Consider the following 137,086-nt stretch of genomic DNA (forward strand, 5'->3'; position numbering starts at 1 on the left):
AAAATGGCTTCAAGGTAGCTTCAAATGAACTTTGCACAAGGAAATAGAAGAAGGCTGTTAAACCTGCTCTTGTTTGTTTTTGTGTGTGTTTGTGGTTCAGATGACCTTGCCTGAAAAAAGACACTAGCAATGAATTACAATTCAACTGCTATTCTGGAGTTGTGAATAAACAATGCATGCTAATACAAGGAAAATAAGCAGAGGTTATTGTAGTTATGAAAACAATATTGCTTTTTATACTTCAATATAGGTCATTTTTGAGTGACTCATATTTATAGAAAAACATTCTCTTGAATTTACCTGTTCTTCATTATGACTGCTTTATTTAAATATTATTTTCTAGTCTGCTACAAAGGTTAGAGCTGTATAACCTGTATAACACACATACAAGAAGAGTTAAAATGTTAGGCGCTACAATCCCACACAGAATTCATAATGCTTAGGTATGATGAAATGAATGTGCTTACGTTAACTCTGTTGGATAGTGGACGCAGACTACAATAATACAAAAATAATTAGTTTTTGAGATATTTACATGATGGGAGTGTGTGCAAAAGGGATTACAGGGGTTAGAAAACTGGTTCCACATTGGGGGTGAGGATGGCTTTCTAGCCATTTTTTAAATACATGAAATCAGTCACAAGGACCAAGATAACATTTAAAAGAATAATCTGAGTTGTGAAAAAATCAACACGAAACCTGGCCCTTCTTTAATCAGAGGCTAGATAGATGTAAATATAAGGAATCTGAGTGCTCAGAATTCCCAAAAACCAAGGTTCTGTATTGTATGTGTGATCTTCCAGTAACTGTCATAATGATAGGATGAAATACTATGTTTAGGTGAAAGCAGTTAATTAAAACTTTGATTTGATCTTCCAGACTTAGACATTTGATGAAAAACAGTTTTGGGGCATGTTTCTGAAACTGATTTGAATATCAGAAGTTGTTTTCAAATATTAATTGGCATACCCAGTAGCAATGTGTTCTGGGATGGTTGCAGCTTTGGATCCAACCCCAAATGTTTATCTTGAATTAATAAATTAATACTTTAGGGAAAACTAATGTCAGTAGGTGTTTAACATTTCAGAACCCTTGTCAGATTATAAAATCATAATATCCAAATACAGTTTTTCCTTAAATGGAAAAAATCTTAGAAGCAAACAGTGCCAAGAATTTACTTTCAGTCAAACAAGTCTCAGATACTGCAATCCTGTGTATGCTTACTGGAAGTAAGCCTTGCTGAACTCAATGAACCCAGTAAAGCTAATTTCCCCTAAATATACATTTAAGATTTAGTTTATATGTATATGGAGCTTTGTTTAGATTGTGAATGAAGCAAACTACAGTTCATATTTATTGCTTTCTGGTATATTGCATCTAGTACTTCTAAAAATAAATTGTACATTTAAAATATAAATCACGTATGATAATTTTAAGGAAATGTCTTCAAATATTGAAACAAATAATGGCAATGTGTATCAGATTACATACTAAATAAAGAAAAGAACATTAATTTTTTGACATATTATATTAAGCCAAAATTGTTGTGAGGTCAAAAGAAAGAGCTAGCTTCATGTGTCATAGGGAGTCCTGCTGGATGAGAATAGTGATCTGCCTAGTTCAGCGTACAATCTCATGCAGTGGCCGGGAGGACCAAACATGGCACAGAGACCAAGGCCTTCCCCCACTGCCTCCTAGCACTGGTAATCAAAGCTTTGATGCCTTTATATATGGAGGCTGTCTTCTACAGTCACTGTGGCTAATAGCCAGTGATAGGCCTATACATTAATCTTTTTACAACTATCTACACTTGTGGCCATTGCTTTTGGAGAGGGGAGGGACTTGAGTGGAGTAGTTAAATCCATGGGTTAAGAGGTAGAAACAGATGCTGAAAGTGATTTGAGCACTCTACTAGGACCCCAGCATGGTATAAAGAACTGGACTGAACCAAAAACTCCCTAGAAACCCCAACTTATATACACAATGGATCTTACCACCAGTGTGTGCTATTGGTCAGTTTCACTTTACAGTTGACTAGATCCCATAGGCAGGATCCAGCCGGGCATTGGTCAATTACACTGTAAGCTATGATTTTGCCTTGGACCTCAAGCTCCGTGATTGACAGGTCTACAGACATTACACTGCTCTCTCCTTAAAGGTAAAGGTAAAGGTATCCCCTGTGCAAGCACTGAGTCATGTCTGACCCTTGGGGTGACGCCCTCTAGCGTTTTCATGGCAGACTCAATACGGGGTGGTTTGCCAGTGCCTTCCCCAGTCATTACCGTTTACCCCCCAGCAAGCTGGGTACTCATTTTACCGACCTCGGAAGGATGGAAGGCTGAGTCAACCTTGAGCCGGCTGCTGGGATTGAACTCCCAACCTCATGGGCAAAGCTTTCAGACGGCTGCCTTACCACTCTGCGCCACAAGAGGCTCTCTCCTTAAGTAGTCACTTAATAGATGGTGCACAAAGTTCTGAAGGTACCACAGTGTAGTGGGAGTCCTTGTGGTTGTGCCACAGGAATGCTTGGTGCAGCCTTAGTATCTGATTGTTCTGGTGGCTACTGGACTGGAACGGATGGTGGCAGGCCCTTGGAGAAGGATGGCACTGCTAGAGCTGAGCAGGCTGGATCTCCATGCTGGAAGTCTTGGAGTTGCACCAAAATTCCACATGGTGGCAGAGGGTGTGGCTGTTTGGCGTCTTAATTTGGTAAGAGACAGGTCCTGTAGCTTGGTAGGAGACAGGTCCCTACAACAGACACCCTGTGAGGTAGGTGAGGCTGAGAGAATTCCGAGACCTGTGACAGTCCCAAGGTCACCCAGTTGGCTGCATGTGGTGGAGTGGGGAATGAAACCTAGTTCTCCAGATTAGAGGCAGCTGTTTTGAACCACTACACCTCGCTGTTAAAGAAATAGTATAAAATTATATCCTACTTTTTCCTCCAGTGGAGATAAAAGCAACTTACATTGTCTTGTCCCCTTTATCCATTTTATCTTCAGGTAGGTTAGCCTGCAAAGATGCAAGAAAATCTGGACAGCAAATGCTTAAACAGAGTTTTGCTAGTGATAGAAAATTGGCATAGCTATTACCTGTTAGAACTGGCATAGTGGCTGTAAGTATCATTGGATAACACTGGACATATTACAGTCTTGCCAATCCAGCGGATTTGTACTAAAGAACACCAGATGTTGTGATTAATGAGTTCTTCTAGACATATAATTATATTTCTGCTTCTTTCTTTACACCATTTATAGTATTAAATAAAACCTTCTGAAATATTTAGAGTTCAAAGTGCTTCTAAATACAGAGCGCTGAACTTGTAAGGTGGTGTTTTAAATTCCTGGGATAATGCAGGTTTCTTGTCTTTTGATACAGTTATATTACTAGCAACAGCTAATTACTATTCTACAAAAGAAGAAACCTGAGTTTTCAGCTATCTGTAAATGCAGAAAAAGTGTTCTCCTTAAGTTATAAAAATGTAAAAAATGTGTCAAAAATCGTGGGCACTATTAAGCTAAGACATTTTAAAGATGTCTTTTGAATTCAACAGACAAGTTGTTTCTTATAATATTTAACTTATCCTTTCTAATGTCCATAGTAATTTCTAGACTACAATATTTTACCATTCTATCTGCCATACATGACTGTATTATTTTTTGCATACTTTAAGTCTGAAAGTAAAGGCACACAACTAGTTGTTTCACACAAAACCTCCATGTTTGAGAGGTACAATGTCTCATAGAATGTGACATTAGATTCATATTTTTGTTATTCCTCTCTAAGTACTAAATGTTGTTGAGTTTTTAAATTTAGACAACTGTGCTGTAAGATGGATGGAAAAAAAACAAATATCAGTAACTGAGAATTGAGCAGAAAAAGGCAAGGACTTTTTTCAAATTAAAAAACATATTTACCAAATGTGTTTCCTAGACTTTTCTTCTCTAATATTTTGGCAGCAGTTGACTTAGCAGTAAAAATACTCGTTTTAAACACATTGGAACAGAGACTTAAGTAATAGAATATGTTACTTGCCATCAAAGTTGCAATTAACAGCTACAGTCTCAAGAAAATCATAACACCTTTGCAAGATATGGCATCTACCTTACACACAATGTATTTCTTAACATTTAAAACCAAGCCTGACAACCTCTACATACTTGACTTGCCCATAGTTTGCAAAAAGGATGTCTTGATACTGTGGTAGAAATGAGAGAGTAGTAATTCTCACAGGCTTTCAACCACAATAATTTACTTCAGAGAAACATGTATGAAAAGAACAAGGAGGATTACAGCCTCTGTTTAATATTTGGTAGATAGCTTTAGCCATCCCTTCCCTTGTTGGTGCTGTTAAGTATTTTAACAGTGACTTTAATGAATAGGTAATGAAGGTACTATAACAATATACTTTTCAGTCTTGGCATGATATTACCGGTTACTAACCAGAAAACATTGTTCTTTTATCAGTCTGCAATTTGGGGGGGGGGGGGGAAGGTAAATTGGCTTTGTAGTTTTTAATTATGATTAATTGAATGTTTTAAAAGATATTCCTTGTTCCTATTGCCACTTCCAAGAGTCTAACTTAAATTATCTTTATGTTCTCGTGAATATACTTTGGAACATTCAAACTGTACACCTTTTATCTAAGGCTGAGGCCCAGTAACTTACTTCACAGTAAATATGCTTAAGACCAGGTTATTTATGTATTTTTATTTACTTAAGTTCATTTACACCCCGTCTTTGTCTTCAACTGGGACCCAAAACTGCTTAAGACATTTTGCTGTTTTCCATTTTATCCTCACAAAAACCTTGTGAAGTAGGATAGGTTGAGTTTGTGTGTTTATGTTGGGTAACACAGTCATCCAACAAGCTTTCATGGTACCGTGAGAATGGACTGTTCACAATATTTGACTTTAGTTGACTGCAGTCACTTTAGTGTCTCCTTCAAGTAATATGTTGTGTTGGGATTAATGGAAAGGCATACTTAACTCCTGATGTACAGCTTAGTCCTATTTTATGTTTACTCGGTAGTCTTGAGCATACATGAGAACATGCTTAAGCAAGCCATGCCTTATCCTGACAGTGATAACTGATGTTTTAAATTATCATATACTTGCGTGTAAATTTGGTATTCATGTTAGCAAATTCATCACTTTCCCAGCTCTATTTGCTTCAACTTGCTAAAAAAAGAATTTTAGAAAATTATATTGGGGGAAAAAAGAGTTTTGGGGCATAACATAAGGGAAGCCTATGATGCTCTTAAAGTAAGGGACAGCCCTTTACAATAAAGGGCACACTGGTAACACTGTTGATCTTTCTCCTTGTGTGTTTTTGCACGACTATGAAGGGCAAAATGATGACTAGGCAGGCCACAATGGCGAGCACGTTGCCATAGACTAGAAGTTGTTTTCAAGGCAGAAGCCCCCTGAGACGCGCCGTCATGCTGGCCACAGAGTCAAAGCTTAGGAAGTGCTGCTATCTGCTGGGGTTAAAGTCCAAATTCAAAAGGAATGAGAGGAGCGAGCGCCCTGTGGCAGGTAACTGAGAGCAGGCGGCCAAGGAAAGCTCGGAGGAGGGCCGTCCGGGCGGGAGGCGGCGCTGGCTGAGCCAGGACCGCCCTGCTCTGAGGAAACTCGCAAGCGAGCTAGTCGAGGCGCGCCGCCGAGGAGGCTGCGACAGCACCCGGAGCTCCGTGCCGGCTGAGTCCCGGCGGGACTCCATGCGGCGGCGGAGGAGGAGGGGACGCCTCGGGGCCCCTGCAGGAACAGCGGCGGCGGGCAGCGCCCATGACTTGGACTAGCAGCATGAGCAGCGGCTACAGCAGCTGGGAAGAGTCGGAGTCTGAGGAGTTTTACTTCACCGCCCGCACGTCTTTCTTCAGGAGTCCCCTCGGCAAAGCCAAGCCGAGTCTGCAAGTGAGTGTGGCCGAGTCCAGCCTCCCCGCCCCGCCGCTCCCTGTGCCGCGCTGAGCCAGCGTGACCCCCGGGGCTTGTCCCGGTCCCACGCCGAGCGCTTTGCCCTGGCCTGACCCGCCCCAGGCCGCACTTTCCCCGGTAGCTCGCACGTGTTCGGCAGAGGGCTCTGCGCCTTCCATCTCGGTCGGAAAGGGCCGCTCTCCCGAGGCGCCCGCCCTCCTGCCGCTCGGCCAGCCAGCGTTTGGCCGCCGTGGCCGAGGCAGAGCAAAGCTGTGGATTACCGCCGGTCCCAGGGAGCCGAGTCTGGGAGTCAAGTGGCCAGTTTCGGCTGCCCGCCCGCCCGCCCGCGATGTGCCCCTTTTTTGTTTGCACTCTTAAAATCCACGTGCGGAGCTCAGCGATCGTTGGGTTGACTTCGTAGGGCAATGCGACGCCTTGCTTTCTGGGGCATCTTGGCAGCGGGCGGGGAGGGGAAGCCTCCCGGAGGAATGGAGAGTGGTTTTCTAAATCTGACTCTCCGTGTGACTTGCAAAGCCACATCGCCTTACAGCCATGACTCTCCCAAGGCAATTATAGGAATTGTGGGAAAGGGCGTAAAAGACAGTCCATGAGTAAAATGTAACGGTCATGCACCGGCCCTGGCTCAGGGTTACTTCTTGTGCCAAAAGCTCTTCTTAGGCATTAAGAGAACTTCCACATACAAAGTTAAAAACGGTCTGTACTGCTAATAGTGTCAGGAATGTATTTAAGAAGGTGCAATGTTTAAAGTAACTCTTCTCATTTGTTTCATTCCATTAATAGCATTCAGAGATGGCACCAGTGTAGGACTATTGTAGGGGTGTTGGTACATTTTGTACTTCTGTACCCATAGTAAATATGTTGTTAGTGTTAGGGAAGTTCCTTGCAGTCTTGATGTTGCTTTGAGTGACACACCTGCAATGAGTGCTTTTAATCAAGCACTCATCTATAATTGTCAGCATGGCCCTCACTGTGGATGTTTAAATCAAGCAGTTTGGACAATTAACAGACAAGACAGAACTTTGTACAAAGCTGGGGAAAACCCCAGATTTTAAAGGAAAAAATGAAATATTTTTTTAAAATAGAAACACACATTTGCAGCCACTTCAGGTATTGCTGAGCAGCTCTGCCTGATGCAGTTTTCCCAACAATAGACTGCTGGACGGAGGAAGAGTTGAAGACAGGGCAGATAAAAGTAGTTAGGCTGGTAGGTAGGTAGGTGGGGGGGGCGGGGAAAAGTGGGAATCTATAGCAGCGTTCAGGGAAGATAAAGAGAAAATAGTGGTTGAGAAAAGAGGTGCCTTCTACAAGTAGCTAAAGATCCCCTGCTTGTTTATGTTGTACTCGAGGCAATCTCTAAATTGTCCTGTCCAGCCGCATACAATTGCACTGTTAATCCTTTACACTTGTTTTAATTAAATGTACTCTGGTTTAGTTGAAGTTTAGTCAAAATTACAGATCCCTTCTGAATCACAGGATGACATAGCTGTTTTGCATGCTTGTAGGGGAAAAGAAAAGGCCTAGTGACTTACCAAGCATTGTTTTTAAAATTAGAATGGCATTGCGTACAGGATCAGGATGACAACAATGGTTAAGAATGTAGCAGTCATAAATGCTTGCTTGTTTGGGATGTGAGGCTCTTAGGTAAGCATAATCTGTCCCTTCCATTCCTTGGAGGAGTTGGTTTGAAGCTATTCCTCAGTGACTTTTTGGTATCCAAGGATTGTAACAGCTGCAGAAGTCTGTAAGCAATGCCTAGCAGGATTCATTGCAATCCCATTTGGGCGTTGTTTGGCCTGTAGCTTTTGGCATGGGTGGAAAGACACAGCCAGTAATCAGTGTGGGCAGGAATTAATAGATAAGGGAAACCAGTGATATTTTTTACTTACTTCATGTATTATATGGAAACCATTAGTGCACATGGTGCTGTATACAGAGAAGTACTTGCTCCAAATAGCTAATAGCCTGAATTAAGGGAGAAGCAAGAGAAACAGTCAGGAATATGGAGTTACATATACTTAGTTTTCTTCATCATTTTTGAGGTTTTATAGGATTGGGATTTGAGAAAAAGAAAGAGTTGGCAGAATTGGAAACATAAATGAAGGGTAAGGGAGACTGGACACATTCATTTGAGAACACTAAACAATCAGAGGATTGAAAGTTGTGGGCAAGGGGATCAGGGCAAAATTGTAGCTCTACAGGTGTATAATTAAGGAGTTTGTGAGTGTCCTACAGAAGGGTTGTTAATAGCAACACAATACCTTGTCTTATCATGTTGATAGTAGGCATGCCTTTCTAAACTCTGGCCTCTAGTAAATGCCAGAGGAGGTAGGAGTTCCTAGTTCAAGAATCAAGGAATAAATATACAACTTGCATCTTCCATTAATAGTTTCTGAAATAGCGGAAACTTATTTGGCAAAAATATTCATATATTTTACTAGTGCAAATAAATTAAAGGGGAGTAGTCTATATTATTATTGAGATGCTATTAAACTGCTTTCCTACTGCTATTAAACTGCTTTTTTCCCCTTCCTCTTCTCAAGATCTTGTTTGAAAAGATGCTCAATTTTTGCAGTTTTTCCAAATTACATTATCATGTGACTGCTTCATAGGGCACTGCATAGCAGATCATTACTGTTTTCAACCCACTCGTACTTTTGGCCAGTGGAAGTGGGTTGGCAGAGGCATGTGTTTGGGGCGTATAGCTGATCTGACCATTGGGGCAAATTGAGTCAGCCTCCTGCTTCATTCAGTTAAGTGTTTGTGTCAGTCAGTTCCAGTGCTCCCTTTTCTTCCTTCTCAATCTTTTATGCTAACCACAAATAACTCAGTTTGTGGGTTCCTGCTAAAGTCTCACTTGTATTGAAACAGCAAATTATTGTTGTAATGTTGAAGGTGCACTGGAGGAAAGCAGTCTTGTGGATCCTCTGTGCAAGTAAGAATTGCTTGCTGCTGCAGTCTGTATGCCAAGGTATCCCTTTCAAAGAGAAAGTGCACACTGGTGTTGAGGTCAGAGGAAGAAGGAAATACAAACTGGCACACCCTTCTGTAAGCACTCTGGGCTGGGCAATGTGACTATTCTAGATTTGTGGAGTTGGCACTGTAAATTTATTGGCATTTCTCCGGCTGTTTAAAGATTTCAAATTTGTATGTCTTTCTTTTTAATTTGAAAATTCTCCAAGAAAGACTCATGATCTTCAAAAAGTATCTTTATAATATATTAAAAAAATAAGATATCTGTGTCTGGAAGTAGGAAGGCCACAGCTCAGTTGTTTAGGATTCACTCCATGTATATGAACAGAAATGGTATGCCTCAGAGGTAGAACATCTGCTTGGTATATCGAAGTTCCCCAGCTCAATCCCAGCATATCTGGTTAAAAGGACCAGGTAGTAAATGATAACAAAAGACATCTGCTTGCGATCTGCTTCCAGTCTTAGGAAACAGTACTAACCTTGATATACACTATATTCAGGTTCATATTTCCAAAAATTATGTGTTAAACATTGAGAATACTTCATGTGCAAACTGCAAAAATTCTTGAACTTCCTTTCATACAGAGTGAGAGAGGCTATAGGAACTTGAACAGCATTTTAAAGTTTGTGACAAGCCAGGGCTCAGCCATTTTGCTACTAATATGATATACCTAACCAGACTGGCTTATTATCCATCTTTGACTGAACTACTTAAACTTTTATGGGTGCAAGCACTATGTTTGGTAATTGCATTTTTCTGGTAGGTAATATGCTGTTGAATAAAAGTAAGACAGTCTTTCAGACATTTACTGTGCAATAGATTCCTTATATAAGGATATAGCATATCTTAAGCACAACTTGTCCTTTTTTCACAGCTTATATTGACATAAAAGGATACCATTTGTTAAAAACCCAGATTCTAATGACAGTAATAAATGGTGGATCATACAAACAGAGCATATTGAAAACTCTCCTTTAAATATACTTTATTATTGTTTATAATTTCAATATCTGTTCCACATGGTATATATCTGGTAAGGGCTTGGAGGAAGAGCGTGGTCTCATGAATTAAGTGCTACACAGCGCTTAACACCCACTCAGGACAGCTGTCCCACCCCTGGGTGCCTCCTCCAACTGGCTGGCCTGTCTGTCCAGTGGCCAGCCAGTCTCCTTCTGTCCCCCAGCTCTGACCTACCCCCTCCTCCTTCCACTTCCCTCTGAGGCTTGGAGGCTGCAGATCCCTGCTGCATGATAGCTGCCCCTGCCGGTGAATTCCCTAACAGCTGCCTGCAGCCTTTCCAGGTCCTTGGGGGGGAGTGGGAGGCAGTCCACAGAATTCTTCTACCCCCCAATCTAGTGCCCGTTGTATTCCTGAATGCAATGGGCTTGGCCCCTAATTTTAAATATTTTGAGAAATATTCCTAAAGCTTATTAGACAGTAGATGCAACTATATTATGATGACTGTGGATGAAAAATCTATTTTTAATTTTTATTCTTGAATAACGCACTGATAGTTGGAAAAATGTGTTTAAAATATATGTATGTTATTAATTAATGTTTGGCTATTGTTTTACTACTATTTTGGGACATTTCTGCTGCTTCATATTTGCATTCAAATAATAGCATTGGAACCTTTCACAACTGCTTTATTTATATATTTGCACAACATTTTGGGGAAGAAATGGAGATAGTGACAGATTTTATTTTCCTGGGCTCCAAGATCACTGCAGATGGGGACTGCAGCAAAGAAATTAAAAGATGCTTGCTCCTGGGGAGGAAAGCTATGGCAAATCTAGACAGCATTCTAAAAATCAGAGACATCCCCCTGCCAACAAAAGTACGTCTCGTCAAGACTATGGTCTTCCCAGTTGCAATGTATGGCTGTGAAAGTTGGACCGTAAGGAAAGCCGAGTATCAAAGAATTGAGGCTTTTGAACTCTGGTGCTAGAGAAGACTCAAGGCGAACAAACTAGAGGAGATCAGCCTTGACTGCTCCTTAGAAGGCCAGATCCTGAAGATGAAACTGAAATACTTTGGCCACCTAATAAGAAGGAAGGACTCCCTGGAGAAGAGCCTAATGTTGGGAGCGATTGAGGGCAAAAGAAGAAGGGGACGACGGAGAATGAGGTAGCTGGATGGAGTCACTGAAGCAGTTGGTGTGAGCTTAAATGGACTCCGGGGAATGGTAGAGGACAGGAAGGCCTGGAGGATCATTGTCCATGGGGTTGCGATTGGTTGGTCATGACTTCGCACCTAACAACAACAACACAACATTTTGACCAGAGATGCAGCTTGGTACCATCTTGTAAAGAAAGTTGTGGTGGAATGGATCTGTTTTGGCCTGCAGGCCCCTATTCTAACATGCCCACTCTGAGAGTTTTCCAATTCCTAAATACGCTTCTCTCTCTCCCCCTAACTTAGGATAACCACTACTACCATCTGACCATTGTATGGAATTATCCATTGAGAGAGTCAGGACTTCCAACTTCCTTTTACAATGTTTAGGGTGCACCTCTGGATAAATTGCTATCTTGCCAAACTACCAGCTTTCCCCACTTTTTGGAACTCCACTTTTTCAGTAGCATGATCAAGATAGTGGAGGTCTATGCGATACAGAGGACCACTATCCAAGCCCAAATGTATAAAGTGTAAGCTTACTTTTAGCACAGCACCACATTGAGCAAGGAACCAAAAGAACTGGGTGAAAATACAGATATTTCTGTCCCTTTCCTTATGATCTCTGCAGAGGTTCCATTATCTTGAAGTTTACTCCCGCTCTTCAAGCAGCCACATGGCTAATGGATATCCCTCCAGACCTCAATGAAGAGTATTGTTTCCCCTGATGTGCTCCATTTCAAAGAGAGGTTCTCCTCTGATACCAGGAGTTTTTAATCATCTCTTTCTTCATCCTCTGATGAGGTCAAGTTGAGTCAAAGAGCCACTTTCTGGAGAATCTCCAGGAATTCCTTCCTAGAGATTATACATGGAGGCTGGTCTAAAGTCATCCAAATCTCTGTTTCCTGCTTGGAGGAAGGGGAAGATCTTGATGCACCCATTGTCTTTAGATAGATGTATTTGCATTTGTATGAAGGTGAGCAATTAGACTGACTTCATTCTTCCTGCCTGTTGTCTGCCCAGAAAGAGGGGGGAAATGTCAAAATGCTCAGGTAGGAAAAAGTGAATTTCTTCACAAAGGTATTAACTGGCTTTTGTTTAGGATATCAGTTTTCTCAATAGGCTGTGGAAACAATCCAAGTACTTAGTTTCAAATGTCATGAACCATTATGGAATAGGAAAGTAATGTGGGGAAGACAATGGACTGGCTCCCAGAACCATGAATGGTCCCTGGAAAGTTTTGTTCCTTGGCTCTTGAACTTCCTGAAGGTGGTTGAAGGTGTGAAGGCCTACAACAAAAAAGTAGGACAGGAAGAAATCCTCTCAATCTTGTGAGCTCTTGCTTTGTTTGTGGAACAGCTTGTGGAGGAGTGACATCAGCAATTGCCCCTCAAGTTGTACCTCTCCCACATTGCACTATTCTATTTTCTTCCAAAGGTCTTTGGGAACAGCCTTTGTGGAGCTTTTTTTAAAAAATATTGCAAGTAAGGGAAAATAAACTTGCTGAGCTTAAGTAATGATACAGTATTCATCAGGAACACTGCTCCATTTTTTCAATCCATCTCAGTTTACCTGCAGGTAGTCCATTTTCATTATTTAGAGGGCACTTCCTTAGCTATGAAGCTCTTGATATGGCCCTTTTGATTGTTGGAATAACCGGCATAATGGTTTTTACCACTAATTCCTTCTTGGTGTGTCAATCTTGGAATGTTAACATATTCAAATAATCTCTAACAAAGTACAAATAATTTGAGGTTTACATTCAGTATAGTATTGCAACCCCTCCCCCCGCGCCCCCTGTTACTTATCCCTGTTTATCTTAGTAGATCTGAAATAGGCACAACAGCAGGTGAAATTCTGGTTGCATTGCTGATAGGATTCAGAGGGCCTGTCTCTTGACATTCTAAATGAAGATTTGTGTGGACTTTGTTTTTGGTACTCAGTATGAGAACAAGTTCCCATTTCCCCTGGTTTATAAACACAAAGATTAGGGTGTCCAGTGAGTTGTATGATCAGATTGGTTATACATTCCTGATTCCTTTCATATATAAAAGTTAAATGACTTGCAGGTACTTACTTAAATCTACAAAGATAAACACACTGGATAATTATGGAATGTTTTGTTTAGTCAACTGCCAGATACAGAATTTTGTTCTAGAGAGTGCTTTCATTGTTGCCATGGAACTATTGTGTGATTTGTTTCAGTTGGGTAATTGCATAGGTTAATAATGAACCATTCCCTTGGTTTATAACTGCAAAAAGTTGCAAATTATGAGGTTACTTATCGTTACTTAAACTTGCTGGTCACAGCTCCTCTATACATGACTTTCCAACCATGTACACTTTCATCTCTTCCACCTGTTCCTCTTTCCCATGATATTAGCACTCTTACCTCAGTGCAAATAAGTGGCCCTGGCCGTAGTGTCTGGTTATCCTTACTCCAAGTGTGGTGGAAATGGTCTTCTGTCAGTAGAACAAAGAAGCTAGTATTCTTCAGATCATGTGGCCAGTTGGTCAATTTGACCAGTCACCATAGTTTATTTAACACTTGCTTAGTGTCATCTAGTACCCAGAGTTTAATGTTATGCTTCCTCCAAGCTTCTACCTAGCAATCTTATAAAATACCTTGTTTTAATATAATTTTAAAGTGAGAACTCAGAATCTTTGGGTTTCTTGGAACAGTTAACTTTGCACATTATTCCAGAGAACAGGAGCTAAAGATGTGAAGACTTTGGATTTAATCCCCTTGTGGTCACTTGGCAGATGAAGTAATTACCAGAAGTGCTTGTTAGCCACTTCTTACCACATGTGTATTCCTATAGTAAGAGATAGTCCCTTCAGGAATGTATGTCCTAGATTGTAAATAACTTCAAGCATTAGTTTTGAATTGACCCTGGAAACAAGCAGTCAACCAGTGCAGATATTTTAGTACAGGGGTTATACAGTTCCTGCATCCAGGCTTACAAATAAGCTGGCTGCTGCATTTTGGGTCAATAAAAGTTTCTCAGCAGTTTCAGAAGTGATATCATATAAATTACAGTAATCTAAGATGAGTGTGATGACAGAGAAGATTATCATGGTTGGATCAGGCATTCTCATAGCCATAGCTGGTTTATTGACTGAAGTTGATTCATGGCTCTGTGTGACATGGAAGAGACCCAAGCCTCTTAACTGTAAGATCCAGCATAACCTCCAGTCTGTTAATCTTTAGAGGGATGCAGTTATGCAGGACACGCAGTTAGCAACACTACCTCCTCAAACTATTTGATGTTCATTTTTCCAGCTCTCATCTGTTTCTCCATGAACCTGTTCTGGACTTCAGATACCTCTAGCTCAGCTGACAGGAAGAAGTAGAGCTCAATGTCATCTGTGTATTAGTGGACCTTATTTTAAGTCCACCTCTCCCAGAGATCTCACGTAGTTGCTAGCATGGGAAAAAATAAACTTTGTGTAACTGACAGATGGCTTTAAAATGCAGATCTTGGCACTAGGGCAGGCTTTCTCAACCAGCATTTTGTGGAACCCTGGGATTTTATGGCAACCCCTGGAAGGGTTTCACTGATTGGGTGGGAGTTAATTAATTTTCTATAATTGAGCGATATGACCACATATGGTCGTGTTGAACTATTCCTCCCAAAATGGCCAGTGATGGGCCGGAAGGGGGAAGGAGCCCCAGCCATACAAATCCTTGCTGGCTGAGGTTCGTTGCATGTGGTAGTGACTGGAATCAAGAGAGGTAAGTACTCTCATTGTAACTTAACTGCGGGTGTGGGGGGAGACAAAGCAGCATATGCCTGTTCAGGCTCTGTTTCTAGTTGTGGGGGCAATGGCGCAGCACAGGCCTGCCCTGGCCCTGTTTCTGCAGGGTCTCTTTGGTGATGAAAATGAAACTGTTAGCCAGTCCAGGATGCGGGTATGATTTTGTTCACAAATCATCTGAAAATATTTCTGTGGTATCACTTCCTGTGCTGTGGGAGTGGCCTGGTGACATAACATCTGGTAGGAATGTGGGTGATGTCACTTCTGGTGACATGTGACTTCTGGAGGTGTGGACAACTTACATAACTTCTGGGGTTTTCAAAGCCTGAAGAATGCTTGAGGGGTTTCTTAGTGGTAGAAAGGTTGTACTAATGCATAGTAATAATAAATAATGGATATACTAGGACTAGAAATAAAGCAGGTGAATATAATCAGATTGAAGGAAAATATTAGTTAACACAATATGGTATTAAAAACTAAAATAGCTTTTTAGGAATGATTTTCTTAATGTTTGGTACAATCTGAATGAAGAAAGTGATGTCAAATAAGGTGAATGTACCAAGTAGAGGTGGCTTGCTATCCTTCTGCAAATACATTATTTGTGTAAAGTTCACAGGTAACATCTTCCACTGGATGGAAATATAACAATTTTTCTGCAAGTAGCCAGTTATATTAAAGTCAATAGACAATGGGGGGTTATATAATCTTTCAGTTTCTCCTGCATATTATGCGGTATGGCTGATATAGCAGATTTAATTCTTGTTGTCTATCTAGTTCAGTTAATATAGTTTCCAATTTATGGACACTGTATTAGATTAGATTAACCCAGTATGTGTGCCTACTAATTGCTTGGAAAGTTGCAACAAGCAACAAGTAGCTGGAATTTATATGTCCCTAAACTTCAATTATAGTATGGTATATTTGAAAATTGTGAAACAGTTTTGCTTCTCATTCCAGTGTTCTCCTGGAATTAACACCAATCTCTTGGAGAAAATGGCGACTTTGAATGGTGGACTCTGTGACATTACGTCCCTATCCAAGTTCATCCATGTCAGCTTCAATCTCCAGGAATTCCCCAAATTGGAGTAGGCAAACCTATATGCTTGTGGTTTGTTTCAGACTGGCTTTGCTATTGCCTACTGCTCCTGCCATGCTGCATTGCACCCTAAAGGGATGGTGCTTTGCTGGCACCTTCGCCATAAGCTGTGGTACCAGTGAAAGCCCTTCCTTGTCTCTTGCCCTCAGTGGGAATTTTGGTACTGGGTGAGGAGTTGATCAGCAGTGGTGAACTGCCCAGACAATGGGCCTTTGGCAAATTCACTGAAGGAGGATTTGTGTTGCCATCTATGGCAGAAAATATTTGTATCTGGATATCAAATGCCGGGTAACACAGCAACTAGTTCTTCATTTCCTGGAGAAACTAACAGGCTCAGGGCGGTTTACACAAAACATAGGGATAATACAGTGTAATTCATAACATCATAAGCTCTGTGGCTGTGCAGAGTGCATTTATTTATTATTTACATTTATAAGCAGCTGTCAATCTCATTTATCAATAGAACTCTCCTTTTCTTTTTAAATCTCTGCAATGTTCCTTGTATATGATTTTATCTGATAATTCCCTTGCTGGCTTTCAAGTGTTAGCTATTTTAAAAATAATGTTTCTTACTGTTGATTGTAACCCAATGCTTTCATAATACAGCTGACTCTATATTGCCGTCAGATTACTTTATAAATAGAAACACTAGATTGTCAATAGGTTAGTGTTGTATTTTTTAAGGCTGTAAAACTTTATTCAAAGCATGTACTATTAATCATTCAGACATATTGATAGATTTCCTCCTGTATTTGAAAAACATGGGATTAGACACTAGCGGTCTCGTACTCTACATTATCATGAGACCACGTTTATTTCTATTCTTATTCCCATATTTACTGCTTTGGAACATCTCCTTGCCTTCATTAAACAATCAAATTTCACTAGCAAATTTGACTTGTAATAACTGGCTGTAACTTTGAACACTTGATTTTTACGGAGCTGTTTAAAAGAGGGCATACCAGTGCAGGTGAATGGAATACGCTTCCTAAAATGCTAGAAATGGTTGGCTACGAATAGAATGTACTGGAGGTATAAAGTTAACATGGCCTGTGAAGGGAAAATGTGGTTAGACTGTGCTTGAACAGCAGGCATCATTACAGTCAGCTCCCTTAATACAGCCGCAAGTATTGTGCTAATACATCCAGGTGGGTGGAACGTGTAGGTGGCAGTCACTTGCATTTTTATTATTTAATTTTTATACTGGCCTCCCCGGTAGTTTATTAGACTAACTTTATTTGAACAGGTAACAGCTTTGACAGTATGTAGCTTGACAAGTCAATCCAGCGTGATGTTTGTTCTTTATTGGATAGGCCTACAAACATTCAAACTGAAAAACCCTTTGCATGCAAATAGACTCTGATTTAAAAAAAAACATGGTTCATTAGACGTTTTTGGAAAAAAAGGCAGACTGCTACTTGTTCTTTGTCTTCTTATTATTGTTCTTTGTCTTCTTATTATTAAGGAGTATAAACTCTGAAGCAAACCAGATAGTTCATATCTTTGAAGGAAAATAAAACTCAGCTTCTAAAAAAATCTGTCTTGCAAGTCGTTGAGACCTGATGTTTTTAAAAAAACTGTAGTTGGAAAAAAATAGTGCATTTAAAAAAATGTACTTACATTGTTCAAGAACCTTGGCTTTTTTCCACTTGAGGAACAATAGTTTCCACATGCCTTGATGGTAAATTCTACCTTGAAGTCTTGATTTTAAGGAAAGGTGGAGCAGTGCTATTTCCTTGTGGTTTGGTTTCCTGTGCATGTAAATAGGGAAATTAATGTTTAGAAATGAAGAAAGTTTTGGAGCCTTGTTAACAGAATCAACACACATCATTGTGTGTACTTACTAAAGAACAAGGCTTTTCACTCTGTTTCCTGATAACCTCTTTCCATGAGTTGTGAGAATAACTTGTTCTCTTTCAGTGAGGGAAGTCGTAGAAACTGAAGGTCACGCCTTCTGTTGTTCCAGGCCAGGGTTATGCAAATTTCTGTAGACTGTGGTTAGGAGTACCGAATTCGATTCTAGTGAGCAGTGGTCTTCTGTACTTCTTCCCTCTGATCAAAATCAGCTGAGACCATAAAGTGTCAAAGGAGGCATCAGAAGTTGTTTTTGTAACTCCTTTCTGGCAGAAGTGTTTGGGTCTCAGAACTTTTGAGGAGGAAGAGCTGATTTGTTATACCCTGCTTTACAGTACTTGAAGGAGTCCCAAAGTGGCTTACAAACATCTTTCCCTTATTCTCCCCACAACAGACCTTGTTATATAGGTGGGGTGTGAGAGAGGTCTAAGAGACCTGTGACTCACCCATGGTCACCTAGCTGGCTGTATGTGGTGGAGTGAGGAATCACACCTGGCTCTCCAGATTAGAATCTGCCACTCTTAACTCTTGAAGATGTTAGTATCTGCACAGCATATGGGTTTTCCTTGTACAAGAATCAGTTTATCACCCAGACCCTATTTGTCTTTGGTTGACAGCTTAGAGATTGAATGGGTAGATTTAGAATAATTGGGTCAATCACGTTATCATGGTGCAGTCCCGAAAACATGCTTCCAGTGGCTGATATTTAAAAGTGGGCTCGTACTGAAAAGCTGGATCCACTGAAACCTGTTTACAAACCCATTTGACACAAAGGCTGGAATCAGGTTGCAGCACTGGCTGCAATGTTGGACTGCAAAAGACTGCCTAATTTTCTTGTCATAGGCACATTGGACTTCTTGAAGGACCCACACAGTTGACACCTCTGGGAACCTTTGTAAAGTGTTACAAGTCTTAAGCAAACCTCCATTTGATCCTTTTAAATCACCAGAATCTAAAGTTTCTTTCTCGGAAACTGTCTTTTTTCTTGCAGAGATGACTTCTGCAAGAAGGATTTCTGAATTTGGGACTTTATTGGCTGGGAAGGAATTGTGTCTCATTGTTACTCAGGAGGGATCCTTCCTTTGTGCCAAAGTTGTTTCCCCCTTATCATGTTAACCAAGAATTAGCACTTCCATCCTTTTGTCGTATACCATGTCTTCCCAAAGAGAGTGTCTGGCAGAAATTAGACACTTGCAGGGTTCCATGGGTCTGCTTAAGTAGGACAACACAGATCAGCCGAAATGATTTTCAGTCTGTGTCATAGGCTTTAGGTAAAAAGGTTTCAAGCCATGTCTCTGAAGTGCAAGGCATGGGACCTTGAGAGAATGTTAAAGCCATTCCACTAGATTTGCAGCAATCTCAGCAACCTTTTGCACTGAGATTCTGGTGGAAGAAATCTGTAGAGCTGCAACTTGGCCCACCTTTTATACATGTGCGAGACACTACAGGTGGGACCACTTAAAATCTGCAAAAGCTTCATCTGGTAGAAAGGTGTGCAACATAGTGGTGGAACAGAAGAAAAATAAAAATGAGGACACCACCCATTTTGTAGCTTGAGCATATAACCAGTTTGGATGACTTCTCACTTGGGTGAAGTCATCCATACCACACAGCAAAAAAACAAAACAGTCAGATGAAAAGTCTGTTCTGCAGCTGGCTTTCACAAAGACTGGACAATCAGCTTTGCCCTGAGCCAACTCTACACAGATTTGCATAGTCCTGCCTGGAGTGAAAAGAGGCGTGACTTGACAGGCTGGATGGCTTCGCCCCACCTTCAGGATTATTTACAACCTGATTTAGTGGCTTATTTCCAAAGTAAAAAAAAGAAAAGTGTCTGTTTGCTTCTGCTTTGAGTGGCCTTCTAATTCAAGAGAATACATTAAATGTAACCTACTTAATTTAGTAGTAGGATCACTTTTCAGATTACTAATTCACATGGAATTTGGCGGGGTAATTGCCTTATGTAATTGAGACAAGCAAGAGCTTCTTGCAGGACTTCTGTTTATTTATTTTTCAAAAAAGTATACCCTGTTAACTGTTAGCCAGATGTACTTTCCATAATACTAGTAAATGAGTTTAAAAGACACTATAACTTTAAAAGGGTGGGAACTTAAAAATTAGAACATTACATGGCAAAGCTAACCGCAGAAATCGCACCCGCAAGGTCTCACCCAGCACAATTATTTAAGGTAATTAGATCACTTACCGCCCTCGAGGAAGGGCGACAAACAATAAGGGAATTGGAATTGAGCTGTGTGGCATTATCGAGCTATTTTGCGGACAAAGTCCTGTCGCTCCGCCGTGACCTACCTGCCACGATTGATACAGTTAGTGAACTGGAAGCTCTGTGGCCGTCAAGGGGGTTAGTGTTTGATGGCTTCAGGCGGCTCTCTGTAACCGAAGTGGACAAGTTACTGGGTTCAGTGAGGGCAACCACTTGCCCCTTGGATCCCTGTCCGTCCTGGTTGCTCAAATCGGGCGACCAGCGGATAGGAGGCCCCTTGAGGGAGATTGTCAACCTATCCTTAACATCTGGAGAGTTTCCCAAGGGGCTCAAGGAAGCAGTGGTACGCTCTTTACTGAAAACCCCATCATTGGACCCGCGGAACCCCGCCAGTTACCGTCCAGTTTCGCACTTGGTGTTCCTGGGTAAGGTGATAGAGCGGGCCACGGCAGACCAACTCCTAGGTTTCTTGGATGATACTTCGGCCCTCGACCCATATCAGTCTGGCTTCCTCCCTGACCACGGGGTGGAGACCGTGCTGGTCGCCCTCATGGATGATATCCGGCGCCAGCTGGATCAGGGCGGCTCCGCCATTCTCGTGCTTCTAGACCTGTCGGCTGCATTTGATGTGGTCGACCATGAGTTATTGGTACACCGCCTCGCCGGAGCTGGAATAAGGGGGACTGCGCTTCAATGGCTGGTCTCCTTTCTCCAGAACCGGATGCAGAGAGTTGTGATAGGGGAGAGTATGTCGAGCCCTTGTGAGCTCCCTTGTGGGGTTCTGCAGGGGGCAATATTCTCCCCCACACTATTTAACATCTGTATGCGCCCTCTAGCCCAGCTGGTCTGGGGCTATGGGCTGGGATGCCACCAATATGCGGATGACACCCAGCTCTACTTCCTAATGGATGGACGGCCGGACTCCACCCCGGATACATTTGCCAGCTGTTTGGAAGCGGTAGTTGGATGGCTCAGGCAGAATCGCCTGAAACTCAACCCCTCCAAGTCGGAGGTCCTGTGGCTGGGCAGAAGAGGGCAGGACCAGGAAGCGCGCCTCCCATGCTTGAACGGGGTGCAATTAACACCTGCACCAGTTGCCAGAAATTTGAGGGTGACATTTGATGCCTCCCTCTCTATGGAGGCTCAGGTCACCAATGTAGCTCGGACGGCATTTTCCCATCTTCGCCAAGCCCGGCTACTAGCGCCCTACCTGTCCTCGGAACACCTGGCCACAGTGATCCATGCAACGGTCACTTCCAGATTAGACTTCTGTAACTCGCTCTACGCGGGCCTTCCCTTGTCTTTGACTCGGAAGTTACAGCTGGTCCAAAATGCGGCTGCCAGGGTCCTCACTAGAACACCTTTGATGGCCTACATTCAGCCGGTGCTTCGTCATCTGTACTGGTTACCAGTCTGCTTCCGAATCAGATTCAAGGTTACTATATGTGGCCTGGGTCCCGTCTACCTGCGGGACTGTTTGGTTGCTTATGGACCCCGCAGCGCACTCCACTCTGTGAGTATGAATTTACTGGTTGTCCTGGGCCCACGGGATGTTCGCCTGGCCTCAACCCGGGCCAGGGCCTTTTCAGTCCTGGCCCCAACCTGGTGGAATGAGCTTCCAGAAGAGCTAAGAGCCCTGCGTGATCTACCAGCTTTCCGCAGGGCCTGCAAGACGGAGCTCTTCTGCCAGGCATATGGTTGAGGCCAGGGCAGCTCTCCCACTAATCCATCAGAGGATCCCCTCCAATATTGAGATCTCTAACATCGAGATCATTGTTAGATCTATATTGGTGCCACCCTCTTCTGAATATTGTTCTCCCCACCAGGCTGAACTTGGGGGGAAGTCGGGTAACTAAGATCAGAATTGTGACCACCGCCGCTTATATGTTATATGTAACTTGTTGTTGATGTTAATTGGGGTTTTTATGGGGATTTTATTGTGTTTTAACTGTTTATGTTGTAAACCGCCCTGAGACCTATTTGGAGGGCGGTCTAAAAATTAAATAATAATAATAAATAATTAATAATACAGATATAGGGGGGAGGGAAAAACTGCACACATAGCCACCTAAAATAATGTAGGGCAAGCACCAGGTGAACTGCTGTGGGGAAGTGCATTCCAAAGCACTGAGAAGACTTGCAAACACTTGCTGCTGTTCTGCAGGTGAGGGTACATAGGACAAGATGCTTGAGAAAGGTTGCAAGTGTTTGCAGGTTCTAATGAGAGCTGGTGCTTCCAGGCCATTTAGAGAGCCCACCGTTTGCGTTCTGCCCTTGTGTAGCCACTCTCAGCGATCCCAAGTAGCTTGTACAATTCAGCAGCCTTTCTACATAGTTTTGAACTACTTGAATCTTCTGAACAGTAGGTTAGTCCTCGTGCCATAATTTTTGCTAATGCGAAATGTATCAGTGCTCCTGCAAACTTGCAGGCAGTTGGTACGGAGAGGAAAGGCAGGTGGGAGAAAGTGCACACTGGTTGCTGACAGTAAGGCATCAGGCCATCCAAAACCTAAAAGGAGCCTTGATTGGATGCTCTTCTCCTTGGACATGCCTGGGAAAGCAGGAACAGGACATGGGGCTTTGGGGTCAGGATACCAAGTAATTAGTTGAGGCAGGGAGCCTCATGGCTGATGCTTAGTTTTAATGGATGCACTCTGAACAAAATAGCGCAATCTGGCCAGGGCAGCAGTGAAGCATTTGCTCTCCAGGTACAGTTTAAGTAGAGTTGTGCACAGTCTTGATATACAAATAGATCAAAGCCTTGTTAATGACTGCATCTTGATTTTCTCAAGCTCATGTTAGTTGATTCAAGTGCATTTAACTTTGATGGTTTCTTTCCAAGAAGGACCGTGATGTGAAGAGGAAGTGTTTCATAGGAGTTAAGGGCATGAATCCTAGTGTAGCCTTTAGGAACTGCTGCATCTGCAAGATGGGAGTTTAGGTTCAAAGTGAAGCCTGGCAGTCTTCAGTCATGAGGCTCAGCAAACCACAGACTAGCAAGGCCAAAACTTTAGTTTAGTTTTCATATTAATGCGATAAATAAATTTTCAGAGTTCAAATTCATAAAAAGGATACAAAATATTCGATTGGATACTATTCACAAAGGTGAAGTGCTTGGTTTATTCCATAATGTCTTGAAACTTCACATGCAGAAGACAAAAAGTGTGTACCAGGAAAACAAAAGCTTTTATTTGATTTAAAAGTGTGTGTAACCTGCTGTTCCTTGATATAAATCATGTGCCAGGACTCTGAAAGCTGCTTGTTGCCATTTAGGCTTCAGACTTTAAACAACCTCTCTATTTAGAACTGGGTTGCATGCCAGCAGCCATAGCAGAGCCATATAGGGCATGACAGAACTTGTGGTTTTGGAGTGAGATCACAAAGTTGATTTGTTACTTCAATATCGCAAGTACATGCATGCTTTGTGTCCTCCCTCACAGATGGACAAACACAAATTGTTTTATATTTTTGGTTCACTTTATTTGATTTTCTGTAGTGAAGCTTTCCAAAGTATGTTTTTCGTATTCCATGAAGGAAAGGGCAATACAACCAACTTGTCTTACTAGTTGACATATTAAGACGAGCTTTGATTTCTGGTCAAGGGTGAGTATGCATTTGTATTAATGATTAATGTTGGTGTTTAGAAGTCAGTTTTACACCTGTATCATTAAGGAAAATGATACCAGAATATCTAAATGCACCCCAGATGGTATGTACTGCCAAGTGATGCTTGTGGGTACCAACTTCAAGCAACTTGTATTCCATTGTTTTACTCAGCATTATGCCTGTAATGTTTTGGTATTCTCGGAATTTCTTGTTCCTAAACCTTTTTGGAACAGCCTATATATGAGATGATTGAGGACTACAATCCTGATAGCTTAAGCTGGAGTTGTTTACTTGGAGGATTGTTGTTTATCAAAGATCCGTCACCCTCATTTTCATTATGTATTAGTAGGGCCTAGGTAGGAGTATTGCAAGTCAAGACCATTAAATAGATGGATCTGATAAGTAAAGCTGAGAGCTGAAATTGTTTCATACTATATATGGTGCTCGTGCACAAGAGGAAAATGTAGCATTAGTTTTTACTGTGGATTGTGAACCAGTGCTTTCTGGAAAGTATCCAGTGCTCAGGGCAAAAGATTTACAATGGGCTAAAAAAATCAGCGTGCAGTTTATAATAAGACTTGTGTGGGGGGGTGTAGAGGGTATTCTAGGAAATACCTTTAAAAGCATGGCTGTATCTGGGTACCAGAAATCTAGTAAGTGTAAGTAACTGATCATTCTATGTGATTAAGTGTTCTTCAGAATGCTTTTAATTTATTGGGATAGGATTTAGAGAAGAGAGTAAACTTGGAAGATTACACCATATATTAATAATGCTGCCATTCTAAGACCTCTAAAATGCTTCAGTTAGGATGACAGAAAGCCTTAGGAATTAGAGATAGGTTAGCTTGCCCATGAATTTTGTAGCTAGGTGGTGATTTGAACCTCTGTTACCACAATAACAGATGCCTTCTCTAATTGCATCAGGTGTATTCAAATGCAGAATTTCTCCAATTATATCAGTGACGTCATATTTTAAAAGTCTGCATAGCTTTGAACAGGCTGTTCTGATATACTTTGTACATAATTAGTTGACGAAGCATGACCTAAGCATCACTGTCACTAATCACTAAACATAATTCAGCTCACTCCCTACCTGATTGGGCCTCATTGGCAGAGGGCCAGTCAGCTCAAATTGCATACAGGTAATTCACTTTCTACCTGATTGTGCCCCCCCCCCAATGTTCACCAAATAGGAGATGGCCCTCAGCAAGGAATGGCCCGCCCTGGTAGTTCAGCACCAATCGGGAGGGAGCTCTCAGCCAGGAAGGGCTAATAAGGAGCCTATTGGTCATTCCCGGCCCCAAGAAAGCCCGCCTGGCCTCAACCAGGGCCAGGGCCTTCTTGGTCCTGGCCCCAACTTGGTGGAATGAGGTCCCAGAAGAGCTGAGGGCCCTGCGGGAATTACCCGCAGGGCCTGTAAGGGCCATTCCGCAGGGCCTGTAAGACGGAGCTCTTCCGCCAGGGTTATGGTTGAGGGCGGGCAGTAAGGAAGATCAGGCTCCCCCCCTCACAAACTGGCGGTAGCGAGTGTCGGCCCCCTGTAGTTGTTGGATGCGGAGATTGGATGAGTAAGATTATGCCATCAGTATTGCTATTGTGACCAATTGGTTACTAACCACTTTAATTTTATTGTTTATTCGTATGGATTTTAGGGGATGGGGTTATGTGAGCCACCTCGAGCCTTCGGGGGGAGGCAGAATATAAATACAACAACAACAACAATAATAGTAATAATAGTAATAATAGTAATAATAAAAGGAGGTCAGCTCTCCACCTCCAACTTCTTGTCGGTTTCAGAAGTTTGCTGGCTGGAAGAGGAGGCAGCCTCAAAGCATGCCTTGTTGCCATTAAGTGGCCCTGATCTTTTTCAACTTGGAGGACCTGGGGAAGTGAGCGGCTTCCTGGGGTAGCCTCTGCATGTCTTCTGGAGGGGAGGGCTGCGGGAGCCCCATAAAAGGCACCCTACTGGTCATCTGGGACCCACGGTGGCCAGGAAAAGCCTCTTTGTGAATATTTACTCATGAGTAAGTTATGGCTTTTGGAATGTTTACTTATGAGTAAGTCACGGCCCTCAGCCAGGAATGGCCCACCCTGGTAGTTTAGCCCCAATCAGGAGGGAACTCTCAGCTAGGAAAGGCTATTGTGGGGTCAACTTTCTGTCCCCAACGTGCAGCTAGTTTCAGAAGTTTGCTGGATGGAAGAGGAGCCGGCCTCAGGGAATACCCTGCCGCCAGTAAGTTGCCCTGGCCTCCTGGCCTCTTTCTACTTGGAGGTGGGGAGTCAGCTACCTCCTGGAGCAGCCTCTGCATGCCTTCTGGAGGGTGGGCCGTGGGAGGGCCAGAAATGGCCCCCTGCCAGCCCTCTGGAACCAAGGGCAGCCAGGAAAAGCCTCTGCCCTGGAAATGTTTACTCATGAGTAAGTCATGTGTGGTTTGCAATTTGCAATCGGAGAAGAGAGGAAGGCTTTGGGGGGGGGGTAACCATAACAAGCAATTGCAGCAGGGAAAGTAATGCTGATTTGGGTGGGACAGACCTTTTCTTTCCATATGTATACCACCTTGGTCTTGCTGCAGTCTTTCCAGGACCATCACACCAAACCAAAGTTGAGACCAGTGGCGTGGAATGGGGAAACAGTAAACTGGGCACAGATGCACCATAGGGACATATGGACTGGGGAGACTCTGTTCCCCAGTGTCACCTTCCCAGCAGAAGAAGAGTTGAGTTTTATACCTTGCTTTTCACTGCCCAGAAGAGTCTCAGAGTGGCTTATAAAGGCCTTCCCTTCCTCTCCTTACAACAGACATCCTGTGAGGCTTGGAGAGGTCTGAGAGAAACTGCTTGGTGAGAACAGTTTCTAACAGGACTGTGACTAGTCCAGCATGTGGAGGAGCAGGGAATCAACTCCAGCTCACCGCATTAGAAGCTGCTGCTCTTAACCACTACACAAAGATGCACAAATTGGCATTGCCTTGAAGAGATGTAGCTAGAGCACAGGCAGAAGAAGCTGTTGCAGGAGGATGGTATGAGTCTTTTTTTTTACTTGCTCATTGACTGTTATGGAATTCTTCCTTGAAATTTGGTCCTTCTGGCCAATGGTTTCTCAGAGCAATCCAAAGAGGGAGATGTTCAGGTATTTCTTGTATGGAGAGGTGATTGTGTAGTTAATAAGGTTTGCAACTTCTCTGTGTGCATGAGTATGTGTAGAGGGCAGTGCTATACAGCCCCGTCCAAGCAGCTCTTTACTCCAGGGGAACTGATGTTTGCAGGCTGGAAAGGAGCTTCCATTCTGGGGTTCTCCAGGTCCTACCTGGAGGCTGGCATCCCTGACAAGTGGCAGGGATGCTGGATTCAATCTGGGATCTGGAGATCCCACTTCTGGGGTTTCTTGAAGCCTAAAGAATCTTTCAGGGGTTTCTCATTGGTAAAAAAAGTTGAGAAAAGCTGACATAGAGGCTTCTGTGAGTTCCTTGCCAACCGATGTTTTCATGTTTGATTGTAACATACAACTGTTTTTTTTTTAATTTACTTTGAAATTAAACTGAACTGAAACATGTACAGACTGGAAGGTTTTTAGTTCTTCAAGCTTATTTTATTAATTAAATATTTTCATTGAAACTGACAAGTTTATGAATTATTTGATGTTTATTGTTGTCAGCAGTTACTGCCACACAGCAGCTCTCTTTGTTTCCCACCTGCTGCCTGGCATCCCAGCACCTCCATGGGATCCAAAGCCAGAGAGTGCCCCCTCCCCAGTAGCCCTTTTATCCAGGGGGTCTGATATCTGTTGCCTGGAAATAACCTGCCATTCGAGTAAATCCATTTGAGTAAATCGACTCGAGACTGGCGTCCTGCAACCTCTCTGGTGCACAGTGCCACAGGGTTCCCCTCTCCAAGAAAACCCTTTCTCCTCCAAGAACCTGAAGATGAGTTGTCATTGCAGTCCCCCCTCTAAAACAGCCATTTTCCCCTTGGATCTCTATAGTCCGCAGATGACCTCCAATTCCAGGAGATTTCCAGGATGCAGCTGAAGGTTGGTGACTCCTGGGTCAGGAATGTTCTTTAAGGTTTGGAAGTGAGGCCTCAGGAGTCCAAGGTTGGACAGGAGCTTTTTCTATGTAGCTGGCCCCCAGGAAGGCCACAGTACATGTCTGAATCCTCGTGCCCCTTGTTCCCCTAGGTGCAATGGGCTTTGCCTCTAGTGCTTTGAATAAATATGACCAAAGCATTTGTCAAGATGCAACACTTTTGCTGCTGCAGTGTTCCTGCGCTAAATAATAAGTTGATTTTAGATGTCTAGGTTGTTGGAGAGCAAGAGCATCAGCAGCATAAGTGATTGGTACCTCTGCATGATTCTCATAACGTGTAGAGACGATAGCATGTTGGAACATCATATAGGTCTGACAAGATCATTAGAAAAAGTTCTGCTCCCTTACTCTATCATGCAAATAACTGGAGATAAAGGTTTATGCTATATTACAGGAAACATTACAGAACGTGCACTGCAATACGGACATTTAAATGACAAACCTTTTTTGTGGGATGCTATGTTTGTTACATGTCTTTTACTTAGTGTTTATCTTTTCTAGACCCTTACACTCTGTTTGGTATTTTAAACTCCATTTTCTGTTGATTTGTCTTGCTATAGGATGTTCAGAAAGATAAAGAAACACATAGTTACCTCACCAAAGAAGCAATCAAGGAAAAAGTCCAAATTTACAATTCAGATGTTACTGACAAGTTAAAGATGACCTTGGTAAGACTTGTGGGACACTTTTTTTTTAACTGAGTAATCAGAAAGGACTTATGAAGGGGCCTAGAAAATCCTTACAACATGTCTGGCATGTAAACATAGGTATGTTGCAAAGTATTCTCTCCATATTTATTTTCTTTACTAAAAATGTGAGAGTATTCAGCACAAGAGATTTTAAAAGCATCACATAATAAACCTGAAGTGAAAGGATTTTTGTTATGGGAAGGTGCTTTCTCAGTTATAGGAATGTGGTTAATACATGCCAATGCCTTCTTAAAAGATAGCATTATATTGCTGTAAAACAAAAACACATTAATACTGATATTTTTTCATAACAAACGCTGTATGTTCAAGAGATGTTTTGGCTTGTTCTTTACGTAGGGACTAAAATGTTTTGAATATCTTTCGGTCCATCACGTACTTCACTTATGACATTTCTGCAGTCATGTTTCTAAATGCATGGTGCTTATACCATTTTCAGAAAATATGTCATTCAAAATGCAATGATATAAGGGGCTTTGGTAATTTCATGATGTGTTTTATTTGTAGAACTCCAATGGGGTATACACTGGCTTTATCAAAGTTCAGATGGAATTGTGCAGGCCTATCACAGTACGGGCTTCTGTGAATCCAGGGAACCACATCATGAATGACGAGACGGCTTTTTACTTACCTAAAGGCTATATGAATACTCTTCACATCAGCAGTGCTAATACCGTCCGTGAAGTTATCGAAGCTCTGCTAAAAAAGTTTTTGGTGGCTGATAATCCTGCTAAGTTTGCGCTGTACAAACGTTGTCACAAGGAAGATCAAGGTATGCTTTTGATCTTCTGATTGTTTGAGCTAAATGACATTGATCATGCATGCATAATGGGAAGGGTAGGTTTCAAGGGGTGACTCCATAACGCTGACTGGATTGGGGGAGAGGTGGGCATGGAAAAATCCACATGCACCTCCCTGATGTTGCACAGGGCAGCTGATAGATTGCATCAGGGAGAAGAGGTATGGAGGACCTCTTGCTTCCCCTCCCTGAGTTGTCGCCACCTTGTGCAGTGCAGGCTCAGATTGGGGAGGGGGAGCAAGGGGACCTCTGCCTTTCCTCCGCATGTAAGCCGACAGCTGTCCCGTGCAGCATCAGGGAGGACAACAAGGAAAGGGGCGTGCCCAAACACTCCAAATGGCAGGTGCTGTGAAAAACCAAAGCCATGCAGTTCTGCACTGAACATCCTCAAAATAGACCCTGCTTCAAGAAGTGAGAACTGGATTTTTGGGGATTCCTTTGCTGCAGGGCAGGTGAGGGAGCAATTGGCATTTGTGTCTTAAAAGGCGAATTTCAGTGTGGAAATGGATAAAAAACTCAACCCTTAAAAAATGCAAATTTGATATCCCTAGTGCAGAAATAGTCCCAGTGGCTTCATATAGATGTTAAATAGCATGGGGGATAATATGGACGGTATGGTGACCAACAGGTCACCAGGCCTGGGACAGAGCAAGAACCCATCAACACTGACTGCAAATGTTTAATGCTATAATCTGGTATGAGAAACTTGAGTGACAGGAGATTCAAATGGAATTCTTCAGTTGAGAAAATCAATCAGGAATGGCAGTTGAGAGTTGGTAGTTAAAAACTGACAGTTGACTGGAGAGGAAGGCTAAGGGAAGGAGAATCAAGAAGGATCATCATTTACTGCTGAGGGGAAGAGCTCTTAGAAAAGGCTTGTGTGTGATCCATATCCAGTCAGAAGGAGAGGTTTAAGAAGGATCCTGAGTTAGGGTAGTAGGATGCTTTGCCCATCCTGAGGAAAATAGCTCCTGAAAGATCGGGGTGTGGGTAAGGAAGGAAATTGGAATTTGGTTGCATGTTCTTGCCTTCTCCAACTTAAGAGTGTGTGCAATAAAAAAGTTTATGATTATGTATTTAAGCAAAGATTGCCAATAAATCTTTCACATTTTAAAGTCTAGGCTGAATAACAGAATCAGTTACTTGTTTGTGGCAATTGTTTTTATTTGTATTCAGAATTACCTTATTCCTGTTGTTCTCATAGGTTCTACATCTGATTCCAGCCTGACCATTTCCCCATATAAAGTTAAATAAAACAGCTTATTTTTTATTTACCATTATTTTTAGTATTTATTATGTGGTTTTTTGGCTGCTCCTCTCTGAAAAGGTCTCAGGGCATCTTAAAATAAACCATAAAACAGTCCAATTTTAAACACATAAAGCCCATCGCCAACTCCTCCCCCCAAAATTAAATTTACAATTCACTTCAGAATCACTCCATCCGAAGATAATTCTCTAATGAGCCAAGATACAATGGTGGTGGTGTTTTATTGTCTGAACTGGCTTGGGATGGGGACACACAGCCTGGGTGCGATTCCCAGGTGTGGGTTGACCTGGGCCCATACAGATGGTAGAGATGCTACCCTTGGTCACTTGGTGGAAGAGCGTCATTTTGCAGGCCCTTCGGAACTTTGGAAGTTCTATAAGGGACTGGGTCTCTGCCAGCAGCTCATTTCTCCAGTCTGGAGGCAGGCCCCAAAAGTCGTGGCTCTCATTGAGGTCAGTCACAACTCTTTGGTGTGGGGCTCACCAGGAGCTGGGAATTTGCTGTATGAAGGCTCTTCAGGGGGCATATGCTGAGAGGTGGTCCCTCAAGTATGCAGGTCCCAGATTGTGTAAGGCCTTAAAGGTTAAAACCAACACCTTAAACCTGATCTGGAACTCAATTGACAACCAGTGCAGCTACTGGAAAACTGATTGGATGTGAGTTCTACATAGAGTCCTTGTAAGGACTTGGGCAGCTGTGTTCTGTATCAGTTGTTATTTTTTGGATCAGGGATATGGGAAAGCCCGCATAGAGCGAATTAGAGTAATCTAGCCTAGAGGTGACTCAAAATCACTCTCACTCTGATGTAGAACAAGTTTGATATATTGTTTACATTCCATGTGACCCAGCATACAAATATAATAAAATAAATAAAACGGACAGACTTCTGAATGAGACTGCTCAATAGAGGAATGGAATCATTGTAGGAATGGAATCACTGTGACCCCTCCACCGTACCATCTTCCTGGACTAGCTTATTGCTTGGAGGACAGAGGTGGGTTAAATTTACACCCCATCCTCATCCAGCCAAATTTTTGTAATACATAGGAGGCTGTTCATCCAGTACTAAATCACGAATGACTGTAGTTTTTCTCTTTACTGGTTTGACATTCAGCAGCAGGATCTTAAGATCAAGGGGCCCAACCTTGACACAACCAAGGGGTTGTTTGTCGGGAGACAGACTTGAAGAAGTGGTCAACCAGTGGCTGGTCCTCCTGTCAGAACCACCAGTCTGTATCTTAGGGGCATATCTTCTTCTACCCAGGATAAGGGAGATGGCAATTTGATCCCCAAGCGGTGCATTTGCTGGCTGTGTCCCCAGTAGGGAGGCAGCTGAAGAGTAAGATTCCTATGCTGTGCCTAATACAAGCCCTTTAGTCACCCCAGTACCTGTGGCTGTATACAGGCCCTCACCATCATGCTCTCAATAAAGAGGCAACCCCACTCCTTCAGTTCAGGCTTTATCCCAGAAGCCCTTGGAAAGATGATACACATTTTTTGGTAAGCAAGTTTCGGCAAAGAGATGGGTGATGATGGGTTTTGTTGCAGGGCAGGGGGAGGTTCACTGCTGTAATTGGAAAGACAGCATACTGAAATTAGCTCATTTCTTGTGCTGAAACAAACTTATTCCCTCCTGCAGTAATCCCATAGGGCTCCCTCCTTGTATTTGAAAACATGGAAAGGGGTAGTTTTTGTTCAGGGATGCATCCCGACTGCATCCCTTTCATCAGATCTTGGAAGTCAATCAGGATCGGCCTTGGTTAGTACTTGGATGAAAGACCACCAAGAAAGTCCAAACTCCAAGGGGTGTTGTCATAAATTGGCTGTATTAGGCACCCCCCATACCCCCAGTATATATTTGTGGTATTTGGTTTGTATAACAGAATTTGATTTATACAGGTGTGGTGCTTAACCATCATATTTTCATCTGGTATCCTGTGTGTATAATTAATCTTTATTTTATAATTTTCTTGTCTGCAGTTTATATGTGCAAACTTTCAGATATGGAACATCCCCTCTATTTGCGTTTGATGGCAGGTCCAAGAACAGATATGCTTAGTTTTGTTCTGCGTGAGCATGAAACTGGAGAGGTTATGGTAAGTTGTATTCATGCTTCTAATGTGCAGAGTCCAGACTAAATGTTTTCATATACAAGGATTTTTACCCACAGAGCATAGTTTTCCTCCTCCCCAGCAGCCTGAAATGTCCCATTATGTTCTTGGGGGGGTTCCTTCTCCCCCAGGATTTCAGAGGGAATTTGAGGCTGCAATGATAGGTATGGAAATTGTATTTTCTGGAAATTAAAATACTACTCATGAGTTACACTAATTTTTTCTACCCTTTTCTTCCTGCAGTGGGAAGCGTTTAGCCTGCCTGAACTACATAACTTCTTGCGTATACTGGACAGAGAAGAAGATGAACAATTAGAAAACTTAAAAAGGCGCTATGCAGCATACAGAGATAGACTTGAAGAAGCCCTTAGTGGGGTTTGGCAGCCAGGTTAAAATGGGGACAAAGAACAGTCAGGGAAAATTGCATTACCAAATACTGTGTAACATGCCAAACATAGTATACATTCAGCAAGGGTGGTTTTCTCTTTAAAACACATGCAACCGAGAAAACTTTTCCAAAAGAGTCCCAGGAATCACATTGTTATCTTGCATGTAGACACAGAGTAGTAACAGCATGTATTACTTGCAGATCTTTCTCTTGTGTTCTTTGTGTCTTTCCTAGGTTTCTTTGCACTCACTGTGATTGGTATGATGTGTCTTTAAAAACAGACACCATGAAATAGACATTATTTGCTTTAATATTAATTTGTGGCTGTTGAAAAAAAATTGTGGGTAAATTGAGTTATGTTTCTATAAATCAAAGCTTAATTTTGATCAAGAAGTGCTATTATAGATCCAGATTTCTATTTGTAAAGAAATCATTTTTTTGTAAGGAACTGTAAATGGTTCCAAATATTGTGCAGTTTTTAAAGCAAATGTTACTGGAGAAGTCAGAAAGGAAGCTGTAAAGAAGGTAAAAGGTAGAGAAAAAGAAATAGAAGAGTGAGACAGGTGAGCTTGGAAGTATATTTTTGTGTTTGAAAGAAGGTGGGGAGTTTAGAGTTACTGAAATTAATATATTCAAGGATGGTTTTGAGATGAGGTTTACTGTTGTGGAAACTAAATGCATAAGTGGAAAGAGGATATAATTGCTACTTGGAAAAAAGTGATGCAGGCACTCTTGGGTTCCAGTCTACTATGAGCTTTAGGATCTGCGAAGTACTTGGCTGAGGCTTTCATGAGTAAAACATCAGCATTAAAGAAATAATCCAGAATTTGTAATTCATCAATTATCTGAAGGGGCAGTAGAATTGTTCTGGGCATATAAAGTAAGTAATGTCTCTTATTTCTGAAAATCAGTGGGTTGAATATAGAGCTCCAAGGGCATGAGGATTGTGGATATTTTCCTTGTACTCTTCCTCCCAGCTGTCCTAATCCTGGAAAAAATCACCTTCATGAGCATAGAGCTTCGCAGACAGAAGAAGTTGGAGGGACAGTTTTGTCCCCATCCCTTCTTCAGTAGAGCCTGTCTCCTGCCCATGAAATCAACCCAGCTGGGATGAGACTGTAGAGGTAGTGCCTTCTGCTGACGGATTACTGGATTTAGACCCCTTTATGTGCTCTTAAGTAGGCTGGGATGTCTACAGTTTGTGGTTAATGAGTATAAATACTTCACAAGATGACTATGGTTCTGTATACTGTTCAATCTAATGCAAGCTTAAATAATTAGAGGAAGAAAATGTAGCCTATGATGGGTAATATATTATTATTTAAATGAAACCAAAGATATGGTGTGCAATACAAATTTTCTATGTAGCTGTATGAAAATGTGTTCTAAGCATTCTTGTATTTTCAGCCACCTCAGGAAAACTTTAGTGTTTTGGGGTGTTGTTCCCTCCCAATCATGAGCAGCAATTGTTTTCCTTCTAGTTATTTGGCCAATATTTTTGGAACTTGCCTGCTACTTTGGTGTCACCTACTGGGTAATATATGTAACACCAAGAAATACTTTTGGGAAATGTGCCTTCATTTTAAAACATTGCTGCTTCTGCCCCTCCTTCTCCAAAAGAAACACACCAAGATTTGTAATTCTAATGCTTATTAGATATGAGCAAAGACAATCTTGATATTTGAAGCACTAAGAGTACAGTTAATAATCATATTCTCATTACCACTTTTTATTTCCCCTGTAACATAGCAGCATTGCATTTTCATGGTGGTAGAGTAGTTAGACTGTTCCCTACAAGTACTATGGCATAATGGTAAACCAGTTTAGGTTACTGTTCCTCTGTTGTGGTGGCAAACAGCCTTGCCCTGAAAGCAGCTACTTTGTACTGCACCTACTTGTGTGCATAAAGTGGGTGCCAGAGTGCCTCCACCTGATATTCAGCCACACAGTTGTGTATTTCCTGAGAAGTTGTGCATTTTAAACATTGCTTTAGGTAAAGGCTTTTTGACATTGAACAGGTCAGAACTGGTACTATCATTTAATTGTAAACATGGAGAAAAGTCATTGTTTGCAGTTAAATATCAAACATTTGTTGTTCAGAATTTCTGTTTGAGTCCAGAAAGGGCAATTTTGAAGTATGTGAATCTTAATGTTTTTACTTGAACTTTCATGTTTCTTTATTCAAAGTCTTTTATTGATGCCTTCTGCACTACAGGTTTAAGGAAAATGATTTGTTCAGACATCCTTAGAATTTTAAAAAAACACCTGTGTAAACACTGGCTACTTCAGCTTTTAATTTAAAAGAATGGGGGCAGTAATGACACAACGTATTTGTTTTTAATTTCCTAGTATTGATCTTTCAGAGATGTGTTGCAAAGTCTATATGTTGTTTGTTTAGGGGTACCTGAACAAAACAAAAGAAATGAAGACCATGTAGGGAACACTGAAAACTTAAAAAAGAGAAACTGTACTATTTATTATTTTGAAAAGCTATTCTTTTTATAGGGAAGATTTGATTCCCTTCAAAGATGTTATTAAAATTGTGGTTCCATCATTAAAGCTACAATTACTGTTCATTTTCTACTGCTGAATTATTGAATATTTACCTAGCAACAATTATAGTAGTGATACAATGATGATTTCATGTGACATCAGGTTGTATGTATATACTGCATATGATCAATATTTTCATTCCCAGCAGTACTGATGTTCTGTTGTAGATAACTGGGTGCCTCAGTTCTTTACTGGGTGCTTGTTAGTAAATGCATCAGGCAAGTTCTAGGCCTCTACATGTAGACTTCCATTTAGTATATTCCACACATCAAAGAGCTGCATCAGAATAAATGCCTACACAGTAACTGGAAAAAAATGACACTGAACAATTTGTCTTTCATTTTAATTCACAATTTGTTGTATACTGGAACTTAATTACCAAAAAGTGCAGCAATATACAGGGTCCTTCAAGGTTTCTAAACAATCCTATGATTCATGAACAAAAAACCCAACATGTACACATTGTCATTCTTTTCATTAAGAGAACTAGAGAGGCCTTAAAACAGAATATCTGATTTGATGGCTTCAAGCAGCATTAAAAACATACACTAGTCTTTTGTCCTCAAGAGGAAAAAGTGCCAAAGGAGGATGCTCTGACCACAGGGAGATAAAAATCAGAGGTTGTCTCAATTCATTAAGTACAAGGTTTGAAAAACAACTTGTCTTTTGAGACTCTGGTTGTGAATAATTTTGAGAAAATTCTTTAGGTGTAGGAAAGTTACTTGGCCCTTTATAGTCATCAGTTAACACAAAGCATTGCTAGTTGGGATTATTTGCTTCTGCTGCTATACAGAGCTTTGTGTAAATTACACAGCATAAATTAGAACCAAGTTATTCCAGCTATTCCTCATGGGTAAAGTAGCATTTTTTTCATTTGCCAGATGACTTTCTTGCCATGTTTTAAGGTCTCTCTTAGCATCTATCAGTCAAATAGATCCTTATCTAAAATGGCAATAAAGGATGTCATTTCCAAAGGTTAGAGCAGTGGGTGGTACATATACAACAGAGTGTTACTGACTTTTTAGAATATACCCAGAATAAGTATGGATTTAATTTTATGTGCCACGTAGTTCAGGGATTTTATATAGACTTCTTGCAGTTAGCAGCCATAGTACTGTACCTTTGCCCTTATGGACCTGAAAGTTCAGATTTTATACACACAATAGTGTTATGTATTCAAATTTGTTAGTGGCTCACCAAGAAGGCTGCTAAAATGCTCTACAGTTAATTTTGGGCTACAATAGAACTAAAGATTGAGAATATGCTACTTATGCCATGCATTAAACAGTGAACAAAACACAGGACAAATGTTATTGGCAGTATTACGATATACTTGATTTCTCATTTAGAGAACAAGATCACTACAAACAGTAGGAAAAAACAGGGAAAACCAAGAATATAGACTTTTTTCTGGTAAAACTAGGGGTGGAGGGACATTATGAACTGCCATGCACAAGATCATGGTGCTAGTTTAAAGCTGTGGTTGAAAGTATCCAGTTCTACTCCTTTAGATTATCTGCTATCAGTTGCCCTTTTCAAAGGTGGTTATTAGGATACCTAATGCACTTTGATTTATTAGATTTATAAGTTGTGGTTTGCAACTTTATATATAATTCCTTTTAAAAACTAGAAGAAATTATAAAATTGAACAATTTAGTAAACTAATCTTTATTAGCAACTGTTTCATATGATACATGCAATTTAATGTTACTCATCATGACTAATTTCCATGTTCTAAATAAATCTCTAATGTTCTAAATTTCCATTTCTACCAGATAAACACTGTAGAATCAGTTGTGAGAATACTTCAGTGCTGAAGGACTTGTGCCTGAATACAAAGTAAGATCTGCACAAATGGCATAGTTGAGTTCCAAAGGCAGCATTCTTTCAGTGTTTACCAGCCATTTTTAAAAGGCAGCTTCTTGGTACATTAACACTCTTTGTACATGATTCAGTATGCATACAGGGCTTGTATTTGGCTACCTGTAGTTCTAAGATCCAATTCAACTGTTCAGAGTACATGGCTCGTAGGGTTCAGTTACTACACATTACAAGAAAAATGGCTTCTTGATCTCATCTGAAAATCTTCCATCCTAAAAATAAGGATGGAAAATTCCATTCCAAGCGAAAATGTTCTATGTGTATTCTGAGACAAGTGGCATTATATGATCTGATGTAAATTGCCTTTAAGCTCTTATTGTACAACCAGTGACATCTTAAAATCTATAGTGAGCTATTTTCATATAACTCTCCACTTGCAAAATGCCACAATTGATTCAGCCTACCCTCCGGATGACCAGGTACGGTATAGATGAAGGAAGCCATTTTGATAAGGTATCAGTTCAGACTAACTACCTGGCTCTTGAACATCATAATACATGTCTCGGGTAAAATTATGCCACCTTTTCCTACTAGATTAGGGAATGACATTTGACCCCTACACCACTCTGCATTCAATTAGCAAAAGTGGGGCATAAAAAAAAAGGCTGTCACCACCTTCATTCAGAATGGAACACAGATTCATTGCAGAAGATGTACCCAGTAGCTAGACATGTTTAACTGTTAATCCATAACTTTTAGGATCATTAAAGGCTAATGTGTTAAAATATTACTGGTTTCTAAATTTTGAAAATGCTGAAACTATTTCACATCATTAAATAGATATGAACTGCTTTTCCAAGCATCAAGTTTGGGTGCTAATGAGAGACAACTTGCAATCCTTTAGCATAAAGGACTCTTAGTGCAGACATAACTTTTGATCTCAAAACAACTTTCTTGGACAATCTGATCTTCTGTTGTACATTGCTAAATTAGAATGTATTTGCAACTTCTGCGAAAAGAGTTTTGCATTTATATCGCTCATTTGTTGCTGTACAAAACAGAAAATGTTAGATGTTGAGGTGCCTTTGGGAGTAGTGCCCATTAACTCGCTTATGATGCTCAGATTTGAAAACTGAAAATATGAAGAGACAGTGCAAGGCAAACAAGTGCTAATTAGCAACTCCAGTTCAGACTGGGCAGCTGGGAAGACAGATGGCAACCTTCCTGGTTAATTTGATTAAATAGACCCTAAGTGCAAACACCACCAAGGCCCACACTAACTTAATAAGCTTATTAGGTAGTGGCTCTAACAACAAGGAGTCTGATTGTTGACTCTGGCTATGGGACCATAACATCTCTATCCTGCCCCAGTTCCCTCTTAGCCACCATCCCACACATTAAGATTTTAAGCAGTTAATAACCTCATATACACCAAACAGTAAACCGGATTCATGTCAAGTTAACACTGTACTTGGGTAACACCCTAGATTAACCATGTCTGTAATATACCTGTATTGCACATGGTAACCAGCTAGAAGTTTTCTCCAAACAAAGCCAGCTGATCCAGTTTTTTAAAGTGTGGCCTGGTCAGAATGAGCCAGGCAGATCATCTGCAGTGGCTTTGAAGAAATGTACAAATGGGCAAGTGGATGCAACTACAAGGAACGTGCAAAAAGTCTGCGAGGCGGAGCTCCATGATTGCTGAACATCAGATGTGGATTGAACCTGTACCTGGGGAGGTAGAGAGTAGGGAAGAGCAAGTGAGCTTTGGTGTAAGAAGTGTTACAGCAGGCTATTCAAATACCAGCTCTCTTTATCTCTGGAATGCCAAAGTCTACAGTACATTGCTACAATAATGCTTTTGTTTGAATCTGATTTACAAAATTTGAACCCCCACCCTCCTGCCCTATCAGTTACAACAAGCCAAGGCACAGCTTAACAGTTAAAGCAAGCATCATAAAAACACACAACATATATACAGATTTAGAAGCACATACATTTCCCCTGGTCTATACTATACACACACTCTACATTTGTTGGTCTACACATCTGTTTCAGGAAGCCCTCATCAAAATGAATGGAGGCTATATGGAAAGCATACTCTGTAGATAGTTTCTGAAGGCAGCAGTTTCTAGTGACATTCCTAACTCAGTATTCAAAGCAGTTGGTCACCATCTGACACTTGGAAAGCTTACTAGTCAAACGAGTAAGCCAAACACACATTTTCTTGTGCTTTTATAATATGCATATTTGTTAGTTTGTTTTCTACTAAGAAAAATTCTGGCTTGTCCCACTTAGAGGGATATTAACTCAGTTTATAGCTGTATTTATGAGGAAATGTTTGAGGGACATGCAGAATATGCAAGACAAATATTCTCTCATCACCTAATAAGCAGCTACAAAATTAATCACGAAGTCTGACGTTTACCCTGGATCAAAGACTCCTGGTGTGCGGCAAGTTGATCCAGAACAGGACTGCAACATCATTAGTCGATAATTCATTTTTTCTAAGATTTCTTGATCTATTGTTTTCGCAATATTGTTTAGTTGGTGTGGATCAGCCGTTAAGTTGTAAACTTCAACAAATACCTGTAGAAGCACAAACTGGGGCTGCATGATATATTCCAGGCTTTTGACGAACAAAAGCATTTCTCATTCAGCATCACTTTCTAGCATCACTTTAACTGAGTCATGAAGCTTATTAGTGTAGTCAGTTTTTCCTATAGAACAAGCCTACCTTGGGCCTAATTAAATGTGCTCTCTAATAAGAGTTACAGTCAGGCCTAGTTTTGCACTTTACCCTAAAGTATGTTCAGTAGAAAAAAAAGGCAATATTGTGAAAATCTTAGATCAAGTTTTCACCAATCATAGCCTGGTGTCAGCTACAAGATGAACCATTATCTGCAATATTACAGAAATATTAATCTGTCAAAGTATGACAGAAAACATACTGGCAAGGATTCATGCTTAAGGCACTACAATAAAATGTAATTAAAATGTAACTGAAACATGGCCTACATACATACCCCATACCACTGGAGGATCAGTTTGGGACTTTCTTAGAGGACAAGGAACAGTTTGTTCATGCACACATAAGTTTGAAGAAGTGGGCTTGCATATGAAAGCTTACAACTTGAATAAAACTTGGTTGGCCTTAAAGGTGCCACTGGACTAAAACTTTGTTCTCAAGTTTTTTATCTGCACAATAAAATCCAAAAAGGAAGATTAAATATAGAGATATAGATCTAAAAAGGTTGTGTGCTTCGGCCCCCAAAGCAGCCATTCATGCCCGAAGCGGCCAGCACCGTGGTGCAGGGCAGAGGGGTGGCACTGGTGAGCCAGTTGGCACACGCACGCAAGCGCAGAGCTCTGCACCTGGGTGCGGGCACTGCCCCACCTTCCCATGCCACACCAATGGCCTCTTCGGGCATGAACAGCCGCTTTGGCAGCTGAAGTGTACAACCCTACTACTGTAGCTTAGATAATATGTTTTTCTACCTGCATTAGGTAACCAGATGATTAATTATAATGATCTGTGCAATTGGTCTGATTCCAAAAGGAATTTCTGTAAATCCCAGAATAAGCATTTCCTCTTACAGAAAATCTCATATCTGTTATATTTCCTATGTATTTTGTTTAGTGAGCATTGAAGGAATTAGTGTTAACATGATATAGGTGTCCCCCGAACACCTAGCCACAGTGATCCATGCAACGGTCACCTCCAGAATAGATTTCTGTAACTCGCTCTACGCGGGCCTTCCCTTGTCCTTGGTCCGGAAACTCCAGCTAGTGCAAAACGCAGCTGCCAGGGTCCTCACTGGTACACCTTGGAGGGCTCACATTCAGCCAGTGCTGAGGCAGCTGCACTGGTTGCCAATTGCTGCCCGGATCCGGTTCAAGGTTTTGGTTTTAACCTTCAAGGCTTTACGCGAGTTGGGACCCACATACCTGAGGGACCGCCTATCGCCCTATGCCCCCCGCAGAGCCTTACGTTCTGCGGGAGAAAATCTGCTGGTCGTTCCCGGCCCCAGGGAACCTTTTCGGTCCTGGCCCCTACCTGGTGGAATGAGCTCCCGGGAGAGCTGCGGGCCCTGCGAGATCTTCCATCATTCCGCAGGGCCTGCAAGACGGAGCTCTTCCGCCAGGTTTATGGTTGAGGACGAGGCTAACATCTATGCCCCCCCCAGGGACCCGGGACCCGGGACCTGGGATTGAGATTGGGGATTAGTACCATCAGTATCCCCTCTCCACCTGCTTGTAGTAGGAGGGGGAGGTTGATTAGCCTATCTTGCCAGGTTAGCTTGCTAACCGATAATGTTATACTGTAATTGTTGCTGAGGGTTTTTAATGGATTTTATTGGGGGTTTTAAAATGTTGTAACCCGCCACGAGCCGTAAGGGAGTGGCGGGCAATAAATTGAAAGATAATAATAATAATAATAATAATAATAATAATAATAATAATAATAATAATAATAATAATAATAATAATAATATAGCCAAGAAGATACAGGAGAACAAAGCATTACCTCCCGATCATCAAATTCACAGTACTGCAGATCCCACAAGGCTGAGAGTGTCCTTACACATGCGTATGTGTTGTTGTAAGCATCTTCACAAACACAATCTGGAAAACAATGCTATAAAAAACAGGTTGTTAAACTAAGCAGCACTTCTCAGAAACCCACCAATGACTCCTGAAGTTACTTCCAGATCTACTTCAATACCCTTATCTCTCACATTGTGTTTAAATCAGATGTCGAAGATAAAGCTCCCAGTATTCCCAAACCCTCACCAATTATTTTCACCCACATACTAAAAATTTGTTCACAAACACGTACGGTAACACCAGGCCCAAGGGCAGGACAGGTAGGATCACTGCTATTATGCCCTTCTCCTTGGTATTCAACCAAAACATCTGATCTCCAGGTCACATTTGTGTCTCCTCTCTACAAGAAAGAAAACATTGATAAGGTCGGTGATTTTCTTCCACGTGAGCTCACAGAATGAATAGAATGTAAGCTTCTTAAATAAAATTGCTTTTAAGCCATTATAATTGTGGAGATTAAGACTGAACATGTGATTGCATTTATTCATATTTATTTTTTCTGCTGAGTCCATTACATCTTACAGTTTGATGATGGAGCACTGATGCAACTTTCTGACTGAACACAAACTATAACTATTTAATTACTTGAATCTCTCCTACAGGTGCTGTCTCAATCACAATGAAAATTGCAGAAGTCAGATGGCATGTTATGCCAGTTTTGCAAGTTACAACATGCACTAGTTTGGATGCCTCTGAAATCTGTCCTCAACAGAATTTCTCTTCATTTTTCATGACAAGTTTGAGGGCCAATATGCACTAGATTCAAACTCCCTCCCTTTTAATTTAAAAGTAGCTTCTTGTCAAGAGACATACCAGTCATTCTTCTTAAGGCAGTGTGAGAACATCAGCAAAGGAGATGGGACACAAATGATGATAACCTACCTTATAAAATTATTTACACTGAAAGAAAAACCCTGTATAAAAACATCCTACAGTATGGTACAAGAATGCCAATTAATAGTCTCATCTGTTTACTTACCATTAGTGGTAACAGTGACATCCCATCCATCTGTGTTTTATTTAGATCGTAGCCTGCAATATCTAAAATAGTGGGACCCAAGTCAATGTTTGCCACAAGCATCTGGAAGGCATGGGGGAAAAAAGTATTATAGATTTTCTAGAAAAAAGATTTTCTAATTAATACTCCAATGAAGCAAAGTACTGTACCAAAAAAGAGGAAGACACATTAACATCTGTTATCACTTGTGTAATTTTCTGTACTGCAAAAGAATCACAAATATGTATTGCCAGAGATTCAGGACAGCCAGTGCCAATTGTTTACGACTCCCTCTCTGCATACACAGTCACTGAAGTTACTACAGCCTGCTCAAGGGATATCCCTCCAAAAGTTAGGCCTTTATGGACTACTTTGCAGAGTTGAGCCAGAAGCAAGTGGCAGTAATTATTTCTACATGTTTTATTTTTACATCACTATAACGTTTTACCTGAGAGGTAACATGTAATTGCACTTCTCTATAAGAATCTGAAATAACTTGTATTATGCTGCCTCCTGAACTTCCTTAGCATTCACTAATGATTTCTGCTGCCACCAAAGGCTCTCACCTGAGACTTCTTAGTTTAACCTGAAGAACAGGATGGCTCAGTCATATTGGGTAAATGACAGAAAAGTCAGAGGGCGGCTGCGAGGTAAAAGGGGTTCCTTTTATTCTAAATATATAAAACAGTTGTTCCTCTTAAACAGTGTTTATAGTTAGTTAGTGTGGTTCAGAAAAGCTTCCTGACTGCCAGAGATGTGCAGGTCTTCTTTTTCCTAAAGTTCCCTAAACAGATCTACTTACAAATACTTAAGTTTTACTATTTGCCACTTAGGCTAAGACCGTCTACACAAGGAACACTCAGTTAACCGCACTTCATTCAATCAAACTCCCCCTTCCTTTCTCTTCTGACACAAACCCTCTGAAAAAACACCTGCCAATTCTGCCTCCCCAGGGTACTGCTACCATCCAATCATAACACATTTCACTCACCCATACAGTCCCTTCCCATTACCTTAGAGCCCTGCATTTCAAACCACAGCAATACAGACATATGAGACCACAAATTATATCACAGAAATTAAAAAGCACAAAATATGTTCACCTTGCATTCACATTCTCAACTCCACTCACAAATTCCTGAACATCTATGTTATGAACAGCCTTCTATGAAACCATATGATAAAATGCATTGCATCACTCGCAAGAGCAGCTTTGTTGATTTCTATTCTGCTTTTCTCCCCAGTGGGGACTCAAAAATAGTTTACAAAAGGCTAACTGCACTGTACCTTATTTGTCTGGTTGGGTTTGATTCCTGGTCCTCGAACCAACAATGGAACTTTGATGTCAAATTCATAGAGCTGACGTTTGTCAATAGGCAAAGAAAACTGGCCTAAGAAACACAAAACAGAAATTTGACATACATACATGGTTTATTATAAAATCCTATAGTTAACAAGTTTTCATACTTTTGGGGACTCAAGGTTGTTTCCTGCTGGCTGAAGGGCACTTCTACACACTTCAAATGTCCCTTGGACTTGAGAGACAATGAGCTCCAGCAAGGGTAGGGTAGAATTTCATTCTACAAGTGGTATTCTGGAACCCAGCTCTAGTCAGAGGCTACCTCTTTAGATGTGCCTAACTCCAGATAGGTTTTAATTTAGATTCCCTAGTACTTTGGCCACCTGGAGAAGAGCCTAATGCTGGGAGCAATTGAGGGCAAAAGAAGAAGGGGACGACAGAGAGTGAGGTGGCTGGATGGAGTCACTGAAGCAGTCGGTGCGAACTTAAATGGATTCCGGGGAATGGTACAGGATAGGAAGGCCTGGAGGATCATTGTCCATGGGGTCACGATGGGTTGGACATGACTTCGCACCTAACAACATCAAACAACAAAGTACTTTTTAATAAGTATGCTATTCCAACTAGCAATTTCAGGGAGAAATGGAAATTGCCCTCTAGAGCAGTGGCCCCCAACCCCCAGTCTGGGGACCGGTCCCGGTCCGTGGATCAGTTGGTACCGGGCCACGGCTCCTCCTCGTCCTCCTCCCTGGCTGCTGCCTCTGGGGTTGCCCTACCACTCTGCCGCTGGTTCACCTTTGGTGCTCTCCAGCAGTTGCCATGGCTGGGGCTCCCCCTCGGTGTGGCACTGCGTAGCTGCTGCTGGCAGCGCCCCCCAGCGGGTGGCGGGAAGACAGGGGGTGCCAGTGGGAAAGCAAGTGGAGCAGGGGCTCAGGCGGCAGCGGCAACGTCCCTTGGCAAAGGACTACCCACTCACCCCCCCCCCCCCCGGCCTCAGTAAAATTGTCAAGCATTGACTGGTCCCCCGTGATAAAAAGGTTGGGGACCACTGCTCTAGAGAACACTCAAATGCACCCACCAATGATTTCCAAAGCCACAATCTTTCACAGATTCTCAGTCTATTCCCAGAGTTGACTGAAATTCCTTTCTGAAGGGAGTCCAAATGCATGTATGGAAGTGCTATGTATAACACAGTGTGTATATTATCATGACTAAAAAAAGCTTTAAAAACCCATCCCAAGATCATGGTCATTTTGACTTCCAATAGCTCAGCCATAACACCCAAGGACATTAGAAACAGGAGGAAATACCTAAATTTACAGATAAACAAGCACTACAAGACAAGGGTTCTATACTATCACTCCCCACAAATGGGCTCAGGACAAAAACAGGAAAACAATGACTCCATCTCCCATCCCTAGTCATCTCCATTTACCTACAGATTATACATTTTATGGATGAAGTTACTGTGTTGTGTGTGTGTGTGTGTGTGTGTGAACAGAATGGAAGGGGAAAAGGGAGTGAACTGAGAAGAAAGAAAAGGAGAAGGTTCATCCATGGGCTCAATGATAGGGCCCGGATTTCAGATGGCAACTCATTCCATCAAGACATGAGCCAGGGTCGAAAAAGTCCTGGCTCTGGTTGAGGTCAGGTGGACATCTCTAGGGCCAGGGATTATATACATCTCCTGATCATTTCACTGCCACTTTCCAGGCACCTTGGCTCTCAAGGATTCATTAAGTACATAGAAGCCAAAGCATTTGGATCCATGCGACGGTCACCTCTAGACTGGACTTCTGTAACTCGCTCTACGCAGGCCTGCCCTTAGCCTTGACCCGGAAACTACAGCAAGTCCAAAACGCAGTGGCCAGGATCCTCACAGCAACACCGTGGAGGTCCCACATCCGGCCCATTCTCCACCAACTGCAGTGGTTGCCAGTTGAATTCTGGATCAGACTAAAGGTTCTGGTAATTACCTTCAAGGCCATTCGCGGTCAGGGCCCAGTGTACCTGAGGGACCGCCTCCCTGCCTATGCCCCTAAAAGAGCTCTGCGCGCTCCACCGCCACCAACCGGCTAATGGTCCCTGACCCTAAAGAAGTCCGCCTGGTCTCGACCAGGGCCAGAACATTCTCTGTCCTGGCCCCCACCTGGTGGAACGAGCTCCCAGAGGAGATCAGGGCCCTGATGGAGCTTAAACAGTTCCGCAGGGCCTGCAAAAAGGAGCTCCTCCGCCAGGCATTTGGTTGAGACCAGGCATAACCAACAGCGAATGAAGGGCCCTCGCTCCCCCCCGCTCCTCCCCTTCCTCCCAGAACTCCACCAGAGCGCTCTGGACCTGTTGTGGTATTGCACTGTTCCATCGTTATATTATTTTATTATATTGTTATACTGTTACATTCTGTTATATGGTTACAACCACTGTTATTAATTACTGTATGTTTTAACGAAGACTGTTTCATGTATCGTTGACTAGTTTTAATGTAAACCGCCCTGAGCCTTCGGGGAGGGCGGTATATAAATCTAAATAAAGAAATAAAGAAATAAAGAAATTTAACTGAAGACTTTTGAACCACTCAGTTTTGCCAACCACTTTTTTACCTGTATGAAAGCCATTGTCAGATGTGAAAAAGATGTATGTATTATCCAGTTCCCCATGGGACTGCAGCCTCTTCACAAGTTTTTCTACCATATCATCCACTGATAGTAGAGTCTGCCACCTATATGCGAACAGGATTATTACAGGTGGAGCTTTATAAAATTTAAAGTATATACAGTCTAGTCTGGTAAACATTCCAGTTTTAAAAACTGAGTTCAGAACTGAACTTTCTCACTTCTAAAATGCTGAACACTAAACAAAGATTTGTGCCATTCATCTGACCTAGGGTTAAACAAAGTACATATTCTCACCTATTTAGAAACAACGATAGATAAGGCTAAGAACAAGCTAGCTCAAAGCCTGATAGAGTGAAATTTTAGAGTAATTGTTTTTGAAAGGATATAGTTTTCAAGTCATTATCACTTTTAAAAACATCCTTAATGCACTTTTTAAAAGTGCAACATGTTTTCTTTCCTACGAAGAGCTATGATTAAGTCAAGCCTATTTGCTTATTTTAGAGAGCCTCTTGTGGTGCAGAGTGGTAAGGCAGCGACTTGCTGTCTGAATCTGTCTGCCCATGAGGTTGGGAGTTCAATCCCAGCAGCCGGCTCAAGGTTGACTCAGCCTTCCATCCTTCCGAGGTCGGTAAAATGAGTACCCAGCTTGCTTGCTGGGGGGTAAACGGTAATGACTGGGGAAGGCACTGGCAAACCACCCCGTATTGAGTCTGCCATGAAAACGCTAGAGAGCGTCACCCCAAGGGTCAGACATGACTCGGTGCTTGCACAGGGGATACCTTTACCTTTACCTTTTTATTTGCTTATTTGTTGAGAAGCATTATTCTGAAATTGATGTCATGGAAATGAGTTTATATTCTCATCCACAAGATTTACCAACTTGAATTAGAATCAAACACCAAAAGGGCCTATAGTCACCACCTAGCTTTACAAAGATCTACAGATTGTGCTAATCTATCTACCACTAGGACAGGGAGTACAACCTGCACCTTCTAACAGATATTTAAGTAACACAGTGCCTATATTACTCCACAACCTTGGTCATTTAGATCGTCATCAACCCCCGGACGGTCATCTAGATTGGTCATCAACCCCCGATCCACGGCTCCCTCTCCCCCCCCCAGCAGTGAGAAGCTCGCCAGGCCGCAAGCAAATCAGCCGCTTTGGCGGCCGATTAGCTTGCGGCCTGACAAGCTTCTTCCTGCGAGGGGGGGAGAGGGAAGCATGCCGGTGATGCAAACATGCATGCGTGAACCCGCCATGCATGCACATTTGCGCATGGCGGTGGCACAAACGCACATGCACGGCAGTTTTGTGCATGCACAAAACTGCTGTGCATGCGCATTTGTGCTCCCTCCATGTGCACTTGCGCACTTGCGGGTCCACACATGCGCATTTGCGCAGGGCCACGGGTTGCCCTCTCCCCCCACCCTTTGGGAACAGGCCGCAAACTTTAAAAGGTTGCGGACCACTGATCTAGATGACTCTTTGGTTTGAACAAAGGAAGGAAGGGAATTAGTTTCACAGAAGTTATAGTGGCCAGCTTGTCATGCTATCCAAACTGAAGTCATCAAAAATATTTCTCAAAGCTTGTGTTTGACAACATGACACTATTTGTCTCAGCTACAAAACCCAAACAAACAGTAAACTTTCCTACCTTTTCCTAAATGCATCATCAAGGAATTGTATTGATGAATTAGTCATTGGAGTTTTTGCTTGCCTGATAAGCCAGTGTTTGTCCTGTAAGATACACATTAGCATTACTTTAGAAGCACATCCTGCCCTGTGCTCAAGGCTCTAGGTCAGTAATAAATTAGTACAATAGATGTTAAGTAGCTGCTACTGTCTAATTTACCAGTTTATCACTTGCTCCTCCTGATATTTTATTCCTCTAAAGCAAATTCATAGCAAGATGTCTAAATGTGAGATTTTACATAATTTATGTAAGTTCTTCTACAAAAAGAATTTGGTCTAAAGCAGCATAATGGAAGTCCTAACAGCTATGCTTATTTTCCTTTAATAAAAGCATATTGTCTGAACATGAGCTTATCAGTGGGCTACAGACAATATTTCCAGCAGTAGAAAAAATACCAGAAGACCTTCAATACTACAAGACTGGACCTTGAACAGCAGGAGCCAAGAAACAGAATACACCAGGAACTTGAGATAGATTCTTCTTACTCTATGAGGGGGAGAGTTATGTGGCCTTCATTTTCATCTAGAGATTGCATGAGCTGCACCAATCTAATCTGGAGTTAAGTGATCTTCTATTTTTCAGAGAAAACCATGCACAACTGCTTGGCTCATACTAGAGTATCCAACAGTAATCGAAGGACAAATAACTTTCAAGACACTTCAGTTAGTAACACAAGAAGCAGCTGGAATGTCGTTTGAGCTCAACACTGGCTACATGATTGTCACTGCAAAGAAGGTAGTCTGGAGCATCGTTTTCTTTAATTAGACATACAAAAAGGAATCTTCCAGTTAATACCCAAACCACAGTGAAATAGTATAGAGAAAAAAACAGAGTCCAACAAATATTCATTCAAGGCTTGAGCCTTCGGGTGTGTGCACTCTTCCTCAGAATAAATGAACAACCATCATAACTGTAGAGATATAAGGTAAAAGCAAATTATGGTAAATTCATAAACGGTGTTATAATATCCATATTAAGCCATATGATGCTATATTATCATTCTTTGCTAAAACAGCTAATCAGTCCTTTTGAGTTCAGTTGTAGTTCACAAAAACCAATGGAGAAATAAAACTATCTACGTCAGTCGTTAATGGCAGACATTTTCCCAGTTGTAAAAAGAAATAATTAAAAGAGACTAGTTGCTGGCCCCATCTGTCTCCACCCAAGCGTGGAAGCATCCCTGCAAGTGACAAGCCGTGCTGGCAACTATCTTGTCCTGAGACCAGAGAGTTAAATTCAAAATTACATTACATATCACTAACATTACATTACAGTCGCATTGTCCCAAATAAAATAAATTAAAAAGAAGAGGGGATTATAAGTAATGTCAATAAGAGTTGAATGACGTTAGCATGCACAGTGAGATAAAAAAAAAAACATATGTCCTTATTGAGTTCAGGGTATGCCATTGTTTTGAGTGTTGTGATAACTTGCATTTCTTCAATCTCCCTTTCTAGTCTGTTCTTGAAGTTCTTTTGCAATAAAGCAGCTACTTTGAGGTCCCTTATTGAATTCTTGTGAACTACAACTGAACTCAAAATGACTGATTAGATGTTTTAGCAAAGAATTATCATATGGCATCATATGGCTTAATTTGGATATTATTACAGTTTACTAATTTGCCACAATTTGCTTTTGTCTTATATCTCTACAGTTATGATGGTTGTTCATTTAGTCTGAGGAAGAGTGCCTGTACTCGAAAGCTCACGCCTTGAATAAATCTTTGTTGGTCTTAAAGGTGCCATTAGACTCAATTTTTGTTGTGCTACTTTAGACCAACATGGCTACTCGTTTGAATCTATAATATAGAGTTACTCCTGCTGCTACAGGGTGACATACTGTATGGGGCATCCATTAACCTCCCCCCATGAAAGGTTTGACACGTTTTCTTGTCCTTTGTTGGATGTTGAACACATCTACCTTCAGCATCAGATTACTCAGATCCACTTCAAGCTGTTATGTCCTGTGTTCTACAAAATATCCTGTACAAAATTTCCTGTATTCTATTAAATCAAACAAATTCAGAAGGGATGAGCTCAAAATACACAATCAAAGCACCATGCTTGTTCCATGTACATATTACATTTCCAAGTCCTTACTGAAACCTGGAAAGCTCCACAGGACTACCAATGAGGGACCTGCATTTTACACACATTTTATGTCTTGAACTCATAATTTTACTCAACTCTTTCAGAAACTGAAATCAAGAGTTATTACTTACTTCCAGCAAACAGAATACTCAGTGTCACCTTATTTGAGGAAGATTAAGAATCCATACCTTTCCATGAATATTGAAATTGCTGCTTCTTGGAGCACTGACATTCTGGAAGCTCTTCTGGTACTGAGGAGCAGCTACCCAAGGTGAGTGTGGTGCTGGAGTTGCTATCATCATGAAGAAAGGCTCAAAGTTGGATTTATATTTCAGAAAATCCAAGGACATGTTGGCCTGAACATGAAGATTGAAGTACTAAGTTCCAGTGGTTTTATTTAAAATGTTGTCTAAGCAGTCAGATGACTCTACTGTTTTTATACTTATCTCAATATAAACAAATACTTTTTCAAAGCATGACATGCTGATATCCATTCATGGTCGAAAGGAGTATTCCCTATCTCAAACATTTATGTTTACTGGGCTCCACTTTAAGCAGCTATTATCTGTTGGAAGTGACTTATATCAATGTAAAATGTTTCTGTGTCTTGCAGCACTGTATTACAGCACCATGAAAACTGAATTATTTGCTTAGATTTTGATACCTTATTGTTGTAATACTTTTTGATACTTTTAATACCTTTTGATACCTTATTGTCAAAAGATATTTATAATTCTAACATTTAAAACTTTTCATTTAAAAGAGAATCATGCTCCAAAGAACAAAAACTCCAATATTTATTGTGGCAAAGTTCAAGTATTCCCTTATATTATAATTAAACTATGAAAATTCTATTTCAATAGAACACATTCAAACAAGAAGATTCTCCAAAAGTAAGACAGAACAGATTTTAGCTGATATTCCAAGTACAGCAACTCTCAAATTTAATTCCTTAAAGTATGTTCAGTTTAGACTTTAGATATTAACACTGCCTGTTAATTTTTCATACATATTTTGGTATACCGTGATTAAAAAAATATTACTGCATTTGACATGCTTCTTGGTATGGCATCTGGGGTTCAGGAAGCATAATTTGCTCCTCTTATGCTGCTGGTTGTTCTCCGAAATAAAGCCCATGTCTATGAATCAAAGATTACTTTACAACTACAGATTTACAACTTCAGTTTTGGAGAAAGTAAAAATTAAAATAGCATATAAGCAAGTTCTACGAATCCAAAACTTCAAAAGCTAATGTAGTCTGAGGAAACACTTGTCCTTAATGTATCAAGGACTTATTCATTATGGTCTGCTGACAAGTACTGATATAATAGTTAACAAAGCTGTAACTTCAAAACATCTGCATGAATTCTAAAACAACGGCTGCATATATTTCATAAAGAGTAGCCATTGCAAATATATGAAGCTGCATTTTCTTCAAGCTGCTAATGCTTGCCCCCCAAATTTCAGTTTTTAATTCAGACATAGTATCAGCCATGATTTGTTTATATCACACTCTAGAACCCAAGGCATGAGCTTTCACACACAGAGATCTGGGTTTAAAACTGAAGAAGAAGAAAAAGAAGAGTTGGTTCTTATATGCCGCTTTCCCCTACCCGAAGGAGGCTCAAAGTGGCTTCCCATTCCTCTCCCCACAACAGACACCTTGTGGGGTGGGTGAGGCTGAGAGAGCGCTGATATCACTGCTTGGTCAGAACAGTTTTATCTGTGCCGTGGTGAGCCCAAGGTCACCCAGCTGGCTGCATGTGGGGGAGCGCAGAATCGAACCTGGAATGCCAGGTCCGCACACCTAACTACTACACCAAACTGGCTCTCAGTTTCACCAAACTGCTTTTGCTTTTATCTTCATCACTCTTCGCTATAGATTTCAATGTCAGAGCAATGGGCCCTATCTGTGATCTGAGAATTCAAACATAGGAACAAACTTCCTTTATAAAGGCTTGGAGTGGTCTGAATAGAGCCCTAATATATGCAGAACTGAGACAAAGGGGGAAAACAGCGCAAGACTTGTGTTACACAATACAAGTACATCTGAACAAGGTATAGTGAGGCATAAGACTCACAAAAGCTCACAATGTTTGTTTACACTCAAGAACTTGATTCACTGGATTTTTTGTTAAATAGGTTTAACTCCTTGCATATACGGAAACTATGACAGTCAGGGAACCCAGCAGAAATACATTTTACAGAACAACTGAAAAATTCTCACCAGTACATCTGTCAAGTAATCAACACTATAGTTCTCGCCATGCTTCCGTGCTTCTCCATTTACTGAAAGTGTGTAATTGTAGTACTTTGAATTTTTTTCCTGTGGAAGACAACCAAAGCTGCTTCATACGCATTAAAAAATTGCCAAGTGAGTCACTGCAGTTCTCTACAAATTGTACTACACTGATAATTCAGTTATGATTAAGGTTGTGATGTATCAATGCCTGATGATTAAACACATTTAATAGTCTCCAAAATTAAACATTAAAATGAGTAACACATGGAATTTAGAAACTCATTTTTCCAGTTTGTTACCATCAGTTTAGAAGTTCGTTAGTGTTCCATAAAATTAAGATTTTTACATACACGTAAGTAATATCTGACACTTACTAATGCATACCAGAAACTCCATCCAGGAGGAACATGGCCAATTCCCCCAGCATCTTCTGATCCATACTGAAAGAATCAAGCAGTAAATGAGTAACTAGCACACTTCTCTTAAATTAGTCTAATTCATGAGCTTATTACTATGTATGTTAGTTTGTCAACTGAAATAGAACTGCTTTCTCTATTGTGGGGGTTTTACAACTAGCTACTGTGTTAAGGAACAGAGCTGCAGAGTTTGCAGACAGGTTAAACTACATCTCTACACAAATACTTTTGCTTTTGAGTCTTCGGCAAGTTAAAATGTTGCTATGTTGCTTGGCAAACTATAACCAACTGCATCTCATATATAAGGTGCGGAGTTACGGATTAGGTTGTTATCAGTATTCGGATGACACCCAACTATCTCCTGATGGACGGCCGCCCGGACTCTCCCCCAGAACCATTTGCCAGATGTTTGGAAGCCGTGGCTGGATGGCTTGAGCAGAGTCGCCTGAAACTCAACCCCTCCAAGAAGGAGGTCCTGTGGTTGGGTGGTAGGGGGGCAAGATTGGAAGCGAGTTTACCCACCTTGGCAGGGACGTAACTGGCCATTGCGTCCCAGGCCAGGAACTTGGGAGTTATCTTGGATGCCTCATTGACGTTGGAGGCCCAGGTCATGAAGGTAGCCAGCCAGGCATTCTTCCATCTTCCCGAGGCTAGGCTACTAACAACCTACCTGTCCTCTGAATATCTGGCAACAGTGATCTATGCAATAGTCACCTCCTGAATAGATTTCCGTTGCTCGCTCTACGCGGGCCTGCCCTTAGGCTTGATCCGGAAGTTACAGCTGGTGCAAAATGCAGCTGGTAGGGTCCTCACCGGGACAGCTTGGAGGGCCCATATCCAGCCTGTGCTGAGGCAGCTGCATTGGTTACTGGTTGCTGTCTGGATCCGGTTTAAGGTGCTGGTTCTTACCTTTAAGGCAGGGATAGTCAACCCGTGGTCCCTCCAGATGTTCATGAATTACAATTCCCATGAGCCCCTACCAGCGTTTGCTGTCAGGGGCTCATGGGAATTGTAGTTCATGAACATCTGGAGAACCACAGGTTGACTACCCCTGCTTTAAGACCTTCCACAGTCTGGGACCCACATACCTGAGGGACCGCCTTTCGCCCTATGTCCCCCGCAGGGCCTTGCACTCTGAGGGGACAAATCTGTTGGTTATTCCTGGCCCCAGGGAAGTGTGCCTGGCCTCGACCGGGGCCAGGGTCTTTTAGGTACTGGCCCTTACCTGATGGAATGAGCTCCTGGAAGAGCTACGGGCCCTGCGGGAGCTTCCGGCATTCCACAGGGCCCGCAAGACGGAGCTCTTCCGCCAGGTCTATGGTTGAGGCCAGCGAGCAGAAGAAGATCTGGACCCCCCTTGACATTCCCTATTGGGGCTATTAAAGGCGGATTAAAGGAAGAGATCAGCCCCTCTGCCTACCCTGATGCTTTTAATAATGATTTGTATGGGTTTTTTGGCCGCCAAATGAATGGAGGTTTTTTTAATTGATTGGCTAGTTTGATCGAAATTGTTACTTATTTTATTGGGGTTTTTATGTATTGGGGTTTTATCGTTAGCCGCTACGAGCCCTTGTGGGAGTGGCGGGATATAAATGTAATAAATAAATAAATAAATAAATAAATAATAAGGGCTTACAAATCTATAAAAATTATGTATGATGATTTCTCAGTTTAGCTGCTAGTTCTCACATCCAAGTAGGTTTGCAGAATGACTGGAGCCTCTAGTGTATAAGACAGATGCAGTCAAAGCTGGTAGTCATTGGTCCCTGCTTCCCCCTTTCCCCAGTAGCCACCTGTGCCCCCCCAATAGTCAAGGTCTCCAGAATTGTGTAGATAAAAACAAACAAAAATAGCTACAAAGCATAGGAAGCTGCAGTCAGGAGGAGAATCTAGGGTCATGTTTTGGGGCTGGTTACTTACTATGCTTATTTTTTCTAGCTGTTCTAGTCAACTGTATTAAATCATGCATTCCTTAGCATGAAAACTGAATTCTTATTTTTGTTTTTGTAAAGAATCCCTTAAATATGCAGAAGTAATTTTTGAATGTATTCAATTTTTCTAAGTAACTACAAATAAGTTAAAACTTTTAAAAGATCACTCAGGAATATCTAGTCTAGCACAGGACGTAAAATGATACCTCATTCAAGTATTTCCCAGCAAAGAAGGTCTGATAGCCACACATAGACTTGAGAATAGCTGGGAAGGTATATGGTTCCTGCATCTTTTGCCAGGATTTGCTGCTGCAATTTCCTTCCAGAGTGTTATTAACAACATGATGATTATGTGGATATTTTCCTGTTAAAATGCTGGCTCTGCTGGGACAGCACAACGCACTGGGTACATACTAGAAAACAAAATCAAAGGGGAATAAGTCAGAAATGCTACTCATAACAGATGGTCAAATGCCCATCAATATAGTAGAAAAATGGGGGTGACCCAGAGATAAGAAAGATTATACATAACAACTAGCCTCCCTAAATATGTAGAGAAATATTCATTTGTAAATTTAAAAAGTAAAAAGCCCAAAACATAGCCTGATTCTGTAGGCAGCATAGAATGCCAAGGGCAGGTAGGTGTTTGAGTAGGCTGGTTTTCTCATACTTTTACCTTTAGCCTACTCAGTCTTGCAAGAGTTTCTAGAAACTTGGGTCACAGAGAAAATTCCTAATGTTTTATTCCTACCATGATTCCATCCAGGGCTCCATCTTGTCTTCTATTATAATATTCTAGACTAGTAATCAAGCCCGCTGCACTCACAATACAGCGGGTGCTAGATAACGATCTGGCGGCCGGCGAGTCGGCAGGCGGCCGGCACGCGGGACATGGCAGCCTGACACATCGGGGGCGCTTTGCGCCTCTCGCCACGTCAGGCCGCTGGCAAGGGAGCAACTGCGAGCCGCTCTGTGCGCGGCTCGCAATTGCTCTCTTGGCAGCAGGGCAGCAATCGGAGAGGCCAATTGGCAGGCGCTTCGTGCCTGCCAATTGGCCCTGCCGATGGTCTGTCCGGAGGAAGGGGCCAATCGGCACCCTTCCTCATCCCGGACAGAGCCCGCCCTAACTCCTCCCCCTAAGCCCTTACGGCTTTATTTAGTCTGCGTCGCCGCGGCCGTGGTTTAAGATATTTCTAACACTAGATTATATGCAAGGGAATTGACAATCCATACTATATTCAGCTTAAATAGTTCAAGTAGATCTACCAATTATTCTGCTTTATTGCCTGAGAAATGCTTATCATCATCATCATCATCATCATCATCTAATTTCTAAACCACCTCCCAGCAAGACAGTTCAACTGCAACTATAAGATTTTGGCTGAACAAGGATTTTGAGACACAGTATCCACATTTTAAACTGACAATTCGCACTGCAGGTGGAGGAGTGTCCTTTAGTTCAGTGGTCCCCAACCCCCGGTCTGGGGACCGGTACCAGTCCGTAGATCAGTTGGTACTGGGCCGTGGCTCCTCCTCGTCCTCCTCCCCGGCTGCTGCCTGGGGGGCTGCCCTGCCACTCTGCCGCCGGCTAACCTTTGGTGCTCTTCAGCAGCCGCCATGGCTGGGGCTCCCCCTCGGCATGGAACTGCGCAGCTGCTGCTGGCAACACCTCCCAGCGGGCGATGATAAGTCAGGGGTGCTGGCAGGAAAGCAAGCTGAGCAGGGGTTCAGACGGAAGCGCATTCCTCAGCAAAAGACTACCCCCCGGGTAAAATTGTCAGTCTCAGTAAAATTGTCAAGCGTTGACCGGACCCCGGTGATAAAAAGGTTGGACCACTGCTCTAGTTAATATAGAATGATCATCAATCCCAATCAAATTTATCAAGTAAACAATATGGACATGAAATAGAACAGATCTTCAAATGTCTTTTCTGTTTCTCTTCCTATTGGACGAGACAACGAGTGCATGGAGATTAGCAGCACGGTAAAAAGATGTCTGTGCCTTGAATTTCCACGATGAAGCATTTGAAAGCAGCACTTTAAAATGAGGTTTTTTTCTCATGTAAAAAGACATGATCTAATCCTTGAGAGGTTGAAAAGTTCATACTTGTACAGAAAGCTGAGAAAACATCAACTTAATTAGATATACTAATATTGCATCTAGGAGAGCATGGTTTCTACTTGATGATGTATAATAGCTCTGTCTATACCTTCACTACATTAGGCACAGATCTTCTCTTTTTCTAACCCTTTATGTCAGTGGTTCTCCATGTGGGGGTCGGGACCCCTTTGGGGGTCAGACGACCCTTTCACAGGGGTCGCGGCAGGATGAGCAGCTTGGCTGGGGAGGGAGCACCACCACTGTTGCTGCTCCTCCTGAAGGCGCCTGCCAATTTATGTACAATTTATAACCAATTTATATACAATCATGAACAATGGATCTTCACAGCAGTTTAATTTCTATGAAAGAACACTAGCATAATGTTATGGTTGGGGGTCACCACAACATGAGGAACTGTATTAAAGGGTCGCAATATTAGGAAAGTTGAGAACCACTACTTTAGGTTTTCTTATTAGGGCTATACAAAACATTTTCACTTGCTTGTATTGATCACAAATGCATGTCTTGATTTCAATACTTACAGCACTGGAAAAGCTTATCCCCTTCTCTGCGATAAGGGCATTGGTCTTTTTCAGTGGTGTCTGTAATACAGAATGTAGGTATAAAAAATTACAGATCTGGTATGTCTTTGGAAGATTGATGTATTTTGGATTTCTTCCCCTTGTATCTGCACTAAATACCAGGAGCTATTCTAGTTAAAGTCAATGTTGCATTTATTATTTAATTAAGCATCTCTGTACTCTGAAAGTTCCCTGTGTGTAACCCCTAAACAGCTGTCATTGCTTCTACTTTTTAAAATTAGTTCTTACATTTTTAATAAAACTAACCAATGAAAAGCATGTTTTCTTCCTATCCAAGGCAGCCAAAGTCAACTATAAAAACTTCTTATACATCCAAGTATATTTTATTTATTTTATTTATGAGATTTTTAGGCTGCACCTCTCCAAGATTATCTCAGGGTGGTTACATCAGGACATAAAAACAAGCTAATACAAAACGTCTTTGTAAATTTTGTAAACACTAAAATGCATTTTAAATGCCATCTTCCACTGTTAAAGACCAGTCTAAAGATATAAGGATTCAATCAGAATCTGTATTGATCTCTCCCAATTCATGAACAGGAGAAAGGGGGAATTAAAACGATATATAAACATATAAAGGAGAACAATTTTCTCTAGCAAATTACGTCTTATAAATCCAAATTTAACAGTGTCAACCCCACACAGAATATTAGCAGTTACAATCTGAAACTTCCCTTTAAAAGGTCTTTGTGAAAGTAGGCAATTACTAAATCTATACCTCTATATCCAAGGTGACAGAAACCTCCCAGTACCACTCCATTCCAGGTTCTGTCCCACAGACTTTCATTGAGGGGTCCTAGTTTAGATTCTCAGACAGAATCATTGGGAGGGGGGGATTGGTTTTAGATTAGTAGAGTGTGTGAGGTGAGCTTTCAACCTGCACCATTTCCCTGACTTGAAATGTGCAAGGCAAAATAAAAACCCCCCAGGGTCAAGCGACAAATACTTGAATGGGCTTTGTGTAGTGACAATCCAGAGTGACCAACAGCTGGCACTGTCACCATGGAACCAAAAAAATGACATTAACAGAAACTTAACAAGAAGTCTGGATGTTCAAAATGTCATGTGTCACTGGTGATGTAACTTCTTTGGCCACAACCAGAACACGGGGAAACTATGTATAAAACTTGCGTGTGCACTTCCATAATGCAACCTTCTGCTCCCAGCAATCAGTTATGTGCAAACGTGCACCTCTTTTTGATCATATATGGCAACATACTAAAAGCAGAACCCCATTGCCAGTCAATGAGCACAATCCCATCTACATAACACCCCTGTTCACTGCAAGCTAAAAGCCAAGACCGGCAAATGTCCCAAGGGCCTTCCCTAAAACATCAGGCACTTGAGCACAGCCCTGATACCCCCAGATAAGAAAGCCTTCTCTGCACTTCGCCTTCTAAAGGGGGATAAGAAAAGAGGGGCTAGGGTGGCCCAGGTAGTGCTCCATCGCTGCCGAATCCAACAGGACAGGGGAAAGCGCCTTTGCTTCCGTTTCCCACTTATGGGGCAAACACCAAGTCCCTCTCCCCGCGCCACGGGTGCCCTCAAGAGCACTCATTCGCACGACCTGGGCCTCGGCCGTGCGAAGGCTGCTGCACCTGCCACTCGCAAAAGCCGTTTTCTCCTCCGCCTTTGCCGGCCGCCGTCCCCTTTCCCCTGCACGGACCCCAAAAACAAGCGCAGTCACCATTCCGCCGAGGCAGGCGTCCTGGTCGTCGGTCACAATCAGCACCACATTAGGCTTTCGCGCCCTATGGACGCCGGCGCTGACTCCGAGGAGGGCCAGCAGCAGCAGCAGGAAGGAGCGGGCCAAGGCTACGGCGGGAGCCATTCTGCAGACGCGGCTTGCGGGGGGGGGGGGGGGAGAGAGGCTGCGAGGCCGGCACCTGTGCGCGAGACAGTCACGAGAGAGAGCGAGACGAAGGAAAGATATGCGTGCGTCCCCGCCCCCTTTTCAGGCTCGGTTGGGGGGGGGGCTGGAGGAGGTATCACGTGACCGGCAGACTTCCCCCAGCGGTTATATGTCCCGCCCACCGGCCCTTGCTTTTTCCAATTTCCGCCATCTCCCAAACGCTTTTCGTAGGCCGAGTTCCCTCCCACATGCGAAGCTTCTCCTCGCGGGAGAAGCTGCCCTGGGTGGCACTCGACCCGTTCCGTCCCCGGCGGGGCGGGGGAGCTGGGTCACGTGAAGTAGAAAAGCCCTGCGCGGTTTATAGGCCATCGTCTTTCACGGACTAGAGGGCTTGTCCAGCCTACTAAAGTTGTGCTGGAATAAAATATTTAAAGAGCAGTTTCTAAGACGGTGACAACGCTATTGGCTCCAGGCTGTACAGAACGATCCATATAAGAATACACCCTGGCCATGGTGTTCTTGTCCTTGGTCATAGACAATTATTATCAGAATAACTTTGTCTTGGTCACTTTATGATGAATAAATGTTACATTGTGTTAGGCGCCATGTTGTAATGTTATTAATTGGACCGCTGAGGAAGGACAATGGGGCAGAAATGCATTTGGTAATGGTCAGTATTTGTCATAACATTTGTCACTCAGGCCAGAAAACATCCTCATTTCTTAAGAAAAATAAAGAAAATATGGTTGAAATACAAAGTCCTGACCTATCAATCTTGAAAACCCTGGTCGAGGCTTATTTAAACAAATCTCCATAGAAGAAAGTTGAGCAGTGGTCAAGTAAAGAGTTGGGAACAACTGAAAGAAGGCAAAACTGTTGATTGGTTCAGCTATATGCAAATAACAAGGTTGAAATCTGAATTTAAAAATACAGGGAGGCAGCCTAGAGTTATAACTGAGTTCAAAGCTATAATTACAAAGGGAAAACTTCACCTACAAGGTCAAATATGTAAGCCTTTGTTGATATTTAAGTATAAGAACGAGCAGGTTAAGAATTGTGATTAAGTGGATGCAAAATTTTCACCATAATGTATCACTTGAAGAGTGGGAGCAATTGTGATGTCTAACTGTATATATTTAAACAGCAATTACCAGAAAAACTTGATAAATTTCCAGTGCTTTGTCCTCCAGAGGGAAAAAGTTAGGATTGGTTACTGAAAACTGCCATTTCAGCTTGTAATTGTCTGCGAGCTAAAACATTGAGCTTGCAGAATAAAGACATTAAAAAGAAAATGTCCATATACATAATCAGCATACAATTGTTCAGATTTACCAAGTAAAGATGCATTCCTACAATTCTGTGTTCCTCAGCTAAACAAATATTGACTGTTATTCTAGAGTGAGCTGTTTACTCTATCAGCGTTATACTGTTCTCTATTTTATCTAGATGGCAAATCTAGGCAGCATCCTAAAAAGCATAGACATTACCCTGCCAACAAAAGTGCGTCTAGTCAAGGCTATGGTATTCCCAGTTGCAAAGTATGGCTGTGAAAGTTGGACCATAAGGAAGGCCGAGCGTCAAAGAATTGAGGCTTTTGAACTCTGGTGCTGGAGAAGACCCTTGGACTGCAAGGCGAACAAACCTGTCAATCCTAGAGGAGATCAGCCCTGACTGCTCCTTAGAAGGCCAGATCCTGAAGATGAGACTCAAATACTTTGGCCACCTCATGAGAAGGAAGGACTCCCTGGAGAAGAGCCTAATGCTGGGAGCAATTGAGGGCAAAAGAAGAAGGGGACGACAGAGAATGAGGTGGCTGGATGGAGTTACTGAAGCAGTAGGTGCAAACTTAAATGGACTCCAGGGAATGGTAGAGGACAGGAAGGCCTGGAGGATCATTGTCCATGGGGTTGCGATGGGTCGGACACAACTTCACACCTAAGAACAATGTTATCTCCAGTCTTTGTTCAGTCTGTCTGCTGTTTGTTAATTCCACAGACTGGGAGCTTGGACTCTCAAAAGCTTATACTTGAAACTGAGGTGCCCCTGGACATGAATCTAACTGTTCTACTCTGGACCAACATGACTACTCTCCAAAATACATTTCAGAATGTCTCTCATCTGGGCTTGTGCTAAACCCTTATTACCTTACTTACTAATATTGAGAAAAACTGAGATTGATACCCAAAGCCACCCAGTGAGTTGAAGGTGGGAGGAAACTGCAGTGCATATAGATATCAAACTGTCGTAATAATTTGTATTTCAATGGCACCATTTGATTTCTCTCTCTTTGGGAGCTCCAATACAGCAACATTGTTACCATGACAGGCAGCTCTTGCAGAGAGAGGTTCTTGTGAAACTTGTCCCTCAAAGTTCTTCAAAGGTGAGACATGCTGTCTCTTTTGTGATGTCCTTTACTGCGCTATTGAAGTATCAGTGGAATTGTAGTTGTAAGAACTGCCTGGCAGACTTTCTGGTCTGATCCTGAGAAATTCAGACACATAGTGGTGTTTGCTCTGCCCCAAACAATACCCTACTTTCCTTCTCAATTACAATCCAAAAGACTTAGCACATTGCCCCCCCCCCCCCATCACACAATAACCTTGTGAGGCTGAGACAGGGTGAGTGTCGTTTCCATGCAAGATAGGGTCTCTGAGGTCCCAGGCCTGCCCTCTAACTGCTCCACCATGGCAGCTTTAGACTGACTAAGGCAGTGGTCCCCAATCTTTTTATCACCGGGGACCACTCAACGCCAGGGACCACTCACCAGGGACCACTCAATGCCTTTTACTGAGGCCCGGTGTGGGGGGGGGTACCCCTCTACTCTCAACCACTGCCCTAACGCTCTCTGATCGCTATGGTAATGTTTAAACATCCCTTCAAAATAAGATACAGACACGCCACAACAATGAACATAAGGAACATTTTATTTCCATGGAAATTTTAACTCATGACAATGACAAATCAATGGGAACCCGGAGCTTGTTTCTCTGCAACGAGATAGTCCCATCTGGGAGTGATGGGAGACAATGACACCCGAAGTGTGTTGTACAGGGCTGGAGGGGGGGGGGGGAGAAGGCATCCTTCGGGGCCCACCTCCAATTAGTCGAAGGACCACATGTGGTCTGCAGCCCACAGGTTGGGGATCACTAGACTAAGGTGTTATGGCCTGGCATAAGCTTTCATATGACAGAACTCAGAGCATTAGCAGCCGGAGAGCCGGACTGGTTTCTGGAAACATTTTCCAGCGGCAAGTGTGCAATCCGAAGTACACATATAAGTAATGGATTTCTTGTTCCTCTGAGCACGATCCTGCTGAGACGGGGGTGGGGGGTGGGGGGAGGGCGGATCGAGAGCAGCCTCCCTCCACTTTCTCCACCTGCGTCCGGTCTTGTCCTGGAGCCGAACTGATTGGCTGCTCGCGACAGCAGGTGTACCGCGTCCCCCCCCCCCCCCCCCGGCAGCAGGCGGCGGCCTGTTCTATTCACAGGGCACAGGAGGGGGGAGGACGGGCCGCTTCGGCAGGCGCAGGGAGCGGCGTCTCTCCCTTGTCCTCCCTCTGTCGCGGGGGCCATGGGGCAGACCCGGAACTCTGGCCCTGCAGCCGCTGCCTAGGCGGCGAGCCGCTCTCGCAGCGGGCATGGCTGGGGCGGCGGGGGGGATGGAGCTCACGGAGGTTGACCTGGGCCACGAGGGCCCTGGCGCCGACCGGAGGGGCAGCTCGGAGCCCGAGCCTGGCCCGGGCAGGGTGAGCAGCAGCGGCGACAGCGTGGCCGACGGGGACGAGAGGGAGGAGGACGAGGCGGCGGCGGCGGCGCCTGAGAGACGCAGGGCCAGCCGCGCGTCGTCCCTGGTGAGCGGCCTGCTGGTGGAGCTGTACAGCGTGGGGCATGTCCGCCACCGGGACAGCGTGGACAGTTCCACGGAGGCTTCTGCGGGCTCCGACGCCTTCCCCGGGGGCCGAGGCAGCGGCGCCGAGTCGCGCGTCCTGCAGGAGTTACAGCGGAGGCCGAGCCGGCGACACCAGAGGCTTTACCTGGGCCGGAAAGGTAACGCGCGGGCGGCTCGCCCCTTCCCACTGGCCCGGCTCTGCGCCTTGAGCAGTCCTGAGGGAGGGAGGCAGCGGGTTTGCCGCTTGCTGCGCGGGGTAGCCCGGTAGCCCGGCCGAGCAAAAGCGCTGCAAGCAGGGAAACGGGCCCGTGGAAATGATAGTGGTCGCCGGTGCCTTTGCTAAGTTGGGGCTCATGGGCAGGACAGGACAGGACCCGGTCGGGGCGGGCAGTGGAATGGACCTCAGAGGTGAACGCCCCTCTTGATTCCACTTTTCCTTCCTGCTTGAGTCAAGAGTTGGCTCCGAGGAGGTGGGAAATCTCTGGCTCTCTTGCCTTTCCTCTTTGTTCTTGATTCTATTTCAGGCTTTTAAAACGGCCTTGATATTTAAGCCCGGTTGATTCCTCTGTGTTATACCTTGGTCACATCCGCTCTTCTCTGAACAGCTGCTCTAGACAAACTGAAGCAAACCAAAATATGAAGGATGCCCTGCTTAACTCAACATAAATATTTTCTTCTACCTTGGTATTAAGCCACTGTCTGGGCTAATGCTGCTGTGATACAACTACTGGTACTTGGATTTCGCTAGGCACACTCAGGTGACTAATTCAGCCAATTCACATTTTAGTCAAGTTGACCACTATAGAGAGCAAATAAAATGATCAAATAATAATGTGAAATCAAGCCAGGACCTTGCTTACCAGAATGTCTCCTTCAGTTCCTGAAACTTGCCTTGCAAAAGTTTTGATCTTCAGCTACTGGTGTTAAAAAGCATACTTGACTTATGGCCTGAGGAAACAATGTACAGCGTGAGGCAATGTAAGTACATAAATAAGTCCCATTTAAGTCAGTTGGGTTAACTTTGGGTGAGTGGTGTCACAGTCTAGACTCATTTTGCCAAGCTGTTACCATTCAGATTATTTATTGAAAATGTTTTCACGCTACCTTTCCCCCTGACCAGAATCTCTAAGACAGCAAGCATTAAACATAGAGGGAGGGAGACAACTCTCACTGGGGTGGGAGTTTCACAGTTTTGGCACCATGGCTGAGAAAGCTCTTTCTTCACTTGCCCCTGTCTAGCTTCAGATGACAGGAATATAGCAGAGTCACCAAAGATGACTAGAACAAATGGGTAGCACATAGAGGAAGGTATGTTGGTCTTAGGCCATGTGGCACTTTAAAGGTCAATACCAGTGCCTTCAATTGAATCTGGAAGCACACTGGAACAAGACTGGAGCCACTCTAGTTAACCTTCTGGCCCCAGCAACTACAGTTGTCAAGGGCAGGCCAATAGAACATATTGCGATAATGTAATCTAGATGCTACCTTGGCATGCATCAGAGTGGCAAGGTCTTTTGGTGAAAAGCCTCCATCTGAGACTACTGCCAATCATGTATCCAATAGGAGACCTAGATCCAAGAGCACCCTCAAGCCATAAACCTCCTCCTTTAGAAGGAATGCAACCCCATCCAGAACAGGGGATGACCCATTTTCTTGATCAGACTTCCCTCTCATAGTAGCATTTCCATTATCTCCCATTCTGAGACTTGGGAAGCCTCTTACCAGGTACAGTCAAGATGGCACAGCTCCAGCCAGTGCTGATGGAGCAGATGGAGCCTCCTCTCCCAGTGCATGTCATCCACCAAGGTGACCAAGGTTGTTTCAGCCCATGAGACAATGGGATAGGTTTTCTAGAAGGCCTATTAGCACATGATAGACTTCACTTACCCGAGTTGGAGGAAGATGTGTTGGGCAGGAACCTGAGGAGGTTCATCAGGGAAGTTTTAAACAAGCCACAAGGGGAAGGAGATGTCCAATGAAGGGATTCTAATGTAGGAAACCAAATAACATTGGCCCACCTGGGAAGGCTGGGTCAAATGGAACCAAGGGTAAGAGGCTTCAGGTACCTATATACCAGCTCCAAAAGTATGAGCAATAAAAAGGAAGAGCTTGAGCTGCTCATGCAGACAGAGATATGATTTAGTAGGCATTACAGAGATTTGGTGGAATGATTCCCATGACTGAAATGCAGTAGTGGGTGAATATGAGTTAAAAAAAACTTCAAAGGACTGGCGCTGTATGGGAGGAGAGGCCTTCCCTGTCAAGAAATGCTAGACACTCCAATGGAAAGTATCTAAGTGAAGATAAGGGAGGGAAAAATGAAAAAATATAGTGGTTTTTGTCTGCTACAGACCACCTGATCAGGGTGAAGATGTGGATGCTGCCTTCCTGGAACAGCTTGATAGAATATCTGGACAACAGGACCTTATAATTGTAGGTCATTCAATTTCCCTGATATGTGCTGGGTAACAAACTCTACTAAGCGTCCAGAGTCGTCCAACTTTCTGACTTGCTTGGCTGACAATTTCATTTATCAAATGGTGTAAGAGTGGCCATTTTTGATTTGATGCTGCCTGCTGAGTGACCATGGGCCAGTCACAGTTTTCTCAGAGCTCTCTCAGTCTCATATAGCTCATAGGGTGTGTGTTGAGGGAGGAGGAAGAGCAGGCAATTGGGCAGACAGGCTACATGGCAGACAGGGTCTCTGAGGTCCCAGGCCTGCCCTCTAACTGCTTCACCATGGCAGCTCTGGACTGACAAAGGTGTTATGGGCTGGCACATGGATTGCACAGCTTGGTGGAGAGAGCCACCTTGGTATAGAGGTTAGGAGTGCTGACTTCTAATCTGGTGAGCCGGATTTGATTCCCCACTCTTCCATATGCAGCCAGCTGGGTGACCTTTGGCTTGCCACAGCACTGATCTGTTCTAACTGAGCAGTAATATCAGGGCTTAATTAGTCCCACCTACCTCACAGGGTGTCTGTTGTGGGGAGAGGAAAGGGAAGCGATTGTAAGCTGCTTTGAGACTCCTTCAGATAGAGAAAAGTTGCATAGAAGAACCAACTCTTCTTGAGACTACTTTAGGCAGTAAAATGTGGGGTACAAAAAAACTGCTCTTCTGCTAGTTCTGTTGTGAAGAGAAACAGGCTATCTTGGGAGGTGATGGTTCTCCATCTTTGGAAATTTTTAAACAGGGGCTGGATAGCCATCTGACAGAGAGGCTGATTCTGTGACGGGTTAAGGGGGTGGCAGGTTACAGTGGTTATCATTGGACAGTTAGTGGGTGATTCTGCTTTTAACTTCGTATCTTATTTCTTTAGATATTTCTTTAGATATCTACAAGCTGGGAAGTGTGAGAAATTCACAAGGAAAATCTCTCACTGGATCCTGCTTTGTTCTCAGCTTCTGATACATCCACCTTCCACATCTTTCTTCTTCTCTGCCCTTACCCTCAACACAACCCCACTCTGTTCTCAGGGTGATCTCCCCACCACTTCCTCTCCTTCCTTGCTGCTATGCCCATCCATCAATCCTCACCCACCATTTGGCAGGCCTTCCTGTTGCATGAGTTTCCCTTTCCCCCTGAAGCAGTGGGTGGCAGGAGTGACTTCTGTCTCATCAGTCTGTCTTACACAGTGGAGGGACAGCAGCTGTTCCTCCTTCTGCACCTTTACCAGCTGTTCTACATTCCATCCACCTATCCTCCACCAATCTGCCTGCACACTCACTTTTTCCAACTCAACTGTTGCACTGCTGCCTTTATTATCAGGCAGCAGTTCTGGAGTGTGTGTGCGCATTGTCTGCACATGTGTTGACAACACTTCTCTGTTAGGGGCAATAGAATCCCCTTCCAGCTGCTTAAAGCTCTGTTCACAAATTACAGTGAACACATCTGTTTGTAAGAAAGAGCCAATATGTGTTCACTTTACAAATGAAACCAAAGGACCAGTATATGGATGTGCTGCATCAAATCAACTCTTCTTCTTCTTCTTCTTCTTCTTCTTCTTCTTCTTCTTCTTCTTCTTCTTCTTCTTCTTCTTCTTCTTCTTCTGCAGGGAAAATCCCTTAGAAAAGGGCATAGTCTCTGAGATCTTATCCCAATAGTGTAACAGTATAAGATATTATATCTAGAAATGTTTCCCATTTAAACCAGTGAAATTAATTCAGATATGGTAACCAACAGCTTTAATTATCCTTGCACAAAACTGACTAAAGTTCATAAAACAAAAGAATCTCCCTCCCTCTCTCTCACATGTTAGCACTAAAAATTTAAAGGACTATTTTCATGAGGGCTCTAATGTTTTTTTACTAAATTAATGTATACGAGATCCAGAAATCATTACTACTATTGTCAGTGTACAATTAACTTCCCTGTTGTTAATGTTGTTCCTATATTGCTTTATCCTCAGAAGAAGACGGGACAGGATTTTGTCAAAGATACTAGGGACTGCATAATGTCCCTATATAACATGAGGTGCAAGTGAATAATGGCCACTTTAAGTGCAGTAATTATTGTCAGTTGTTTTAGTTAATTTCATAAACGGGTTGGTTATTAACTTGTGCAGAAAGATCATGTCAGTCTGTCCCTTCTTGTCCACTGACTTTTTGATACTTGTTATGAATTCAGCTAAATTTGGAAGAATATCAGTTGTGCCCATTAACTACTAATGCCTAATTCTGAGATTATTCTTTGTTCAACATACACCTTTAGTCACTTCTAAAGCTTCTCACGAACTGAGATTGGTCTTCAGGTCTGATTGTATGTGAGGAAGAGATTACTGTAAAGCCCACGTTTATGCTTCTTGAAAATCTCAGCACCACCTATATTAAAAATGCATCAAACTAACAGCACAGTCCTTGAATAAGAGTTTGTTTTTATTTGCCGCTTTTCACTACCACAACTCACAAGGTGCCATACAATCACCTTCCCTTTCTTCTCCCGACAACAGACACCCTGTGGGGTAGGGGAGACTGAGAAAGCCCTGATATTACTGGTTGGTCAGCACAGTTCTAGTAGCACTGTGATGAGCCCACGGTCACCCAGCTGGCTGCATGTGGGGGAATCAAACCTGGCTTACCAGATCAGAAACCACCACTCTTAACACTACACCAAGCTGGCCTAAGAACACTTTCCTGGGAGTATGTCCCATTGAGCAGGCTTTAGTAGAATTGTGAGTAGACCTGCTTAGGATTTCACTGTCAGTTCATAAGTACACTGAACATTGTGTTATCTGCTTGCAGTGGATGCAAAGAATGGGATGTTTCATTATCCTTTTATCATAAAAAATTCAGAATTTTTACAAACATTACAAACAAGCAATGTTGTTTTAATGCTGTAGAATGCCATGGATATCTTTGGACAAAACCACAGCCTATCTTAACACAGCCCGCCGCAGACTAAATAAAGCCGTAAGGGCTTAGGGGGAGGAGTTAGGGCGGGCTCTGTCCGGGATGAGGAAGGGTGCGAAGCGTCTGCCAATTGGCCTCGCCGATTCCCGCCCTGGAGAAAAGGGAGCAACTGCGAGCCACACATAGCGCAGCTCGCAGTTGCTCCCTTGCCGGCGGCCTGACGCGTCGGGAGGCGCAAAGCACCTCTCGCCGTGTCAGGCCGTCGGCAAGGGAGCTCCCGGCAGCCACGCTGCGCGCAACTGCCAGAGGCTCCCTTGCCTAGCGCCCACTGTATTTGGATTACAGTAGGCTTGATTACTAGTAAAAATAATGCTGTTCTACAGAACATTTAGTTCATGGTTGGCAAGTTCATTATTGATATGAAAACAGGAGGATCCTGTTTTCCTAGAGTTGGCTTAAGCTGCCATTTGGTAGTCAGCCATAATTTCAACGTTTCTAGTCAATATTTCTTCCGTACTTTCAATTGATTTGTGCTTTACTGGAATTGGCATGTCATCAGCATTAGCAAACTTCCTGGCTATCATCTTTGGAACATTAGAGATGTATAGATTGAAAAGAACTGGAGCGAGGAATGAGCCCTGGGGTGGGCTGTTATTCAGTTTCTTCTTCTTGTTAATTGACTTGACGCATAATTACTTGGAAAGTTCTATAACTCAGCATGTTATTTAGGACTTGAAATAATGTTCTGCAGAGGAAAACTTGTACTGCAGACCATCATTTCAGATTGTGTCATAAGCAGCAGTCAAATAGATAAAAACTGCTGACATCTTAAGATGTTTCTAATACCCTGCCTCAGTGTGTCAAGGATCAGGTCAAATTGGCTCACAAGACAGACAATACAAAGCAAGAAAATACCAGCTTACACCCTGATACTTTCTCATACTTTCTCATTTAGATCAGGTGGCTCTTAGTTTCATGCAGGAGCAAACTCCAATTAAAAGGTTTTAATCTACATAACTGCACAGTTAATAGAGATGGTGTGCATGGAATCCATGCCAGCCTCTTTTTAACCTGTTGGTCTACTGTGGTTAGATAGTCAGCTAAGACCAATAAGTTGCTACTCTTGATGGAAGTCTCCAGAGCATCATCTAATCCCTTCACTCATTCACCCCCACCCCCCAAAAAATGCCCAGATTTATCACATAAGCAGTTAGCCAAGATAAGCTGACCTATGACCAGGCACTAATTATGGACACCTGCTGGTTAAAACCTTTCTGCATACCATACATTATCCCTTATGTAGTGGGATGGAAGCCACTTTGTTTGTCAACCTGGTTTTCACAACTATGATGGAGTTCATTTTTATCCTGTTTGCAATCCTTTGGAGCTCTGAACAGGGATACCTGACTTGATGTTATGTCCAGATTTCCTTGGAGCACAGGTGGGGGATGCACCTAGTTTTTAAAAATTAGGCCTGAAATCCTAATTTGTAATTAGAATCATAGAATCATGGAGTTGGAAGGGGCCATACAGGCCATCGAGTCCAATCCCCTGCTCAACGCAGGATTAGCCCTAAGCATCCTAAAGCATCCAAGAAAAGTGTGTATCCAGCCTTTGCTTGAAGACTGCCAGTGAGGGGGAGCTCACCACCTTCTTAGGCAGCCTATTCCACTGCTGAACTACTCTGACTGTGAAATTTTTTTTCCTGATATCTAGCCTATATCGTTGTACTTGAAGTTTAAACCCATTACTGCGTGTCCTCTCCTCTGCAGCCAACAGAAACAGCATCCTGCCCTCCTCCAAGTGACCACCTTTCAGATACTTAAAGAGGACTATCATGTCCCCTCTCAACCTCCTTTTCTCCAGGCTGAACATTCCCAAGTCCCTCAACCTATCTTCATAGGGCTTGGTCCCTTGGCCCCAGATCATCTTCGTCGCTCTCCTCTGTACCCTTTCAATTTTATCTACGTCCTTCTTGAAGTGAGGCCTCCAGAACTGCACACAGTACTCCAGGTGTGGTCTGACCAGTGCCGTATATAATGGGACTATGACATCTTGTGATTTTGATGTGATGCCTCTGTTGATACAGCCCAAAATGGCATTTGCTTTTTTTACCGCTGCATCACACTGCCTGCTCATGTTTAGTTTACAGTCCACAAGTACCCCAAGGTCTCGTTCACACACAGTGTTACCTAGAAGCGTATCCCCCATCCAGTAGGCATGCTTTTCATTTTTCTGACCCAGATGCAGAACTTTACACTTATTTTTATTAAATTGCATCTTGTTCTCATTTGCCCATTTTTCCATTGTGTTCAGATCTCGTTGAACTCTGTCTCTATCTTCCGGAGTATTTGCCAGTCCTCCCAATTTGGTGTCATCTGCAAACTTGATGAGTAGTCCCTCCACCCCCTCATCTAGATCAGTAATAAATATGTTAAAAAGTACCGGGCCAAGCACCGAGCCCTGAGGTACCCCGCTACTCACCTCTCTCCAGTCTGATGAAACACCATTGACAACAACTCTTTGAGTGCGGTTCTCTAACCAATTCCCTATCCACCTAACTACCTGAAAATCCAGATTGCAGTCCTTCAACTTATCCATCAGAACATCATGGGGAACCTTGTCAAAAGCTTTACTAAAATCCAAGTAAATGACATCAACCGAATTTCCCCGATCCAACAAACCTGTTACTTGGTCAAAAAAGGAAACCAGGTTGGTCTGGCAGGACCTGTTGGAGACAAATCCATGCTGACTTCCTTGGATCACCAAATTGTCCTCCAGATGTTTGCAGATCGCTCCCTTTAATATCTGCTCCATTATCTTCCCCACAACAGAGGTCAGACTCACTGGTCTGTTGTTTCCTGGGTCATCCTTCCTCCCTTTTTTGAAGATCAGAATAACGTTTGCTCTCTTCCAGTCCTCCGGGACATCTCCTGTCCTTAAAGAGGTTCCGAAGATGATGGACAAGGGCTGTGCAAGTTCTCTGGAAAGTTCTTTGAGTACTCTCGGGTGCATTTCATCCGGACCAGGGGATTTGAACTCATCCAGTGCAGCTAAATGCCTCTCGACAACCTCTCTATCCATGTTAACCTGCCACCCAGACACTATCCTTTGGGTACGGCCATCTCTAGATGTGCCTAAACACTTTGACCGGTGGGAAAAAACAGATGTAAAATAGGCACTAAACCTTTCTGCTTTCTCTGCATCTTCCATTAGAGTTTGTCCATCCGCACCCAACGGTGGGCCTATTGCCTCCTTTACTTTACGTTTGCTCCTCACATAACTGAAAAATCTTTTCTTGTTACAATGGGCTTCCCTGGCCAATCTTAGCTCACTCTCAGCTTTGACCTTTCTGATGATTGATCTACAGTGCCTAGTAACCTGTAGGTACTCTTCTTTAGAGCTCTGTCCTTCCTTCCATTTCCTGAACATTTTCTTTTTCTTTCTTAGTTCCTCTTGAAGTTCTCTGTTCATCCAAATAGGCTTCTTAGAGCTCCTGCAGTGTTTTCATCTTTCTGGGATAGTAATTGATTGAGCATGCAATAGCTCTTGTTTGAGTAGCGCCCACCCTTCACATGCTCCCTTCCCTTCCAGCATTCTCGTCCATGGTATGACACTCATCATGTCTCTGAGTTTATTAAAGTTTGCCCTACGAAAATCCAACATCCGCGTTTGGCTACAAGCTTCCTTGGCTCCCCATCTCAAAAGGACTAAATTGTTTTAGTCTGTTTTTGTCAATGTGAAATGTTGAGTTCATGGAGTAGATTAGTGGTCCCCAACCACCGAGGCCCTGGCACAGGGCCACGGCTCCCTCTCCCCGCCCCCCCTCAGTAAAAAACTTCCCAGGCCACAGCTTGCGGCCCGGGAAGCTTCTTACTGCGGGAGGGGGGGGAGAAGGAAACAGGGCAGTGCATGTACATTGTGCATTGCGCATGCGCGGCCAGGCCACGCATGCGTGTATGTGCCATGCGCGGCCGAAATCACGCATTTGCGGCACTTTCACGCATTCCCATTCGCGAAAGTGCCGGGCAATTGCTCTCCCTGCTGCTGCCAGTCCCCAGCCTCAAAAAAGTTGGGGACTACTGGAGTAGATCACTGAAAACATAGAGGTGCCAATCCACAAAGAGATGGCTGATGTAGACCTATCCTGACTACAATCCTGACAACCAGAAATAAGATCTGCACAGATCCTAAAATCACAGAATTTTGATCTGGGGAAGGAATGGTTGCAAGCATGGATGCAATCATTTCTACCTGATATCCATAACCTGATAAACACCAATGAGAGGCCCACAAGATTTGACTTGCCATATAAAGTATGGAAGATGGCTGATAGAATACAAACAGGCTTTAGGAGTTGAGCAGACCCATTGTTTAAATGAGGCAAAATACCAGGACCCAGATGCAATTGCAGTACAGCCCACTAAACTATTTTTCATCAGTCATTGAAATGTGAGTGATATGCTTTCCAGGAAGCTCTGATGGAGCTCTCTGAACTCTTCCCAGCTGTGGCTGAGTGGATTGGAAAATTAGATGTTAGTATTTAGGTCTGCATATCTGTTGTATAAACTTGGCTATATATTTTATATCATTAAATATACTTTCTATGTGTAACTCTGCCATACAATAAATAAATAATATATAGGAAAAGAGGTGTGAAATCAGTAAGCTCTTGTATGAAAGTAATTTATAATTTCCACAACAGCATGATTTCATGTAATATAAGTACTACTGTGGTTAGATAGTGAACGAAGAATTGAAGAGACTCTGGTTAAAACCCCATACTTTCAAGAATTTCACTAAGTGTTCTCATGGGCTTCCTTGCGTTGATGTTAGGATAAAATAGGGAAGATGAACCTTGCCATTCTGCCCTCCTTTGGTGAAGGGCAGGATAGCAATGCAATAAATAATACATTTTCTCTTTTATTTATAGACACTAGCGAACTAATGACTATAATACGAGAGCTGAATTACAGAATATGTGTCCAGTCATCCAAACTACTCCGTCTTCTGAAACAGAAGGACAGGCTTTTACATAAAGTGCAGAAGAATTGTGATATTGTAACAGCCTGTTTGCAAGCAGTTTCTCAGAAACGGCGTAAGTACTGTTGTGCCTTTACATAAACTTATTATAAGATTCCATGTTGTTTTCAAAGTGCTTTTTATATGAGGAAGGATATTTTCTTTTTTATAAATATCTGGAGAGGAGGAAGAGAAGGTTGAGTGCCAATTGGAACTGGAGCTTTTCTCATTCAAAATTTGTATTGTATGCACGAATTAATTTTTCTAGGGTCTGCAGTATATCTTTCAAAGATACTTTGAGGTAGTAGCTTGCATAGAATTAAACTGCTGGTTCTGGAGTATGCAGAAGAGTTTTTTGGTTTGTTGTTAAATAAGTAACTACAGTCAAGGGTGCAGTATGGCAATATATGAATACTAGCAGAAAATACTGCTGACGTCACTGGGACTTACTCCTAAGTAAGCATTGTATAATTAGACTCTAATGTTATATCCTCCTTTCAAGTACAGTCCAGCCATTTTTTTACTATAGTACTTTCCTGGGAGAAGAGTAAGAATATACCTTGAAATTAAATAGGACTTTGATTGTCTCCATGTGTAAATCCTGAAGTGTTAGATGAATGTAGCTTCTAACATTTAAGATAATTATTTATCAAAAACTAGGATATCACTGAAGATGTATTCTTAGTTCTTTACACATTCTGAGAGCAATATATACTGCAAAGGCTATTTCATACTCTTTCAAAATCTAATGTTGTTTGTCTTGTATCTCTTTCATTAACATGCAGCATGGCAGTGTGTTTTATTCAGGTACAGTAAATAGAAAAAATGTGATCACTGCAATAAAATGACCGTGCAAGTGCATGATTATTTTTTAATATTTTCATAATATATGCTACAAGGGGCTTGTTCAGGTTTGCTGTTTTTTCTGTCAGTGGTGAGAATACATGAGCGTTAAATAGCTGTTTGACTTCAGAGTTCAGAAACATGTGCACATGATCTTAAGCATAATGTTTTCAATTGTTGTCATATTAGGGCTTCCCAAGCCAAAATATAGGGGTTCCCAAGCCAAAATATAGCTTACTACTGAAGCATAACTGATGCCAAGAGAGACGAACTATTGCCTTGTTAGTGTGGAAATAGGCTGTGGAAATGGGAAAGGATCTCCTTCCATGTGTTGGTGGCAGTGAGCAGGCTTAATTTAACCATAGATGGGCTCAGAACCACTCCCAGCACAATTTTCCACTGTTTTCCAAATCCACTTCAAAGTAACAGGGCATTTTTAAAAATATGGAAGTCCTTTCAGATTTGAGGCAAAGAGTGACCAGATTTTAACATTGGTAAAGCGGGACACCATTGATCGGGGGGCGGGGGGGGGTTCTTGATTAAAAATTTGGTCTATATGGAGCAACAAAAAGTTTCATAGAACGCATAGAACGCAAAAATAGTATTGTAATTTATATATTTTAATTTCAACATAAGTACAATTTGCCAGGTACCCCCAGATGTCCCTCCAAAAGTGGGACATTCTGTTCACCTTAATATTGTACAGCATGCATGCCATCTGATTTAATTTATACTATGTTAGTTAATGATTTGCAAATGGCCTTTTGGCTGATTTTCAATGTCACTTCATGCTGAAGAGGCCTGCGGACCGTGTTGTGCAAGATATTTAGTGTTAACAATGAGGAGGCTTTTATGGGAAACAGCAGCTGCCGAGGGCCGGCAGGAGGGCGCCATGGGAGCTGCAGCCATGGACTGCAGGACAACACAGCCATGGACGCAATAACAATGCCGCACTTCCCCCTGCAAGCTCCCCCTGTTGTCTCTGCCCTAGGAGGGCTTGCCCCCCCAGGAGGGCCCACCACCCGCACCGTGCTCCCCCAAGCAACAGTGGCTCCGATGATGACACGAAAGGTGTGCTGCTGATGCACACCCATGCGCGGCCTGCTCCCCAGCCCTGACACGGCCGGTAGTATGCCTGGCCTTCCCCTCTAGAGCCCACATTGGAGCTGTGGGCCGGAACGTGCACGGGTGTGCATCAGCGCTGTGCCTTCATGTCGTCATCGGAACCGCTGTCACTTGGAGGAGCATGGTGTGGGCGGCAGGCCCTCCTGGCATCAGGCGAAGGAATCTGGGGCAAGGGCATGTTGACCTGTAGTCCATGGCCACGGCTCCCATGGCACCCTCCTGCCAGCCCTCAACAGCTTCTGGCGGGCACCCCATTCTTCTTGGACCTGGAGTCACCAACTCCGCTTCCTGCATCCCGCGCCCTCTGGCTGGACTCTGCCTTCCTGGTAAACGCAGCCCCGTCCCACCCTTCCACAATGCTGCCTTCCCCCACCCATACAATCCCTTCCTGCTAGCTCCCACGGCTATTTTACTTGGCGCGGGCTTACCCCAGTATATACAAAAAATTTATCGTAAAATCTATTAAAACCAAACAAACACATCATTTAAAGAATGAAAACCAAGTCAAAATACATATACAAAAGCATTAAAAATAGCTATTAAAACACAAAGAAAGATCACTGAGGGAGTGCCTGAAAAAACAAAGTGTTCACCTGTTGGTGGAAGATTGAGATGGAAGGGGACAGAGTATCAGAGTTTTGATGCTGTAATTCAGACAGTCTCCCCCAGTTTGCCACCACCCTAATCTCAGAAGATGGAGGCACCTGAAGTGGGTTAGATTGTGAGGTCCCCTCTGGCCACTGTTGGGACCTGGAGAGGATAGAGTTGCCAGCTCCAGATTGACAACTCTTGGAAATTTGGGGGTGAAGTCTGGGGAGGACAGGGACTTCAGTGGGGTACAGTGCCATAGAACATACTTTCCAAAACATCCATTTTCTCCAGGGGAAATTCTCTGTAGTCTGGGAGATCCCCTGGCCTCACCTGGCGGGCTGGCATCCCTAGAAGCAGGGCCTCAGAATATGATCATAGTGATCAAATAGGTTCAAAAAGAAATTGGCAATTATTTTGATATGTTGGCCCTTAGCCATACTACCCTTTAAGGTAGCGATCCCCAACCTGTGGGCTGCGGACCACATGTGGTCCTTCGACTAATTGGAGGTGGGCCGCGAAGGACGCCTTCTCTCCCCCCCCCCCCCGGCCCTTTACAATACACTTTGGGTGTCATTGTCTCCCATCACTCCCAGATGGGACTATCTCGTTGCAGAGAAACAAGCTCAGGGTTCCCATTGATTTGTCATTGTCGTGAGTTAAAATTTCCATGAAAATAAAATGTTCCCTATGTTCATTGTTGTAGCGTATCTGTATCTTATTTTGAAGGGATGTTTAAACATTACCATAGCGATCAGAGAGCATTAGGGCAGTGGTTGAGAGTAGAGGAATAAACTACCCCCCCCCCCACCGGGCCTTAGTAAAATTGTCAAGTGTTGAGTGGTCCCCAGTGATAAAAAGGTTGGGGACCACTGCTTTAAAGAACACCAGTATTTTGAACTGTGCTGGAAAGGGCAAGGTTAATACAAGCAGGTAGTATACCTCAGACCTCAGAGGAGTCTGTACACATCCTCACTTGATTACATTGAGAAATATCCCAGACATCTTGTGGGGGGGAATTTGTGGGTTTGAAATGAATATAGTTTATGTTGCCTGTGTCTATTTAGCACATTTAACCATGAGAAATAATCTTCAAAGATTAACATTGAATTGAGCACATATTTCCATGGATACAACCATGAGGTCACCTGTTCTGGTTTGAATCGACACATTAAGGAAGCTGCAGAAGCCCTCAAAATCATATTATATGTGTGTGTGTGTGTGTGTGTGTGTGTGTATGTATGTGAGTGTATGTGTATTTTTAAATTAAATTTTGACATAGTAGATACTGTTTTTACTTTTAAAAAGATTTGTCATCATGATGAAATTACAGTTTTATCAATAAACAGTGGTGTAAAACATGAAAAATATTTAAAATTCAGTATTATAAAGAAAATCTCATTAAACTTGCATAATTGGGTGGAAATACCATTTCTGAAGGTATTAAAATTGGACTACAACGTCCAGTGCATGCTGCAAACTCATGATTGTATCACAATTCTTATCTGTAAATGTTATGGGATTATGCAAATTTGTAACTTTGCCCGCAGGTTGGGGACCACTGGTCTAATGGATTATTTTGGGGGGCAGTTATCAAGTCACATCTGACTCATGGTGACCCTGTAGAGTTTCAAGGCAAGATATCTTTGGAGGTGGTTTACCGTTACTTGCCTCCATGTTGGCCCTTGTTGTTTGCCTACAGAGAAGTTGCACAGACTAGTGCTAGGTTTAGCCCCTTTGAACTCTTGCATGTGCAAGGTTCCCTTGACATTGTCAGAGCGGTGTGGGAATGAGAAAATGTTCCTGAACTAGAGGTCATGGTGCAATATATGGATACTATGGAGAAGAGACTCCAGTTATTCCAAGTAGTCAGCAAAGGTGATTGTAGGTACTTTAGATGATTGTAGGTACTTTATTTTAATGCCCTTGAATATCACAATATGTATAGGGAAACACTGATGGATGCATTCTAGAAAATGTATAATATCTGGTTAGAACTAGTCTGTGTTGGATGACGTTCACACTAGTTGCTATGCCAAAATACCACAGAGAGTAGCTTTATTGCATAATCTCAATGTCTCATATATAAATGGTTTACATAAAGAAAGCTAGTGTATAGTTGTTAGAGCAGACTTTCTCAACCAGGGTTTCATGAAACTCCAGGGTTCCTTGACAACCCGAATGGGTGGGAGTTAATTTTAAAAAATATTTTTTAATTTGTTAAACATTTTTGGGTGATATGCCTGTCTCCCCCCAAATGGCCAATGATGGACCTGGACGCAGTGGACAGAGGAGGGGCCCTGGTTGGGCATGTACACAGCTATACTTTCCAACTATATTCTGCATAAATACACCACTTCTTAGATTTCTTGGGGCCTGAAGAATATTTCCGGGGGTTTTCAAAGGTTAAAAAGTTGAGAGAATCTGGGTGAGAGTAATGCACTAGGATCTGGGAAAGCCAGGTTCTAATCCCTAGTCTGCCATGGAAGCATACTGGGTGACCTTGAGCCTAACCTACTTCACAGGGCTGCTGTGTGAGGATAAAATGGAAGAGTAGGACAATAAGCTGCTTTGGGTCCCCACTAAGGAAAAAGTTTGTATCTGCTGGACCTCCAGAAACCCGTCCCCACAATCTGATCCCAAACTGACCAATTTACAGAATCATGGTTGGAAAGTTAATGTTGCTAGTGGGAAATGTAATTCTTGTTGTTTTCAATTATGGAATCCACTATTATTGTTTCTGATGTCATCAATTGTGCTATATTATCCCTAAGTTTTATGTAAACCACCCTGGGCCTCAGGGGAGGGCAGTATAGAAATATAATAAATATATAAGTGAAGTAGAATAATAGAGTTGGAAAGTACCTCCAGGGTCATCTTGTCCATCCCCCTGCACAATGCAAGAACTCACAACTATCTGCCCACCCACAGTGACCTCAATTTCATGCCCAAGTGATCCCTCCACGAAACATCTCCAGAATCCAGTGTGGCCTGGAGGAAATTCACCTACCATCCCACAGCAGCAATCAGCAATTCCCTGGATAAGCAAGGAAGGGCACAAGAGGCATAGACTGACACATCCCTTCTTGCCCACCCACTCACAATCTGCCTATGTTGATAAAATCAGCATGGTAAAACAATGTTAGATACTGTTTTTGTGACTGCTAAAAAGTAAACCCATGTGCATATGTATTTAACCCCCACCCCTGCCATATACTGTGTAAAAAGTTGCTGTCACAGTCATGATTAATTACATGAGCTGTAAGCAAGAATGTGCACACATATCGCATGTTACTCTTTGAGTGAGCAAGCAGTGTGGAGCCTTCGTGCAGGCCTGTCCTGACTGGCTCTTGTAAAAAAGGAACTTGACGTTTTCCTGAGTGCTACTGCTGGTTGCCGCATCCTTCTGTGACTGTGGAAGAGTGGTCTCTCCTCTCAGCACAGAACGTTGCTTTGTTGCTCAAGCCTGACTCTCTGAACCAGAAACGTTTTTTTTAAAACTATGGCTTCCGTCGGCGTTTAACAAGCCTCCGCCCCCCGCGGCAGGTGCTTCTGATGCCGAAGTGGCTTTTGGGCCCAAGCGCCGCCGTGGGGCCCCAGGGCGATTGTGCCCGCTGCGTGGAGATGCGGGTGCGGACAGGCGGGCGGGCAGGTGGAGCTGGAGGAGGAAACGCAGCTCGGCGCCTCTGCCAGTGATGCTGTTCTTGGGGGCGGGAGCAGCTCTTTCCCTCCCGCTGAGCTCATCCGCGCCGCGGTCCTCGCCTTCCCCGCACTGCAGATGTCCCCGGGCCCCGGGAGCGGCGTGTCCTCTCCGTGCCGGCGCGTGGAGCCTGCCGCCTGCCTGCGCCAAGGGCCTGCGTGTGCGTCATCGGGGGAGCGAGCCGGGGCGCCGGCGCGAGTGGCTGCCTGGGCCCCATGAGGCAAGACAGGCTGACGAGCTCCCTCCGCCGCGGGGGCAGCCGGGGCCTGAAGAGGCCGAGCTCGGGCGGCGGGGGCGGCGTGGGCACCATCCTGAGCAACGTCTTGAAGAAGCGGAGCTGCATCGCCCGCACCGCGCCTCGCCTCCTCTGCACGTTGGAGCCGGGTGAGGAGGGCCGCCTGGGCCGGGCCGGGCCGCCGCCCGTTCCCGCCTTTGTTTGAAAGCGGCGCTGCCCGCAGTCGGCCCCCCGGCTTCTTCCCTGCCTCGTGCCTTCAGCCAGGCTTAACCCGGGCAGGCAGCGGTCGAAGCGCTTAAGCCGGGGAGGGGAGGGGGCGGCTCTTCGGCTGCGCTCCCCGGGGATGGATGGATGGAGGCGCGAGGGAGATGGCCCTCTCTGCGCAGGAGGTGGGACCAGGGCGCCTGTCATCGGGGCGGGTCGTCGGGAGAGAGGAGCGAGGCTGCCGCGGCTGGGGCACAGAGCGACCCTACTAATGGCTGCTTCCTGGGGAGAGACTCGGCAAGGCTGTGCCAGGAAGCCAGAGAGAAAGGCCCCGGCGATCGCGGAAGAGCCACCTGTGCAGGCGGGGCGGGCGGGAGTCCTCCGCTGACGCTCAGAGACTGTAGGGGCGGATTTTGTGCCCCTCCTCCTCTCTTGGGGGGAGGGGGAGGCGGATTCCAAAGTAGGAGAGGTGCAATCGTACAAGGAGGGTTAATAGTGCCGGAAGTAGACGGGGTCTGTTCAGATACTTGCCTTTTGATGTGCCGTGTAATTTGCAGGACCTGTAAACTGCGAAATGATGCTGGATGGTTGAAGGATAGATTGCATCTTAATTAAATCATTTTTGGCCGAAACATGAGTCTATCCTTCCTTCAGTACAGTGTCATTGGCCAGGAGGCAATTCTAATGTTTGCAAACATAATTTCCCTAATTGGTGCCTAAAATAGAGCTTGAGGACACTGGGATACAGTCTTCTATTTTTAGATTATTTTAGATTAAATTGTTCTATTTATGGAAGTAGTAATATCCTTTCTCCAAACCTAGTGCAATTATACTATCATATCAAGTTAATATAAAATTGATTTTTGTCATTACTCTAGGAAACTGCCTTTGGTCACCCTTTTGTTTGCTAATTGTTAAGCATTTTTAAGGCAGTTTAAAAATGCCAAAATTTTCAGTGTTTTAGGCTCTTTGTTCATTTTTAGTCTTGGTGTTGGATTATCTTTATCTGAACTGTTCATTTTTGTATCCCTTACATAAATGTTTTGTAGTTGGCATATGTAGCACTGGAAAGTATTTGTTTTGATCTGAAGACATCAATAGCATTTTAATTAAAAAGAAGATTTTATGGATTTAAATTTGCATCAAGAATCTCAAATTACTTCTGCAGTTCGCTGTGGAATAAACTGAATAGTTGTTTGCTGCTAAATATGTATCAATGCATGAATCTTTTACACATCAACTATAATACTTAATTTGCTTCCATCTGTACATAGGAGTCATGAATATAAGAGTTAAAAAATTATTGGGTGCAAACCTGGGTGTGACAACATACATTCCCTAAAATTGGGAAGCCTATGTAGCATACAAAGTTCTCACCCAACTCTAGGGAATATATGTTGTCACACTGATGGGATTGGTATCTATGTAATGCCATATTCAGAACATTCTAGAACCAAATGAGGGCAGTCCTATACATGTCCCTAGATGCAGAGGAAGTATCTTTTCTTTCTATTAGTATCAGTTAATACAACTGTTTTTATGCTGGGCTTTCGCATTACATTTTTTCTTTTTGTAGAATACGCTTTGGATTTGTCCAGATGCTTTCCCCTTTTCCTCTATGCTCACAACTAAAGATTTTCAAATCAAATTAGCTTGAGGAGATTTAAGTTTTTAAAAGAGCAGAATTTGATCGTATAAAACATGTGTTTTCTTAACATAGGTTTGTTGGAGAACAGAGACACAAGTCTTCATAAAGCCACTAAACATGTACAACAGCACCATACTTGGTGAATTAGTAACTAATAATAAAAGGCAGGGATAGTATTGATTATTACTGAAGACACTTAACAAAATAGCCCTTAAGCATGGTCTGTATATCATTGTGCCTAGAATCAGAGGATGACATTTCAGCACCTTGGGTTTGGACAGCGGCATTTTATTCCTCTTGAAGATATGTCTTTTATAATGCACCTAGCATTAACTATCATGTAGCATTTTATATCCAGAAATTCTGCAGATACGTTTCTTGTTTAATTAAGTCTGCATAAAACAGAAAGTACACTTGTGTTATCCTAAATTCAATCCGATACCTGAAAACTGGCTTCCCAATGTACTATTCCTTATTTTGTATACAGGATAATGTAAGTAAGACTAAATGTAGACAAGCCAGAAGCTGTTCACATGAAAATTTATTTTATATGTTTAATTATACATTAACAACACAACATAGACAAAAAATCAAGTGCAAAACAAAAGTTGAGACTAAGGAGAAAGAAGAAAACAAAATGTTTCCATTTATTGCTATATGTTTGGTTTTACAACTTCAGCAAAATTGTTGCTACAACTCCACTTCATATACCTATTTAATGTGTCCAATCACATCTTTCCATAGATTCCTAGATTCCTAGTATTGAGTAGAGGATGAAGAGTTGAGTGCTGATTAGCAAAAAAGATAAATGGCATAAAAGCTTCCATGCTCAATTTTTTTGTTAAGTAATACGTTAAGTTTTCCAATGCAGCTATAGTCCATAGATACTTGTACTGTATATATGTCATCATTTTAAGTGTAGACTTTTGAAATTTGGTTTATTTATAAAGAGAGGTTTGTCTAATGTTATAAAAGAATGATGGGATCCTCCCCATGAACTATACATTCTGATTAGGATGAGAATGTGTACAAGTGACTGCTCTGATAGGTGTGTTCAAACTCTAGTTGTCTTTACTAAATGTAAAAGTGTGTTCCAGTATGGAACTGAATATTCTAGAGAAATAATATGGACTATGCATGATTTTAGTGAATCTTGCATTCTATAAGCATAGAACATTATGGCTGCTATTAGAGAGGCTCCTCCCCTGAATTACTTTGTGAATGGGGAATCACCACAGCTCTCTTTTCTATTGTATGAACATAATAATTAGTAATTTCCTCCTGTATTTCAGCTTTCATAGCAAGATGAATATTAGGAAGACAAGATAATTAGTAAAATTATTGGTAGGGACATGCATAAAGAAAGGGGCCGAGTAAAACTCTGCAGTAGAATTTCTGGCTATTTTTCTCATATTGAAAAACTGATTGCACTATCTCATATTTTGTTCTTATTATTTTATTATTTTTTCAAAATGGTCACATTGTATCAAAGGCTTTCATTTCTCACAAGTTTTGTAAATGAACATACTGTCCTACTATACAGCTTATGTATGAGTGAGAACAGGCCTAGTGATGTTTCTCTATGTGCAGTTACTGTGGCTGCATGGGAAATAATAATTCTTTAAATGTTTCTTTTGTAAGTAGTAAGAACTTACAATTTCTTCTCTAGAACTGTAAAATACAAAAGCTTCTAAAGAACTGTCTTTTTGCACAAGGGATGAGTTTCTCTTGCACATAAATTTTACTGTTTTAGGATATTCATGTGTTAATATTTAGTTCTTGTGATGTTTTCATGTTCTAAATTGGAATTTTAGACATTTTTATTTATTTTTACTGCATAGGAGTGGATACAAAACTGAAGTTTACTCTTGAGCCATCTCTAGGTCAGAATGGTTTTCAGCAGGTAACACATTACTATTATTAAATTCTGAAATTCTTCTGAATTCATATAGTATAATTATTTTCATTCTAGATTGGTTTAGAATTGCATTATATCCTAATGGGGTATAATAATTGCCACTACAAATGTCATTGTTCCAGTGGCATTTTGAACCATTCAAGTTGTTAACACTGATAACACTATATGCCAAAGAACTTATTATTATTGTTATGCATGACACAAAAGTAGCACATCTAATCATTTATGTACTTAATATCTAATCATATTAAGTACTTCATTTTTTGTTGTTTCTGCTATACAGATAAATGATTAGATGTGCTACTTTTGTGTCCTGCATAACAATAATAATAATGTCATATTTATTTACCTGAAAGTAAGGTACCTACCTACCAAAGAATTATACAAGAAAAGTTTATTACCATGTATAATTGCACTTAGTGCATGAATTTAAGACAAAACTGTTCTTGGAAAACAACTAGTTATCATTTTGGGTCAATGGGTATCTGCAAACAACTTATAATAAATAAATGAAACCAGTACTGTATGTTGATAAAATTACATTATGTGTGATTTTGAACTGGCATTATCTAACCTTGCTTGGAAACTTGTTTTTAGTGGCATGATGCACTTAAAGCAGTGGCTAGGCTGCCAACAGGGATACCGAAGGAGTGGAGAAGAAAGGTATGTACATTTCCCTAAGTGTATTATGCTACAACTAGGGGCAAAGCCCGCTGTCTCCAAGAATACAACGGGCGCTAGAGCTTGGCAGTGGGAAGAGGAAGGGGAGGAGTTGTCCAGTCTGTAAGGGCATGGGGTTGTCATGTGTGTTGTGTGGGAGGTTGTGGTGGCATGGTGGCAAATGAGGCCATGGGTGTGGAGATATGGGTGTCAAGAACCTGTGGTGTGGAATGTTCGTTGATTGTGGGAGAGGACTGACCTTTGGGAATTGTGGCATAGTGGTTACAGATGAGCTTTCCAGAGCCATGTCCTCAGATATGTGAAGGGAAAATCAGACTGGAGACTCTTCTTAGGGGAAGATTACATGGCAACCAATTCCCCCCAGTTCTGCGTCATTTCCCTTCTTGTGTGAATTAGGCCACATTCACCGAAATGCCCCTCTGTCCTAATACACATGGGGTAGTCACAGTACACAGGTGTCCACCCTGTTCCTTCTGTCTCCCATATTTTCACTGTTGGTAAAATGTTATGTGCCCACATGCTTCTTTCATGGTTGCTCCTTAGAAGAACGGATTTTTGTACCCTATTGCTTACTACCCAAAGGAGTCTCAAAGCGGTTTACAAACACCTTTTCCATTTGTCTCTCCACAATAGTCAACCTGTGAGGTATGTAGGGTTGTGAGAGATCTGAGAGAACTGGGAATGGGCCGCAGTGACCCAGCAGGCCTCAGGTGTCTCAAAGCATTTTCCAATCGTCTTCCCCTTCTCTCCCCATAGCAGACTCCCCATGAGGGAGGTGGGGTAGCGAGCCTCACAGGGAAGCTGGCAACCCTAAGAGGAAGACTGTCTGTGCACAGCAGTCTTGACCTTAGTAAGGTTTTTAATACTGTTTTTTTTATTTGCCAGGCCAAGGTTATTTGCCAGTTACTATTTCAGTTACGATGTGTCTCCAGACATTTACTTGATCTCTATTTAGTTTCAGGCTGTAAATATTTATTTAGATCTTCCAGCACTTTCCAGACTCACAGGACTGATGCTGGTCTGCCTGTCTGCGCTCCAGAATATAAACAGTTGCTGATAAGGGCTGGCAATAACCCATGGGCCAGGAGGGACACTCCTGCACCACTCCCTACCAACTGCAGGCAAAAATGGCTCATTTGAAGGCTGGACTCTGAGGCACTGTATGATTTTGAAGTCCCACCTCCAAACCTCCAGGAATATTTCCAACCCAGGTGTGGCCTGGAGAGCTCCTGGAATTACAGCTCACCTGCAGAGTATAAAGATCAGTTCCCCAGGCAGAAAGGGCTACTTTGGATAGGGTTGTGGTAGAGACGAAACATTTAAGGCTTCCCACACAGGTTGCTGTTGAATTGAAAGACTTGAGGACTACTGCACAGGGTTGTTGTGCAGATGAAACAGGAGACAAAAGAGCCAGCTTCCTCTGCAGAATAATGCTGTGCAGTGGCCTCAAATCTGCAGAGAGTTGCCAAGAAGAAAGACACATGGCTTGGCTGTGTCTAACCCCCGGCCAGAGCAGTATTTTAAGTGAGAAGGGGCTTTTCTGTGTCTTCTCTGTCAGGCAACTGTTTAGCAGAAGGGGAAAGTCCCCCCCCCTCAAAAGGAATGCCCTCAGGCTCCCCTGCGTTGCTCTTGGAAAGGCCTCCCTCCCCTCAGTCAGGGGCTGTTAGAGGCTCCTTCGCAGCAAGCCTGAAGGGGGGAGGGGGAGCACTCTGCAGCCTCCTGCCAGCTCTGTCAAGGTTCTGAGGCCATTTGCAGTTGGACATGACAGTTAGGACAGCCTTGGGGCGAAAAGGGCTGGCGCAGCCTGTCCAAGCCTCTGTTCTCATCCCCTTTGGCAGCCCTACTGACCTCCTCTCCCTTTGGTGGTCAGGAGCAGACTGGCAGCCAGACTGGGCTGGGTGAATGGAATTTTGGTCTGTCCTGGTGAGGGGCCAATAGGAAGGCACTTTGCGTGCCTCCCCATTGGCTGCTTGGCCCTGGATGGACACTCGGAGGGCCCAATCAGGAGCTGCTTCGCGGCTCCTGATTGGGCCCTCTGAGTTTTTATCCTGGACAGGGCCCGTCCTAACTCCTCCCCAGGTGGCCTTACTCTTTTATTTAATAGGACCCTGTCTATGTCCAATGGATGTAAACAAGAAAAGGCTCATACTGTCATACTAATTTTAAAATATTTGTGTATAGAATGGTTCCTGCCAATTTTAAAGGTGAACATGAAAATTTGGGTTATAGTAATTAGTTTTTCATTTGAAATACATAAAAGTGAAAACTGATCTTATCTTACTGTGATAACTGAAAGATGGAAATCTACTGATGCCCTCATGCTCCAGGACTGGAACTACCCTGGTAGTTGATGACTGATAGTTCTGAATTAAATCAGGTCCTCATGTGGAGAGTTGGTCCTCAGCATATGTATCTGAGAATGGCTGGAAAAGAAAGAGTTCTGGAGAACGACAGAGTCATTCAAAATGCATATTAGGGAGTAGCATATTAAAGGAAATGACTATGTATGAATAAACAAAGTTAATGGTGTAGAAAGAATCTCCACTGGAAAATCATAGTATTTTAACTAGAGTTCTCTGCTTTGATGTTTCTTTTAAAGAGTTATCAATTAGCTCTCTGTATATAATTATCCAGTTCTTAGCTGCACTGGCCAGATATTTCTTCTTTTTTGCTTGAAAGTACACATATTTTAAGTTAATCGGGCAGAATGTTTAGTTTTTCTTGCTGTATTTTCCCCTTGCAAGGTAGCATTTTTCCATACCAAAATCAGAGAGAAGCAAATGAAGGCAAAATGTGGGAAGGAAGTAACAGGACATCCAACAGCCAATAAAATAGGAAGTATGTGGAAAGCTTCCTAGTGTATGTACATGCTGCAAAGTGGAGGGGAAAGGGCAAGAGCCAAAGAAGACCAGCATGTATATGATTGAAATATAGAATGAGGTATTTTCATTGCATTGGTGAAAGCTTTGCAAAGGGTGGTCTATATAATTAAAATGTTTGCGTACTATTTTATTATTAGACATCGATCTATTAACTGTGTAATCAGTTTTTCTAGATATAGGTAGAATGAATATGAGTACTACACTTGGCAACTATATAATCATCCATAACTTTTGTTTAAAGGAAAGATCTGTTGAAGAGTTGTATTTTGGTCTCTCCTAAGGTTTGGCTCACCTTGGCAGATCACTACTTAAGAAGCATAGCAATAGACTGGGATAAAACAATGCGCTTCGCTTTCAATGACAGAAGTAATCCTGATGATGACTCCATGGGTATTCAAATTGTAAAGGTACAGGTATTTTGGTCTACCTGCTTATTCTGTAATTGGACTAGCCAAGGGAGTTAAAACATTGCTATTCCTTTGCTTAAAGAAGAGGAGCTGTTTTTTATCTGCCGCTTTTCACTACCCAGAAGCATCCTAAAGTGGCTTGCAAACACCTTTCCCTTCCTCTGCCTACAACAGGCACCCTGTGAGGTAGGTGGGGATGAGAGATTGCCCTTTGGTTCACAACCCTGGCCCTCATCCAGGCTTTAAGTACCTGTAGCAGGAGAGAATTGGGACATGTTAAGAAAAACAACAACACATCCTGTAGTTGGGCACTATTTAAATCTGCAAATAGGCAGTTTTATTCCATTTTTTGCTGCCCTTCCTCCAAGGAGCTGTGAGAGAGAATGACTGATTTGAACTTGGCTCCCTGTGATGCTTAAGCACCTCCCACTCTTTTAGAGTGGCATAATATTAGCTTACAGGTGCCTGTGATTTCAGATCTCTTGCTACTGTCAGCATCATCTCATTCAACATCAGACAATTGAATGTAGTAATTAGGGTACATCAAGGGAAACCTGTGTTTAACTGGATTGGGAGGGAAAATGGAAGCAGAATTTAGCATCTTCTGAAACCGGAACTTTCCAAAGATTCCTGAGAAGATCACCTTTGGTTGACTGAGAAAAACCACCTGACTATGGGATAAAGGACTATAATTGGCACTATAGCCTAGTAAGGGATATGTCTTGCTGTGGCTGGAATACTGCTGTGCTACTGCACCTCACTGCTTGGGCTTTTATGCTGTATTATCTTCTAATGCACCTAGGAGAATTGCCTTCTGCAGAACAGGTAGACAGCAGTGTTGTTTTATGGCAGTAATATGCTTGTTTTCTGAAACAGCAGGAATATGTAACTTTGTTGTCTAGAATATGTCTAGAAAATTGTAAATAAGCCCTCTTAAAACCTTGCCTTTTGGCTGCACAGTGCTTCGAATATTTGTATTTGTGACATTGTAAGGGTATTCACTACCTTGAGTAGTTATCTAGATATGTTCCTTGGGCATTGTGGAAAGCCAGGATATAAATATTTTAAATTAAGAAATAATGCAGACTGACCATTCCATAATATTCCAGTAGTGAACATTCTACATTCATACTCGCAGTATTTGTTTCCTTTCTCCTTTTACAGATGGCTGGTCTGATATAAATGCTTCATTTTAAAGAGCCAAAATTAACTTAGATGATCATCTGGCAAGCTTGAATGCATATACAAGAATTGTTCTCTTGGATTCTGTAATTTAACAGGAAATCTTAGGTTTGCTGTAATTTTCATATTGATTGATGCAAATGTAACAGTTGTTCAGTTAATAGTACAATACGTTTAACAAATACCTCATATTAAAATCTGCCATGTCAGTTTTCTTCTTGGTTACAATAGTGTGGTAAGGGATGTAGAATACATTAAAGAAAGCGTATGTTGGCACTCCATCTCTTTACTACCTTCCCTTTTCTTAGGATCTCCATCGAACTGGATGCAGTTCTTACTGTGGCCAAGAGGCAGAGCAAGACAGAGTAGTCTTAAAGCGGGTTTTACTGGCATATGCAAGGTGGAACAAATCGGTGGGATATTGCCAAGGTTTTAACATTCTAGCAGCCCTCATCCTGGAAGTGATGGAAGGCAATGAGGGAGATGCTTTAAAAGTGAGTAAAGCTACCTACTGTGTTAATCCACATCATGTTTTGCTGGCTGTTGAAAAGTTGTCCTCAGAAAACTGCTGTGTATCATAACTGACTTTTAAATGCCAGGCTTTGTGTTACTAAACAATTTTGTTTGGTTGATGTGCATAGGAATAGCCTGGCTAATTGTGAGCATAGAACAGCCCAATTTACATATTGGGCTAAACATATGTATTTTTAACAAACTAACTAATGTACTTGCAAAATCTTGGTCCTTGACCTCATGAGGTCTATGTGATACTTACTGCTACCTTTTTCTACTTTGTTTTCAGATAATGATTTACTTAATTGATAAAGTGTTGCCTGACAGCTATTTTGTCAATAACCTTCGAGCATTGTCTGTTGACATGGCTGTGTTTCGAGATTTATTAAGAATGAAACTACCTGAGCTTTCCCAACATTTGGATACTCTTCAAAGAGCTGCCAACAGGGAGAATGGAGGTAAACTTTCACAAAAATCCATACAGTTATTTTCCTCATTTGTTTCCTATTTTTCCATTCCTATGATGCTTCAAAACGTATATTTTTTTGTCTTGACGCGTTCCTAGGGAGCAATAAGTTCATGATTTAAAACTAGCGCATGTTCATTGGGAAATGAATAAGCAGGAATCTGTCAACCAAACCACTTTTGGCATTTAAGTGTCCTGTTCTTTTAATGGCTGTAACTTGTGCTTGTGTGCGTATATGTGTCTAACATATGTATGGTATTTCTTGAGTAGTCTGTCCATCTCTGTCTCTTTGTCTCTTTCTTGGTATATGCTTTGAGGATTTTAACAATATGCAAGGAGATGTTGGAGAGAGGGAAATAAAGAGCATGAGTGGATTAAAGTTGAAGCTTTCTCGGCTACTGTATTGTTGCTGAGTTTATGCCATCTGTGGGGAAAAAGCAAGAAAATCCTTTCCAGACTAGATGTTAGTAGGCATTTTAGTGTTGTTTTGTAGAGATAGAGTAGGTAGACAGTAGACTGCAACCTGATACTTTACCACTGGCCGATTTCTGGGATTTGGCATGTGTGGTAAACTAGAAGAAGATGCCTTTGAATTGCAACTGACTGAATGGCAACCTTGTCCATGGGGAGCTGGGACACGGGGACTTCCAGACAAGAGACAAGCAAAGCTGGTTTGTCATTGCCTTCCTCCGCATGACATGTTAAAAAAGCCCAACAAACCACCAGTAAGTTTAGACAGGTCGGGTTTCAAAACAGTGCCAGTCCATTTTTACTGGCCAGTTTATTTTTACTGGCTTTCTGTTGATTTTCAGAAACAATTTAAAGTACTAGAGTTAACCTTTAAAGTCCTAAATATTTTATATATCTTTCAACTTATACCCCACCCCTCCTGGTAAGCCGGCTCAGTTGAGAGTATATTTTCTAGAACCCCATTTTCCCATATGAAGACACTTTCCCTTTCTTAATAGCTCTACTGAGGCATTCCCTGATGTTTACAGTAGATTTTAATGTGCATTTTCAGTGGTGGCAACAAAGTTATAGAGCTCTCCTTTCAGGGATGTTTGCGCTCTCCAATCTTTGTTGGCTCTCTGATGCCAAGCACAGTCAGTTTTGTTCCAGAAAGTGTTCTGGTGTGTTTTCTAGCAGTGCCTGCTTGTTCAATTTAATGCTAATTTTAATAAATTGTGGTGTCAATACAGTTGATTTTACTTGCTACGGTGCATTCATTTTATTTCTATGTCGATTTTAACTTACATATAAATCTATGTGAGCTGTCCTAGAGAAGTGTTTTTTTTAAATATTCAAAAGGCTAGCTACAATCACATAAATTAATGGTCCAGAAATGAATGGATCCATAACTCTGAAATAAATGCATTCCTGCTGTACAGTGATATCATTTTTTATAATGTAGGCAAATAACAGCCGTGCGTGTGTATGTGTGTGTGTGTGTGTGTGTGTGTGTGTGTGATGTCAAGAATATAATTCTGTACTCTTTCTTAATCATTGTATTAATAAAAATATTTTCAATAAATTTATTTATTTTTGCATTTATATACCGCCCTCCACAAAAGCTCAGGGCGCTTTACATGGAACTGAAGGAAATTTTACAGAGAACATTACATATAACTAATTATAATATTATTAATTGATAACAACAAGTAACTGTATAACATTTAACAATAATAATAAAACAATAATACAACATGTCCATGAGTCTTGGTGGATTTCTGGGGGAGGGGGAGAGGGGGGGCAGAAGCCTGCTGGTGTTGTTGATTGATTGTGCCTGGCTTCAGCCAAATAACTCTTGATGACCCTCAGTTGATGCTTGTGTATTTCTGTTTCAGGTGGTTATGAACCTCCACTTACCAATGTCTTCACAATGCAATGGTTCCTGACTCTCTTTGCTACATGTCTTCCTAACCATACAGTTCTAAAAATTTGGGATTCTATATTCTTTGAAGGCTCAGAGATTATACTGAGAGTATCACTGGCTATTTGGGCCAAACTAGGAGAGTAAGTATCTTCTTTTTTGTTCTGTGCCTCAACTTAATATGTGTTTATGGAAGTGCTTTGTTGAGTGGCATTAAATTGCTCAAAACTATGACCATTCACTTTCTCAGGTGCAGCACTAAAATTACTTGAACTGTTGATGGATCTTCTGAGGTTTATGTATGGAAACTTTTCATCATGCTGATCACAAGCCTCACATTGCCTTCAGCCTCCCTAATGTCCAATCAGGAGCCAGGGAAAGGGGAATTATCTTCTTGCTCTCACAGGCAATTTTAAATTAGGGCAATAAGCTTCACATTGCAGTTCAGAAATTCATACAAAATTCCTTCTCTTTACAAGAATTATGCCAGCATTCCTGTTTGCCTGTTACCAGGGCAACCAAATTGATAGATGAACTCTTGTAAAATGATGTAATTTCTGTAAAAATGTTAAAGCTTGCTGTGCTAGAGGGGCAGTGGAATGAACTGGTAAGGATGATGAGGACCAGGGCCAACAGTGTAGCAGGCAGGTGAGCAGGTGGGTACTGCTACCATTGCCACAAGAAGTAAAAGATCTCGAGCTGCCATTTCCTTTGCAGTACTCTGCCCCCAGAACTCATTTCTTTTTCCTTATCTCAGTAGATCAGTGCAGGAGTCCTCCTGTGGTGCACCTGTGTTAAGGGGAGGGAAAACAGCTTGGATTGATTGAAAATTAGTGCAAAAAGAGGATGACTAGAAGACCGTTTATTACATATGAGGATACCATGGAAACGTATATGTTGTAGCAGTCTTTGCAAATGAAATATTTCTGCATATCTTTCACTGATATAACAATAATGAACTAATGTTCATTGAAAACTAGCACCGCCTATTTTTTAAAAAAGATCTAAAAAGGGCAGTGGAGAAGGGCTGCCTGGCCAGTGAGGCTCTGAGGAGCATGGCCAGCTGGCCTCCTCCCACTCTCTGGTGATCAGGAGGCCTGAGAGTGTGGCGGCCCAGTCAGTGAGCTGGGCCACCTGGGCTGGTACAGTGCCACAGAACATAGATGGCCAGCCTCTGCACTTTCCAGCAGGCAGGAGGGCTCCCACAGTGTGGCAGCCCAACTGGTGGCTTCCCCCGCTCTCGGGCAGGCAGGAGGCCTAGGAGTATGGTGACCCATCAACAATGCTGCTGAGCATGGCTGGCCTTCCCCACTTCCCTGAGGGTGAGAGGTCTCAGAGCATGATGGCCCAGCCATGGGAACTGGGCCACTGGGGCCAGTGCTGCACCCCTGGCAGAATGTGTCCAGGCAGCCTGCTCCCCCCCACCTTGGGTTACCTACTGCTGGCTCTTCCTTCTCCCAAGTCCCTAGAAGTAGCACAGAGGAGGAGGATGAAGGCAAGGTAGACCTGCAATTGACCCTCAGTGGGGAAGTTCCCCCACTGAGTGCCAATCATAGCGGGTTTTAACTGGTGCATCATCAGCATGCAAACTGGGTTTTACTAGGGCTACAGATCTGCCTAACGATTTGGTAATTAAAGAAACTATTTACATGGAAAGGAAATAGAAACGGATGCTGATTTTGTGTTAGCACTAACAAAAATGAGGTGAAGAAAGTAGAAAAGTAACATTCTACTAAATTGATTTTTATGTTTTTGAAAAAGATAATTGGAACAATTTTATTTGGGTTGCCAGTTATTTACATTGAAAACAAGGACCCCCTGCTCTCACAGAATGAGCAAATGTTGTCATTGACTTCAAGGGTAATTGTAAGCAGAAGCTTGTTGGTTCAGCTGGATTCTGTGACAGCTTCAGATCTTTTCTTCACACTCCCACTTTGTATTGCCTTTCTGAAAAGAGAGGTTGATGAAACAATTGTTCCAAATTAAAGGAACAAAAAGCCATTTAAGTCATTACTTACAATGTTAACATACAAACAGAAGGTTCAGATTTGTATTTTGCCCATTAAAAAGCCCTCTCAGTCATATCCCAAAACAAGCCTTTGAAGCAACTTAGGCTGAGAGAGTGTTCCAAGCTTACCAGGCAGAGTACATCCTCAAGAAGTGCCAAGAAATTTCATCAAAAGTTGTTTTCTTTCATTTCCAACTAATTACACAGGTCTATTCAGCATGGTGAGTAAAGCCAGCTTGGTGTAGTGGCTAAGAGTGGCATCCTCTAACCTGGAGAACTGGGTTCAATTTCCCGCTTCTCCACATGCAGTCTGCTGGGTAACCTCAGGCTAGTCACAGTTCTCAGAGCTCTCTCAGCCTCACCTACCTCACAAGGTGTTTGTTGTGGGGAGAGGAAGGGAAAGCTGCTTTGAGGCTCCTTCCGGTAGTGAAAACCAACTATTCTCTTTTGTCCCTCCATTAAAGTCCTTTTGAAATAAATGGGAGTCCATTCCCACTATCCCTTAGGCAAGTAATGTTTCCAGTGAACTGTATAAACCTTCCATTTATTCACATCTCCCTAACAAATAGTTCTTCTATTGTAATCATTTATTTTTTGATAAATCTGTATATAGATTACTTGCTTATTTCTTAAGAATATGTAAAATATGAACTTCAGAATATGCAAGTGGGGACCCACAAGAAACTGGTGGGGAGAGGGCATCCCCTCCACCTTCCTTTCCTCCCCTCTCCCATTACTTGTATGCCTCTCACTCTTTCTGCATCCTGCCACCGGTTCTGTTACTCTCTCCCCAGTGTGTGTCGCTCTCAACTGACCTTTCCTCCCCTTTCTCAGGCTTGCCGAACTCCAAGTCAGCTGCCAAGCTTGGCTGGCCCACCCAGAGCAAATCCAGGGAAGGGAGGAAAGCAGAGGCCAGTTGGTTCACTCAGAGCAGCCAGGCCACCTCCCTTCCCTTCCCTTGCAAGCTTAACTGGAGCTGCTGTGGGCAAACTAACTGATCTGCCTCTCCTAATCTCCTTTCCTTTGCCAAACTTCCCTTTGCCCTGACGTCTCTTACAAGCTCATCTGCATCTTGGGCAGGTAGGCCAGCTGGACTCCACTCCCTAGCTCTCCCAGAGCTGCTTCAGGTGGCTAGTTGACGCCTCTCACATTGCAATCCCACCTTGCTTAACAGCACAGACAACACTTTTAATTTGGGGGGGGGAGAGATTTAAGCTCCCCAATGAATTGGACATGGGCTAATGGCATATTGCGTGTTACCAAAGTCAAGCTGCCTATTGTCAGAGCAGCCAAGGCTGCTTACCTTGATGCATCAGGGCCAAATGAGAATTTGTAGAGTACAGTGGCAAGCTGAAATAGATGATGCAACATGTGTGCTAAGAAACATTTCACTGTTACTCCTTTTAAGTATTATTTCTTGAGCTCACTGTGTTACTGCCCTTTGACTCTTAAGACCACCCTGAAGATTTCCGCTGTGTAAAGATCAATCAAATGCTATATAACAAAAACAAGGTGGTGGTGGTTGGGGGGATAGCTGTTCTGCTGTGGAAGTCAACTAAAGGCTCTTCCTTTGGATTGGAGCCCTGTTTATGTTAAGAACCATTGTTTCAAAATGAGTCCATCCAAATACTTAGAGTATGCATATGTGAAGTCTGTAGTTCAGCTTTTCATCTAGGATGTTAGATAGCAAGTAATCATTAGTTTTCTGGTTTTTTGTGAGAAATTTGTGGACCTTAGTTCATTTGTGTTGTAATGCAGGCAGATAGATTGTTGCGAAACTGCCGATGAATTCTATGGCACCATGGGAAGGTTAACCCAGGAGATGCTGGAAGACAGCCTCATTGACAGCAACGAACTCATGCAGGTTAGTAAGTACTGCCTAACAGGGCAATCTTGTTCTAACAGGGCAATCCAAAGTGAAATGTTTATTTTTTTTTAAATTTTTATACCACCGCTCTCCAAAGGTCTTGTGGCGGTTCACACATAATAAAATATAGTAAAATACTGTAAAAACACCATTTACAAACAAACGGTGATCAATTTCTGAAGATAATTCTAATCTCCCAATCCTTCCCCCCCTTTATCCTGAGGGTCAAGTTGTCTTACAGGTTGGCAAGGGACCAGATCTAATCATGCATATTGGGTGGGGGGTCCTATAATAGTAATACCGAGACTCTGCCTCGGCCTCAACCATATACCTGGCAGAAGAACTCCATCTTGCAGGCCCTGTGGAAAGCTGATAATTCCTGCAGGACCCTCAGCTTTTCTGGGAGCTCATTCCACCAGGTTGGGGCCAGAACCGAAAAGGCTCTGGCCTGGTTGAGGACAGGCAGATGTCCCAGGGTCCTGGGACAACCAGTAAATTCATACCCACAGAGTGAAGAGCCCTGCGGGGGGCATAAGCAACCAAGCAGTCCCACAGATAAGTGGGACCCAAGCCACGTATAGCCTTAAAGGTCAGTACTTGACCCAGAAGCAGACTGGTAACCAGTGCAATTGATGGAGCACCGTCTGAATATAGGCCAGTCTACTAGTGGCAGCTTGTGATGGGAAAGGTGGGTACCACAAATACTTGTCTGTAAGAAGAGATGACTGATCAAATAGAAGGCCTGACAATTTGCTTTCATTTTCAAATTCACAAAACATGTACAGGTCTTACATTTTCCATCTGTGCAATCCCACGCTTCCATCTTTGAACAGATAGATGATTGCTCAGAAATTTCTGAACAATTTGATCTAATAGCTCACATATATATCTCTATGAGAAATTTTTTCTAAGATGAGAGAAATACCTCATACCATAAAAAATGACAAATTGGAATGTTATGGTACGGTCATGTAGTTTTCACATAATTGGGCCTCTATAATATAGCCACAGAGCCTCTTGTGGCGCAGAGTGGTAAGGCAGCTGTCTGTAAGCTTTGCCCATGAGGCTGGGAGTTCAATCCCAGCAGCCGGCTCAAGGTTGACTCAGCCTTCCATCCTTCCGAGGTCGGTAAAATGAGTACCCAGCTTTCTGGGGGGTAAACGGTAATGACCGGGGAAGGCACTGGCAAACCACCCCGTATTGAGTCTGCCATGAAAACGCTGGAGGGCGTCACCCCAAGGGTCAGACATGACTCGGTGCTTGCACAGGGGATACCTTTACCTTTACCTTTAATATAGCCACTCCTGAATGGCTATTAGTAGTGGGTTTCATAAGATTATTAAAGAAATTAAAGGAATATTAAAGTGCTGTAGTGAAAATCTCAGAAATTGTATTTTATCTTTTAATGTTAAGATTGATAGGGTTGATGTGTACATAGTATTGTTATGATTTTATCATATTTATTATTTCAATAACAATTAGATCAATTTTAAATTTTAAATAAAAATCTTATAAGATAATTATGAATGATCTTTGGTTGGGATACAAGGCTTTCACTTGAGACCTGGAATAAACATTTGACCTCTTCAGTCAGTTAACCTTTAGAGACTGACTATCAAAGGAAATGCTTATCTCAATATAGTAGTGTGATTTAATGGTTAATGCAGTGCATAGAACAGGCAGAGTCCACTTCCATACTTCCTTTATGGAACAGTCCACCCATTACAGGGGCTGCTAATTGGTAACAAAACTGCAGGAATTTTGTTCTGCTTCTAGTTTGGTCCTTAAGTGAAGGTGCTGCTGAAAAGAAGTTCTTTACCAATCTTTGTTCTAACAAAACCTTTCCATTGGTAAAATAAAGATCAAATTGTGCAGGAATTGTGAGACCCCAAGAATACAGATAAAACATACATTCTTTGAATGGTAAAGATCATTTGGACACCACCTCTGTTCTGAAAACAAATGTTTTGGCATGAAGAAAATGGACACTCAAGCTGCTGCCATCATATTTGAAACGTTCCTCTGTCTTCAGCAGAACGCTTGTGCTACCTCTTCTGTCAGTCTTGGGAGTTGACTAACTATTTCTCATGGCTGGTTCTTTGTCTTTCCTGCAGGAAATACCTGTTGCCTGGGGCTACATGTCCTCTTTTTTTTTTGTGTCCATCATCTTTTAGGATCTTTTTAAAAAACTGATGAAAATGTCCTCATTTGGGGCTGGAAGGCTAGGAATATTCCTAGTCAGTCACAATTATCATAGTTTATATAGTAAAGGTAAAGGTATCCCCTGTGCAAGCACCGAGTCATGTCTGACCCTTGGGGTGACGCCCTCTAGCATTTTCATGGCAGACTCAATACGGGGTGGTTTGCCAGTGCCTTCCCCAGTCATTACCGTTTACCCCCCAGCAAGCTGGGTACTCATTTTACTGACCTCGGAAGGATGGAAGGCTGAGTCAACCTTGAGCCGGCTGCTGGGATCGAAGTCCCAGCCTCAATGGGCAAAGCTTTCAGACAGCTGCCTTACCAGTCTGCGCCACAAGAGGCTCTTTGCCACAAGAGGCTCTTGTTTATATAGTAAGGATATTTAAAATGAGACATTATAGGGATCACTTTTTTATGTAGTTAGGAAATATGTCCTCTTTCTTGCTTTTCAAAAATTAACCCTAATGCCTAATATTTCACATGTCAACAACTTTGAAAGCATGTTGTCTAATCTTGCAAGCATGTGAAAACCATATTGCACATCAGTCTGGAAAAGCTGCTTTGAAGGCCCAGTTCTTAAGAACTCTAATAATCTGTCCTCCCTTTGTTTCTCGTAGACTGTTTATTCTATGGCTCAGTTTCCTTTCCCACAACTAGCAGAATTAAGGGAAAAATATACCTACAACATCACTCCTTTCCCAGCTTCCGTAAAATCAACTTCGGGGTAAGTTCCTCCATCCCCATTTTTGTTGTACAAACCAGGCATGCATAGATCAAAGGGATGGACAGATTAAGCTACCTACTAGAGAATGATTAAAAGTTTAGCTAACTATGGTTCACTCATACATTCAAGAGGTCATCTTTTCTCTTTTTTAACAGTCATCTGGGCAAGACTAGGGACAGTGATGAGGAGAATGACCTTGATGATGAAGATTCCTTAGCCAATGCCATTGGTTGCCTTGGACCATTCAGTGGCTTTCTCAGTCCAGAAGTTCAGAAGTATCAAAAGCAGTTCAAAGGTAAATATTGATCTCTTAGTAAACATTGTGGTAGTATTGTGGAAACCAGCTCCCTATGGATTCAACTTATAAACTTGCTGTAATGGTTAGAGTTTGCAGTCACAAAACTGAGTATTGTATGCAGGGGAAGTAGGAAGATAGACATAAGCAGTTCATTATTTTGACAATTGCTTATCTTTCTTCAGGCTTCCTTGCTGCATCCTGTCAACCTTTTTAAAGATGTCAAACTCTGTAATAGTCATGGCAGGAGCATTAATGAGGATTGGGCACACCTTGATCCTAACTAGTGGCACCCCCTCTTGAACTTTCAAGTATGAATGAAATAAGTCTCTCAGCAGCTCATAGGATATTGGAATGAAGTGGTCTTGGTATAATTAGAAACAGGGGATGTGTCCTGTGAGATGTAGCACTGATACTGCGGTAAAAAAGGGAATGCCATTTTGGGCTACAGCCCCCAACAGGGGCATCACATCAAAATCACAAGATGTCATAGTCCCATTGTATACGGCACTGGTCAGACCACACCTGGAGTACTGTGTGCAGTTCTGGAGGCCTCACTTCAAGAAGGTCGTAGATAAAATTGAAAGGGTACAGAGGAGAGTGATGAGGATGATCTGGGGCCAAGGGACCAAGCCCTATGAAGATAGGTTGAGGGACTTGGGAATGTTCAGCCTGGAGAAAAGGCGGTTGAGAGGGGACATGATAGCCCTCTTTAAGTATTTGAAAGGTTGTCACTTGGAGGAGGGCAGGATGCTGTTTCTGTTGGCTGCAGAGGAGAGGACACGCAGTAATGGGTTTAAACTACAAGTACAACGATTTAGGCTAGATATCAGGGGAAAAAATTTCACAATCAGATTAGTTCAGCAGTGGAATAGGCTGCCTAAGGAGGTGGTGAGCTCCCCCTCACTGGCAGTCTTCAAGCAAAGGTTGGATACACACTTTGCTTGGATGCTTTAGGATGCTTAGGGCTAATCCTGCGTTGAGCAGGGGGTTGGACTGTATGGCCTGTATGGCCCCTTCCAACTCTATGATTCTATGATTCTATGTACATTCCCCAGCCTCAGTTTCCTCATCAAAAGCTATCCTATGTAGAACAAGGAGTAGGAGCTAAACATATGCCCCCAGTACTATATAAATTTGGGGCCTAGGTAATGCATTTATTTCTTGGATGTCAATTTTATACTGCAATAAATCGATTAAGGAAGAAGCTATTTGTGTTGGCTTGGAGCTCAGCAGTCTTGAACTACAGTGTTTTGAGAGGTCCTAACTTGACATTTAATTTGTAATATGGGCCAAGATATCTTTGTATTGTTGGTTCATTTAAAGATTTGCTGTTGTTCGATTACATTTTCTTGCATTTGTCATAATATGTTTTTCCTACTATGTGCAGAGCACAATGAAGAACAAAGTCTGGGCTCTAGTAACATTGCAGAGTTAAGTCCTGGAGCTATAGATGCCTGTCGAAGTGAATACCATGCTGCTTTTAACAGCATGATGATGGAGCGAATGACCACAGACATCAATGCATTGAAGAAACAATACTCCCGGATAAGGAAGAAGCAGCAGCAACAGGTTCATCAGGTTTACATCAGAGCAGGTAATGGCTTAGATCTAAGACAGTGCAATTTGGCTTCAGATCTATGAGTGGAGAAGCTTGTCCTATTTATGGTGTCTCATACATGGAAGAAGTGGACAAAGAGGATAAATGAAGCCATATTTGGAACGCTATCATCATCATTTGACATCAAAGACGATGATGGATTTTTGTTTTTGTTTTGTCAGGGTCTGAAGATGACGACCCTGGGCTAATGTTAGATCCTAGGGACCAGCTGAATAATGGTATTTAAAGATATCTATGCTAACTTGGGTATACAGCAACGGTTTCACTGTTTTTACTAACAGCTTATGGCATCCTTGGATTTGGAATACAAGAATCTAAATTTCTCAGTTAGATGATGCTCCAGTGTCTGATCTACAACAGAATTTCTGTATTATGGTAGTCTATTGGTTGAAGACCTCTAGTTAAAAGCCAACAAATATGTGTCTGTTAAAGTCAGATGTGACTATGTTAGTGATAATTTGGTATCCTTTAGATCAGTATTATCTGTGGGATGAAAAACAGACTTCCATTATGTTTTGCTCCTTCCCCTTTGCTGGTGTGTGGCAAGTAGGGATGGGCACAAACCAGTCCATGAGGTAAAATATGTCACAAAATTGGGCCTGGCATGAGGAAGGCACCTTCTTTGAATGTTTCCTGGATCTTTTTCCTGAGGTTCAAACCATTTAAACCAAGCAGCTGAGCAGGGTAGTCTACTCATCAGCAGTTCAGTTTAAATGGTGAAACCAATTGGAGAAATGGCTGGCAGCCATTTCAGTGGGCCATTTTGCTTATGATTGTTTAAAGGGCTGCCAACTGACCTGCCAGCAAATCTGCCAAGCTGTTAGGCTTAAATGACTGGACACCATTTCACTAATCGCATTTGCTTCCCCCCAGTTCAAAGTGGAAGAAGCGAAACAGGCGGCCATTTAATTCTTCCTGGGCAATCCCCCCCCCCTTTCTCCTGGCCATGACTGGAAGAAGGGAGTCCAAATCCGCTGGTTCATTTCAAGATTTTTGGTTTGGTTGGAATTTGTAAAAAACATTCATTTCCCAGGATTGCCAGAATTCCTTTTCACTAATTGCAACCTCTTATCCAGTAATGTCTCTTTTTTTTCAATCTTTTCCATAGTTCTTAGTCTGTCATTGGAAAATCAAATGGTTACTGATTTGGTTACTATGCTAGTCTGCGAAATGATGTCTTTCAAAGAATGTATCCATGTTCTTTTGTCTACTTATGAAAGGCTTTGTGTTGTTGACATGAGGTTCTGTCATTTAGTCTCTACCTAGCATGATATGTTCTGTGCTTGGTGGTTGTAGACTAAATCTCACTGATAAAGTTATTAAAGCAGAAATATTAAATTATCATTAGAACACTGATACTTTCTTCTGCAGATGTTCTCTGAAAATAAATTAATTTAAAACTATGATTTGATGATCTAATCCACTAATTTATTTATCGATGTATATGATTTCACACGCTTGCTTTCCTTGCATTGATCCCCTTCAGCCTGAAAAGAAGTTGTGGATTTCTTTAGATTGCTTATTTATTTTTCTTAATAATGTAACAGAGTTCTTGGGATAGGTGGCAGAATCAATTCTGTTAAAGGATGATCCAAATCAGCAGATATTTGTGCCATGCTATAATTCATCTTTTGTGGCGCAGAGTGGCAAGCAGCAGAAATGCTGTCTGAAGTGATGTCCATGAGGTTGGGAGTTTGATCCCAGCAGCCGGCTTAAGGTTGACTCAGCCTTCCATCCTTCCGAGGTTGGTAAAATGAGTACCCAGCTTGCTGGGGGATAAAACGGTAATGACTGGGGACATCACGTGGCAAGGCCACCCTATATTGAGTCTGCCATGAAAACGCTAGAGGGCGTCACCCCAAGGGTCAGACCTGACTCTGTGCTTACCTTATAATTCTCTTAAAGAGTAAAGAAAGGGGTTTTCTTAGTTGGATCAAAACAAAGTGAGACATGTTTGCCTTGATTTCCTACAACTTCTTGAATTCTCAATTTTTTGAAAACTTTATACTTTCAATTAACAGAAATGGCGCAGCTGGTCTTCAGAACTCTTTGTTGGTAGCGATAAAGAATGAAAGTCTTTGTGAGAAGAAATTTATATTCTAATACTTGGCCTCTGCAATTTATGTATGTTGTACAGTATACATGGAATTGATTCTCGTATATATAATTCTACAATTTAATTAGTCTCTTGGCAATTTAATTGGCCTCTTTTGGCCACTTAACAAATATTTCTGTTTCCCTCCCCCTTCAGATAAGAGTCCGATTACCAGTCTTCTGCCCTCTCAGGTAAATCATTCTCCTGTGATCAACCATCTTCTGCTGGGTAAGAAGATGAAGCCAACTAACAGGTCTGCCAAGAATGCTATTATCCACATCCCAAATCATGCAGGAGGCAAAATGTCACCAGGCTCCCATGAAGACATTAAAACAAAGCTTAACTCCCCATGGTGCACTCACATGAGGGTACACCGAAAGAACATAGCCAGAGCCAAAGGCCAGCTGGGTTATGGGGATACTATTGGGCTAATAGAGGAGCAGAGTGAGCATGGCAAAACTGATAATCCCAAAGCAAAAGAAGAAACTCTAAGCTCAACTGAATCCATGACAAGGGATGGGAGCAACTCAGATATTAGGACAACCAGAAAAGCTGATGGACAGTCTCCTGAACCAGATTACAGAGATGCCAATGGCAACATATCAGAAGTTCAGCTGAAGCTAGAAGCACTGGATCTTACCCAAAGTAATAACAATGACACTGAATCTGTATTAAATCCACCATGTCAGACACAAATATCCGAGTTGCCGCATTTGTCCACTGAAAATGGAACATTGGCCAAATCTCCCCAAACTAGCAATTCTAAACCACAAGTTTTTAGCCCTTTTCCTAGTGTCAAGCCTCTCCGAAAATCAACTGCAGCCAGGAATCTAGGACTATATGGCCCAACTGAACGAACCCCTACTGTACATTTCCCACAGATGAGCCGAAGCTTTAACAAACCCACAAGTGGTAGCAGTGGGTCCAAGAAACGATGATATATTTACTGTTGATGTTTCATTAGTGATGTTATTTTAGGTTGTATTATGTATGCATATGGATCCAAAGCAATTTCTATATTAGTTTAATTCGTCATATGCTGGAATAGAGATAGCAGACAACTGATGTATGAACTGTGTTTCTGGAGTGTAGAATGGTGAAGGCACATTGATAGCACACACTTTTTAAAGGTAGAAGAATAAACATTGACTTGCAGCATGGGAAATTTTCCATTTTTTACATTTTGCCCATACTAAGCTTCTTTTTTTCTCCTGTCATTTGTCAGGAGCTGGATGACTACTGGCAAGGATAATTTCTTTTGCTTTCTTTCAGCGCCCACATTTTATGGCCTTTTGTTTGTTTGGCAGGTCCTTTTGACTACCTTAGAGGAATTGCACTGAAACTTGGGCAAGTTATAATACCTTTTAGGAAATTCTTTACCATCTGTATCATTATGCTAGAATATCTGAACAGCTGACACGATAGGGGTGTTTAATGTGTTCAGTCTAGTGTTGCAGGTGTTGCTTTTAATGACTTTTTGATATAGTGAGCAGCTTAGAACATGGTGGGGGAAAATGTTGACATCTTTCTGTGACTTGAGGTTGGTTGACTAAACAGTGACCTTTAGTAAGTCATGGGACTCTAAAACTTGATATTTTAATCCTGAGGAAATTTACTGTTAAAGCTCTTGTCAATTTTTAAAAATTGACATCATGTAAACCCCTTTAAAAAGCCAAGGCCAATAAACCCCTTTAAAATGTCAAGTTCATGGCACTGTTGCTTCCCTGGCATGTGGTATTCCTGTTTTGTGATATTCCCAATTAAGGGGGGAAATTATGTTGGTGTCCTGAAGATTTCAGCAATGAGGAGTTCTTAGCAGCTTCTTCTAAGCCAGGTTGTCTGACTCTGCAAATGCAGTGAGATCTGCTTGCCAAGACTAAACAGATAATGTTGGTGTTTTTTACTTTGTCATATCATTGTGTAAATGCTCAGAATGAGATCTCTACGCTCCAAAAAAGTTTTATGGTTCTGATTCTTAAATAATTACTATCAATACTGTCCTGTGGGATCCAAAACAGTGAGATCCAGTGAATAGAATGACTGGTAGAAGTTATCTCTGGATGTCAGTTTTGCTTCTGTGGGCCTACCTCACAGGATGATTGTGAAGACCCACAAGGTACTGTATGTGTTATGTGCAATAAAAGAAGTGCTTTCCTGACAACAGGACTCTTTTGTGATAAAGAGATTCTGTTTGACTGCCATCCATTCTCTATCCTGTTTAGAACAGTTGTGTGCCTTAAACCAGGCATGTAACAGGAGTAGGAAAACTGAGAATATCTCATCCACAGTCCTCAGCTGGTTCAGGAAGTGTTGCAGCCCAATAGCAATGAAGAGAACTTTCTAAACTACCGCAAGCAGTTTAAGAAATAGTAGTTACAAATAGGTATTGCTTTTGATCTTTACTTTTTAGGTTATCAAATTGTAAAATATGAACATAACTGGCCATGGTCCAAATAATTGAGGAGTTAGTGCTCCTGTCCAAGGTAGCTTTGGCTTTGTGGTTTGGATGAGGCTGAAGCTGAGAAAGGCACAGCTTTTCTGAAGCTGAGAAAGGCACAAACAGTCTGTGGCATGCGAGGGGGGTATGAATATGTCTGTTTTTCAAAGGACAAAGTAATAAAAGTCACCTTACGGAAATGCTAAAATAGCTCTAAAATAACCCCGATCCAATACAGTAACAAGCAGAGTGTATTTCAAAAGTTACCTTCCATGTAATGTAAAAACTATAACGTTGGCAACGTGAAACACTGGCCCTAACTCAGTTTTGTATTACTTTTTTAATTTTAAGTTTCTATTCTGTTGTCCTATCTGTAATGCCACACAGATTAAATTTTCCAACTTGTTTTCAAAACTTATATATGTGCCAGTTTTCTATAGGGATTATTTTCTCCCTCTAATGAATGAAGCAGAGGCATTCATTTCTTACCTTCATCATCACAATGGGAAATTTTGTAAGGTGATCCCATTGGCTTCTGCATATGGGTGCAGAGAGCTGCCTTGAACATGACAATCAGCACCTGCACAAAAGTCTGCATGGGGATCTTGAACTGCTGTCCCCCTTCCCACTATGCACATGCACTGAAGCTGCTGCAGTGAGATGAGTTTTCTCCATTTACTTTACAGTGTTAGGCAACTCTATGTCCATCAATCTTGCCATTGGCTGGTATGAGACTAAAATAATTTCCCTCTTCCCATCCCCTTCTTCCTTCCTTTCCTTGTGTGCTGTGTGTTTACCATACTTCCTTGTTAACTGTCTCACTCCCATTAGTTGGGTTGTTGTATTCTCCTTAATGTATGCAGTGTATAATAGATATTATTGTATATTACAAATATATTCAGGATATACAAAGTGGCATTTTGTGATAGCTTGCTTGTTTTTTGTGAATATCATCAGTATCCCTATTACTACATCCAATCTGCACAAGTTCAGTAGTATATTATCCATAAGAGTATTATTGGGAATTCATTAGTGACTTTCAGTCTCATACAATTAGATAAGTTCCCCTATATATAAACACTTCTGAAAGAGCAGCCACTATAATATTAATAGCCCATAATAGCATTTATCAATTCCTTGGCCAGGAATTTGGGTGTGATCTTGGATGCCTCCTTCTCAATCGAGGCCCAGGTCACGGGGTTAGCCCGTAAAACATTTTACCACCTTCCCCAGGTGAGACTACTTGCACCCTACCTGCGCTCAGACTGTCTGGATACAGTGATCCATGCAACGGGCACCTACAGATTAGATTTCTGTAACTTTCTCTACACAGGCTTGCCCTTGTCTTTGACCCAGAAATTGCAATTGGTACAAAATGCAGCTGCTCACAGGTACATCTTAGAGGGCCCACATTCAACCTGTGCTGAGGCAGCTGCATTGGTTGCCAGTTGTGGCCCGGAACAGATTCAAGGTTTTGGTATTAGCCTAAGGCAGAGGTAGTCAAACTGCGGCCCTCCAGATGTCCATGGACTACAATTCCCAGAAGCCCCCGTCAGCATTTGCTGGCAGGGGCTCATGGGAATTGGAGTCCATGGACATCTGGAGGGCCGCAGTTTGACTACCCCTGGCCTAAGGTGACCAGATTTTAAGATAGTTAAAGAGAGACACCACTGACCGGGGGATTGACAACTTCCAGGCATGGCCTGGAGTTCTGGAATCACCATTCTGCTCTCCTGCCCGTTCCTCCTCCATTGTGTGTTGAGGGGCAGACAATCACACAATACTACACATACTAATTTTAAAATCTCAAGTCATTTTTTGTTGACCTCAGCTACTTGGAAACCTATACTACTACAAACCGGTTCCTGGAGAACTGCACAAAGGGCCATTAAAAACCCCCACAACAATAAATTAGCCAGATACAGCCAATATTATCCAAAGGACTAATTTTAACATTTTAACTTTAATAATTTAAAAAGCTAATTAGTTAAATTATTAATTCGGTTATATATGTATTGTACTTGTATTGTTTTTTTTCTGCTGTTACCCACCCACTGAGGAGAGGATACCAAAAACAAAACAAAAAAACAAAAAAATCCCCTGTGGTAATCATGCATCCAAAACTGAAGGTAAACTGAAACTTTAAAATCTGAAATATTGGAAGCCAATTCCATCAAGCTCAAACGAGCTTATTCGCGTGTAATGATGCTTAGCACTAATCCTTTTCTAGTCAGGAGGTCCCTTAAGACACCCCAGTGGCCTTTCATTTTCTTTCCCCCCATCCAAAAGCCAGCTGTAAGGACGAGACAAACCCACAAGGAGGGCCTCTGCATCATAGAAGACAACACTAATTCATTGCTGCGGCTTTCTTTGCCAAGGGGAGGAAAAGTGCGATTGCTATTTTGGAAGACTGATGCTGGGTAACTTGGGCGGTGCTCTAAATTGCAGCCCTTCCTGAGGCAGGTGTCCTTTCCACCTCAACAGCTACTCTTTAAGAGCCTTCCCGGGGGAAGCATGGCAGACGTCTTCTACGTACACAACAAAAGGCAGAGAGAGCACCCCCTCCCTCACAGCCTGGACGGAGAGAGCTGGTGTGAATCTTTCAAACTTTCCTCGGGCCTGCACATGATTGGGGGGCTTTCCAGAGAGTACAATGGCATCCTCTGTGGGCAGCAGTTGGCCAGTTTCAGGATTTTAGACATTGATTTCCAGTTTCAAGTTTCAGGGGGGTATTCATATGGAGGGGAACCCAGGCAATATAGGTGGCATTGTTGGTAGGGTTCCTTGGCCCCAACCAAATGCCTGGCAGAGGAGCTCCATTTTGCAGGCTGCAGAACTGAGTCAGCTCCAACATGGCCCGCAGTCTTTCCAGGAGTTCATTCCACCAGGACCCTGGTCCTGGTTGAGGCCTGATGTACCTCTCTTGGGCCAGGGATCAGAAGCCTGTTGACACTGGCAGAGTGTTTAACTGTTTGGGAGTATAGTCAGTCAAATGGTCCCTTAGTAACGCTGGGCCCAGATCATGTATGGCCTTAAAGGTTCCAACCAAAACCGTGACCCAGATCCAGAATTCAATTGGAAGCCAGTGGAGTTGCCTCAAGGCTGGCCTGATGTGGGCCCTCCAGATGACTCTGGCCACTGCATTTTGGACCAATTGCAATTTCTGGATCAAAGTCAAGGTTAGGCCCATGGAGAGAGTTACAGAAGTCTAGCCTGGAGATGACCATCACATGGATCACTGTGGCCTGGTGTTCCCATGTCAGGTAGGATAGTAGCTTCACCTGGCAAAGATAGTAAAATGCCAGTTGGGCTACCTTTGCCTCCATTGAAAGGGAGGCATCAAAGATCACACCCAGATTCCTAGCGAGCTATCAGCTGCACCACATATAATCAGATAAGTTATGCTTCCTTGCCTAATCCTTTCCTACCCAACCACAGGACTTCCACCTTGGAGGGATTAAGTTCCAGGTGACTCTATTTGAGCTAGAATGTCACTGCTTCCAAACCGTTGGCAAATGTTTTGGGGGTGGGAGTCTGTCCATCAGGAAGCAGAGCTGGGTGTCATCAGCATATTGATGACACCCAAGGCCAAACCCTGAACTAGCCGCACTAGAGGGCAGATGAAGGTGTTAAATAAAGTAGGAGAGAAAATCATACCATGTGGAAATCCACAAGGGAGTCTGTTGTGCCACAACTGATTCTTCCCCACAGCAACCCTCCATCCGCAACCCTGGAGAAAGGAGATCAGTCATTGAACTGCTGTCCCCCATATTCCAGTGTTTGTGAAGTGCTGTGAGATTGAGCAGCATAGGCAGTGCTGACCAGGCTCAGTCTAACTGTTGTCGGTGGTCATCCATCAGGGCAATCAAAGCTGTCTCCACTCTATGGCCAGGATGGAAGCCAGACTGGAATGGGTTGAGGATCGAAGCTTTCTCTAGGTATGCTTGAAGTTGGTCCATGGTTGCCGTTTCAATCACCTTTCCCAAAAATGCTAGATGCAAAACGGGGCAGTAGTTGTCTGGGTCCTAAGGATCTAGCTATGTCTTTTCAGTAGAGGCCAGACCACTTTTAGCCCCTCTGGGAAAACTGTAAATAGGGAGATTCAAATGGGTAGCCGAGTTGGTCTGAAGTAGCACAATAGAATCAGAGTCCAGTAGCACCTTTAAGACCAACAAAGATTTATTCAGGGCGTGAGCTTTTGAATGCGTCAGACAGAGAGATTGATCCAGAGGAAGGCCTTCTATCCTCTTACAGCTTGACTTGAGTAGCCAAGAGGGACAGGGATCAAAGGGGCAAGTGGTCAGCCTCGTTGAGTTTAGCAACCTATCAACTTCAGCCAGCAAGAGCCACCTGAAGCCATCAAACATTATCTCCAATGATTATGGCCTCCAGTTCCCTTACTGTATCAAGCATGGAAGCATGGTTGCGTCAGAATGTTGAAACTTAGTTGTTCTTAGAGATGTTCCTGGACTCAAACTTTGTACTGATCCCTCAGGCAGACTACCAAGTTCTGATAGCCAAAGCTACTGTGCTCATTTGGTAATAAGTTCCATTTGATTCCATGGAGCTTCTGATTAAGGATACACAAGTGGGAAGATCAGAGATATTAGAATCATCTCCAGCAACCCATTCTGAACCTTGAAAAGTGATTCCTTGGGTTGCTCGATCTGCATGCCTCAAGATCTCTTGAGTCTGTGGGGTGGGCACTGCGATAAGAAGAGAGTTAATTAGCCACACTCCTCTTTCTTCTGTCAGTGGAGCTGCACTTGTGAAGAGGAGGGGAGATTTCACCCTTTCTCATGATGTTGTCCTGACTGCCATGTGAATTCTGTAGCCCCAGGAATCAACTTTCCAGGGGATGGGAAGAGACTGCTGGATGGGTGGGGATCCCAATAAATATCCTCACTCTACCTGCTGATGGATTGCTGGCCCTCACTCAGTGTCACTAATCACCTTCAATATGGGTTCTGGAGCTGTACCCAGAGCAACAGGTGCATATTTGGATGCCATGACAGAGAAGGCAGGGACAACCGAGTTGAGAAGATGAAGGTGCGTCTTTGGGGGCTTTGGCTTTTCTTTCCTTGGCTCTCTGTTTGTTGCTCGTAGCCATAATATTGCTATTCACCAGCTATGGTCTCAGTGGCTGCCTCCTCTCCTGCAAGTCCCCCTGCTTAAAATTCTCTGCTTGTCATCTGCTAGAGATAGAACCTTTTCAGTAGTGGCTCCCCCTTGTAGAACGGTCTCCTTGGGGACGTAGGAGTTTCAAGAGGCAGTGCATAGCCACTTTATTTATTAGGGCTTCTAATTGTGTCATTAATTCAGCTAACACTTTCTTTGGGGAGAGGTTTATGACAATTTGCTTTATTTGTTTATTATATTATGAAATTGCATATTATTCTAATATTTCTCCCCTCATGTGCTAGGTATTTATACTTTAAAGGAGTGAATGGCAATGTGTCTTAACTGTTGTAACTTAAAACAGTGGTCCCCAACCTGCGGGCCGCGGCCCGGTGCCGGACTGCGAAGGCCATGGCGCCGGGCCGCGGCTCCCTCTCCCTGCTCCCCCCGCAGTAAAAAACTTCCCAGGCCGCAAGCTTGCGGCCCAGGAAGCTTCTTACTGCGGGAGGGCAGGGAGAGGGAATCGGGGCCAGGCCGCACCCACGCATGGCGCATGCGCATGGCGCATTCACGCATGCGCAATGCGCGGGCGCGGCCCGATGCGCGGGCGTGGCCCGCGGGCATGGCCCGATGCCCTGCCGGTCCCCAGGCTCAGAAAGGTTGGGGACCACTGACTTAAAACATTGCTGTTTGAAGTCTTGGAAGTAATGTGTTAGTACACAGTGGCCCATCTCAGCAATTTGTTTATTATGTGTTACACTCAGCCATACTTGCTAAATCCATCTTACAATGCTAGAATATATTTGGAAATAATTCAGAACTTGTTTCCCTTCTCTCCATGAGGAGAAATATACCATTTTATTACCCTATTCTTGAAGCAAGCAATCCTTTCTACATCAGTATGCCCACATACTTCCACAGATAAATTGTTTCATTTCAAAGGTAATAGCAGTAAAGAAAATTTATGTTTATAATAACAAATATTCATCTCATCAAAATTGTCATCTCGGAGCAGTTCACACCATTTGTAAATACAATAAACCAGTTATAACCATTAAAATAAACAGTTAAAATCAACCAAACATTACTAATGATACCGTAATTGTGTGCCAGATGTCATTGCCTAGACCAGTTGATGCTTTATTTTTGGGTGCTGGCATGAGCAGGAATGAAGAGCTTTCAGTATTCCAGCAGGAGAGGCCCATTGGAGTTTTGTTTATTGGCTTGTCTGAACTAGTCTCATCCATAAGATGGGCGGAGCAGCCGCGTCTGGCAGGCCCTACGGAGCTGTGCTAGTTCCATTAGGACCCTGATGTACTCTGGGAGCTCATCCCACCAGGCAGGGGCCAAGGCAGGGGAAGTCCTGGACTTGGCCAAGAACAGTCGGATTTTTTTTGGGGGGGAGGGCAGGGACTGAGCAAGGTGCCCCCCAGAAGACATATTCAAATCATTGTGTGTGTGTGAGTGTGAGTGTGTGAGAGAGGAGAGAGAGAATAAGCTTTTAGCAGGGGGGGGCACACAGTTTTTCTTTTTGATCACTAGATGCCAGTATTGGTCCACACACAACTACTTTACAGCCACAAATAGTGATGTTTCTGAAGGTGTTTGTTGATGTTGTAAAAGTTTTCCCAAACTGTTTTCTATGGTACAGATACAGGGAAGCTGCCACAGTAACTAACATATCTTCCTGGCTGATATTTCTGAAAGCTGGTCAGCTCATAGTCTGAGGAAGAGTGCTTGCACTCAAAAGCTGACGCCTTGAATAAATCTTTGTTGCTCTTAAAGGTGCTACTGGACTCTGATTTTGTTCTGAAAGCTCATGGTTATGCTGCTGTCAAAGAGTGTTGGCTTTCATGAGAATTACAGAAATATTTACATTTTAAACTCCTTAAAAGCAAAGTATTGTGACCATCACTAAACTTTAGCCAGAAAGTCTAAAAGGTAAATGAACTCACAAGCACAAAGCCTAGAAGTAGCCCTTTTGCCTCTTGAAAACTGCCCTGAGGCAAACAGCTATTGTATCGCATCCTAAACATTTAAGGAAAGTGAGTCTGTGTGTCAACACTACAGATTTAAATCACTTTCAGATCTGTTTAGCCACCATGGCTTCTAGCCAAAGGCCCCTGGGAACTGCAGCGCTTCTGAACTAGACTGACATAACAGGAAATTATGAAGTTAATCAGGCTCCAAAAGTAGATGTGTAATTATTGGTAGCTCATGAAACTGGCCATAAAGCCTCAAAGGAAAAGGAGGGGTGGGGGAGACACTTCAATGTGACATTTTTCTTGCAGGCCCTCTGTGCCAAGCAGTGTGACAAGCGTTACTTAAGAAGCTGAAGATTTCTCACCATGATACAAAGGGAGGGGGGAAATGTCATCGGCTGAACCTGCTAGGAAAAAGGCTGGCCAGGAAACCCTTTTTGTGACTGTGAGGAACCTGCTGTTCTTGCTGTGAAATTGGCTCATGAGTGGTCCTGATCAGTCATTTCAAAGTGCTGACATCTAATTTATGGGAGGAGCTGTCCAGTGGACCCAGACATTTGTATGTCTGCAGCAAGCTTTATATGTGTTCAAGTGAACAAGAGTAGCCTTTAAATGTGTCATTTGATTCTTTTTTGTCTTGTTACAATTTCCAGCTATTTCCCCACATCTTAAAGGCTAATACTCTTTTTACTGGCCATGTGTTCAAAGAGGCTTGCGATATTTAAGAACAGTTAGTTGGCCCAACAAATAAATTAATAGCACCAAATGCTTAAAAAACCCATATTACTCTAAATTATGTTAAGCTGAAATCCTATATGTGCTTTTTGAATATAAGTGAGATTTCCAACTAAACATGCGCAGACTGTGAAAATAAAACTGTTTTGTAGCTCTTTCTATAAATATTTATAGAGTGGACTCGGGTAGATATCCCATAACTTTGTTGCTGACTACCAGACAGGCAGATGGCGTCTGAAATAGAGTGCAAATTACTGACAGTAAAAACCTGGAAGGCTCATCTGGAATAAGGTGCTTCTTAAGAAATGCAAGGCCCAAGCCATTGCTTTATAACCTATGCTAAACTTTACTACCATGAACTGCACATAGAAGCTTATGTACCTGTCAGACCATGTGGAAGGTAGTATTAAAGCCAATGATTGTGAATCCTGATCTCCATACCTCATCTTCAGGCCAAGGACCCCATCTCATAGGCTTAGGTAGGGTTGTAGCTTGGCATGTGAAGTATACATGGTATCTAAAGGGGAAGCTGCTGTACAGCCAGAATCTATACCCTTTCCGCAAGGAGGGCTAAATAGTGCAATGGCCACTGCCCGCAATTGTGGAATAGTAAATGGCACCATTTTTCCCTCCACACTGTGTAGCCTTCCCATTATTTTCTGCTGCGGTGTCACAACTTTTCCCCTCCCCTACAATTACTTACTTGTACTACTGTGGGTGCAACAGATGACAATTAAGAAATTGCACACCTTTCCCAATAATGCAGCAGCTTACTATTTCAGGAAAGTGGGAAAGGAACAAAAACCCAGGTTGTCTACATTTAACCTTTGTAGGGGGAGATATTTTAGAAAGTGCCAGTTAGTGATTTTTTTTAATAGTGGAATTATTTCCACATGTGATAACTGTCAGATTTATTTTCCCTAACAAGCCTGTGCCTTTTATTTATTGGTTCAGTGATGGAACATGGTATTTTTCTTAGATACCAGTTCAGATCACTAACCCCCTTGCCTTGCCCACTAGACCAGAATTGCTGTTGAATGGACACAGTTGCAGAAACCACACCGAGATGAGAAGTGACTTCTTGCCTACTCCACCCTACAGAAAAATGCCCGACCCATGATACTCTTATATTTTTACCATATGTATGTTTGCCTGTGTCTTTCACTGCTGTTATGCTGTCTGAGAATCAGGCTCAGAGCAATAGTAGATTCTTTTATGTTGAGGTTGGTGACACTGTAGGAAAAAATTAACATGCAGGTAGTTGCATGTGGGATACATTATTTCACTGCTCTAGGCCTAACTCTATGGGCCATTCCACACTATTTAAATGTAGCCAAAGTCTTACCTTTCGTATGCTATTAATTCAATGTTCCGCATGACGTCGTAAACAAACCGCAAAACTCCTGCCAAACTCCAGCAACAATCGGAATTTTATAGCGCTTAGGTGGAAATCCAGAAAAGTGAGTTCCCCCTGAAAAATCCGTGACGCTTCTGAGCACAAGCCGCAACACATCAGTGAAACACATGTGTGTTCTCAAAATAGCGGTAGAAAGAATGTCCCTCCCTCACTCTCGCCCCTGAGCTTCCGGAGATACGATCGCCATTCCCCCCCCCCCTTAAACCAGCAAAAGCAACGAATATGCGAGGCTTCTCCAGCTGAAGTCCCTCCACAGAAGTGCTTAACAGTAAAACAAAGCTCCCTTCTGCAATTATCTTTAAAATTTCTGAGCACAATACAGCCCCCTGTTCAACACTGCCCGTAATTTCGGCCACAAATCATGCCCATTGGGGGGGGGGGTTACTTGAAGAGCGTGGAAACAATTAAGCACCAGCTCCTACGCCAGCAAAAAAAGGTCTTTCTGAGACAATGATTGAACAAATATTCATTGTGACTGGTGTGTTTGGGTTTTTAAAAAACAGTTTTTAAAGGGAAAGGGGTTATTTGGGAGCACGAACACAATAGTTCATTGGCTGTTCTGTTTGATTGATGGCCAGGGGCGGGAAGAAGCACGAAAAAATATTGCTTCCTTTGTTGCGATTCCAGCAAGACCGGAAACCTGTGGGGAATGAATAGACTGCTACTGGGACTTCAGTATTCCACTAGAATTGAAGGTATGTGGAATGATGAAATTTCACCATTAAATATAGCATTTCTGCATACTGCAAACATTTAGCAAGATTGGTCATTGTGCGGAATGGCCCTATGCCTTCCTCAACACGAAGCAATATGATTTGTTTTAATCTTAGTTAATTGTGACAACCTACAGCCCTTCCTCCTGTTTTCTTGTCACCTTTCCTATTATTTTATGCAGTCTGCCTTCTCATGCTAGAGAGTATATATTTTCTTAACAAATAGTGCTGAAATAATACTATTTTTCAGTTTCATGCGTCAGTGTTCAAGAGTTGTTGTGGTTGTTGCTATTATATGGCTATGTACATCTGTATTCCTGAAAAGTTTTGATTGTCATAGCTGTTAAAAGTGGCAAAAATGTAGCAGCCCTAATGTATCAACAAGCCCTTAGGTGTGCTCCCATGACACTACTCTCTTGCATTTTACAAGACTCTTACTGAGTTACTGAAGGATTGATATCTTACACTGTTCTCCTCACTTCCATTTTAACGTTGCAACACCCTTGTGAGGTAGGCTAGGCTGAGTGTGAGTGGCTGGTCCATTGTTTCTCAGCAAACTTCCAGGTCACACTGGGGATTTGTACCAGGGTCTCCCAGTTCCTAGTCCTAAACTCTAACCATGAGACCACGCTGGCTCTGAATTAATGCTACAGGGATTGGCTGGCATAATAAAAGGCATAAACTGAGGCATGAGCCATTCTGTGTTTCAGGCAGAAGGGTAGTTCTACTTACATTTGCTTAGAGAATTGTGAATGTGAATATTATGCAGGAATATTATGCAGCATTGTGTCAGGAATTCTTTTCACCTTCAGCTTGTCAGATTCTACTTTTTTGTAAATTTGTCATGTTGGTTTAAACTCCCCAGATCCTTTTCTGGTGGAGGACCCTAACTGAGATTAGGAACCCTTTCTACCCACTTGTGTCCATACATTTTCTGCCATGAAGGAGGAGATCTTCCTTTCCCTGGAGCACAGAATAGCAGTGTATCTTTCACCAAGCTTCCTTACAACATTGGTGTCTCTGAATCATCTTTCTGTAGCTTTCTCAGTATTTCTCCACACGTTCTCGGAATCAGATCAATAAGAAAGCCATAGAAAGACAACAAATGGGCAACACTGTTGTGAGGAAGATTGTTTAAACAACTGCTATATTTTGGCAAATGGGCCTTAGGAAGTCTGAGCAACAATAAAGCTAGTGGTGGTGACAGCATTCCAGTTGAACTATTCAAAATCTTAAAGGACGATGCAGTAAAAGTGCTACACTCAATATGCCAGCAAATTTGGAAAACTCAGCAATGGCCACAGGATTGGAAAAGGTCAGTTTACATTCCAATCCCAAAGAAGGGCAATGCCAAAGAATGTTCAAACTACCGCACCATTGCACTAATTTCTCATGCTAGCAAAGTTATGCTCAAAATCCTACAAGCTAGGCTCCAGCAATATGTGGACCGAGAACTTCCAGAAGTACAGGCAGGATTTCGAAGAGGTAGAGGAACTAGAGATCAAATTGCCAACATACGCTGGATCATGGAAAAAGCTAGGGAGTTCCAGAAGAACATCTACTTCTGCTTCATTGACTATGCTAAAGCCTTTGATTGTGTGGAGCACAACAAATTGTGGCAAGTTCTTAAAGAGATGGGAATACCAGAGCATCTTATTTGTCTCTTGAGAAATTTATATGCAGGTCAAGAAGCAACAGTGAGAACTGAACATGGAATCACGGATTGGTTCAAAATTGAGAAAGGAGTTCGGCAAGGCTGTATACTGTCGCCTTGCCTATTTAACTTGTATGCGGAGCACATCATGAGAAAGGCGGGATTAGAGGAGTCACAAATTGGGATCAAGATTGCAGGGAGAAATATCAACAACCTCAGATATGCAGATGATACCACTCTAATGGCAGAAAGTGAAGAGGAACTAAAGAGCCTGTTGATGCGGGTGAAGGAGGAGAGTGCAAAAGTTGGCTTGAAACTCAACATCAAGAAAACAAAGATCATGGCAGCCGGCCCTCTCAATTCCTGGCAAATAGATGGGGAAGAAATGGAGATAGTGACAGATTTTATTTTCCTCGGCTCCAAGATCACTGCAGATGGGGACTGCAGCAAAGAAATTAAAAGACGCTTGCTCCTAGGGAGGAAAGCTATGGCAAATCTAGACAGCATCCTAAAAAGCAGAGACATCACCCTACCAACAAAAGTGCGTTTAGTCAAGGCTATGGTATTCCCAGTTGCAATGTATGGCTGCGAAAGTTGGACCATAAGGAAGGCCGAGCGTCAAAGAATTGAGGCTTTTGAACTCTGGTGCTGGAGAAGACTCTTGCGAGTCCCTTGGACTGCAAGGCGAACAAACCGGTCAGTCCTAGAGGAGATCAGCCCTGACTGCTCTTTAGAAGGCCAGATCTTGAAGATGAAACTCAAATACTTTGGCCACCTCATGAGAAGGAAGGACTCCCTGGAGAAGAGCCTAATGCTGGGAGTGATCGAGGGCAAAAGAAGAAGGGGACGACAGAGAATGAGGTGGATGGATGGAGTCACTGAAGCAGTAGGTGCAAACTTAAAAGGACTCCAGGGAATGGTAGAGGACAAGAAGGCCTGGAGGATCATTGTCCATGGGGTCGCGATGGGTCGGACACGACTTCGCACATAACAACAACATATTTTGGCACCCAAGCCACAGGAAAACTTCCATGTTAAAGACCCTGCACTCCAAGCAGGAGCTATCTTGAACTAGCGCTCAAAGATTGTGGCATCACCATTCCAGATTCAAACAAGATTATGGTGATTCTCTGAGGGAAAGCACAGTGCAAATGTTACTCAATTTCCTCCCCTCCAGAGGGTAAGGGGTGATTTGCTGGGAGCTCATGAAATGAAACTGAGTCAAATGGGCTCCTCTGAGCTTTGAAAACAACATTCCCTCCACTTCTCTTTGAGAAGAAAGTGGGTTGAGGTTGAGGAAATCCAAACACAGCTTGTTAAAAACCTTACTATATAGTTTGGATCAGAAGTGGCTGTAATTATGTTTCATGAAGTACTGGGAAGAGAAGCTTCATTTAGTCCCCGTGTAAGAGCAGGAAAAATTTAATTAGATGAACTGGGATTTGGCTGAGAAATGCAAGCAGAGATTTGTTGACAAGATGTGTAACAATCAGATACTGAACCAAATTTTCCCTTGGAAAGCAGCAGACAGCCTTGTGAGTAATTTAAATTTGCTGATAAACTGTCAACATGTCAAGGAGAAAAAAAAAGGTCTTTTCATCTTTTTCTTGTATAGAAAATTAGAATTTACTCTAAACTGGATAGTAAAACAATGACTGTGATTTTTGACTGGTACTTCTCACTTCATATGCATTATTGTACAATGCATTGTACAAAACTGTACAATTTCTGATACATATGAAGACATGCACATTAAGATTCAGGTAAAACAGACCAGACAGTAGAGCAAAAGCAGAAGATGCTCTAGTTTTTCTATATAAAAGAGCTGTGGTCTGAGGTGGAAGACCAGTATGGACAGAAAGGTCTTGAGCCTTTGCCCTCACACTGAGATCCTGCTTTAACCCAGTAGAACAGTGGCTCTCAACCTGAGGGTTGAGACCCCTTTATGGGGTCAAACAAGCCTTTCACAGGGGTCACAGCAGGGTGAGCAGCTTGGCTGGGGGGGCACTGCCACTGTTGCCGCTCCTCTTGCAGGCGCCCACGCTCAGCCGCCAGCTGCTCCAGCAGTGCCTCCAGCACAGCACCGTCTCCTGTCAGGTGGCATAGCTCAGCGGGACAAGAGGCAGAACTGAACTGAGAAACCTCGGGGGGGAAAACAATTTATATACAATCATGAGCAATGGATCTTCACGCCATTGGTCAGTTTCGGTTTAATTTCTGTGAAAGAACACTTGCATAATTTTATGGTTGGGGCCACCACAACATGAGGAACTGCATTAAAGGGTCATGCCATTAGGAAGGTTGAGAACCACTGCAGTAGAAGATGGGGTGTGTGGGAATTAAAAGTACAATGAAGGAGTAAAAACTGCTTGAAAATTGGGAGGGGGAGATATACAGGAACCTTCTCTCATATGCAGTATTTCCATTTAAATTGCAACCCTTTAACTGCACAGTATATACATATATAGTGTCTTGGGACATCTATTGAGTATATTCCAAAGGTGAGATTCAGGGTGGGTGTGGTGTTGTAGATACTACAGATGCTGACCAGCTCTGTTCTGAATACAAACTATGATCAAGGAGTCTGTAACTAGAAAAGTGCGGAAACTTTTCTGTCTAGATTCTGAGCTATGTTTTACCAAGCTGAGATAGATATCACTACTGTTGACTTCCCTGTAAACCAAGAGTGATTTCAGAACCTCTAAGGAAATCAAATCAGCTTGTTAACTGGTGTATGTCCTAGTCACATGTTTTCAGTTACATTAAGCTGTATGGGTAGCAGCAACTCCCTGCTTTCCCACATCAAAAGGGATCCTGTTTCATGTTATGCGGAAGAACCTGATACAGAATGATAGATCTAAGAGTGCCCCCCTTTTTTAAGACAGTGAAACTGAATTCCTAATATGTTTCACATTGTTTAAGTGCCACTGTTGGGCTAACGGCTCAGGAAAGGCTGGCAGGTGCAGTGACAGGGAATCTCAGTGTGCATGATGAGATCCAACAGAGTTCTCAAGCTGCATGTGCTTCTTTCTGTGGCAGTCTTTTCAGAAAATGGTCTTTTAACCCTTGCCTTGACAGGGTTACTACTGTATTAGTACAGGTCACTTCTCTTGTCCTTCAGGCACCTTCAAGGTCAACCTCACATATAGCACATCACAATAGTCAAATATTAATTGAACTCTATACACTGGCAAAGGAAAGTGGCTATTTGTATGATGTTATTTCAGTATGGTTGTTTGCCCATCTAAGCATCAGAAGCTTCAGAAATTATGATTGGCCACCATAGGAGGTAACAATAATATTAATGATAAGCCAAATGAATAAAATAAAGACCTTCTTGCCTATGCACCCCTTTGTAATCCTGTGATTTGGGATGCCTCTTTGTCTACGGAGGCCTAGGTCACAGATGGGTAAGTACCAAAGATGGGGACATTTCAGTTCTGGTCCTGAGGGGATTTCCACACATTGAAAAAAATAGCATTACGCCAGCAAAATGGTGTAGCACTAAAAACTATTGTGCCTCCAGCCATTCCTCACCTTCTGTGTCTCTCACTCTCATCTGCCGCCTTCTCGCGCTGCTTATACTCCACATGACTGCTTGAAATGGTGGAAGAAAGAGATGCACTTTATATGCGACTCTCTTCTGCCTGTCAATTAAGCTGGGCTGCCAGGCAGCCAATCCCCTTTCACAATGCCCACGATGCCCACTAATCTTTTGTTTTAAAAAAGTAAAACTTCCCCATTGCTTTTTATAATGCCACCCCTTATGGAATCCCGAGTCTGGAATCTTTAAAAAATTAATTTTATTTCTGATTTGTGGGGGAGGACTTTAGAGAGGCATGCTTTGTATGATTCATTGTTCCAGGCAGTTTGCTCTTTAAAAAAAACATCCCTGGGAGAAGGGAGAGGGAGGCAGGTGCAAGGGTGGGACATTGGAGGCAGAGATAGTGCTTCTTTGTCTCCACACATTTCTTTAGCGTGTGGCCTGCTGGTTGCTCTCCTGTAGCTCACGCTTTTTAGGTTGGGGAATCCATTTTATGCGATTCCCCAACTACTGCTATAAAATGGAGGATGTTGCTTGAGGTTTGCTGTATGGTAACGGGAGGTTGGTGACATTGTGCAAAGAGCCAAATTATGGGGTCTTTATAAGGTAAGCATTTTACTATATTTATCGGGTGCAGAATGGCCCTGAGACTTTGGAAATCTACTGAGACTTGCCAGGCATCAAACTGTTGTGGTTTTAGCTGTGGGTTTAACTCAAGGTTTCATTTAAGGCTCTGTTCTTCTCCAGTTATGCCAAGTCATATTCTTCACACTGACAATGGCCATGAAATCTCCACTCATCCTTGAGTTAATTTCAGTAGCAACCATTGCTGAGCCACCATACAGCTTTTTGGTCAATTTAGGGAGTTTAAAAATAGGTTACAGTAAACTTTTTCAGTACCTTACAATGTGGGGAGTTAATATGAACCAATGAATGGTGGCTGATGTTCTTACACTCCGATTCATCCATATTTTCTTTGGAAATCTTTATTGGAATCATGTTCAACATTGGCACATGCTATATGGAAAGAAATCAGTTTGCGTATTTAAAGCTGAATGTATACAGACAATTTTTATATTGCCTGCGTTTGTTAACATAGTGATGATCAAATATTCATGTATTCATATTCCCCATAATTGCTTATTAGCTCTAAAACATATTCAGTATTTATGTTTTGTAATGCAACCTGTCCTAATAATGTACACTTTAGACATCTGAAAACTTCCAGGATTAAGATCAAGTCATACCTCTGATTCTGAGCACTGTGACCAGTTCTAGAGTATTTTGGTTCTGAGAATGGAGTGAATAGGTTGTTTTCTTTTAAACAATGCTAAGGTATAAGTTTTATAAAGTTATCTTGATTGCTGAAAGAGCCATGAATATGCTTCACTAAAGTCTGCTTGCCACAGTAAAAGGGCACATGTTTTTGCAATAGGTGGCCTTAATTGTTGCCACGTTCGTACCTCCTGTTACAGAACCCATCAGGCTGATAAGCTGCCCCTTCCTGGTACAAAATTACAATGGGCTTAAAGGCATACAGGAAGATGTGGGGGTGCGGGGAGTCAGCAAAAACCAATAGACCTCCACTTATGAAAAGGTAAGCTTCCATAAATATTTGGAATTGCAATATTTGATACAAGCCAACTTATATTTCTCTAAGTTTAGGCATTAATGAAGAAGAAGAAGAAGAAGAAGAAGAAGAAGAAAAGAAGAAGAAGAAGAAGAAGAAGAAGAAGAAGAAGAAGAAGAGTTGGTTCTTATATGCCGCTTTTCCCTACCCGAAGGAGGCTCAAAGCGGCTTACAGTCGCCTTCCCATTCCTCTCCCCACAACAGACACCCTGTGGGGTGGGTGAGGCTGGGAGAGCCCTGATTTCGCTGCTCGGTCAGAACAGTTTTATCAGTGCCGTGGCGATCCCAAGGTCACCCAGCTGGCTGCATGTGGGGGAGCACAGAATCGAACCTGGCATGCCAGATTAGAAGTCCGCACTCCTAACCACTACACCAAACTGGCTCTCGGATAATAGTGCCAATGTGCCAATAATAGTGCCAATGTGCTGTAGTGGCTAGAGAGTTGGGCTGGGTGATCCAGGTTTCAATGGGAGCTTGCAGTGTGACCTCAGGACAGTGTAATCAAGGTTACAACCTCCAGTCCAGGATGAGAAGTGGACAGTGTAGACATGCATAGCAGGCTGGAAAGGGATTGGCCCTCTATGCCTACAAGAATATCTTGGGACTCCAAAGCAGGCTTCCAACAACCTTTATTCCAAGCTTCAACCAGGCCCAGCACTGCCTAAAAGGGATGATGAAGAAGAAGAAGAGTTGGTTCTTATATGCCACTTTTCTCTACCCCAAGGAGGCTCAAAGCGACTTACAGTCACCTTCCCTTTCCTCTCCCCACAACAGACACCCTGTGAGGTGGGTGAGGCTGAGAGAGCTCTGATATCACTGCTCTGTCAGAACAGTTTTATTAGTGCCATAGCGAACCCAAGATCACCCAGCTGGCTGCATGTGGGGGAGTGCAGAATCGAACCGGTTCACCAGATTAGAAGTCCACACTCCTAACCACTACACCAAACTGGCTCTCCCACATCTGGCTGGGCTAAGTTCTCATCCAATTAAGACTTGGGTGAAGCTGGGAGCTCCTGGCAAGGTTTGTCCTCTGAGGAGTCCTCACTTATAAGATCTCAGATCACAACATCTCCCCATGGGACAAAACAGGGGACAAAACATCTTTGCACCATTAAACTAGTGCTAGTGAGCTTCTACTCCCTGTGGCCTAGATACTGGCACTTTTGTTTCAGTGATGCCCAAGTCCCTATTGGGTTGGTTCTGTTCTAGTCCCCACTGTGGAATGGACAAGAATTCCCACAGAAAGGCAGAGGATCTCTCAAAGAAATTTATTAAAGCTGCAGCTTCATTTTGCCAATTAACACCTGGGCAAATTGTGTGTGCTCTCAAGTACAATACCTGAGGCTTTATACAGATGTGAAATCCCACCCCAATTAAGTCACATCTTAAGTGTCCACTCCGACATCGCCACTGATAACACCTTCCATAGAGAACTAAAAAAGGTAAAGGTATCCCCTGTGTCATTCACTACAGCACTTTAATATTCCTTTAATTTCTTTAATAATCTCATGAAACCCACTACTAATAGCCATTCAGGAGTGGCTATATTAAAGGTAAAGGTAAAGGTATCCCCTGTGCAAGCACCGAGTCATGTCTGACCCTTGGGGTGACGCCCTCCAGCGTTTTCATGGCAGACTCAATACGGGGTGGTTTGCCAGTGCCTTCCCCGGTCATTATCGTTTACCCCCCAGCAAGCTGGGTACTCATTTTACCGACCTCGGAAGGATGGAAGGCTGAGTCAACCGTGAGCCGGCTGCTGGGATTGAACTTCCAGCCTCATGGGCAGAGGTTCAGACTGCATGTCTGCTGCCTTACCACTCTGCGCCACAAGAGGCTCTTCCATAGAGAACTAGTTCAGTCCAATTCAATACAGGTGGATATCTCCATTTGTGCCAGTCTGGGGGTTGAGAGGAGTGGGGGAGGGGCAAAAAGGCAGCTGGTGATAGGAAGCCCACGGCACTGTGTCACAATGACCTTATCACGTGATTTCTGCAGGTAAATGGCCTTCAGCCAGCTATTTATGAAAATGCACGTTGTTTATGAAAATCCTGGAACTTCGGGCTGCTAGACCAAACATATACTGATATGAAAAATTATGTGAAAAAATGTAAAGTCTTAAAAAGTAATACTGAGAGGTAATAGAATAATAATACTGAATATAGAATAATGACTTTTCAATTGGTTTTGGCTTATGTACTTATAGTTGCATAGAATAGTGCTTATAAACTTACAAAAATGTAAAGAATACAAAAAGGTAGAAAATATAAAAGTGTAAAAAGTCATATAAAAGTCATAAAATCAAATGGTCTCTCCATCATTTCCACCCTAATTGCTCTGAGCTAAAAACTGGTTTCTGTCAGTCTGCCATGATCTCCTGAAGATCTATGATGGTGTTTTGTCTTGAAAAAAGATCTATTCCATGTGCACAGGCAGGCTTTTGAAAGCTGACCACTTTACCTCAGCATCCTGTCATATACAATTCCCCCTCCATGTCAAACAATTAAGGCATGAGGTCTTTAGACTAAAGATTCTGTGGCAAGAAGAAGAAAGTGCTGTGAAGTCACGGCCGAGTCACAACGACCCCCTTTACAGGCGTTGAGCAGAGGTGGTTAGCCATCGCCTTCCTCGGCATCTGGTTTTAATAGAAAGTTGCTATGTAGAAGAAGAAGAAGAGTTGGTTCTTATATGCCGCTTTTCCCTACCCGAAGTAGGCTCAAAGCGGCTTACAGTCGCCTTCCCATTCCTCTCCCCACAACAGACACCCTGTGGGGTGGGTGAGGCTGAGAGAGCCCTGATATCACTGCCCGGTCAGAACAGTTTTATCAGTGCCGTGGCGAGCCCAAGGTCACCCAGCTGGTTGTTTGTGGGGGAGTGCAGAATCGAACCCGGCATGCCAGATTAGAAGACCGCACTCCTAACCACTACACCAAACTGGCTCTAATGTATTTGCTATGCATTAAAATTTTACTAATTTAATATATGTCAACTCATTATTATTCATTTTGTTCTTGGGCCTGGGGTCAACCTTCTTGGTTACCTGGTGAAATTCCCCCCTCCCCTTTTTGTTTTGGTTCTGAAAAAATGATTCATACTCATTAATCTATCAATAGTGATGAGCCAAAGTAGTTGAAAGAAATCCCTGTGTTCAGAGACTGATAGACATGTCCTCCTTGTGGGCTTCCTGGAGGCATCTGAGTAGCACTTTTGGAAAACTCCATGAGCCCTTATTCTGACCCAGCAGCTGTGTTCTTGCAATGCAAGCGTGAGGCTTGCTTCCAGTTGTTCCCTGGTTAGACTTCTAACAGCAAAACAGGGAAATTTAGCATTGCTTATGAAAACTCTTAACAGTAATCTCTCCCAGGGATTAAAAAGCAGGCGATGCTAATTTGCTAGTGCTAATTAAATGCACACCATTTTGTTGCATTATAACACTGAGGTTTAGTTGAAAAGACTTCAGGTGGGAAAAATAAAAATATGAAGAAAACTTTGAGTGACATTTCAAAGTCTTTATTCTGGGCCTTTAACCAGTTTAGACTGGTTTTTCACTGCCGATGAGAGTATTAATGCTTTTTGGAATATTCAGTTTAGATTCCTCTGTGTGAGGTTGCCTTTGAAGCATGTTCAGAAACTGCAGTTGCTTTAAAATGTGGAAGCCAGACTGCTATCTGGAGTTCACCGAACAAAGCATATAACTCTGATTCTATTTTATCTATAATGGTTGCCTATTTGTTTCTAGGCACAGCTGAAAGCACTGGGGCCTAACCTTTAAGGTTTGAAACACTCTGGCTTCATTAACTTAAGGACCTCTTTCTAGCACATGTACCTGGCTCCTGAGGTCAACATCTGGTACCTTGTTATACATTCATTCGCCATCTGGTCAAGGTAGGTTGAAAATCTTGATAGGACCTTTCTCAGTGGTGTGGAACGCCCTCCCCGGAGAGACCTGTTCTTCCATTCCTAGTGCATGTATTTTTGTGTGCAGTTAAAATCTGGCTGTTTAGGAAGACTTTGTCATTTTTATGTATGATGGTTTAGTCCTTCTTGTCCCTTATTTCTATGTTGTTAACATCTGTATTTAATTTTGTAGCTACTACAATTTTATTATTTGTTGCTATAATACTGGTATGTTATGATATTGGTATATTATTCTTAAAAGACGATGCAGTAAAAGTGCTACATTCAATATGCCAGCAAATTTGGAAAACTCAACAGTGGCCACAGGATTGGAAAAGGTCAGTTTACATTCCAATTCCAAAGAAGGGCAATGCCAAAGAATGTTCAAACTACCGCACCATTGCACTCATTTCTCATGCTAGCAAAGTTATGCTCAAAATCCTACAAGCTAGGCTCCAGCAATATGTGGACCGAGAACTTCCAGAAGTGAAGGCAGGATTTCGAAGAGGCAGAGGAACTAGAGATCAAATTGCCAACATATGCTGAATCATGGAGAAAGCTAGGGATTTCCAGAAAAACATCTACTTCTGCTTCATTGACTATGCTAAAGCCTTTGATTGTGTGGAGCACAACAAATTGTGGCAAGTTCTTAAAGAGATGGGAATACCAGAGCATCTTATTTGTCTCTTGAGAAACCTAAATGCAGGTCAAGAAGAAACAGTGAGCATGGAAACAGTGGGCATGGAATCACTGATTGGTTCAAAATTGAGAAAGGAGTTCGGCAAGGCTGTATACTGTCTCCTTGCCTATTTAACTTATATGCGGAGCACATCATGAGAAAGGCGGGGATAGAGGAGTCACAAATTGGGATCAAGATTACAGGGAGAAATATCAACAACCTCAGATATGCAGATGATACCACTCTAATGGCAGAAAGTGAAGAGGAACTAAAGAGCCTGTTGATGCGGGTGAAGGAGGAGAGTGCAAATGTTGGCTGGAAACTCAACATCAAGAAAACAAAGATCATAGTATCCGGCCCACTCAGTTCCTGGCAGATAGATGGGGAAGAAATGGCGGTAGTGACAGATTTTATTTTCCTGAGCTCCAAGATCACTGCAGATGGGGACTGCAGCAAAGAAATTAAATGATGCTTGCTCCTGGGGAGGAAAGCTATGGCAAATCTAGACAGCATTCTAAAAAGCAGAGACATCACCCTGCCAACAAAAGTGCATCTCGTCAAGGCTATGGTATTCCCAGTTGCAATGTATGGTTGTGAAAGTTGGACCATAAGGAAGGCCAAGCATCAAAGAATTGAGGCTTTTGAACTCTGGTGCTGGAGAAGACTCTTGTGAGTCCCTTGAACTGCAAGGTGAACAAACCAATCAGTCCTAGAGGAGATCAGCCCTGACTGCTCCTTAGAAGGCCAGATCCTGAAGATGAAACTCAAATACTTTGGCCACCTCCTAAGAAGGAAGGACTCCCTGGAGAAGAGCCTAATGCTTGGAGCGATTGAGGGCAAAAGAAGAAGGGGACGACAGAGAATGAGATTGCTGGATGGAGTCACTGAATCAGTTGGTGTGAGCTTAAATGGACTCCGGGGAATGGTAGAGGACAGGAAGGCCTGGAGGATCATTGTCCATGAGGTCATGATGGGTCGGACACAATTTCGCACCTGACAGCAGGAATAATTCTGATGAAATATTTGATCAATATCAGTATCATCATACTAAGAATGCATTTTATCAGAGTACTGAATTAAATAACACAAGAGCTTGTGCAAGTCCTACGCAAAAAAACAAACAAACACAAAACAGAGCCACAATCATTTCTTTTAAAGAGCAGGCTTTTGGCATTCAGATTTCAGTATCTGCTCCAGTCACTGGTTAGAATGTACCTTGTCTTCAAGGGCATGCCAACTGTTAGCCTTGGGTTGGCTTGAACTTTCTTCAACTTGAAAAGAAAGGAAAACTAGAAATTCCACTTAAAATTCCAGTCTTACTTTTCAGTGTGATTGACAGCTCTGAGGAATTCCAGATGGCTTAGCGTATTCTTTTGAACTTATTGTTTGATCTCACTTGAATTTCCTACTTGTTTCACCTGTTCCATGTTTATTGAATGGAGATGGAGCAGGTGGACATAGCAACCTTGCCATAGGGTGAAAATGATTCACAGGAAATTGATATACACAGCTGGAATATTATAAATGGAATACTTAAACGAATGGGGAAGTTAATTGTGGAGATTTTAATTATGTGAATCATAGTGTAAAAGCACACTACTGGTTGTAATAAACCAATCAACCAAAAATCCTTGATCAGTAGTGTGTTTGAAGTCAGCACTTCAGGATGTAAGTTTTAACAAAATCATTTAATTTAAAGCTTGTCTAGAAACTTATACAAGAATTGGAGAGTACAAAGACTGGATCACATTCACATGTATTTTTTTGATAACACACACGAAACTGCCTTATACTGAGTTAGACCAACACAAGGGAATTTTAAAAAATGGGATGCTTTATCATGCCATTCCCCTGCCCCCAGGCATGCAGACTGTCCCAGAAAAGCAAGAAAAACAAACGTAGTGCTGAGTGTGGTTTGCTATTTCGTTACTTTGGAATCACGTTGTAATGCATTTGGACTTTTTAAATTAAAGGTTGCGAGGGTAGATGATGGAAGTGATGCTCAAGGTGGAGGGAGGAGCAACGCCTCAATTGAGGGTGGACCAGATTTTATGCAGACACACGGCCCAGGCCTGATATATGCCACATTGAAACCCAGGACAAAAAATTGAGTTTGACAATTTATGTCAATTCCATAATTTTATCAACCATTCTTCCATTGTAGGTAATATCAAACTTTTTTGATTTTTTTTTAGCATATAACAGTCCCGTGGCTGTGGTCATATATAAAACAATGTTCGATGTAAAAAAAAAAAAAGTTCTGTATCCATTAATCCTAAAACAAAAATCTGTTTCCATTTGTATATCGGGCCTTAAAATCTTCTAAATTAATGCATATATTTGTGTCCAATTTGTGTTTAGCTTTCTTACATGTCCACCATAAAGCTGTGGCTGTAAATAAAAGAGGCTGCCAATTGATGTCACGGAAGGCGGGCCTAAAAGACATGACTGCATCAAAGGCCTGGCTGTATGGGGAACGTGTCAATACAGACCGGTATCCCCATACCTATGTGAGCCTGTGGCCAGTATTATATTATTACTATATATAAGGTTTAGATTCTTGATACCTATAAAATTGATAAAAATATTGAAGACTCAGAGGACTTGTTACTGAGGAAAGAATTTCACTGAAAACGGATATTATCTGGATTCCATTTTGACAGAAGTCCTACAGAATAAACAGATAAGGAAAACTACAAAAAAGGATACTTTTCTTTCTTTTATGAATATATCTATTGTATTGCTTCTTGGCCTTGGAGACCATGGGAATTTTTTCCTTCCCCCTCCCTATTTTGCAGTATGGTGAGGAGGTGCAAACAAGCACAGGTGGTATGGCGACAGGTTGGTGTTCATGTGTCGGGAGAGTGGGAGCCATGGAGGGTGATTGGGAGGTCCCTCCCTGGGACAGGGGGGGGTGTCTGGAGATAGGGGCGGGAGAGGGGCCAGTACTCTGCAGATGAGGGAGGTGTGGGCTGCCACAGTACCCAAGGCCTGCCACGGAAGTGTGGAGGTGGGAGATGGTGGACAGTGGACAACCGAACAGCTCCCAACACTGGGCAGAGGCCCAAGGGAGCATGGAGGGGAGGCAGTGCTCCAGGTCTGGGCTATGGAGCCCAAAGGACCATGCTAGGGCCTTGGTGGGAGGCAAAGAAGCAGGAGGCCAAGCAAGGACATTGCCAAGGCCAGCCTGGGAGTTTCAGGCATCGGCCAGCGAGCTATCTTCAGAAGGGGAGTCAAGCTCCTCAGGGAGCTGGCCCAGTGAGAGACCTGGACACAGTGGCAAGCCAGGGGCTCAGAGCCAGGCAGCTGGGATGGCCGGATAAGATGGTGCCCATTGACCATAATCAGGCCACTTCCCTGGAGGGGGGAACTTCAGGTGTAAGGGACCTGCCCTCCCGGCTAGGAAGCAGGTGGGTCTCAAGGCATCCCTAGAGACCATCTTCTGAGCATCTGGATGGCTGGGAGGGCTCATTTCTCATGCCAGGCCAACACTCCAGCTGGAGGTTTGTTAGGCAACAAATAAAGCTGTAGCCTTGCTATCACCAATCTGTGTCATGTTTTGATTGGCCCATTTGCCATCCTGCCAGTCAATGGTACAATACCCCTTCATGTTGTTCACAGTTCCAGAAAACTGTTGAAATATATCAGATAATATTTAGATAACTTCTTGGGTGACAAATGCCAACAATCCATCATTTTATAAGGTTCTCCTTAAATTTTAGACCCTTCAATCACATATATTGCCATTTTTACATATGTATGTTATTTTTAGCCCATTTTATGATACATTTTTTCACTTGTTCTTTCTCTGGCTCAAATTTCAATAAGAGTGATAGTATGTTCATCTTAGTAATAGTATGTTCATCATCTGTACACAAATCTGTCTTTGATCAAAACCATGAGTTTTTAAAAATCTGCTTTAAACTTTTCTAATAATCGTGCATTTAAACTATTCCTTCTTTTACCAAATCTTCTCTTGTTTTCATTTTCATTTTACACTCTCCTTGAGAGAACTCTAGTATATTACAACATGTTAACCACTTATCTTTAAATATCATTTCTCAGCTCTAGAACACTTCTGTTGAAATCTATAAAGGTATTTTTAAACATAATCTAAATTTAGGTTTATTCTATATTCTCAAAATGGTATGTATAATAAAATTATTTTAAAAATCTATATTAATTTTAGATTTGTCATGCAGTAGTAGCTGTGCCACCCATATGTCAGATTATGTCCTTCTAAATCCAGTGGTCTTCTATTCTTCAACATAACCCACTCTTTCATTCAAACTGGTCAACAGGATGTGAAATATAATTTCAGGTCATGTAGTTCTAAACCTCCGCTTTATTTCCTTTGCCTCTTGTAGCACTTGTAATACTTTTACTCATTTTCCCCCTTGCCATACAAATTTAGATAAATCTTTCTGCCATTGTGTGAATGGTGCATCAGAAATCAACGTTAATCTTAATCACAGATATTCTGTAATTGTATTTTATCCTATCCTGTCATATCTTTATACTTCATTCCATATCTTCACATAATTATTCCGAAATAACATACAATTTATATTTGACAACATAATATCCAGATATTCATTTACAATCTTAAAACCAGTCTTATTAATCATTTCCATCTGTTCTTGTAAATGCATATTTTAATATCTTTATTTTTCTTTTTGGTTAATGTGTCCAATATTTTTATCTGTACACCGCCCGTGGCGCCGCGGGCGCCATCTGTACACCGCCCGTGGTGCCGCGGGCGCCACGGACTAAATAATTCGTTAAGGGGCCTTGAGGTGGGCTTTGTCCGTGATGAGGAAGGGTCCGGATTGGACCCTTCCTCACGACAGACAATCGGAGGGACCAATCGGCAGGCGTGAAGCGCCTGCCAATTGGTCCCTCCGATTCCCAGCCCCAGCAACTGCGAGCCGCGCGCAGCGCGCCTCGCAGTTGCTCCCGGCCTGACGCGGCGAGAGGCGCAAAGCGCCTCTCACCGCGTCAGGCCGGACCCCAAGGGAGCCGCCGACGCAAACACAAGACTCCAGCCGCCGAGAAGCTGGAGAGAAAAAAAAAAAACCCCAGAGGAGCCTTTCGCAGCTCCAAGCCGGCGCCCACGAGAGCCAGCAGACAAAAACAAACTCCTGTAGGAGCCCTTCGCAGCTCCAAGCCGGCGCCCAGGAGAGCCAGCAGAAAAAAAAACTCCTGTAGGAGCCCTTCGCAGCTCCAAGCCAGCACGCCCACGAGAGCCAGCAGAAAAACATTAACCCTGTAGGAGCCTTTCGCAGCTCCAAGCCGGCGCCCAGGAGAGCCAGCAGAAAAAAAAACTCCTGTAGGAGCCCTTCGCAGCTCCAAGCCAGCACGCCCACGAGAGCCAGCAGAAAAACATTAACCCTGTAGGAGCCTTTCGCAGCTCCAAGCCGGCGCCCAGGAGAGCCAGCAGAAAAAAAAACTCCTGTAGGAGCCCTTCGCAGCTCCAAGCCAGCACGCCCACGAGAGCCAGCAGAAAAACATTAACCCTGTAGGAGCCTTTCGCAGCTCCAAGCCGGCGCCCAGGAGAGCCAGCAGAAAAAAAAACTCCTGTAGGAGCCCTTCGCAGCTCCAAGCCAGCACGCCCACGAGAGCCAGCAAAAAAAAAACTCCTGTAGGAGCCTTTCGCAGCTCCAAGCCCACGAGAGCCAGCAGAAAAACATTAACCCTGTAGGAGCCTTTCGCAGCTCCAAGCCGGCACGCCCACGAGAGCCAGCAGAAAAAAAAACTCCTGTAAGAGCCCTTCGCAGCTCTAAGCCGCCGCCCAGGAGACCCAGCAGAAAAAAAAATCCCCTGGAGGAGCCTTTCGCCGCTTCAAGCCGGCGCCCTGGGAGCCCCGGCAGCCGCCCACAGCGCAGCTGCTGGGTGCTCCCTGCCCTCATGGCCCCAGAACACAATGGAGCCGCCGGGAAAGCCGCAGAAGAACAAAAAAATGCAGAGGAGACGCCGCCCGCCTCCTCTTTCAGGTAGCCTGTCCCTCGCTCTGTCCCTCGCCTGCCGCTCGCTCTGGTCCCCACCTGCTAGCGCCCATTGTCTTCTTCAAACAATGGGCTTTTTTACTAGTTCATTAATATTTCAATTCCTTTAAAGCAATCTTTCAAAGTTAATACCTAGTCATGCATAAAGGCTCTCAGTTTATGTCTTAAAATTTTACCCTTCTATCCTCTGATCATATCTTTCTCTTTTTCTAGAATCTTTTATGTTATGTTTTAAAATTTTCCACAAAGTTTTTTTTAAGTGAGTTATTGAAGCTTATTTCCTTAGTACCTATGTTCTCAATAGTGTCTCTGTGTCTTCCCAGTATTTGGATTTCCTTAAACTCCACTGATTTTTGGAAGTCTGGCACTTTCTGTTAGTACCCAACCCCCCTTTCTCTGAAACATCAGCTTCCCTCTAACTCCTGAGGTGTCTAAAGCAATATCTTTTCACACTAGACCTGGGAAATCCTCAGAGCCAATTTTCCTGTTTAACGGGGCAGGGATCTTTTTATGTTCCTAAGAGATATATCCCTTTTCCTTTGGCCTGATTAGGAGTCTCAGTCCACTACACAAATCACCTTGTGAAATATTATTTCCAGCTCTCCTGTCTGTGTAGAATGGCTTTCAGCTTAGTCTGAACTGAGACTCTTTAGTCAACACCATATTTTCTGAATAAAATTCATTCAGAGCTGAAGTACAGAATGGCTTTCTTTCAATGCAGGTCTCTGAATTTCAGTTCCCTCAGCATGCTACCCTCAAAGAGTCAGCATGATATAGTGGTTAAGAGTGGCAGCCTGCAATCTGGAGAACTGGGTTTGATTCCCCATTCCTCCACATATGCCACCTAGGTAACTTTAGGTTACTCACAGTTCTCAGAGCTCTCACAGTCTCACCTACCTCACAGGATGTCTGTTGTGGGGAGGGGGGAGGGTAGGTGATTGCAAGCCATTTTTAGACACCTTTGGGTAGTGAAAAGCAGGGTATAAAATCAACTCTTCTTCTTCAGTCCAAGTGCTTGGACCAAGTGCCTGTCACTCAAACTATTTACCTCTTGGTTCTCTGATACTTCAGAAGGCTGAGGCTTGCTTTGCTTTTAAAGTGCTGTTTGTCACTCTGTATCAACATGGAGTTCATCCACATTAACAAGGGCATCTGTAGATTGTGCAGCTTCTTATTCACAAGCAAATATCAATATGGAATACTTTATAATTCACACTTTGTAGGATGAATCTTCACTCATTAGATCATATTTTCATCTCCCTTCTTCATTATATATTCTTCATTATTATATACCACTGGAGCCAACTTGCGGGGAGGGTGATATTTAATAAACAATACTACTACTAATAAATACCATCAGTTTGATTTCTGTACAAATCCATGAGAGATTAACTTACAACTATACTTTATTGCCAGTTTTATGTTTCTTCCTAAAATATAATTGAAATAAATTGGAGATATCTCTTCCACAAGCAAGACTGCCAGACTCAATTTGATGAAATGCTGGCATTACTTAACTCTAGGAAAAATAACAATAATAAAGGAGCTTGAAATATAAGCAAACCACATGGCTGCCTTTTGCTGAATGAATGAATCTCTGCCAAAGTGGAAGATTAGCATGTCGGGCTGTCAATTGCAGCTTTACATAAATGCAGACTTTCATTATGCAGCTCTCTGTTCTCTCTGTGAACTGTTGAGCCCATGCAAAGTTATTCATTTATTTATTTATTTAGGGCATGATTCAGCCACACTGCAGCATTTTTTAAAATCCCATTGGTCTCAATATGAAAGACTGAAGCAAATGCTTAACTCTCCCACTGAAATCAATGGGACAAAAAGTAATTATCTGGGGGTTGGGCTGATGATTTACCAAGCTGTTAGTGTGTGAAGCAACTGAAAAATTGTATGAAGAAGTTATGTTAGCAGACAAGTGAGGGGCTAAAAATGTAGACTTAGATGGAGGAGAAATTGAGCATACAGGTTAGTATCTGAATCCTCTTCCTTATAAAAGATACTGACCAGGCTAAAATGTAGTGGTATGACATCCATCTACATTCTGAGACCATTCTCGAATGTGCACATAATTTAAAAATATTGTACCTTTACTACCTTCTAGGAAATATCCCAAGCAAACTCAGAGCTTCTGAAACTCATAGAGGCTCCCCAAGCTTCTATCTAGTCCATCTTTCATAATTTTATGTATTTATTTTTATAATAATATAACTTTTTAAATATAGCATGCCTTTCCTGGTTGGCTCAGGCCAGGTAACAACAAGATTTGACTTCATTTTTATCCTGCATCACTCCCTAATGTAGATCCTTCTATTCTCCACTTCACCCTCACAACAACCCTGTGAAGCAAGTTTCTTCCTGAAAATGAGTCTAGCCTGGAGTCACTCAGCAAGTTTCCATGGCAGAATGAGACATTGAACCTCGGTCTCTCCGATACTAGTCTAACACTCTGACTACAGCATCACACTTACTTTATACCACCAAGACCCAGCCTTGACACTTCCTAAGGATCACATGACTTGTGCAGCTTCAGGGGCCCCTAAGCTGCTCAGGGATCCCAGAACAATGGGCCCTAAACTCCTTGTCCCCCTCCCCCCCCAAGCAAAGTGGCCTTTCCATCTTTGCTTGTCAAACTGCAGCAGAGTATTTATGAATTTGTAGTTTACAAGCCAAGGGAATTCTTTTTAGTATGCTTTGGATTTTTTTTAATAGTCAGCGTAACTTCTTTCAGTACTCTGCAGTTTATAAATGCATCTATGTCTTTGTTAATATGATAAAAAAGAAGACATTTGGGATTTCCCTATTAAGCAATGAGTTTAGCCTATGCTTGGTCCAAAGTAGACAGAAGCTATTTGCAGCTGACCAGCAGGTCCTGTCTTAAAAACATCTGGGAACCAGTACAAACATCAATGGAAACTGTGTTTGTACTGTCCAAGGTGTTTCACTTTGAAGAGGGGTAAATGTTCCTGCTAAGATCTAACACCATACAGAAATATTTAGAGATGAAAATTCGGAGTTAATCCTGTCCTTGGCACTCGTTACTGCCATGGGTGGGCTGTTCTGATCTGCCATCCTGCCCCCCTCCGCTCCCCCCATCCCAGCTTTTATCCTATCAGCCTGGCACTAAAATGCAACTGTATTTGGGGAAAGCTTACTAGTTTACAGGGTTTCTTGTATCTGTACATTATCTCTCTGTGAAAATTCTCTATTATTGTGCCATTCTCAATTGCATTAAGAATAATCCTCAACACTATTTCATGAAAACAGAAAACAAGCAAAATGTTTGTCTGCCTAGGTGGCAGGGAGATTCTTCTCTCCTTTGGAATCTGGCCACATGTCTGGTGGTTTGTGCATATAAACAGGAAACATTATAGATTTCCCTACAGAGTCCAGGAGCTGCTTCATGCTAGTTGGTTGCCCTGAGATTACTGTAGGACTGGAATGTTTACAACTGCTCTCTTACTCTGCTCTGCACAAGTGAATGGATCAAGGGAAGGGGGTTCCCTGCAGGAAAGCTGTGTGTGGGTGGTCAGAATAATTTTGGAATTCTGCTGCTCTAGCCTGAACCACCAATATATCTCAGTTTGCTCTAGAGAGAGAAAGAAGGAGCTAATTTGGAATCAGAAAGAGAACAAGGGATAGGGATGTCGGCTTCCAAACCCCCCAGAATTACAGGTCATCCGAAGACTACAGAGATCAGCTCCACTAAAGAAAATGGATGCTTTGCAGGGTGGACTCTGTGGCAATTTACAGCACTGAGGTCTCTGTCCTCCCCAGGCTCTACCCCTAAACCACCAGGAGTTTCCCAACCTAGATCTGGCAGCCCTACACCCTCTATCCTATGCTGATGGACAGGGAGGACCTGGTAATATTAACTAGGGGCAAGAGTCTAGTATTTGGGGAGGATGGAAAGGGGGGACTTTTGTATATTCTTCCCACCCACTACAGACCTCCATCTCCCCCTCCTCCTATTATTCCTGGGGATCCCTCATCACCTATAGAAGCAGCATGAACAGATAATTTTGAGCTGTAGAGGGAAGGGAAGGTGAGAAAATTCACTTTTCTGGTGGAAAACCTATCAGGAATAAATTTGGCCCATTTCAAGTAGGGATGCCATCCTCCAAGGGGGACCTGGGGATTCCCTGGAATTATAACTCACCTCCATATTAAAGAGATCAGTTCTCATGGAGAAAAGTGA

The 137,086-nt window shown here is 42.7% G+C and overlaps 3 protein-coding genes across 10 annotated transcripts; 2 read left to right on the forward strand and 1 right to left on the reverse strand.

Moving 5' to 3' along the window:
* Positions 1-5,618: 5,618 nt before the first annotated feature.
* On the forward strand, positions 5,619-35,489 carry RASSF3 (Ras association domain family member 3). 2 transcript variants are annotated; one of them, XM_077338698.1, is made up of 5 exons: positions 5,619-5,912; positions 28,204-28,311; positions 28,858-29,122; positions 32,397-32,512; positions 32,771-35,489. In XM_077338698.1, exons 1-5 carry the CDS (start codon positions 5,784-5,786, stop codon positions 32,918-32,920), a joined length of 768 nt encoding a protein of 255 aa, XP_077194813.1. In that variant the 5' UTR covers positions 5,619-5,783; the 3' UTR covers positions 32,921-35,489. The 2 variants fall into 2 exon arrangements, with proteins under 2 accessions (XP_077194813.1, XP_077194814.1); XM_077338699.1 differs by lacking the exon at positions 5,619-5,912 and adding an exon at positions 26,560-26,578.
* A 306-nt stretch (positions 35,490-35,795) lies between these two features.
* GNS (glucosamine (N-acetyl)-6-sulfatase) lies at positions 35,796-59,857 on the reverse strand. 2 transcript variants are annotated; one of them, XM_077338696.1, is made up of 14 exons: positions 59,575-59,849; positions 57,828-57,887; positions 55,391-55,597; positions 53,212-53,277; positions 52,823-52,921; positions 50,784-50,951; positions 48,467-48,549; positions 46,795-46,913; positions 44,182-44,285; positions 42,877-42,978; positions 42,130-42,237; positions 41,818-41,928; positions 39,718-39,878; positions 35,796-39,020 (listed from the first exon to the last, which is right to left on the reverse strand). In XM_077338696.1, exons 1-14 carry the CDS (start codon positions 59,716-59,718, stop codon positions 38,945-38,947), a joined length of 1,608 nt encoding a protein of 535 aa, XP_077194811.1. In that variant the 5' UTR covers positions 59,719-59,849; the 3' UTR covers positions 35,796-38,944. The 2 variants fall into 2 exon arrangements, with proteins under 2 accessions (XP_077194811.1, XP_077194812.1); XM_077338697.1 differs by lacking the exons at positions 35,796-39,020; positions 39,718-39,878 and adding an exon at positions 40,834-40,964 and having other exon boundaries at positions 41,788-41,928; positions 59,575-59,857.
* A 3,368-nt stretch (positions 59,858-63,225) lies between these two features.
* Positions 63,226-106,420, forward strand: TBC1D30 (TBC1 domain family member 30). Of its 6 annotated transcripts, none has more exons than XM_077338700.1 (14): positions 63,226-63,785; positions 73,909-74,073; positions 84,182-84,243; positions 84,856-84,921; positions 88,103-88,228; positions 89,719-89,904; positions 90,213-90,381; positions 92,234-92,402; positions 96,026-96,131; positions 98,951-99,057; positions 99,213-99,352; positions 100,743-100,949; positions 101,135-101,191; positions 103,225-106,420. In XM_077338700.1, exons 1-14 carry the CDS (start codon positions 63,377-63,379, stop codon positions 104,004-104,006), a joined length of 2,751 nt encoding a protein of 916 aa, XP_077194815.1. In that variant the 5' UTR covers positions 63,226-63,376; the 3' UTR covers positions 104,007-106,420. The 6 variants fall into 6 exon arrangements, with proteins under 6 accessions (XP_077194815.1, XP_077194816.1, XP_077194819.1 ...); XM_077338704.1 differs by having other exon boundaries at positions 63,570-63,589; XM_077338703.1 differs by lacking the exon at positions 63,226-63,785 and adding an exon at positions 64,371-64,385.
* Positions 106,421-137,086: the final 30,666 nt, after the last annotated feature.

The sequence above is a fragment of the Paroedura picta genome, chromosome 5, assembly GCF_049243985.1.
Source record: "Paroedura picta isolate Pp20150507F chromosome 5, Ppicta_v3.0, whole genome shotgun sequence".
NCBI classification, from domain to species: Eukaryota; Metazoa; Chordata; class Lepidosauria; order Squamata; family Gekkonidae; genus Paroedura; species Paroedura picta.

Bases quoted from the DNA above. Each gene is read 5' to 3' on its own strand.
- RASSF3 (XM_077338698.1), top strand. From the start codon at position 5,784: ATGACTTGGACTAGCAGCATGAGCAGCGGCTACAGCAGCTGGGAAGAG. The intron at 28,312-28,857 runs GTAAGACTTGTG...TTTTATTTGTAG, and splicing joins ACAAGTTAAAGATGACCTTG to AACTCCAATGGGGTATACAC. The intron at 29,123-32,396 runs GTATGCTTTTGA...TCTTGTCTGCAG, and splicing joins TTGTCACAAGGAAGATCAAG to TTTATATGTGCAAACTTTCA.
- GNS (XM_077338696.1), bottom strand. From the start codon at position 59,718: ATGGCTCCCGCCGTAGCCTTGGCCCGCTCCTTCCTGCTGCTGCTGCTG. The intron at 48,550-50,783 runs GTATGGATTCTT...TGTATCTTACAG, and splicing joins ATTTCAATATTCATGGAAAG to GACAAACACTGGCTTATCAG. The intron at 46,914-48,466 runs GTAGGAAAGTTT...GTTCGCATATAG, and splicing joins GATGATGCATTTAGGAAAAG to GTGGCAGACTCTACTATCAG.
- TBC1D30 (XM_077338700.1), top strand. From the start codon at position 63,377: ATGGCTGGGGCGGCGGGGGGGATGGAGCTCACGGAGGTTGACCTGGGC. The intron at 90,382-92,233 runs GTAAACTTTCAC...TTTCTGTTTCAG, and splicing joins TGCCAACAGGGAGAATGGAG to GTGGTTATGAACCTCCACTT. The intron at 92,403-96,025 runs GTAAGTATCTTC...GTTGTAATGCAG, and splicing joins ATTTGGGCCAAACTAGGAGA to GCAGATAGATTGTTGCGAAA.